We start from the raw sequence: 119,060 nt of genomic DNA on the forward strand, positions 1-119,060 counted from the left end.
TCACAGGTGTGAGCCTCTGTGCCCAGTTCCTCTTCTCACTGTGTAATCACCTGAACATGTCAACCTTAAGACCTGTGTTAGCCCCAGTCTTATTACCTGGCTTCCCTCAATACTCCTGACATAATTTTTGCATATGGCCTGGTATCTCTTGGTGAAGTCAGGATTGAGGATAGACAGTGTAGAATAGGGAATCTGGCCGAATCCAGGAATGAAGGTCATCTGAGTCTAGGAAGTTGGAGACAGCCCCTGGGAGATTGGAATATCAGTGCCTCCAGTGCCATTTTGATCACCAAGGTTACCTGCCTAACTACTCCTTCCCCCCAAAAAAGCTGCAGACAGGGAATTGCTAATTAATGCCCCCTAGGTCCCTACCTGCCTGAATCCTCCCATCGGCCCTTCCCCTGCTATCTGCTTCTTACTTTTTTGCCATGTCACTGGCAACTCCTGGGCCTAGTCAGTAGGCAGAAAGGAAAGAGATAAGGAGGAGAGAACAGAACACAGGAGACCCTAATCTATAGGAGTTGCAGGGCATGCTCGCTTCTCGGGATTCCAGAACATCCGTCATGGCCCCTTTCTCCCTCCCCAGAGAAGTCTGTGTTACTATTTTTAAATAAAATTTCCTTAATATATGTGTGCCTCTGCGTGCTTCTCTGATTGTTATACTTCAACACCTGAGGAAGCAGAACTCACCGGTAAACGGCGGTATGATTGGTACTTCAACCTTTCTCTGAGCTCTTGGCAAAGCCCTCAGTCGCTAAACACTGCCTTGCACTCACGTGGGGGAACACACGAGGAGGGAAGAAAACTACACACTCACTTTGAATGTATGGGAAACCTCAGTAACACCTGTTTGCCTGGAAATGATGCTGCACTTCCCTAGTCCAGTGGTCTTTAAGTTAGAGGTGCAAACCCCAAGGGGTAGAGTACTTCACAAGAGGTATAGGGTATGCCAGTCATGAAGGTAACCATTTGCACATCCTCTACTTCTTTCTTTCTTTTCTTGGGGGCTGTAGGGGCGTGGAGATTGAACCCAGAGGTACTCTACCATGAGCTATATCCACAGCCTTCTGTTATTATTATTTTGAGACAGGGTCCCCCTACGTTGCTGAGGCTGGCCTGAAACTTGTGATTGTCCTGCTTCAGCCTCCCAAGTGGCTGGTATTACAGGCCTGCGCATCCCACCTGGTGCTATATTATCCTGTATTTCTCTGACTCCTTTTCCTAAAATTGATTTGCCTGGGAATTGTTCTGCAAATCTCATATTTCTTCTCGACTTCCATTGCCCCATTCTTCCAAGGTAGAAAAATGTAAAAACACCTGGGTTGCCAAACAAAAGTGCAATTTGAAATATTGGAAATGCTGTTTTTGAAAGTGAATGATTCTAACGATTGCATAATGAACCTGTAGCAAGTCAAGTGGTTCCCAGATTCTTTGCTTTCAGTGATGTTGTAGGAGAATCTAATTGAGTTGTCAGCTTAAATATCATTAAAAATAATTTTAATGATAGCTCACAATGTGATTCTTGACGTATGCTTCAGAAGGAGTTCATATGCTTCAGAAGGAGTTCAAAGAAGGGAGTGTCATTGATAGAATAAAAATCTTTCTGTTGCCAGTTTTTTACATGAGGAAGGACTCAGCCCTTATATCGATGAAAAAAGAAAAAATTCAGAGAATTGATACTGAATACCGTCTCATTGAGCAATATGATCAAATGACACACCAGTCAGTTGAAAACTGACTACAAGATGTATTTCTTGTATAAATCTTGTATTTATGTTAGTTATTTATAAAAAGTTATAATATTGATTTTGATCAATTTGTGCTATTAATGGTTCAATATAGAAGAAATTTGTTTGGTACTAGGTATTGAACACAAGACCTCTTGCATGCTAAGCACATGCTGTGCTACTGATCTAGCTATACCCTTAGCCCAGAAGAAAAATTTAAGCACTTAAGAGTGTTACCATTAAAAAAAAAAAAAAAAAAGTTTGAAAAGCAAATTATTTATGTATGTATGTATGTATGTATGTATGTATGTATGTTTTGGTATCAGGCATTGAACCAGGGGTGCTTAACCACTGAACACATTCCTAGCCTTTTTTTTTTATGTTTTATTTTGAGACTGTGTCTCGATAAATTGTTTAGGGCCTTGCTAAATTGCTGAGGCTGGCTTTGAACTTGCAATCCTCCTGCCTCAGCCTCCAAAGTAGCAGGGATTACAGGCATGAGTCACACAGCACCTGGCTTTCCAAAATGTTTTTAGGGAGCATGCATGTAAAAAATTTAAAGATTGATGAATTAATCCTAGTACTACTCTTCTACCTGCACAAGAAGAGACCTGCTTTTAGCCCCACATTTTAGAAGGCCCCATGTAGCTGGGTGTGGTGGTGCATGCCTTTAATCCCAGCAGTTCCAGAGGCTGAGATAGAAGATCTCAAATTCAAGACCAGCCTCAGCTATCAAGGGAGGCCCTAAGCAATTTAGTAAGACCTTGTCTCAAGATAAAAAATAAAGAGGGCTGAGGATGTGGCTTGGTGGTTAAGTGCCCCGGGTTCAATCCCCAGCAGCAAAAAGAAGAAAAAAAAAAGAAAAGAAGAAAAGGGTGACTATAAAACACCACATTCCTGAATCTGCTTTCTGTTCCCCAAAATCTAGCCAAATTAAGGAACATTGAGAGCAATCCTGAGCAGGAATGTTCAGATATATATTATCTTGAAGAACACTGACTTTCTCTCATGCACCCTGGGAAATAGGGAAAGTTGGTATTATCTGTAGAAAGCTATTTTCTTGCATCTACATAAGGACAATTTCTCCTTGGGATGCAGGTCCTACAAGCATACTAAGCACATTAATGCTGATGATGTCACTGCTTCTGAGGCCTCACATATAAAACCCCTGAGTGGGACAGGCACAGAATTGAGAGCACTGTGGAGAGGATATCACTTGTCCAGCTGGCCCCCACTAGACAGAGCACCCTGAGAGAAAGGAGGCATTGCTTGGGAAAGCGTCGCGAGGGATGGAGGTGCTATCTGTCAGCCTGTCGCTCCTGAACTCTTTTTGGAGCAGTCACTGATCTCTTGTAAGCTTTCCCCAATAAATCATATGCCTCCCATACTGCCTCTGGGCATTTTTAAAATACTTTCTTGTAACCTACCCCACTGCCCTGACACAACTGGGTTATGGACAAGATGTGGGTATATATCCAAAGAAAATGAAATCAATATATCAAAGTGCTCCAGTGTTGATTGCAGCACTATCCACAGTAACCAAGATATAGAATTAATTGAGGTGTTCAATGATGATAAATAAAATGTGATCTATCTACCTACCGACCTATCTACACACACACACACACAATGGAATATTATTCAACCATAAAAAGGATTGAAATTTTGTCATATGCAGCAAGATAGGTGGAACTTGGAGGACCTTAAGTTAAGTGAAATAAACCAGGCAAAGGCACACAAATGTGGCATGCTCTCACCCATATGAGGAAGCTAAAAGAGTTGATCTCATAGAATTAGAGTAGAAGAGGGGGTACTAGACGTTAGGAGAGGGGATAGAGGGAGGTTGGATAACAAGTTCCAAAACACAGTTAAAGAGGAAGAGTAAGATTTTTTCTTTTTCTTTTTCAATACAGGGGATGGAACCCAGGGCCTGCAAGAATGCTAGACAAGTGCTCTACCAGTTTAGCCCAGTGAAAAATAAATTCCAATGTTCTGTAGCACCATAGCATGACTAAAGTTCACAACAATTTACTATACATTTTACACAGAACTAGAAAAAGGAGTTTGAAACTTCCTAACACAAAGAAATGACAAACATTTAATGAGATGGAAATGCTAATTACCCGGATTTGATCATTACACATTGTATAAACAGATCAAGTGATTATACTGTAACCCATAAATATGTACAAATATTACATCAGTTTTTTAAAATAACTTAAAAGATTTTAAAAATTCAATTAACAGACAATATAATTTCACCAAAAGTTTTTTCCCAAAATTTAAAACTGATTGAATGAAATACATTTGAGGAAAGAACATGTTTGAAAGGAGATAGTAGTAATATTCAAAAAATTTTAGTAGTAATATTCAAAAAATCATGGTTTTTCCACTTTAACCCAGTTAGCACTTTCCTCATCTTTTCTGTAAGAAAACAACTGTTCGTCCAAGAATTTGTGTTCAATGATATTAATTTTATTAATCATAATAACAAATGGGAAATAACTTATGAGTCCACCAGGAGAAAGGTGACATTAACTATGGCACAATATCCTCTAGATAAAAACCACAGAAGCCAGGGGTGTAACATAGGGGTAGAGTGCTTGCCTAGTATCTGTGAGGCCCTGGGTTGGATCCCAGCACTAAATAAGTAAATAAAGTAAATGAGTAAACAATAAAAATAAAAAAGCAGACATGCCCTGGGGACAGTAGTGCACACTTGTAATCCCTGTACCAAAACAAAAAAAGGCTGGTGATGTAGCTCAGTGGTAGACTGCTGGCCTAGCATGTGTAAGGCCTGGGTTTGATCCCCAGCACCAAAACCAAAACCAAATCCCAGACTTTGTTATCTCATGGTTTCAGTGTGTCAGAAATCTGGGTGAATCTTTTGCTGGATCTTCTGGGTGAATCTTTCACTGGCTCTTACAAAACTGCAGTCAAGAGATCTCGTCTGAAAGCTCAAATGGGAAAGAATCTGTTCTTAACTCACTTAAATATTGGCAGGATTTAGATCCTTAAGGGTTGGTGCATTGAGGGTCTCAGCTCTGTTGCCAATCAGGCAAGTGTTCTTTTTCTTAATTTGAGATAAAAGTCATGAACCAAAAGAGGCTTTATTGGGTCTTATGCTTGAGCACAAGGAAGACAGCACAAGGGACAGGGTTCTTGAACTGGCTCTCAGAGAAGACTTTAGGCAAAGCTTTTATGGCTCTGCTGCTATCTTGTGCAGGTGCTTGTGGTGGCTGTTGCATATGGTCCAGGATTTCTGCATATGTCCTGTCTCCCCCTAGCATCAAGGTTTGCACTTGTCAGGACGATCTGCTCATGCACACTGAATCTATAAGTGCTCGATTGGTAAAAGATGGCAGAGGTGCTTACTACTGCCACCCCAGGAAGGTTACACAGCAGACAAAGTCAGGCATTCTGGGCCTGAGAAGTTGCTGGACCGTCTGCTTACAAGCTTAGAGGGGAGTTGGTTGTTGCAACATAATTATCTGGAGAACATATAACCTTGATGGGTAGAGAGGTTGGGGAGTGTGGGGGTGGGGATCAGAGCCTCCTTATTATGCCTGGATTCCTCATTGCATGTTGTCCTAAGGCCATACTCAGTTTCTTGCCAAGTAAGCCTCTCCCACATGGTAGCTTGTTTCTTCAAAGCCAAGTATAGAGCCAGGCATGGTGGTGCTGGTCTGCAATGCCAGCGACTCAGAAGCCTGAGGCAGAAAGATTTAAAGTTTGAGGCTAGCCTTGGAAATTTAGCAAGATGCTGTCTCAAAATAAAAAATAAAAAGGGGGCTGGAGATATAGCTCAGTTGGTAGAGTGTATGCCTTGCATGCACAAGGCCCTGGGTCCAATCCCCAGCACAGCAAAAAAAAAAAAAAAGAAGAAGAAGAAGAAGAAGAAGAAATAAAATAAAAAGAACTGGATATAGCTTAATGGTAGAGCTCCGCTGGGTTCAATCCCAAAACAACAACAAAACAAAAACAAAAACTGGGAGCACCAGCAAAATGAGTCATATTTTTTACAACTTTTTTTTTTTTTTTTTTTGCGGTACTGGGGATTGAGCCCAGGGCCTTGTGCCCAGGGCCTTGTGCTTGCAAGGCAAACACTCTACCAACTGGGCTATCTCCCCAGCCCACAACTTTATCTTAATCTCAGAAGTGAGATCCATCATTTTTAGCATATTCTGTTTGTTGAAAACAAGTCATGAGGTCCAGTTCACACTCAAAGGGAGAGGATTATTTTAGGGCATGAATAATGTCACGAGGTAGGGATTGCTGAGAACCATTTAGAAGTCAGCCTAACAATATGCAATGGTAATCTAAACAGTTGTTGATAACTAATTCTATTCAGAACCTAGGGAAACGTGTCTCCATACCTCTTGTCCTGTAACTGAAACAAAAAAATGACCAAATGCTGTGAAGATTTATGGCTTGTTCTGTTGCTGACTCTAGAGAGGGACCCTTGTTTAGAATGCAATGCAGAATTTGAGCAATATAAATGAGGGAAGAGGAAAGATAAGTTAATTAACTTGCCAGGTCCTTCCTCTCAGTCAATGTGAATGCAGTACCTTCTTACATAAAGATAGTTTTAGTAGGGTCACAGCTGGACATGATGGCTGAGAAATATTTTCCTATACTAAATAATTTCTCTTACTCTTAAACTTGTTTATAGTTGCTTCTTTTCTTACAATTGTGATGGGCTAACAGATCTGACTCCATGAGAATGTTATAAGCAAGACTCTAAGGGAAATGACTAGACACATTCCACTTTGCTCTGAGACTCCATGTTATGTAGGAAATAAGCTTCTCCCATGGGAACACCCCACCTCTGTGCCCATCATCAGTTACTTGGTGTGACACGTTTAATAATACACAATGGCAACACTTATGTAGTAAAGAATTGCTCTCTTTTGATTCCTATTGCTCATAAACAATGTACCATGTGAACAGTGATTGTGTGGATGTTAGTAACCATTCTTTAGTTTGTACCTAAGTAAGGGTCATTTTGACCCACTTCCCCCTCTGTTGATGATCTCATGATGTTAATGTGTAATTTCGAATCATAGCAACAGGCATTTATGATTAATGTGATTTTTGGTATAAGAACCCCTATAACCCTGTGGTCAGGGCTGTTCTCCCAATAGCCATTTTTTGGGGCATTGTGTGAGACAGTCAGCCAGTCAGCTTAATAAAGACTCAAATTTGGACTTCTCAGTGGTGATCGGTCTGTTCTTAAGTTGCGCCCCATAACACAATGGGGGTCTCATTCCTCTATATGCATTGGAATTTGAAAATACTGTAAATTGAAAATATACCTAACAAGTTGGGCAGGGTGGCATACACTTGTAATCACATCTACTTGGGAAACTGAGGCAGGAGGATCACAAGTTTGAGGTCAGCCTCAGCAACTTAACAAAACCCTATCTTAAAATAAAAATTAAAAAAGGTCTGGGGTGGTGCATGCCTGTAATCCCATTGATTCAGGAGGCTAAGACAGGAGGATTGAGAATTCAAAGCCAGCCTCAGCAATTTACCAAGGCGCTAAGCAACTCACTGAGACCCTTTCTCTAAATAAAATACAGAGAAATAAAATACAAAAAAGTGCTGGGGATGTGGCTCAGTGGTTGAGTGCCCCTGACTTCAATCCACAGTACCAAAAAAAAAAAAAAAAAAAAAAAAAAAAATGCTGGACGATGTAATTCAGTGGGTTCAATCGCCAGTACAGAAGGAAGGAAGAAAGGAAGGCGAGAAAAGAGAGAAAGAAAGAAAAAAAGAGAAAGAAACAAAGAGAAATAGAAAAAGAGAGGAAGAAATAAAGAGAGAAAAGAAAGGAGAGGAAAGAAAGAAAAAGAAAGGAAGGAAGGAGAAGAAAGAAAGAAAAGAATAGAATGAAAGAAAGAAAAGAAAGAAAGGAAAGAAAAACACCTAATTTACCAAATGCCATAGCTTAATAACACAGTACACTGTAGAGTACCTATTACCCTTGGGATCATGTGGGTGACTGGCTTTGAATTTATTATTCTCCTGCCTCAGCTCCCGAGTTGCTGGGATTACAGTCGTGCGCCATGGTGACCAGCTATTGGGCGTCTTTTAATTCAATTCTAACACTAACTACTTGGGAGTTAGATCCTATAGGGTGAGGGCTCAGTCCCACAAGACTGCGCCCCCCTGCAGAACCAATGGAAAGTTAGTGGAGTATCACCAATACTTCTGACCCACCAGCTACAAACCCAGGTTCCCACAATCCTCTCCTTGGGTTCAATTAATTCGCTAGAGCAGCTCACAGGATTAAGGACACCCGTTTCTTGGTTTATTACAAAGTATTATAATACAGACAGCCGCACGAAAAGGTGCACAGGGCGAGGTCTGGAAAGGAGCAGGGACAGGGAGCTTCGGTCCCGGTGAAGTTGGGACCGACAGTTCTCCATCCCGAAAACTCATCAAATCGTGTTGTCTCAAAGAGTTTTTATAGAGAGCGATCTCCAGCCCCACTCCCTTCCCTGAAATTGGTGGGTGGGACTGAAAGTTTCAATCCTCTAATCCTTGAACCTTGGTCTCTCCGGAGACCAGACTCCTCAGGCTAACTAGGGGTCCCACTAAGTCACCTCACTAGCATAAACTCAGGTACCCCAACAACTTACTTCCTTCAGGCTTTCCCCACCAGCGACCGCTCGGATCACAGGGCTCCGCAGGCAAAAATCTCAGTCCTTCTTATAAATTCCCCAATAATCGAGTCCCAAACACACACCCTCGCCCCGCTGACCAATCACAGTCTTTCTTATTTTCCCTTGGGCTCAGGCAGTCCAATTATAATCCTTCCCGAGGACGGCGGGGAACAAGAATTAGGGAGTATGCTTGGTTTTAAAAGTCCCACTCTCGGCCACTCGCAGAACCGGGGAGAATTACGCCTGCGCGAACTGGAGACGCCGCCCTCGGCTCGGCGCCCTCACCGCCTGGAATCCCCACCCAGTGACTTAGCAGAGACCACCCAACCCCGCGACTACCCGCCCGAAAGCCGGAAGCGACTGTAGCTCCTTGACTGAAGGCGGCTTACACTAGCATACTAGGTCATCTTGCTCACTGTAGGGGACCGAGACTGACCCTTGAGCCTAGACTCAGAATGATGGACAGTTGCACTTAATGTCTCTATGTTGGTCCCTCGGTTTTCAAATCACTGAATTATACTACGGTAAAGCTGATCAGAGTTGAGAAATCATTTAGTGGAGTCCTTTTACATCACACTGGATGATTGAAAAATTGCTCCTAAGATTCAGAGATCCTTTTCTCCTTTCTCTCTTGGGTGCTGGAATTAGGGTCAAGACTGGCAGGTGCAGGACTTGCCACAGCCATGTCCTTTAATCCTGACAGTGCTGAGCCAGGGCTTCCATCCCAGGCCCACTGATCTAGCCAGCTGTCAGAACGTGGGTGAGAATGGCAGAGGAGGAAGGTGATGTGGACGAAGGGGATGTGTTCCTGGTATTTGCCCAGGGTCCCTCTCCTCCCCGGGGTCCCCTGCGACGTGCTTTGGACAAGGCCTTCCTTATATTCCTGATCCTCTTCTTGACATTGCTGATGCTGGAGGCTGCTTATAAGCTGCTGTGGATTCTACCTTGGGCAAAATTGGGGGACTGGCTCCTGGGGACACCTCAGAAAGAGGAGGAGTTGGAATTGTGACAACCATTGCTGTAAACATACTCTTTCCTTGCCACGGAGGTGAGAGGGGAGACAGGAGGGAATTGAGACTGTTGGGGGCTGTGCTGGGGATACTGGATAGCTTAGGTCAGAAGTCTAAAGTTTCTGCACCTATAGTCTGGGTAATAATTTTTTAAAAGTATGTACTCGCTCACATATTTTGTAAAACCTTTAAATCGACACGAGATGAGTATACATATTCCTAAGGAACACTGTGCTATTTTGACCCATTTATATGATGTGCAGTGATCAAATCTGGGTAATTATCACATTCATCACTTCAAATATTTTTCATTTTTTATTGGGTGCATTCAAAGTCCTCTCTTCTAGCTATTTTGAAATATACAATAAATTAGTAACTATTGTCACCCTATTATGCTCTAGAACACTAGAACTTAATGATCCTCTTTTTTTGTAACTGTGAACCAATCCTCTCTATCCCCCTATTCCCTTCCAAGTCTCGGTAACCACTAGTCTATTCTCTGCTTCTATGAGATCAACTTTTTTAGCTTCCACATGAGAACATGTAATATTTGTCTTTCTGTGTTTGACTTATTTCACTTAACATAATGTCCTCCAGGTTCATCCACATTGCCAAAAATAACAGGATTTCATTCCTTTTTATGGCTCAACTCCCTCTCCCTCTCTCTCCCTCTCCATATATATATATATATATATATATATATATATATATATATATATGGCTTTTTAAAAATCTATTAATCCATTCATGGATACATGTTGATTCCAAATCTCGGTTTGTATATTCTGGAAATTAATCCCTTGATGAATAGTTTTGCAAATATTTTCTGCTGTTCTGCACGCTGTTCTGCATGCTGTTCTGCATCCAACTCTGTTGGATGTTTCCTTTGCTGTGCTGGAGACTTCATGTATTTCAAAGTAGGCATCTAAAATTTTTCATTATCAATTAAAATTATTTCAGGTATGTAGTTCCTGATACATTGAAAACATTCATGTTTTAAGATAAGACATAATTGCCCTTTTGAAAGTCCAGGGGAATTCAAATACCATAGCAACTTGGTACCTACCACCACCTATTTAAAATAATCTCTTATGAATTGGGGCTCATTCCTTTCTTTCATAAACTTTTCTTCTTGAACTCCTATTACCATTCCACTTCTTGACAATGGTATATTTTTATACTTGAAAGTTTTTTGTGCTGGGGATTGAACCAGTGGCCTTGCACATGCTAAGTGGGGACTCTACTGCTAAGCCCCTGTATGTTTTTATACTGACCAATCATATCTCCTTGTATATACAAATATATTAAGAAAACTTTGTTGTGATTGTAGGACTCTAGTTAAAAATTTTTGTGTTATCATTACAATTATAAGAAAATAATCCACAGGGCCCAGTGGAACAGGCCTGTAATCCCAGCAGCTCTGGAGGCTGAGGCAGGAGGATTATCAGTTCAAGGTCAGCCTCAGCAACTTAGCGAGGTCCTAAGAAACTCAGTGAGACCCTGTCTCTAAATAAAATATTAAAAAGGGCTGGAGATGTGGCTTCGAGGTTAAGCACCTCTAGGTTCAATCTCAGGTACCAAAAAAAAAAAAAAAAAAAAAAAAAAAAAAAAAAAGACTAAATAGCATAAAATATGCAAATTTTTATACTTATTAAAGCAAAATTTTAATAAGATATAAGAGGTGGTGCTCATAGTGCTTTGATGAAGGTAATAGGTATGCCTCTTTATCTAATAAGTAAGATTGACCCAGGGGATTTCATAGTTGAGAACTACATCTTTTTTTTTTTTCTTTTTAAGAGGAAGAAGGTCCAGAGTGACCAGGAAGGGGAAATGGGGGGTGGGGGAGGGAATCTAAAGTCTACGTTTATTCAGGAAGACCAGTTTTGGGAAAGTCGAGGATCTGGAAATTAAATTCTTTATATCTCAAGTTCTGGTACCTTTGGGAAGGTTTTCTTGTTCCCCTGTTTGAAGGATGTAGGTCTAGACAATGTAGAGAAATGATGTGGGATTCTTTAATTGAAGGAAGACTTGAGGTTCTAGGACTGTTGAGAGCGACGGGAACGTAAGGGCTTCTGCGGTCCTAAAAATTGGCAAGATGCCCACCACTGGTGGAATGCGGAAGGATGAAGAGGTGTGACTCTCAGTGACTGGGACCATCTTAACCTTTCTGGTTTCCTCATCTGCTCACCTCTCGACTCAGCCTTGCCTCCAGGAGGCCCTTCAGCCTTCCTAACCGGGGCGAGGCGGGCGTCACAGTCGATTTCTTCCCCCTTCGTTCTTTCCTCAGCTCTCACAGAAGAGGATGAGACTAGACCTGCGATATTTTATGAGCCTCATTCCGTCTCCCAGCTCTCATGGCGGCAGTTTGCACGGGTTCTTCTCAAAGCCCTAGCCCCTTCATCGCCCGCCCTCGGGCCCTGGACCTCCACGACAAAGCAGGGTCTTGGTCCGCACCGCCGGTCCTTCAGGACCCTCTTACTTCAGAAGAGAGCCACTCGGGCCCCACCAGCTTGGTTGGTCTGTAGTTCGGTGGTGGAGTTTGAACAGCAAATCAACAGTAGCAATAACAACCCCTTTGTATAGCGCGTTGTGCTCATTTGTATGTATGTTATTATTTCTCGATTGGAGACGCAGCATCTGGCAGCGGAGATAGCTGCTGGACAGCGGCAAGGAGTGCGCTGCCCTTGTAGGGAAGGGGCAGGCGCAGTCGATTAAGCCGTGGAAACGGGTCCTTGCGAGATAGGAAAGTGGGGCCGGAAGGCTTGCCAACAGCCCAGCGGAAGGAAAAGGTTTTATTTCCCACTTTAAACACTCCAGACCTTCTAGGAAATGCTAAACAGCCTTAGAGAGCCCAATTCTTTATTCACTTTGCTCCGTCCTCCTCCCCTCCGTGGAAAAGTGGTTTAGTCCTCTCTGCACGCGACTCGCCGGCGGTTGGGCCCGAGACCAGGAAGTTTCTGATTGGCCAAGTCGCAGAAGCACCGAGTGAAAAGAGCTTCTAGGCTGCGGGCCCAGTCCCCACGAAGCCAGTGCCGTACGGCAAAATGGCGGCCCCCAGGTACTTTGGGACGCTCTGAGGGAACAAGCCCCGCCCCATACAGGTTAAGGGGAAGGGAATCGTAGACTATGTGGGCGGGCCTACAACCACTTCCGGCCACAGGAAGTTTGAATTCCGTACAATATGGCCGCGCTTAGTTGCATGTAGGCGGAAACTCTGCGGCTTCCGGTCCGTAGTGGGGCCTGCGGTGGGAGGGGGAAGGAAGGCGGAGGGAACCATGCGAGGTTCTGAGATCAGTGGCGAGGGTCGCCTGGAGAGACCGTTTTTGAGGTGGGGGCCTGACCATGCGGGGAGTGAAGGCGGGGGCGGGGATATCGAGGGAGAGGTATTGGGGAAACCTGGGTGCTGAGTCTGAGGGGCAAGCTATAGTACCTTCCTGTCCCTGAAGGGGAGTGGGGCGGCCGGGGGCCGAACTGGGGGAGGGGTACTTGGCGGGAAGCTCTTATACCGGCCCGGCCCGACCCAGTTTTGGGGTTCGAGAGGAATCAGTAGAGTCTGGGGGCGGGGTGCTCACAATCGGTTACAAGTCACAGAGAGAATGGGGGAAATTAGGGTGGGGTGAGAGGGAGGGGATTTGGTGAAAAATTTCCAACCTAACGCTCCTGAGAGGAGCCCATTAGAAGGTGAAACATGAAGATAATTCAAGAAGGGGAAAGGAGAATGGGTTATTGGGTGGGACCTCGCTCACTCAGTCTAGAAGTTGGGGTGACCCTTCGGGATGGGGTGTGCGTTTGTCTTGTTTGAGGCAGAGGAGGGTAAACACATGAGATGGCACTAACAGGAGGGGTGTGTTACCTGTGGTCGCGGGTGTCAGGGAAATTTGGGATGCAGCGTAGGAGGTGGTACTAGAATTGGAGTAAGAACCAACTTGCCAACTATGAGAAAGTGGGGAAATGGAACTGAAAGACCGGAAATTGACATGAGGGGTGGAGCTGGGGGTGGGGCCTTAAGGTTTCGGAGAGGTTTGCCCCCTCACATATGAAGGGCTTGAGAGGCAAAGAGAACTAGTAGTTGCCGAAGACAGGCAGTGAGGACACCGTTGGTCAGGGCTAGGTGGTACTGAAACCTAAGGTGATTGGAAAATGTGTGAGCTGAAGGGATGGGGCTGTCTATGCTGGAGGGACTCTTTCTGAGGCCCCATCCCCTTCCAGCAGGAATTCTGAAATCCCCAACACTTCCTCCCTCCTGGGGATTTGATCCCCCATGGCCACCGCTAACAGCATCATTGTGCTGGATGATGATGATGAAGATGAAGCAGCTGCTCAGCCAGGGCCCTCCCACCCACTCCCCAATCCGGCCTCACCCCGGCCAGAAGCCCCTGGCTCCTCTGAGCCCCATGGGGCCGGAGGAAGCAGTAGTTCGGGCGGCAAGAAATGCTACAAGTTGGAGAATGAGAAGCTGTTTGAAGAGGTGAGCTTTAGGGGAGAAGATTCTTGTGCCCCAGGGAGGGGGTTGGCTGAGTGGCTCTCCTGTCCTATCTTCCCCACTAACCCCACCTTGCCTTCTTTCTCTCAACCCCCTTCCCTTGTTTCTTTCCCCTTCCCTTCTTTCCTTGAATACTCCAGTTCCTTGAACTGTGTAAGACACAGACATCGGACCACCCTGAGGTGGTCCCATTCCTCTATAACCGGCAGCAGCGTGCTCACTCTCTGTTTTTGGCTTCGGCGGAGTTCTGCAACATCCTCTCTAGGGTCTTGTCTCGAGCCCGGAACCGACCAGCTAAGCTCTATGTCTACATCAATGAGCTCTGCACTGTTCTCAAGGCCCACTCAGCCAAGAAGAAGCTGAACCTGGCCCCTGCTGCCACCACTTCCAGTGAGCCATCTGGGAATAACCCTCCCACAGACCCCTCCTCAGACCCCACAAATGCTGAAACTACTGCCTCTGAGGCCCCAAGGACCCGTGGTTCCCGGCGGCAGATCCAGCGCTTAGAGCAGCTGCTGGCACTCTACGTTGCAGAGATCCGTCGACTGCAGGAGAAGGAGTTGGATCTTTCAGAATTGGATGACCCAGACTCCACATATCTGCAGGAGGCCCGGTTGAAGCGTAAACTGATCCGCCTCTTTGGGCGTCTGTGTGAGCTGAAGGACTGCTCTTCATTGACAGGCCGTGTCATAGAGCAGCGCATCCCCTACCGTGGTACTCGCTACCCAGAGGTTAATAGGCGCATTGAGCGGCTCATCAACAAGCCAGGGCCTGATACCTTTCCTGACTATGGAGATGTATTGAGGGCTGTAGAGAAGGCAGCTACTCGGCACAGTCTTGGCCTTCCTCGACAGCAGCTCCAGCTCATGGCTCAGGATGCCTTCCGAGATGTGGGTGTCAGGTTACAGGAGCGACGCCACCTTGATCTCATCTACAACTTTGGCTGCCATCTCACAGATGACTATAGGCCAGGTAGGGGGTTAGAGGGATGCTCATGAGTGATCCTTTAGTGGCAGAGGGGGCATCTCCCTAATTCCGTCTAGGGTTTGGGCCAAGTGCTCTGACTTTATATCTTCCCACATAGGCATTGACCCTGCACTATCAGATCCTGCACTGGCCCGGCGCCTTCGGGAAAACCGAAGCTTGGCCTTGAGCCGGTTGGATGAGGTCATTTCCAAATATGCAATGATGCAAGACAAAAGTGAGGAGGGCGAGAGACAGAGGAGAAGAGCCCGGCTTCCAGGCACTTCTTCCCACTCTGCAGAACCCCCCAAAGCCTTGGATTCTGGTGAGGTGTGGAAGGGATATACCCTTCAGAGAGACCTTGTCCTCCCCCTACTGTAACCACCAGGGATTCCAGGGTGACCAAGGGGGAGTGTGCATAAGGAATGCAAGAACTAAACCCTCTGGGGTAAGGGGTTTCTTAAGAGAAACTGCTTTTTCCCCCAGGGCCCTAGTGGAATGGCATCTCAGAAGTGCCCTACTACCTCCAAGGCTGAGACAGATGATGAAGAAGATGAGGAAACTGAGGAGGAGGAGGAGGAGGAGGAAGAGGAAGAGGAGGAGGAGGCCACAGATTCTGAAGAAGAGGAGGATCTAGAACAGATACAGGAAGGTCAGGGGGATGATGAAGAGGAGGAGGAGGAAGGAGAGGAGGAGGAGAAAGAAGGTATGTAAGAGAAACATCCTCCTTGTAAGTTCTACTCTTTTAAAAAAAAATTTGTTTAGATGTCAATAGATCTTTATTTTATTCATTTATTTTTATGTGGTGCTGAGAATCAAATCCAGTGCCTCACACATGGCCAGGCAAGCGCTCTACCACTGAGCCACAACCCATCCCAAGTTCTACTCTTTTGGACATGAGCCACCTGTTGAGATTCTTTTCCTTTCTCTTCTTACTCCCTAATTTCTTTTCAGCAGTATTTCCCTCCTAGTCCTCAAACCACTCCTCCCTTCTTTTTTTCTTTCTCAGGTAAGGATGGAGACAAGAGCCCCATGTCCCCACCACTTATCTCCAATGAAAAGAACCTGGAATCTGGCAAAGAGATCAGCAGATCTTCAGGGGAGCAGCAAAACAAAGGACTCACAGTGTCACCAGCTTCACTGTTGGAAGAACCTCTGCCCCCCTCCAGCATAGATGCTGAAAGCAATGAAGAACAGCTTGAAGAATTGCCCCTGGAGGAAGAGAGCCCTATGTCTCAGCTCTTTGAGCTAGAGATTGAAGCATTGCCCGTGGATACTACCCCTTCCCCTGAAGAGAGGGACATTTCCTCATCCAGGAGGCAGTCAGAGGATCCCCTCACCACTGTCTTGGAGAATGGGGCAGCCATGGTCACCTCCACATCCTTCAATGGAGGTGTCTCTCCTCATATCTGGGGAGATTCCAGTCCCCCCTGCAAGAAATCTCGGAAGGAGAGGAAGCAGAAAGGATCAGGACCATTAGAGAACAGGTAAAAACAACAGGAGGAAGAGAGAAGTCCAGGATGGATTGTAGGGGGCTTTCTTGAGAGAAATACTGGGGGACTGAGTCTGCTGGGAGAGCCTGGACACTCTCCTTCCAGGCTTAGGTCCTCATACTCCTCCATGCATTTATTTTTTGTCTTCAGCTTTGTAGAACAGCAAAAGGCAGTGCATGAGAAGAATGGGAAGAAGATATATACCCTGCCCAGCCCACCTTCCCCCTTGGCTTCCACAGTCCCAGTTGCTGATTCCTCCACAAGGGTGGACTCTCCCAGTCATGGCCTGGTGACCAGTTCCCTCTGTAGCCCTTCTCCAGCCCGGTTGTCCCAAGTTCCCCAATTACAACCTCCCCGGCCTGGCACTTACAAGGTAAGAGGAGGGGGAGGCTGTTTTTCCCATTTCAGTCTTCTGAATATGGTACCTGCCACATCTCTTTCCTTTTTCCCATTCTACTTTTTAATCTTAAGTCTTCCCTCATAGTTCTTCTCCCCTGGTACTCTAGACTTTTCTGTCTCTCACTTCCCTGCAGATGAGTGTGGCCACACAGTGTGATCCAGAGGAGATCATCGTACTCTCAGACTCTGATTAGCTGCCTTCTTCTCTCCCTGCCTCTAAAATGTTTTGGGATAGCATTTGGAGGATGGTGGGAAGCAGATGACCGAGGAAGGGACAGACTGAGCTAATCCCTTTTTGGTGGTGATTCTTTTAAACAAAGCTTAAGTTTTACACAGAAACATTAATAAAGTTCTTTTCTTATTGTATTCCTGTCTTTTCCTTGTCTTTCTGTTGTCACAGCTTGGTATCAGCTGCCCCTTGGCTTAGGATTAGCCCAGGACCCCAAGTAGTACAGGATGTGCCCGTTATAGCCTGACCCTTGTACACCTCTCTTGAGGCTTCCTTGCACTCAGGTCTTCCTGGTGCACTCCACTTGGCACTTAAAAAAGCAAAAGTGCTTTAGCCTCCTTAACGCGCTGTACTTTCTCACTTCAAGCAGTAGGAGGGAAAAGGCCAATCAGAGGCCCGACACAAGGTTACATGGCCAATCCAGGCCCGGAGAAAGGGGGCGGGGCTTCAACGAGACTGTCAGAAGCTGGGACCAGGGTTAGTAGATCCCACAGTCCCGCTAATGGCCAACAGCTAGGGGGCGGAGCCAGGAGTGAAGACCAGGACCCATCGCCAACGGGAAGAGGCAGGCTTATAGAATTAAAGGGGAATGAAGGATTCGGCTAAACCAAGTCCTGGGTCTTCACCGGAAGAGGGAGCCAAGTACCTTTAAGGTGTAATGCGGCGATGGTTCTTTAAAGGAGAAGTGGCTGAGTCGGCCGAGTATTACCCAGCGGCACGGGCGGGTGCCCGCCTGTGCCTTTAAAGTCCGAGGTGCGGGGGGCGGAGCGGAGGCGGAGGGCGGAGGGAGTCGGCGCAAGATGGCGGCGGGAGGGGCCCAGGCTGCAGCTCTGGCCGCCGAGTGAGGGGCGGGGGGGGCCCGGGGGCGCGCGGCCCGGTAAGCGGGGGCGCGCGGGGTTGGGGGGCGCCTTCCGGGTGGGAGAAGAGGCCGAAGTAGTGCTTGGGGCGGAGCAGGGGGGGCGGGGTCCGATGTGGGCGGGGGTAGGCAAGGGGCGGGGTCGAAAGAGCCTGTGGGGGCGGAGCACGGGGAGGGTCTTGAAAGGGGCGGGGCTAGTGATGCTCTGGGGCGAAAGGGGCGTGGTCTGCCAGAGATCTGGGGTCAGAGCCCCAAGAAATGGAGCCAAGGGTGGTTTTCAGTAGAGGAGCGGACCTGACCCCCCACTCAAGCAAAGGGTGCAAAACACCAAAAAGGTGGATTTTTGGAAAGTCAGGCTCTGAGGCAAATGGGAAATAGGGTATAATTCCAATGTGAAGCTACCCCACTCCCTAAGAGTGCAGGTGCTGCCATTTACTGGGTGTGTGGCCTTGGATAATCTCTTAATCTTCCTGAGCCTTAGTTTCCTCATCTGTCAAATGGGGTTAAGAGGTATACCTAACCCAATATTATGAGGAGTTGCGTATAAGACCAGCATGAACATGTTTTTAAACTGCAATGGGCTGTGTCTTTATAAAATGTTATTTCTTTTTTCCCCAGAGACCCCCCCGGCCGCCCTCCTTCTTCCTTTGTTCCAGTGGCTGGGGGGGTATCCCCTCCCTCCACAACATGGAGCCATCTCCTCTATCACCCAGTGGGGCAGCACTCCCCCTGCCTATATCGCTGGCTCCACCCCCACTGCCCCTGCCAGCAGCTGCAGTGGTACACGTGTCCTTCCCTGAGGTGACCAGTGCCCTTCTGGAGTCCCTTAATCAGCAGCGGCTTCAGGGCCAGCTCTGTGATGTATCCATCCGAGTGCAAGGCCGGGAGTTTCGGGCTCATCGAGCTGTCTTGGCTGCCTCTTCTCCTTACTTCCACGACCAGGTCCTACTCAAGGGCATGACTTCCATCTCACTGCCCAGCGTCATGGACCCAGGTGCCTTTGAGACTGTCTTGGCCTCTGCTTACACTGGCCGTCTCAGCATGGCTGCTGCTGACATTGTCAACTTCCTCACCGTGGGGTCTGTGCTCCAGATGTGGCACATTGTGGACAAGTGCACTGAACTCCTCCGAGAGGGCCGAGCCTCAGCCACCACCACCACCATCAGTACAGCTGCAGCTACTTCTGTCACTGTCCCTGGTGCTGGGGCCCCATCAGGGAGTGGGAGTACTGTGGCCCCTACCACCACGGGTTCTGTGCGCTCCCATAACTCTAGCCGGGCCAGTGAGAATCAGTCTCCTAGCAGCAGCAACTACTTCAGTCCCCGGGAGTCCACTGATTTCTCATCTTCCACTCAAGAGGCATTTGCAGCTTCTGCAGTGGGCAGTGGGGAGCGACGAGGAGGTGGCCCTGTATTCCCAGCCCCTGTAGTTGGCAGTGGGGGTGCTACCTCTGGGAAGCTGCTGCTGGAGGCAGATGAGCTATGTGATGATGGCGGAGATGGGAGGGGGGCTGTGGTCCCTGGGGCTGGGCTTCGGCGACCCACCTATACACCTGCCAGTGTCATGCCACAGAAACACTGGGTATATGTAAAACGGGGTGGAAATTGCCCTGCATCAGCACCCCTGGTTCCCCAGGACCCAGATCTAGAGGAGGAGGAGGAGGAGGAAGACCTGGTGTTGACCTGTGAGGATGATGAAGATGAAGAACTGGGGGGTGGCTCTGGGGTTCCAGCTGGGGGGGGGCCTGAGGCTACTCTCAGTATCAGTGATGTCCGAACCCTAACTGAGCCTGCAGACAAGGGCGAGGAGCAGGTCAACTTCTGTGAGTCCTCTAATGACTTTGGCCCGTATGAGGGTGGGGGTTCTGGGGCAGGGCTTGATGACTCAGGGGGACCCACCCCCTCCTCCTATGCCCCCTCCCATCCCTCAAGACCCCTCCTTCCCTTGGACATGCAGGGCAACCAGATTTTGGTCTTCCCATCATCTTCCTCTTCCTCCTCCTTACAGGCTCCAGGCCAGCCACCAGGGAACCAGGCAGAACATGGGGCTGTCACCCTGGGGGGCACATCAGGGGGAGGCCTGGGTGTGCCGGGTGGCACTGGTGGAGCCCCTGGAGGGACCAGCAGTGGGGACGGTAATAAGATATTTCTGTGTCACTGCGGGAAGGCCTTCTCCCACAAGAGTATGAGGGACCGGCACGTGAACATGCATCTCAACCTACGGCCGTTTGACTGCCCCGTGTGCAACAAAAAGTTCAAGATGAAACACCACCTGACCGAGCACATGAAGACACATACAGGTCTCAAGCCCTACGAGTGCGGTGTCTGTGCCAAGAAGTTCATGTGGCGAGACAGTTTCATGCGTCACCGGGGACACTGTGAGCGCCGGCACCGCATGGGCGGGGGCGGGGCGGGACTTGGACCCGCAGCGCCCACCGGGCCAGCCCTGCTTCCCAAGAGAGAGTCCTCCGGTGCGGGCGGGGGCAGTGGTGATGAGGCGAGTGGTACACCCCCGTCCAGCAGACGTGTCTGGTCCCCATCCACTGTCCACAAGGTGGAGATGGGCTTCAATGGGGGCGGGGGAGCAAACTGAAGGGGCAGGCAACTGGGGTTACTTTGGGGGAAGAAGGAATAGGGAGCACGTTCCAGGGGCGCCCGGGACCCCGGTTGAACTCCCATCACACCGTCTTCCTTTATCTCTTTGGACTTGTATATATTGTGGAGAGGGAACCACGTTGCACCATCGCCAGCCCATTCCACTCTTTAGCCCTTTCTTCCCAAGATATCCCCGGAACTAAGTCGCCTTTCATTCCCCTCTGGTGGGTACTGCGAAGCCCCAGTTCCACATGGAGGGCGAGCAAGGTGGGGGGAAGGAAAGGGGGCGTGTAGAGCATCCTGAATTCACAGGGTCAAGGGTCAGGTTGTTGTAGTATGTGCCTGAAGTCTGTGTTTGTGTTGTGGGGACGAGGCCTTTGAACCCCACTGTTGTCCTAGAACCTACCCCTTCCCACAGGATGCGACCCTTGTTTCTATACTCTCTCACACACACACATCTCCCGGTGGATCCCCACCCAACTTGGTTCTCATTAGGGAGTGGGTGGAGACAAGGAGGGAGTAAGTCGTAGTACAAGCTTTTAATTTTTTAAACAGTGATTAAAATATTTATTGGTCATTTCACTTGGCTTCCCTATACCCCTACGTGTTTGCTGGGGACCTGACATGGTGTGGAAAGCGGGAGCAATAGTTCTCAGGGACGTGGATGGTGTGGGGAAGATACTGGAGGGGAGTTTAGGTTTGGGAAGGGCTTAAGCCCGGCGCTGCTGGTTGGTCCAGGAGGTCGTGGCAGGGTTGAGGCCTCCACTGAGACCTGGAGAGGAAGTAACCGGGATCCCTGCTTGGCCAGTGGGGGATGCGCTCTCCTTCATGGACTTCACCTAACCAGAGCGGGGATTTCCCCTGCTCCTCGTGTCCTTTGGAGGAAAGCGAAAGTGAAAGGAGGAAGAGAAGGTTTCGGGGCTGAGAAGATCGCAGCGCCATGAAGCCCCTGTCCCTGCTCCTCGCTGTGACTTTGGGTGAGCGAACCCCACGACTTCTCGGCTAGGAACAGGGGTGGGGAAGCGGAGAAGGAGGCCCCATCGAGCGTCCGACCGCGCGCGCGCGCGCGTGTGTGTGTGTGTTGGGTTACCTGACATCAGCCGCCCGGTCACTGGCCGCCCTCTCCCCCAGGCCTGGCGACCACCGTCTCCGCAGGACCATCGGCGATCGAGTGTTGGTTCGTGGAGGATGTGGGCGGGGGCGGCCTGGCCAAGAGACCCGCCGCACTGCTTCTGCGCCAGGGACCCGAGGGACCGCCACCCCGGCCAGACCTCGACCCTAAGTTCTACCTCAAAGTGGACGGTGAGTCTTCCGGGACTCGCCCCCACCTCTGTCTACTCTACCGAAACCCCGTTCTCTTTAGAAGGCGCACTGACCTCGGGCCTGAGTTTTTCCCTCTAAATGAGTCTGGATTACCTCTAAGCTCCTAGCTACGTACGAGGTAGACTGTTCAATTGAAGTTTACTGAACCCAACCCTTCCAGCCCCGCGCAGGGACTCTACAGCTGCGTTTCTTCTCCGCTCTCACAGACCCTACGGGCACCCTGCAGGCTGCCTTCAGGCGGTACCCGCGGGGCGCCCCCGCACCACACTGCGAGATAAGCCGCTACATCCCTCTCCCCGCCTCTGCGAATTGGGCCAGCGGCCTGACCCCGGATCGGAGCTGCCCGCGGGCCCTAGACGGGGCTTGGCTGACCGTCAGCATGTCCAGCTCGGTCCTCAGCCTCTCCATCCTCTTGCGACTCCAGCCAGAGCCTCAGCAGGAGCCTGTTCTTATCACCGTGGCAACAGGTAGCTGGAGAGGGGAGATTGAGTTAGAGGGGGAGATTCTAAGGGTTCTGATCACTTGTGACTTGGCGACTCTCTGTGTGGACTTAAGGTAGTCATTACTCCACTCACGGTTCAGTTTCCGTTTTGTGTAAAGCGAGGCAGTTCAGCCAGAATTAATCTGTCTCCATCGCTTCTCGCCCTGAACCAGTAAAATAAAAACCAACCGTGGTTTGGGGGCGGGGCTTCATGGTGCTTTGAAGGGCGGGGCTTTGGAGAAGCAGGGTTTCCAGGCACCAGACTTGGGAAACTTTTAAGGTGATGGTGTAGGGAAGAGTTCAGAAGCAGGAATTGTTTTCCTCTGCTCCTCCCAGGTCTGCATCTTGCTAGGCACGTCCACCTTTGCAGTTCATCCTGTTTCAAATACCAGACTTTGAGCCTCACCCGCTCTCACAAGCCCAATGAGGCAATCAGCAAAGCAGTGTCTCTTGCACCAAAGCGCGTTTACTTTATCTAAGGCACATTGGTATGCACTATGTATGATTCCCCAAATAGTGGGCTCTGGTGGGCTAAAGGGACGTGGCAGGAGACCACCTACTGCCTGGTGCAGTGCGGTTCGAGTGTCCAGAGGTGAGACACCTTGCTGGGCAATGGGCTGCTAAGTCTGAATTGGGGCACATTTGAACTGAATATCTACGAGCTCTTGCTCCTCTTTATGAGGCCAGGTAGTTAGTTACAGGTGGAGTCCTTGGCTTCCCAATCTTGTCACAGCCTGAAGGACAGGTCATCCCCAACCAAGCCCCTGCACTCTCCCTTCCCCTGTACCCTGGTACTCAGGTAGAGAATCACCCATAGGACCAGGACAACAGACTCCAAAAACCTCAGCTCTGTCAGCACCTCCATTCTTAGTTCCCAGGGCCCACATTGAGCAGGGGCGGAAGAAAACTGCTCTTTGTGGGGACAGTAGCTCTTTCCAGAGGAATATTTCCTAGGGCTGCTGCTTCACTGTGAGATGGCATTGAGAATATTTCTCTCTGAGTCTGTTCTTCCACCAGTAAAAGGTGGATACCATTTCCCAGCTGCTTTTCAGTTGTGACTATCAAGGGAGGCATTGTGTTAACTTATTCACCGATTGAATAAATATTAACACCAGGAAAAAGGGCTCAGTAGTTCTCAGATCAGGTTGCAAATAACATGTGTGTTGGAACCTTCTAAAACATCCCAAAACAACAGGGCATGGAGGCACACACCTATAATCACAGCAGCTTGGGAGATTGAGGCAGGAGGATCACAAGTTCAAGACTAGCCTCAGCAATTTAGTGAGGCCCTGTCTTAAAAAATAAAAAGGGCTGGGGATGTGGCTTAGTGGTTGAGCATTCCTGAGTTCAATCCCCAGTACCAAAACCCGGGTTCCTCTACAGGACAACTAAATCAATATGTGGATGTGGGGTGGTCCTGAGCACTTTTAAGGGTCACAGAGGTGATCAGGTGTAGATTGTGTTCTCAAAAAGTTTCTCAGATTTGTCATAGATAATCCTAACGTAAAGCAGAAAGTGACTTGTATATGGCTGAGGGTGTAACTTAGTCGTGCTTAGTGCCAGTGCTTAGAATGCATTGAAAGCCCTAGGATCTCCAGCACCAGTAAATAAATAAAGGAGGAAGTGACTTGTTTATGTGAAGGAAGTACAAGGCAGAGAGCCCTGGTGTTGCCCAGGCCGGGGAGATTCTTTGCATCTCACAGAACTAGTGAGGGTAAAAACAGTTAAAGCAAGGTTCTGTGTTGTCTTCCTTGTCAGATATCTCTAATTGATTAGAAACTTAAGAAGATAAAAGCTATTGTTATGATGTAACATTAGAAATGGAATCTCTTTAGGGTCAAAGATCATTGATAATTTATTTTTACTTTTAAAAATTTTTTTGCAAAACTGGGGATTAAGCTCAGAAGTGCTCTACCACTAAACTATATCCTCAGTCCTTTTTATTTTTTATTTTGAATAAAATAAAATAAAGTTGCCTACACCTATCTCAAACTTGTGATCCTCCCGCCTCAGCCTCCTAAGTGGCTGAGCTTACAGGTGTGGACCACCATGCCAGCTATTCATTATTTATTACAAATACACTTTTTTGGGTTTTGTTTGTTTGTGTCATGTAGTGTTAGAGACCACATGTGCTGGGCAAGTGCTACCACCAAGCTATTACCCCAGTCCTCAAATATATTTTATTGGCATACTATTGGTATATAGTATTCAATTCTCACCATTCTTTTATAATCTTTTTATGGAAAATGTTAAAGATACACAAAAGGACTGGGTATGTAGATCAGTGGTAAAGTGCTTCCCAAGGCCTTGGGTTTGATCTCCAATACCACAAAAACAAAACAAAATTCCTCATAAAAGTAGAGAAAATAGTTAAATAAATGCCTCTATGTCCATTTCTACCCATTATGTAGTTGTATAGTTATAAAAATGTATCAAGGCCCTGTGTTCTATTCCCAGCACCACAAAAAAAAATTATCAAATTGCTTCACTTATCCTCCCTCCTTTTATTTATTTACCTCAGATGCACTAGGCAAGCGCTCAACCACTCAGCTATAATCCCAGCCTCTTTTTATTTTTTGAACTGTTTTTTTTTTTTTTTTTTTGGTGGGGAGAACCAGGGATTGAACTCAGGGGCACTCGATCATTGAGCCACATCCCCAGTCCTATTTTGTATTTTATTTAGAAACAGGGTCTCACTGAGCTGCTTAACTCTCAGTTGCTGAGGCCGGCTTTGAACTCAGCCTCTAGAGCTGCTGGGATTACAGGCATGCACCACCGCACCTGGCTTGAAGTGTTTTAAGGGTATATCCAGGCATTATATTATTTTATTTATAAGTATTTTGGAAAGCATCTCTATTAAATTAGGATTTTAAGAAAACTTAACCAAAATATGTTTATCATACCTAACAAAACAAGTAATAATTCCTTGGTATCCTCTTGAGCCAGGGTGTAGCTTAGTGGTAGAGTAGTTGCCTAGCATGCTCAAGGCTGTGGATTGGATCTCCAGAACTACAAAACAAACACCTATTGATTTTGCAGGGGAAGGAAACATGGTCATTTGTTCTGTCGAATTTTCTTCATCCTGAAGTTGGCCAATTTTTTCCTCCTGTGTCATTACTTTGTTCCTTTTTCCTCTATATTTCCTGTAAATGGGTAGATCTAAAGATTTAGGTAGGTTGGTTGGTTGGTTTATTGGTACCCGGGATTGAACCCAGGGGTACTTAACCACTGAGCCACATCCCTAGCCCTTTTTTGTGTTTTATTTAGAGACAGGGTCTCACTGAGTTGCTTAGTGCCTTGCTAAGTTGCTGAGGCTGGCTTTGAACTTGTGATCCTACTGCCTCAGCCTCCTGAGCCTCTGGGGGCAGGTGCCACCACTGCCAGCTAGGTTTAATTTTTTTTTTTTTCCAGTAATATTTGAGAATTAGTTGTTATTCACTTTTTTGCTGTACTGGAAATTGAAGCCAGGGGGCGATCTACTACTGAGCTACATTCCCAGTCCTTTTTCAGTGACTCATTAAAATGCCCAGGTTGGCTAGGAACTTGGGATCTCCCTGACTTAACCTTTGGTATAGCTGGGAATACAGGACCAGACTGTGAAGCCTGGCTGTGTTTAGTTCTGTATTCCTACAAAGTACAGTTTACAGGATGCAGGTCTAAAATTGCTTCCAATAACCCTTATTAAAGATCACTATTGCAGGGCATGGTGGGGCACACCTGTAATCTCAGCTATGCCAGAGGCTTTAGGCAGAAGGATGACAAATTTCAGCAATTTAGAGACCTGGTCTCAAACTGAAAAGATAAAAGGAGCTGGGGGTATAGTTCAGTGGCAGAATACTCATGGATTCAATTCCCAGTACCAAAAATAATAAAACAAATAAAATAAAATAAAAGTCACAATTAACTTGAGGGTTAAACTGTAAAATCTTTAGATATTTATTAACTTTTTTTTTTTTTTTGCGGTGCTGGGGATTGAACCCAGGGCCTTGTGCATGCAAGGCAAGCACTCTACCAACTGAACAATCTCCCCAGCCCCATAGATATTTATTAATCCTGATTTCTTCTTTCCCTTTGGTACCAGGGATTGAACCCAGAGGTGCTTAACCACTGAGCCACATTGTCAGCCCTTTTTGTATTTTATTTAGAGACAGATCTCACTGAGTTGCTTAGGGCCTCACTAAGTTGCTGAGGCTGCTTTGAACTTGTGATCCTCCTGCTTCAGCCTCTCAAGCCACTGGAATGACAGGCATGTGGCACTGCACCCAGCTAATCCTGATTTTTTTAAAAAAGAAATTCAAAAGTATGTTTCTGGGTTTTGATAAACTAAGTAACATTGCATACTTTTTTTTAACTAAACAATCTCATGAGGTTGAGAAAAGTTTAACTTCATAAGCCTCAGAAACTGATATTAAAAATCAAGAACCAGGTGTGGTGCTGGAACCTATAATTTCAGCTATTTGGGAAGCTGAAGCAGGAGGCTGGCTTGAGTCTATGAGTTCAAGGCATCCTAAGCAACATAGCAAGACCTTGACTCAAAAATAAATAAGTAGTGCCCAACGTAGTGGCCCTCACCTGTAATCCCAGTGACTGGGGAGGCTGAGACAAGAGGATCACAGATTCAAAGCCAGTCTCAGCAATTTAGCAAGGCTCTAAGCAACTTAGTGAGACCCTGTCTCCAAAAATATAAATAAATAAATAAAAAGGGCTGGGGATGTAGCTCAGTGGTAGAGTGCCCCTGGGTTCAATCCCCAGCACTCCCAAAATGATAAGAAAGATTACTCTACAGGACCCAGACATTTCTAGGAAGAAGTAGCAGTGGGACTGGCCTTGAAGGACATGGAGTAGTACTTAGATGTCTGAGGAAATTAAGAAGCACTGACTGGAGATGTGGCTCAGTGTAGAACACTTGCCTAGCATGCTTGAGTCCCCAAGTTTGATCCCCAGCACCACAAAACAAAACAAAAGACATTGGAAACTGTAGAACCTCATAACCAAAGCAAAAAGATGGTCAACGATTAAAGTTTAGGCACAAGAAAGGTTTTTTTTTTTGGTACCAAGGATTGAATCCAGGGGCACTTAACCACTGAGCCAACCATTTTTATTTTTTACTTTGAGACAGGGTCTTGCTAAGTTGCTTAGGGCCTAAATAAATTGCTTAGACTGACTTTGAACTTGTTGATTCTCCTGCCAAAGCCTCCCAAGCTGTTGGAAGTACAGGCAAAGAAAGGGATTCTATGTGACTAGTTTTCAGGATGTGAGAGCAGTCTGGATAGGTGGTTTGGGGGCTGGGTTTTCAAATACCTTGAAGGCTGTGTTGTGTTCTGTAGGTGATAGTGGATCATCAGAAACTGTTTTTGCTTTTGAGGCAGAGTCATTTTCCCCAAAAGCCTGTTATTTTCCTTGATTATCACAAAATGTAGTTAAGGATTGGATCGTGGGACTAGTGAGGAAAATATAGGTTAAGTGATTTTCTCAACATACCCAGCAAGTCCATGATGAGGATAAAGGTAGTAAAATTAGTAACAGCTAACATTATGCAGTATTTTCTATATGCTAGGCCCTGTTCTAAGGACATTATATGCATAATCTTATTTCTTCAACAATCGTAGGACATAGGTGTGTTAGTATTACTGCCATGTTGCAAATGAAGAAATCCGAGAGAGCAATAAAGTAACTTATCCAAGGTCATATAGCTTGTAAAAAGAAGAGTTCAAAACTGAACCTAGCCTGCATACTGACTTCTTGGTAACTGGGATTTTGAGGTTTTAGGTTTCTTTTTTGAGACAGTGTCTTAATATATTGTTGAGACTGGCCTTAACTCCTGGGTTCAAGTCATCCTCCTGCCTTAGCCTCCTGAGTAGCTGGGACTATAGATGTGTGCCAACATGCCCAGCTGGCAATTGGAATTTTTTGTGGGGGAGGGTAGTTACTGGGAATTGAACCTAGAGGTGCTCCAACACAGAGCAACTTCCCCTGCCCTTTTTATTTTTTGAGAGAGGATCTTGCTAAGTTGCCCAGGCTGGCCTGGAACTTGGCAATCTTCCTGCCTCAGCCTCCCAAGTTGCTGTGATTACAGGACAGCACCACTGTACCAACTGGCAGTTGAAAATTTTAATCAGGCAAGTGACCTGATCAGACATGTAGCCACACTGTTTGGCTATCGGGTAAAAGAGACCAGAGAGGAGGCTGTTGTAATTGTCCAGATGTACGCTGAGAAGAACCTGAGTTGGGAACAGATATGAGATCATGGTGAGAATAGCACATAGCATATTATTTTTGGCAATTTGCTTGTCCCTCATGTCTCCTCCCCTCCCCCTCACAATGTCTTCCCCAGTGGTGCTGACTGTCCTCACCCACACCCCTGCCCCTCGAATCCGACTGGGACAAGATGCTATGCTGGACTTGAGCTTCACCTACATGCCCCCCACCCTCGAGGCTACTGCATCTCTGGCCCCAAGTCCCCCTCCCTTTGGGCTAGAGTGGCGACGACAGCATCTGGGTAAGGGGCACCTGCTCCTGGCTGCAACTCCTGGGCTGCGTGGGCAGATGCCAGCAGCCCGAGAGGGGGCAGTGGCATTTGCTGCTTGGGATGATGATGATCTATGGGGTCCATGGACCGGGAATGGGACCTTCTGGCTGCCTGCAGTGCGACCCTTTCAGGAGGGCACCTATCTGGCCACTATACACCTGCCATACCTGCAAGGACAGGTCTCCCTGGAGCTTACTGTGCACAGTGAGTGGGGACAGAGGTCTCAGGGGGTAGAGGGTGGGCACTGGGACTAGGAGGATACTATGATAGAGGGAGGGGTGATGGAGAAGAGGGCCCCTGGGAGTCAGAGAGGTAATAGTACGGGGTGAGAATCCAAGGGGCTTTGAGATAAAGGTTTCCAAATCTGGTGGGAGGAGGAATGGGGGCTCCTGATAATCTGATGGACTTTGGCATGGAGAATCCTGTAAAGCACCCATGGGGACAGTGTGTTCCCCATTCTTGGAGAATGCCCCTGCAATTTTTGGGGAAACTGGAGAGTATGCTGAGGGAGGACAGGGTGGATTGACTTCTCATGTTTGTTTCCTACTCTTTCCCCAGAGCCCCCCAAAGTGTCCCTGTCGCCAGCACCCCTTGTATGGGCTGCCCCAGGGGAGGCACCTCCAGAGTTGTTGTGCCTAGTGTCCCACTTCTACCCTTCAGAGGGTCTGGAGGTAGAGTGGGAGCTCCGGGGTGGCCCAGAGGGTGGCTCTCAGAAGGCTGAGGGGCAGAGGTGGCTCTCCTCTCTGCGCCACCATTCAGATGGCTCTGTCAGTCTCTCTGGACACCTGCAGCTGCCCCCAATCACTGCTGAGCAGCATGGGGCTCGGTACATCTGTCGTGTCCACCACTCCAGCCTGCCTGCCTCAGGGCGCAGCGCTGAGGTCACTGTGGAGGTGGCAGGTAAGACACAGGGATGCTATGGGGCCCAGGTGATGCCTTGGAAGACATGAAGCTCACTCTCCTGCCTTCCATCTGCCAGGTTTCTCTGGGCCCTCCCTTGAGGATGGTGTAGGTCTCTTCCTATCTGCCTTTCTCCTCCTGGGACTCATCAAGGTGCTGGGCTGGGTCGGTGAGTGTGACATCCTCCCTACCACGGGAAGGGCAGATGCCAGACACGATTCCTCTGCCCTCCTCCTCTATATTTCCCACATTCCCAACCCCTCTTAATCTTTCTCCACAGCTGTCTACCTGACCATTCACAAGGATTCCAAGGAGAAGGTAAACAGTGCTGCATTTCCCCTTATCTCCCCATTCTTCTTCCCAACTCATCACCCATGGAGGGAGGTTGCTGCTGTGGTGGGTAGAATCAGATCTGGGTTAAATCCTGCCCAACATCCAAACTGTAGGGCCCCTTGAACATGCTTAAACTGCATCTGTTTCCTTGGGTGTCATGATTTTTAAAAAATTACTTAGGCAGTGCTGTCCAATATATAATGCTGTCCATTATATAATGCAGGCCACATATGAATATTTAATCTAGTAGTCACACTAAAAAAGTGAAAAGAAGCTGAGTGTGGTGATGCACATCTGTAGTCCCAGATACTAGGGAGACTGAGGTATGAGGGTTACAAATTCCAGGCCAGCCTAGGCAATTTAGACCCTGTCTCAAAATAAATATAAAAGGTGGGTATAGCTCAGGGGTAAAGTGCCTGCCTAACATGTGTGTAGGCCTCAGTTCAATTCCCAGTATCAGGGTAAAAAAAAAAAAAGTACAATTAATTTGATGCTTTACTCAAATTCAAAAGTTACTTTAACATATAAACAATATAAGAAATTATAGGGCTGGGGGTGTGGTTCTGGGTTTAATCACAAGTATGTAGTCTTTTTTCTATCCTAAGTCTTCACAAGCAGGTGTTGATTTTACACTATCAGCATATCTCACACTAGCCACATTTCAAATGCTTAGTAGCCACATGTAACTACTACATTGGTGGTACCATTGACTATCAAAATGGTGGCTACAGGGCTGGGGCTGTAGCTCAGTGGTAGAGCGCTTGCCTAGCATGTGTGAGGCCTTTGGTTCAATCCTCAGCACCATATAAAAAAATAAATAGAATAAAGGTGAAAAAAATTCTTAAAAATGGTGGCTACCACATTGCACAGAAGAACCTCAGAAGACTGTTAAGAGATAGCAGATCTGTTAGAAGATGCAGGAGACAAAGCACTCAGTGCAGTAAGTGGCAGGCAGAGAATGTTAGCCCCATTTCCCAACCTCTGGACTGACCATGAGCAAGCACCTCACCCCACCTCCTGAAACCCCAAATTCCTCATTTCCTTATTTTCTTCCAGAAAACCCAGTGAAGGCACTCAGCACACCTCTGTGGAAGCCAACATCATCTCTGACTCAAGCTATTACATTAGCTCTCCCAAACAGTACCCCACCACCTGCTCCTACTCTCTCAAAACTTCCTCCACTGAATGGCTAGAATTTTATTTTTTAAAAAACAAATCTTGTTACATTCACCTTCTTAAAGCTCTTGAGCAGTGGTTCTCAAAATTTTTGGTATCAGGACTTCTTAAAAATTATCAAGGGCTGGGGATACTGCTCAGTATGTACAGTGCTTGCCTGTCAAGCACAAGGCCCCGGGTTCAAACCCCAGGAAAAAAAAATTATCAATGCCAGGCCTCGTGGCACATGCCTGTGATTCCAGTGACTTGGGAGGCTGAGTCAGGAGGAACACAGGTTGGAGGTCAGCCTCAGCAATTTAGTGAGGCCGTAAGCAACTTAGTGAAACCCTGTCTCAAAAAGGGATGGGAATGTAGCTCTGTGGTCAAGTGCCCTGGGCTCAATCCCCAGGACCAAAAATCAAAGACCCTCAAAAGCTTTTGTTATCTGGGTTATAACTATTGATATTTATTGTACTAAAGCCTAAAATAGAAAAATTTAAAACATGGCAATACACAAATACATTCTATTAGTTTTGGAAGCCATGGTGTCATGTAGCTTCTGGAAAAACCCACGCATACATTCTAGAAAATCAAAATGAAAAAGGCAAGTAACATCTTATTTTAGTTATGAAATATTAATCTCAAATACCCCCCTGAAATTGTCCTGGGGACCTCTGGGACAGAGACCAACCTTGGTGAACCAGTGCTCAGGGGTAAATTCATTCTTCTTGCTCTGTCCTATGTGTCCCTCCACCCTGCCCCAACACTGCCTACCTCTCCAGCACTACCTGGTGCTCCCCAGCCCTCTTCTCAGTGCTCATCAACAGACGACTACTATTCCTTTCTTCCAATGAACCAAAGGCCTCACACCTGCCTCGGGTCCCAAAGCTCCATTCCCTCTGCCTGGCTCCTTCCCTGGGCCCCAGATCTGGGTCTGCCTCGTCATTCCCCTCAGACAGACGCGTGTCCCTCTTGTGCGGTTCACCACAGCTGTATTTAAGTGATTATGAGAATCGTTGTTAAATGCCCGGCTCCCCTCCCGGACTGTGGGCCCCTCCAGCGCGGCGCGACAAGCCTCTGTCCTCTGCTGTATGACTGGCGCCCACTGGAGGGCGCTCGTTAAACAGCTGCTGGACTTTGAAGGAAGGCAGCGGCGGCGCAGCTTAGGGACCTCCGAGGGGCAGGACCGTCGTCGGCTAGAACCATGGGGGACGGGCCTAGTGTGGGAATAAAGGTGTGTTCCAGTGCTTCCAACCGGGTCTCGCCTTCTATTCCTTTTCGAAGCACAGCGACTCTCACAATCATCTGTGGTCTCTTCCAATTACCCCGGCCTCCCAAATGCCTCGGGAATATCCAATCTCCGGTCGCAAGTGAAGGGTCAGGCACCCAGTGGCTCCAGAAGCGCCTTAAGCAACTGCTTCCTCGGGCCTCAATGAGCCCAGAGTACCGGAAACGCCCAAGCGCCGAGTCTCTACCGGATGGGGCGGCTTCCTGCCCCGCCCCCCGAGAGTGGGCGGGAACCGAGTGCTCCTCAGAAAACCAGGCGTGGATTCGGTCCGCTGCACTCGTGGGTTGGGGTGGGGAGTGTAACCTCGCCCGTGGAGTTATCTGGTCCTTCCTCGCTAAAGCGCTTCCCGCGGGAGTGTTAGCCTAGTTCTTGTTGGTGAAAGGAATGTCAAATTCTGCTCCTGCCTTCCCCCGGAGGCTAGAGATAGGAAGTTTTATTCCAATTCAGTGCGGGGCGATGTGGGCTCCAGAATCCCGGAGAGGAGGGGCGGGGGACAGTGGAGGTGGGGACCTGAGCCCCTGGGTCCCGGCCCTTGGCGTCCTGCGCTCCCCTAGTCCGCGGCTCTGGCTCCTGTCCTCACTTCCTTCCCTTTTTGGCTCCTGCTCTCGGAGCGGGCGGACGCGGGGGGGAGCGGAAAGGGCGGGAGGGCCCCCGGAGCCCCGCGGGGGGGTGTAGGGGGGTGCGGAAAAGCCGCGGAGGGGACTCGGCCCCGGGACTCTGTAGAGGGCCGGAGACCGACAGGATCAGCGACCCGGGACCCGCGCTGCCCCCACCCCTCCCGAGCAGGTCAGAGCCCGAGCACCGAATGACCCTGCCCGTCCCGTACTTGTGACCCCCCTTCATCCCTAAAATGCACCAAGGGCCCTCGTTTTCCACCCCTATGCTGCTCCCTCCCTCAGCCTTCCTGCAGGACTCCCATCCGGTTACCTTTACACTCACCCGCGTTCTTTCCTTGTCCCGCTCCCTCACGCCCGCCTGACTCCACCCCACCCCCATCCCCGTCTCTCCTCAGGCGCCCCCATGGCCCGACCCCGCTGATTCCTTCACTTGGCCATGCTCCCGCGGCCCCTGCGGCTGCTTTTGGACACGAGCCCCCCCGGGGGAGTCGTGCTGAGCAGCTTCCGGAGCCGAGATCCCGAAGAGGGTGGGGACCCAGGTGGCCGGGCCGTGGGCGGGGGGCAGGAGGAAGAGGAGGAGGAAGAAGAAGAGGTGAGACGCGGGTGGTGGGAGGCAGGGGGCATACATAATTCGGAGACTCTCCGCTTTTCTCTCGGTGTCTCTGGGTTCCTACATCTCTTCCTCCCTGCCTCAGTTATTTACACGCCTATTGCTGTGTATCTGCCTGTCTTCCTGCTGCGGGGAGTCCTGGAGTCTCTGTAGTTCTCTGTCAGTGTGACTCAGAATCTGCCCGCAGGAACCTGCCTTGTTCCAGTCTGGAATGTCTGGCTGGCTGTCCTTACGGGGCTCTGGGCCTCTCTGCCTTTGCCTGCCTGAGTTTGCCTGCCTCTCTGGGTTGCTGGGTCTTGGTCCCGGTCTTCCTCCTTATTTTTGTTTGAAGGGGAGGGGTTTGTTTCCACAGTAACCAACTCCTCAGACTCTGGGATTGGGGAGGGAACCCTCAGATTTCGTGACCCCTCCCACCTTCCCTCCCTCTCTCCTCCCCTACTCTCCTTGGTGCTAAGTAGAGGCCGGGAAGCCACGGTTCTGGGACCTGGAGGGACAGTCCCAGGCTGGGTAGAGGGTGGTCATCTGTTTTTCCTAGGGACTAATGGTGGTGGCCAGGGGCAGGATTTGGAACTTCAGGAGGGGCCAGAAGTTAGATTTTCCCCGTCTTTGATGGTGCTTGGGATCTAACCCAGGGCCCTGTGCACGCTAGGCAAGTGCTGTACTATTGAGCCACATTTCCAGCCCCAGATATTGTATGTAAGGCCTAGAAGCCCTGGACTCCTGGGTTCAGACACTGGGTAAAGGCGGGGTGACTAGCAGGGCTGGTTTTTCGGGACCGGTCAGGGGAGGGGCTGAGACCACGTGACTCTGAGTCTACCAGCCTCTCTCCCCCCCATCATCCCCACTTCCCCTTCTCCTTCCTGTACTGGGATTGGAGCTGCCACCTTCAGGGGGGAGTCCCCAGGGCTGGGATAGTGGAAGCCCCACCCAAGGGACCTGGGGAAGGGGGCCTAAGGGGACAGACTAATTCTTCTGGCTTGTCTGGTTTTTGGTGGGGGAGGGCGGGGCACGCTGCTGTGCTGGGCCTGAGGTTTCTGCTTCTCAAGGTCTCTGACTCTCCGCCTGTTTCTCTTCCCTCTTCTGCCCTTTGTACCCTGCTTCTTTACTGTGCTGGGGTTCAGCTCTGGGGGGAAAGGGTATTGGGGATTTCCAGGATCCTGGTTTCTGCATTCCATCCAATCCCCCACTGCAACCCCCTCGACTCCACCGGGTCCTGAGGCTGCTGGGGGGGGGCTGTCTGGGCCCCAGTGGGGGAGACCTGGGGTCACCAGCCCCCCCCACCCCTCGCACTCGTTGGTACTGTCCCCTGCCATCACAGGTGAGGGGTGCAGAGGGAGGAGCAGGGCCTGGGGTGAGAGGGAGGGACAGTGGGGATGGTATGGAATTGTCTGACTTCCCCTTCCTTGCTCCTCCAGGCCCCTGTGTCTGTCTGGGATGAGGAGGAGGATGGTGCCACTTTTACTGTCACAAGCCGACAATATCGGACTCTTGATCCCTTGGTGAGATCTTGACTTTAGCTTCTCACCTCTGACCCCTCATATCCCAGTTCCCCTCCTCTGGCTTTCTGACCAGAGTACTGGGTTGGAGGTCTGGAACCTAGATTGAACTCTGCTGTGTGATTTAGGCTAAGTCCTTTGCCTGCTTTGAATCTCATCAAAATGAGCCTGGATCAGCTTCTAGGTCTGGGGTTGTCCCCAGATATCTAGGGGGTAGTCTTGAAGAAAAGGTCAGTGACCAACTCTCTGTATCCTTCAGGCCCCTACACCTCCACCACGTTCATCCCGACGGCTCCGAGCTGGCACTTTGGAGGCTCTGGTCAGACACTTGCTGGACCCCCGGACATCAGGGGCTGACGTGACCTTCATGTCAGCCTTCCTGGCCACCCACAGGGCCTTCACCTCCACGCCTGCCCTGCTTGGGCTTGTGGCTGACAGGTCAGGATCATGGAGCCAAAGGTCATAGAGGTGTTTGGACTTTGTAAAGCTTCCAAAGGAGCCAGAGCCATGTGGGGGGCCAGGATGGCAGAGGAGGTTGGAAAAATGCCCAGATAAGTTCTCTCCCCTCAGGCTGGAAGTCCTTGAATCTCATTCTACTGATGAGCTAGAGAGGACAACAGGGTGAGTGACCTAGATTCTTAACCTCAGTGTCCTGTATGCAAGCCGTGGCTGGACCTCTGACCCCTGGCTGATTCCCCTTCTCAGGGTAGCCATCTCTGTACTGTCAACCTGGCTGGCCTCTCACCCTGAGGATTTTGGCTCTGAGGCCAAGGGTCAGCTTGACCGGCTTGAGAGCTTCTTGCTTCGGACAGGGTATGCAGCAGGGGAGGGTGTTGGGGGGGACAGCGCTGACCTCATCCGCAACCTCCGGTCCCGGGTGGACCCCCAGACCCCCGACCTTCCTAAGCCCCTGGCCCTCCCCGGCGATCCCCCTGCTGACCCCACGGATGTCCTGGTGTTCCTCGCTGACCACTTGGCCGAGCAGCTGACCCTGCTAGATGCGGTGAGACCCTGACCTTTGACCCCTATGTTCCCTGACCCCTTACTAACCTCTCCTTGACTCTAGAACTTGTCCTTGCTTCCACCCCATTCCTAATTCAGCTCCTAGCCTCCTCCATCTACTGTATTGACCTTTTCCCTTGGTTGTTACCTTTCAAACCCTGTGTCCTGGTTCCCTGGCCACCTGAGATCCTCAGATCCCTGATAGTGGGAGGCTCAACTCACTTGACTATGAACTTTAACCTCTGCCTCTGCCCTGCAGGAACTTTTTCTCAATCTGGTCCCCTCTCAGTGCTTGGGGGGCCTGTGGGGACACAGAGACCGGCCAGGACACTCCCACCTCTGCCCATCTGTCAGAGCTACTGTTACACAGTTCAACAAGGTGGCAGGGGCTGTGGTTAGCTCTGTCCTGGGGGCCACCTCAACCGGAGAGGGGCCTGGGGAGGTGACCATACGGCCACTTCGACCTCCCCAGAGGGCCCGGCTCCTAGAGAAGTGGATCCGTGTGGCAGAGGTAAGTAAGTATTGAACTTTTGGGGAGCATGGTATGGAGAGCGGTCCCACAGCCTTGGCTTTCCTCTTGAACTCTCACAGGAGTGCCGACTGCTCCGAAACTTCTCTTCAGTTTATGCTGTAGTGTCGGCCCTGCAGTCCAGCCCTATCCACAGGCTTCGGGCAGCCTGGGGAGAAGCAGCCAGGTGAGGAGGCCAAGGCGCTGGACTGAGGGTCAGAAGAGAGGGTGGCCAGGCCTGTCCTAAGGGGCATTGTTCTCCCTCCCCTAGGGACAGCCTCAGAGTCTTTTCTAGCCTCTGCCAGATTTTCTCTGAGGAGGACAATTATTCCCAGAGCCGGGAGCTCCTCCTACAGGTGAGGCCCTGTTATCTGGCATTCCCAACCTTTCCTGTGTCTACTTGCCACATATCTCCTTGTTTTGTCACCACCAGGAAGTGAAGCTGCAGCCCCCTCTGGAGCCACACTCTAAGAAAGCCCCGAGGTCTGGCTCCCGGGGTGGGGTGAGTGACTAGCAGGAGGCTGGGGAGAGGTATGGAATGGCTATGAAGGAAGCAGTCTGAGGGGTGGAAGGGGGAACCACAGCTGATTGAGGAGAATAAAAATTTGTTCTAGAGGCAATGAGGAGGGAAAGTATGGAGGGATACAGGGCCCTTAGACCATAGGCAAGGCCTCTGATCCTGACATCTAACCTCAGGGTGTGGTCCCATACCTTGGTACCTTCCTGAAGGACCTCGTGATGCTGGATGCAGCCTCCAAGGATGAGCTGGAGGTCAGTTGTATGTGTGTGTGTGTTTGTTTGCACTATAATGATTAACAAGTGTGCCTCACGGTCAGGTAGACTTCTCCAAAAAGGGGCTGGAAGGCCTAAGCAGCTGAACCAGGGTTCTGGAGCCGGTTGCTAGGCTCTGGTTCTGTTACTGTGGCAAGATGCTTCACCTTTTTGTGGTCTGTAAATGGCAATATCTATATCAATTTATTATTAAGAGAAGTTTTGGAGTAGTTGGCACTCCTGTGGGAATCCAAGAGGAAAACCAAAGCTGTGGGACCCCTCATATTTTTAGCTGCTTAGAACCTGCTTGAAATGTTGGTATATATAACCTGCTAATTAAATAAGTACCGAGGGGCTGGGGAGTAGTAGCTCAGTAGTAGCTTACCTGCCTAGCATACACAAGGTCCTGGGTTTGATCCCCAGCACTAGGAAAACAACAAAAACTAATACCTTGAGCAAGTTCCTTATCCTTTCTGAGCCCCATTTTCTCATTTGTGATACATTTTCTACCCGAGATACCAATTTAAAGGGCCAAATGGAGTGCTTAGGGCATAAGAGATATGAGGAAGAGGGACAGGGAGGATCAAAGTCAGAGAGGCCTGCGGAGTGTAGTGTTTATGGGTTGGATGTGGAGGTGTGTTTAGGAGAGGAAACATCTCTGTTGCTTGGAAGGCAAGGTTAAGACTTTTACTCTTATCCCATTGTCCTTGCAGAATGGCTACATCAATTTTGACAAGCGTAGGAAGGTGAGAGGAATGCATGAGCTGGATGTTGGCCATCTCTATCTGTGTCCCGAGAATGAGGGGGAAAATTGGGGATCCCTGAGAGTTTTGGCTCCTGCAGTTGAGGGCTCCTTCCCAGGAGTTTGCTGTCCTTTCTGAGTTGCGGCGGCTCCAGAATGAATGTCGTGGCTATGACCTTCGACCTGACCCTGATATTCAACAGTGGCTTCGGGGGCTCCGGCCACTGACTGAGGCTCAGAGGTGAGTGGCTGGGTGAGGTCGGGATTTCAGAGCTCTGGCTAGGTGTGGGGGCTTGGTTTCACATCTTGACCTCTTTCCATTGTTCCTCTCCCTAGTCACCGTGTGTCCTGTGAGGTGGAGCCACCTGGTACCAGTGACACTCCTGCCCCACGGGTGCTTCGGCCAACACTGGTCATCTCTCAGTGGACAGAGTGAGGGAGTTAGCAGCTGTGGGGTGGTTTCTTAGGAACTTGCCATTCTTCTCTGATCCTCCCAATCTCCTATCACTCCAGGGTTCTGGGCTCTGTTGGGGGCCCCACCCCCCTTGTATCCTGGGATCGGCCCAGTGTAGGGGGAGATGAGGTGCCTGGAACCCCTGCTCCTCTGCTGACCCGGCTAGCCCAGGTGAGCTCTGCTTTTAACATCTGGCTTTGACACTGACTCTGACTCTATGAATGTTTTTTCCTTAACTTCCCTGCCTTCATGCCAGTCTTCCATGTCGTTTGCCTAGCATATGAAGTGGCCGTCTGTCTCATCTCTGGACTCTGCCCTGGAAAGCAGTCCTTCTCTGCATAGTCCAGCTGACCCCAGCCACCTCTCGCCCCCAGCCTCCTCCCCTAGGCCTTCTCGAGGTCACCGCCGCTCAGCCTCCTGTGGGTCCCCATTGAGTGGGGGTACAGAAGGGGCCTCCAGGGGAACTGGATACGGGGGAGGGGGATCAGGGCCAGGGGCCTCTGATTGCCGAATCATCCGCGTCCAGATGGAATTGGGGGAAGATGGCAGTGTCTACAAGAGCATCTTGGTGAGGAAGCCTGGGGCTGGAGCTGGGGGTGAAGGTGCTTTGTTGGAACAAAAATGTTGTCTTAGATTTGGGCAGCTAAATGGATTTGATTGTAGTTTTAATTTTGACTTTTGACTTTGGCAGTTTTGCTTTATTTTGAAGTCTACTGTGCATTAGTTGTTAGACCTTGAACTTTGAAGGCCATTTAGACCTCAGAACCAACAGCAGTTACCCCACAGGGAAATAGCCCTATCTCATGGGGTACCATGTGGGCTGGCTTATAGGGTACAGAGAGCTACCATATTGGGTTTCCTGTTCATTTTAAAGTACTGGGCACAGGTAACTTTTTGGTTGGGAAGGTGGCTGAAAGATAGTATGTTGGAAGGATGGGAAACAGATAAATATAGCTGATTTACTGCTCTTTTGGTCTCTGGTCCCGCTAGGTGACAAGCCAGGACAAGGCTCCAAGTGTCATCAGTCGTGTCCTCAAGAAAAACAATCGTGATTCTGCAGTGGCTTCAGAGTTTGAGCTGGTACAACTGCTACCAGGGGAGCGAGGTCAGAGGCCAGGAGGGAGAACAGACTTGTGCGGGGGGGACTGGTACCCATCAGTGGAATGCTTCCACATCTGGGTGGTTGTTGGAGGGGATGGCTATCTATGGTTGACATACACCTCTGAATCTACAGAGCTGACCATCCCACCCTCAGCTAATGTCTTCTACGCTATGGATGGAGCATCTCATGATTTCCTACTACGGCAAAGGCGAAAGCCCTCTACTGCCACACCGGGTGCCAGTGGCCCCTCTGCATCAGGAACTCCCCCAAGTGAGGGAGGAGGGGGTTCTTTTCCCAGGATCAAGGCCACAGGGAGGAAGATTGCACGGGCACTATTCTGAGGAAGAAGCCCTGTTGGCTTACAGAAGTCATGGTGTTCAAACCAGATGTGGATAGCCATCCTGAGTGGTATCAGTTACATCACATTGGGACAAATTCTGAAAGGTGACCAGCCACCCTGGGGCAATGAAGTGCCACTCATTTACCAGGCAGTGGAAAAATCCAGCCATGTGGCAGCTGGTAATCTTGTAACCAAGTCAGATACCTGCATACAGCTCACCACCTCTCAAGAATGTGGCACTCAGGAAAAGGCACCAGTTTCTGATTCCTGCCACATCATCAAATATGAAAGGCCAAGGAAAGGCCTATAGGCTCTGAGCCCCAGGGCAGAGGGGAATGGCAAGAAGTAGGTTCTAATGGGAATTCCTTTTCCCACTCTAGGGCTTCCTGTCACTGTGACAACACTAAGATAATAAATCAAAACACTACCTGAATTTTACTCCCTTGTCCCTGCAGTGCATATAAACTGACTGCTGGTAGTGGGGGTGGGGAATTTGCAGAAGATGGAACAAGAAAGGACACAATGTTTTTTCCCAAGAAAAGCTGCAAGTAAGGTACTGGTGAAAATGGTTTCCTCAGAATGGTTTACTTCCCTTCAGGAACTTCTCCACTCCTGGTTCCTTTATTTACTCTTAAAATTCTTTTCTTCACTGGTCAGATCTATGTGAAGAGGTAGACACCAGATTAAAGTGATCTGTATAAAGGGACTGGGGATGTTATCTCAGTGGTACAGTACTTGCCTAGCATGTGCAAGGCCCTGGGTTCAGTCCCCAGCACTACAAAAACAAAACAAACTGAAGAACTACTGGGGGCAAATCTGTAAGAAATGATTATAGGACAAAGAAATCAACAACAGTTTGTGAACAACACAAACTTGCAGGGGATTTAAATCGGTTTAAGCTATATTCAAACAATTTTAAGATAAGAGGCTAAAAAGAACTAAAAGATATACCAGGGCCATTTGGAGGCTGACAAGTATTAATAGCAAGGTGGGTAAACACATTTTTGTCCTGGGGTCTCAGGTCAGAAAATTTTAAGTTTCTTCAATTAAACTGACATTCCCAACAATATGCTACATCATGTATGTCCGTCTTAGGCTTATTAAAGGGTCAAGATAACCAAAATAAAGGAAAGTAAATGGCTGTATACACAGGCAAGCAGGTTGGAAACATTTCAGACTACTTTCAAGAAAGAAGGCTCACCCTGTCACAGAGATTCCAGTTTCAAGAATCTGGACCTAAGGGAGTAAGGCAGAAGGTGTATATATAAGGTGAAAGGGCTGGGGAATGGATGGAAACAATTATGACAGAAGGGGATGGTCAGAAAACAGCCAAGTATTTTTACTTTTTATTAGTTACAATTCTATAGACCCTAGAGCTGCCGCATACCCTCCCCTCCCCTTCCCCCTGGCCATGGGGTCAGGCCTTCCCAGGAGCCCCTGCCTTTGCCGCCTGGGCCCGCTGAAATTCCTGTTGCAGCTGAGCAAGGGTCTCCCTCTGTTGCTCCGACTGTCGCTCAAGGTCTCGGAGCTGGGTTTCATATCGCTTACTGGTGAGATGCAAGGGAAGCAAAGAAGCAGAGAAGTAGAAATTAGTGGGACTTACCATTTTGATGGGGGTACTGAGGCAAGAAAGAGATTGCTGGAAAAATTGAGATCTAAGGGAGAGAGGAGAAGAAGGCTGATAGGGAAGGAAAGGGCTGGGAGAACTGGACAACTGGGGAATACTATGGAAAGCCACTCTACACAGGCTCCTCAACACTTGTACTCCAACAGTGTCAGTTGTGGTATAGGGTGGGTGAATGAAGACTTACATTTCAGCTGTTATATAGTCCAGTCTCTTCCCCACTGTGGCTCGAGCTTCCCCCAGTTCCTGTTTGACCAGCACAGGACCCAGAAGTTTGAAGACCACGTTGGACCCATCCAGCAGGGCCAGTTCCTGATGCGGGGTGTAAAATATATCATAAGAACCAAAGCCAGCCCAGGTCCCTTCTTGACCCATAAATCCCGGTCCCTCACCTCTTTTACGATATTATTCTCTGTTAGTTGTGCCTCAAGCTTCTGTCTCCCTGACATGGATTTACTCAAATCTGAGGGGTGGGAGGAAAGACACGATTAGAGACAGCAAACATGCTACTGCCCGCCACAGAAGAAAAGGGATGTAAGAAGTAGACAAGGATGGGGTCAATGGTAGGGTAGAATACTGAGGTGGGGAAGTGCCTGTACGCCGGGGCCTGAATGGAGCGGTAAACCTTATTTGGTATGGCAGGGTTCTGTGTGCATTGAGGCGAGGCCATATCGTACCTGCTCCCTTACCTTTTTGTAGCTGTTGGTATTTCTCCACTTCTCCCTGCAGCTTCTTTTGGATAAGCTCAGCCATGGCGGGGACGAAAGCCTGCTGGGAGCGGGATGGGGGCGCTGGGTCTCAAGCTCTGGAAGGAGCCCGATCTCCCTTTTCTGGCCCGGCCTGCGGAAATGACAGCACTCTTGAAAGGCAGCCCCTCAGGGCACCGCAGCCTCTCCCTATCCGGGATATCGACTGTATCCTGGTCCCAGGAGATGGAGAGTGAAACGAGACCCCAAACCCCTCAATCGAAACCCTGACCTACTCACGTTCTCCCTTCTGTTTTAATAAACCCGGAAGTAAACAAGGGATTCTGGGAAACGTATGGCGCCGGAAGCTGCATTTGGTACATGCCGGGAAATGTAGTATCTAGTTCTGTATGGTTTAATGAGTGGTGTTCTGCTATAAAGACTGGACTCGGGAGTTTTAGATAAGTTGAATAACCTAATCCAGAAAAAGAAAATGCATGTCCTCCAACTTGCCTTTTTTTCATTGTTCGGGCATAAGCTGCCGTTAGAAAGAAGCTGCCCTTAAGAAGAACCTTCCTCGCTCCTCAAAGGAGAGCGTGCCCTCACTCAAGATGGCGCCAAGTGGCTTCAGATATGGCCGGCGCTGATTGGATGAAAAGAAGGGGACTTCCGGAAGTTTCAAGCGGACTGTGGGACAACTGAGAATTTTGCACGTGGATCGTCGTTCGGGTGGGCGAGATGGAGACAGCCCCCAGGCCGGGCAGGAATGTTCCACCCAAGAAGGACAAACTTCCGGCCAAGAGGAAGGTAGAGGCCTCCATGAGTAGGAAAAGAAGTTTTTAGCTGCGGGGTCGGGGGTCAGGGTTGGGTTAAGTATCAGGGCTTCTAATCTGCCCTTAGAAACCTCGGCGATACTGGGAGGAAGAAACTGCTCCGACTTCTGCCGGGGCCTCTCCGGGTCCCCCTCGTAAGAAGAAGAGGAATGGGGAGATCCGCCTCCAGAAGTCAAAAAACACTCGCATCTCTAAGAAGTCTCGGATCTCCAAGAAGCCTCAGGTTCCAAAGAAGCCCCGAGAACGAAAGAAGCCGGAGCCCCAGCGGAGCTTGTCCGGGGTGAGCCTAGGACCTGATAGGGTGGCAGGACAGATCGTTTGTCCTTTAAGAGTGAAAAGTATGGGGTCAAACAGCCTGCTTATCGCCTCATTCCTGTCCTAGGCCCAGGACCCATTTCCAGGTCCCGCCCCGGTCCCTGTGGAGGTAGCCCGGAAGTTCTGTCGTATTGACAAATCCAAAAAGGTGAGGACCAGCAGACAGTGGAGAAGGGTTGAGAACAGGGAGTGTCAGGACGAGTTGGATGGAGGTTGGCCGGACTGGCTCTCCCTTGAACCTGCATTTTCTTTGCTTCTTTCCCCACCAACGTTCTAGCTACCACGTTCTAAGTCCAAAACGCGAAGCAAACTTGAGGTGGCTGAAGCAGAGGAAGAAGAGACAAGTGTCAAAGCCGCTCGTTCTGAGCTGCTGCTTGCTGAGGAACCTGGGTGAGTGAACCCCATTTTGAGCCTCCCCAGCGCCTGCTTTACAGGCAGGATTCTCCTTTGTTATTTGTGTGTGTGTGTGTGTGTGTGTGTGTGTGGGGTGTGTGTGTGTGTGTGTTTTGTACTGGGGATTGAACCCTTTGGAGCTCTGCCACTGAGCCATGTCCCCAACCCTTTTTATTTTACTTTTGAGACAGGATCTCCCTAAGTTGCTTAGGGCCTTGCTAAGTTTCTGAGGCTGGCTGTGAACTTGTGATCCTTTTGCATCAGCCTGCCCAGTCGCTGGAGATACAGTTGTGCATCACTACAGTGGGCATCATTACTCATTTTTTTTTTTTTTTTTTCCTTTTTTTTGTGGGAGGTGTTATTGGGGATTGAACTCAGGGGCACTTGACCACTGAGCCGCATCCCCAGCTCTATTTTATATTTATTTAGAGACAGGGTCTTCCTGAGTTGCTTAGTGCCTTGCTTTTGCTGAGGCTGGCTTTGAACTCTCCATCCTCCTGCCTCAGCCTCCCAAGCCTCTGGGATTACAGGCGTGTGCCACTGTGCCCAGCTTGTTCCTCATTTTTATGTTGTTATACCCAGCTCATATTGGGAAGCCTTGCTGCAGCTGTGACCCCTACTTTCAGGTTTCTGGAAGGGGAGGATGGGGAAGACACAGCAAAGATACGCCAGGCTGACATCGTGGAGGCTGTGGACATAGCAAGTGCAGCCAAGGTGAGCCTAAGGAGCAAAAAGGGCTAGTGGGTTCAGGGAAAGAGGATTGGTGACCTAGCAGAGGAAATTACCCAGGGGAGCTGATTTTTTTCTTGATTTTCTTGTGTATATGTGTGCGTGTGTGCATGTGCACGCTGGTGCTGGGGATTAAAGTCAGGGCCTTGCACATGCTGAGCAGGCACTCAGCCACTGAGCTACAGCCCCAGGCCCTGATTGTTTTTTCTACTCTTTTCCTTTTTCAGCACTTCGACTTGAATCTGCGGCAGTTTGGACCCTATAGACTGAACTATTCTCGAACTGGGAGGTGAGATTGAATTCCAGTTACTGGTGTGTGTGTGCATGTGTGTTTGTTTCTGGGGATTGAACCCAAGGCCTCACACATGCCTAGCCCATGCTTTGCCACTGAGCTATGCTTAGACTCCAGTGACTCTTGAATTAAGATGTGGATGTATTTCCCTAGCTGTGGTGGACGTGTTCTCCTCAGCTATGCATGTATGTTTGGGTCATTCCTGAGGAGTATGAATATCTAGCAACATGTCTCCTCCCACCTGGAGAGGAGGAGCTCATATGAGATACACCACAAATTATCTGAGTTAGGGTGTTTTCCTGCGTTAATGCCTTACTTTTCCTTCATCTCCAACAGACACCTGGCTTTGGGCGGGCGTCGGGGTCATGTGGCTGCTCTTGATTGGGTGACAAAGAAACTCATGTGTGAGATCAATGTCATGGAGGCAGTGCAGGACATCCGGTCAGTGTCCTTGCTGTTGGTGGTCAGTGGGGGTGAGACAGCCCATTCCTGATTGAATGAGAGCCCCTGATCCCATTCTTCATTGATCACTCCTCTTTCCCTGCAGGTTTCTTCATTCTGAGGCATTGCTTGCTGTTGCTCAGAACCGCTGGCTTCACATCTATGACAACCAGGGTATTGAGCTCCACTGCATCCGTCGTTGTGACCGAGTAACCCGGCTTGAGTTCCTGCCCTATCACTTCCTCTTGGCCACAGCTGTGAGTGACTGCAGAGCACAGGGACTAGCTGGGTGGCAGCCCTTGGGAAGATTATTCTCTAGGTCCCCACTCTTGGGTATCCCTCTCTTGGGACATAGGGCAATCAAGACTCATTCTTTGTCCCTCTCTCAGTCAGAGACAGGGTTTCTGACTTACCTGGATGTGTCAGTGGGGAAGATTGTGGCAGCTCTGAATGCTCGGGCTGGACGACTCAGTGTCATGGCTCAGAACCCTTACAATGCTGTCATCCATCTTGGACATAGCAATGGTCAGTTCTGACTTAGCTTGGTTTTTCAGACAGGGTATCACTGTGTTGTCTGGGCTGCTTTCCAACTCATGGGCTCATCCTTTTGCCTCAGCTTCCTGAATAGCTGGGTCTATAGATGCATGTCACTGCACCCAGCTCCTGGCTTAGCTTTGATTTTCTGACCATTTGTGACCTTTTTTTTCATACTTGTACTTTAATGAGTCCTTTAAAGTTATCCTTTTTATTTCTTTCTCTTGTTTCTTCTTGGTCTGAGCCCCCATCTTCCCCAGTTTATTCTAGGTCTTCTCTTACTTCCAGGTACTGTGTCTTTATGGAGTCCAGCTGTAAAGGAGCCACTGGCCAAGATTCTCTGTCATCGTGGTGGGGTCCGGGCTATAGCTGTGGATTCTACAGGCACGTAAGTCACTTTTTTTTTAAATTTTGTGGTGCTGGGGATTGAACCCAGGGCCTTGTGCCGTGAGGCAAGCACTCTACCAACCGTGCTATATCCCCAGCCCCTGTAAGTCACTTATTTAGGGATGAGGTATTAGGGGTTGTGTCAGCCACCTCTTCATTTTATGACCAAAATACCTAAAAAGAACAACTTAGAGAAGGAAAAGTTTATTTTGGCTTATGATTTAAGAGGTTTCCATGGTTGACGAATTCCATCACTCTGGACCTGAGGTGATGTAGGACATCATGGCAGAGGGATGTGGTAGAAGAAAGCTGTTTACCTCCTGACAGATGGGAAGCAGAGAGAGAGCAGGAAAAGCCAGGGACAAACTATAAACCCCAAAGGCATGCCCTCAATGACCTACTCTCTCTAGCCACATCCCACCAACCTATAGTTTAACAGTTAGTCCATTCAAATTAGGATGACTGATTTTACAGTCTAATCATTGTAGCATGGGGCATAGAATGGAGTTCTTTGGTGAATTCGAAGAATGAAATGCACACATAGGGTGAGAACAAAGTAACAGGATTTATTAGTAATAGAATGAAAACAGAGCTCCCAAAGGGAGGAGGTCTGAAGAGAGGAATACCCAAGAGTGGCTATTGTCTAGAGGTTTATATAGCTGTACAGGGTTAAGAGAGCTAGCCCCCTACCCATTCCTGGGTAGAGCACCAAGTGTCCACGAGCTCTTCATGTGCCCTTTGGTCTAAGCAAGTTACCATGTCCCCTTTTTTTTGATGGGGTCCAGATACCAGACAGCAGATGTCCCATTATCAGTTTTTTCTGCCTAGACAGGAGTCAGTCTGACCTTGATGAGGTCTGGCTTGTGTCTGTATTTTCTCAGCCCTGTTGAATAGAAAACTGACCTTGAAGTAGCCCAAGTGTCCTGTCTGTTCATTTTAACCCTTTCTCCTGCCTCAATTCCACCTATGAACATTCCAGCACTGTCTCACATGAGCTTACTGGAGGACACCTCACATTCTGAACTGTAACAGGGGTCACAGCTGGGCAGAAAGGTCTGGAAGGCAGTATGCCTTTAGTAGCACAGACTCAGGCTGCCTGGGTAAATATCTTGGGTTTGCTACTGACTAGACGTGTTAGTGGGGGCACATGACAGAACCTCTGTGTGCCACGGTTTACTGATCCTGAGAGTAGGAATGTGAATGTGGCCCAGGGTTAAACTTTTTCTCTAAGGAGCTACATAGTAAATATTTTAGGTTTTGCTTCACTGAGAGCAAAAGGTATTATGTAAATAATTAATGAGAGAAAACAATTATCACAAATTTCTAAGTGAAATTCAAAAATATAATAATTGAATATGGTATCAAAATTGACTGTGAATGTTCATCTGTTGATTTATCTTTGATTAATCATCATCTTTCTCACAGATAGGTGATGAGATTGATGTATGCAAGGTGCCCAAGAGGCCATGAATTATAACTGTGTCACTGTAACTTGTAGTTTACAGAGCAGCAGTGCAAATCAATAAAATACTGTATACAGCGTCCACCTGACTGGTGTTACAGTATGAAAGTAGCCATACTGAAGTAAATGATCCAGGGTCTAATAAAACTTTACCTGTGGATAGAGAAATTTGAATTTCATAAAATTTTCATGTCTCAAACTATTCTTTTAATTCTTTTTTTCAGCCACTTAAAAATGTAAACCCTGTTCTTAGCATATGACTTGTATAGAAATAGATGGTGAGCCAGATCTAGCATATGGGTGACAGTGTGCTGAGCTCTAGTTTAAACTAGACTTAAGAGGTATAAAATTTAGCACAGTACCTCTCAAATAGGGAATGCCATGCTTATTGTCATCAGAGATGATCACTGTTTTCTGATCTAGCTGTTAATGTGAGGGGACTGGGTCTGCTTTGGATTTTTGCTGTTCCTGAGAGAGTATCTGTATTTTTATAGCTGTTCTATCTGATCTGTATTTTCCTTTTAATTTCTTTCACCTGGTAGGCATTCACAGGACACTTGTTGCATGCTGGACTCTGTGCTGGGGTTCTGGGGATACAGGGATGAATCATTGTACCTGCCCTGGGTGGTGGTCCATTTGCACTATATGTGAAAAAATAGGTGGCTGTAGTTTAAATGGTTGACCAGGTGATGCACTTAGTTTCTATTCAGTTGCCTTCTGTGTTACCAGATTAAATGTGTCCATCATTGAATATGTCACTCAATTGTCACCTTACTCCCAAAGTTCCTTCTTTCCTCCCATTGCCCAGGATTTTCCTGTCGTCACTCAACATTTGACTTTTTTTGGCTCCTATAGCTAGGCACACAGCCCCCAAGTTCTTCAGCCATCTGTATTAGCAGGAGTCAAAATCACCATTTACTGAGTGCTTTTGAGTGCCCAGCTCTGATACTTGCTTTCCTGGCATCACTTTGGTAGTACTCATGACCACCTCTGAAGGCCTGACTTTTCTCAGGGGTCTCCTTGGGTGTTTTTCTCTCTCCATCCTTGTGGTCGCCTGTGGGCATAAGCAATGTATCCAGTTTGTAGTCTCCAGCCCTTCCTGTCCTGTCTTAGGTGCTGTGGTCAGAATAATGTTTCCTACAGGCTGCTTTCCTCTTAAATTGCTGCTCAGGAATCTTCTGCATTAAATACAGACTAGTTTACTTTCAAATTGTTTTAAAAGAAATCAATAAGTCTGTGCAGTGGGACACCACATGGGAAAAGGAAAAGCCCAGTGGCCACCAACTTAAAGCCTTCAGGATGCTCAGACCCCTTCGACTGTGATAATTAAAATAGTCACTGTGAACTAGTGTTTTGGTTCCCATTTTACTCCTTGTCTGTGCCCACCTGGCTCTGTAGAGTGAGGGGGCCTCTCTGAGGCTTTCTGCCTTCTGTGGGCCACTAGGCCTAACCTGTAACTTGCCCTCCCTGAGCTGCCTGGGTCAGCCACTCCTTTGCCAAGAGCTTGATCACTTAGTTCACTAAGACCCGGATTTTAATTAGCACCTTGGTGCTGAAAAACCATCGTCCTTGATCTTAGGCCCATCACTACTTATCTTTGGTCCCCCTCAGGAGTTCTTCAGACAAGCCTAACAGCTCCAGAGATGAAGCTGATCTCTTCTGCAAGAGGCTTTCTGGAAGCTTGTATTAGGATTGGCTTGGCTTGGCTTCTCAAAGCTGAATTGCTTTTTGCAAGTGTAGTTTGTAAGTAGTAGCCTGAACTTCCATCTGGCAGCTGGGTTGGTGTTTACCCAGGAGTTCCATAAATGGGCATGTGGTGGTGGTGGTGATCCTGAGTTGAATTTTTGGTTCACTCAAGGGTGTGCCCCATGTCCCAGGAACCCTTGGTCATTTCTGGTTTACACTAGTGGCCTTTTTGCTCTTATTGTCTTGTCAAAAGTATCCAGCTGGTCTGCTATTGGGCTCCATCACAAGGCAAGTCTGCTCATAGGAAATCTTCGGTCCCCCCTTTCCTGGGTTCACAGCCAAGGCCAAAAAGAATTTCTTTGGTCCATTGGCAAACATATGTCCCTGGCCTGGCTGAACTCCCATCAGCCTCTCTGAGAAACAAAATGAACTTAGAAATTCCTACCTTTGAAAGTAAACGACTTGGGCATTCTGGCTCGGAGCGTGGTGGCGGCGGGCGCAGCTAGCGGGTCAGCTGCGGAGCGGGGGTGCAGCTCGGTTCCCCCCCACACACCCCTCCCCCTCAGGCGCCAGCCCCACCCCTTCGCCTGCCGGGCTATCCCCTGCGGCTCGAGCCCGGGGCGGCTCCGGGCGCCCCCCAGCAGGCCCCCCCCATTATGGGCAGCCAGAGCTCCAAGGCTCCCCGGGGCGACGTGACCGCCGAGGAGGCAGCAGGCGCTTCCCCAGCGAAGGCCAACGGACAGGAGAATGGCCATGTGAAAAGCAATGGAGACTTAATCCCCAAGGGTGAAGGGGAGTCGCCCCCGGTGAACGGAACAGATGAGGCAGCTGGGGCCACTGGCGATGCCATCGAACCAGCACCCCCTGGCCAGGACGCTGAGGCCAAGGGGGAGACCGCCCCCAAGGAGACCCCTAAGAAGAAGAAGAACTTCTCTTTCAAGAAGCCTTTCAAATTGAGTGGCCTGTCCTTCAAGAGAAATCGGAAGGAGGGTGGGGGTGATTCTTCTGCCTCTTCACCCACAGAGGAAGAGTAGGAGCAGGGGGAGATCAGTGCCTGCAGCGAGGAGGTCACTGCCCAGGAAGGGAAGGCTGCTGCCACCCCCCAGAGCCAGGAGCCCCAGGCCAAAGGGGCAGAGGCTAGTGCTGCCTCCAAGGGAGGAGACACAGAAGAAGAGGCAGGGCCCCAGGCTGCAGAGCCGTCCACTCCTTTGGGGCTGGAAAGTGGCCCTGCATCAGCCAGTGTTGAGCAGAATGAGTAGCTGGGTGGGGACAGGTGGGTGATCTCTAAGCTGCAAAAACTGTGCTGTCCTTGTGAGGTCACTGCCTGGACCTGGTGCCCTGGCTGCCTTCCTGTGCCCAGAAAGGAAGGGGCTTGTTGCCCCCTCCCAGCCACTTTCCCTTTCCTCCTCTCCCTCCTGTGAATTCTCCCATCAGCCATTTGGTTTTTCTCTTAAGGCCAGTTGAAGATGGTCCCTTACAATTTCCCAAGTTAGGTTAGTGATGTGAAATGCTCCTGTCCCTGGCCCTACCTCCTTCCCTGGCCCTACCCCTGCAGAAGGCAATTGCTGGTTTTCTCTCCCAATTCTTTTCCAAGTAGGTTTTGTTTATCCTACTCCCTAAATCCCTGAGCCAGAAGTGGGGTGCTTGTACTCCCAAACCCTGAGTGTCCAGCCTTTCCCCTGTTGAGTTTTTAGTCTTTTGTGCTGTGCCTAGTGGCACCTGGGCTGGGGAGGACACTACCCCTGTCTAGGTTTTTATAAATGTCTTACTCAAGTTCAAACCTCTGGCTTGTGAATCAACTGTGTCTCTTTTTTGACTTGGTAAGCAAGTATTAGGCTTTGGGATGGGAGGGAGGTCTGTAATGTGAAACAACTTCTTGTTGTCTTTTTTTCTCCCATTTTTGTAAATAACTTTTAATGACCAAACCTCAGATTTGTACTTTTTTTTTTTTTTTCTAATTGCTAAAACCATTCTCTTCCACCTGGTTTTACTGTAACATTTGGAAAAGGAATAAAGGTCATCCCTTTAAAAAAAAAAAAAAGAAAAGAAAGTAAACAACAACTTATGGAGTACATATGAGAGGATTTGAGGAAAGCCAAGGTGGTGGGTAGGGCCCTCTAGCATATCACTTCACTACTTTCTGAGTGGGTTTTCTCAAGTCCATGTAGTCTTCACCTTGTGATTTGGCACTGCTAGACAAATGTTAGGATGATTTATGGTCCTCAGTCTGATCTTAAGGAACCCCTACAGTTTGTCCCCTCCTGGTTTACCTTACCTTATTTCCTTTCCTTTCTGTCCTTTTTTTTTTCTCCCTCTCTCCCTCCTCATACTTCCCACAAATCCTAAAGACACACCTCTGCTTCCATCTCATTGTATGCACACTCTGGTGCTGATGTGTCTGGATCTGTTTCTTGTGCTTTCTTGAGAATTACCTAGCACAGCCTAGGCAATTCCTTTCCCAAGAAGCCTTCCCTGACCACTGCAGATGCTCTTTCCCCTTGCTGAGCTACTCTGCTGTCTGTCTGTGCAGTGGGACACCACATTTAGGTACAGACTGGCGTTTGTTGTCCTTAGATCCATGTGTCCTGAAAGGGCAGTGTGGTGTTAGTACAAGGAGAGCAGACACTAAAAAAATGGGCCTTACTTGACCTCCAGCTTGTCCACTCACTAACCCAGATTGGCTTTCTCTGAGCTTTATCTCCTCAGCTGTAAAAGGAAAATAGTACAGAGTTGTTTGAAGCTTAATGGAGTGTTTAATGTGATGTTAGTAATTATTACTGTTTTTTCAGATCTGACACTTGGACTTGACCACAGGTCTTAGTTAACCCATACCAATAGATAAATTCATTCTCCATCTCCCCCAGGTATATGGCTACTTCTGGCCTGGATCATCAGCTGAAGATCTTTGACTTGCGAGGGACATTCCAGCCTCTGAGTGCTCGAACTCTGCCCCAGGGAGCAGGGCACCTTGCCTTTTCCCAGCGGGGACTGTTGGCTGCAGGAATGGGTGATGTCATTAACATATGGGCAGGGCAGGGCAAGGCCAGCCCACCCTCCCTGGAGCAGGCGTACCTCACCCACCGGCTCTCTGGCCATGTGCACGGTCTTCAGTTTTGCCCCTTTGAAGATGTGCTGGGGGTGGGGCACAGTGGAGGCATCACCAGCATGCTGGTGCCTGGTGAGTGTGCCAGGGGGTGGGGCATGAAGGGAATGAACTCTGGATGAAAGTTGGGTGGCCTGAGACAGCCAGGGGACAGGCAGGGGACTAGGTTGGGTTGGAGTTACATGGCTCCATGCTTCTCTCTCCAGGGGCTGCTGAACCCAACTTTGACGCCCTGGAGAGCAACCCATACAGGAGCCGGAAGCAGCGCCAGGAGTGGGAAGTGAAGGCCCTGCTAGAGAAGGTGAGCTGCTCCTTGCTGGGGCAGGTGTTCCCCCATGTGGCTTAAGGCTAGGGTAAGGACAGCTCCCTGGTGCTTTCGGGTCAGAGGTCTTGGGAAGACTAGCTTCAGGATCCTGTGACCCCTTACCCATTCCTATCCACCTGTGACACCCCCAGGTACCTGCAGAGCTCATTTGTCTGGATCCCCGAGCCCTGGCAGAGGTTGATGTCATCTCTTTGGAACAGGAAAAGAAGGAACGGATAGAGAGGCTGGTATGGAGTGGCCCCTGAGTGTCCAGGCCCTTCCTCATCCCCATCTCCCCACCCCACCACAGGCCTATCCCCAGAATGGTGAATGCTGCCAGTTCCCTGACTCTGAGGCTATTGCTTCTGTTTCTCCTCAGGGCTATGACCCTGAGGCCAAGGTTCCCTTCCAGCCAAAGCCAAAGCAGAAAGGCCGCAGCTCTACAGCAAGCCTGGTAAAGAGGAAGAGGAAGGTCATGGACAAGGAGCACAGGGTAATGGCATTGGAAGTGTCCAGGTTTCCCTCTAGCTGTATCCACCTCCTGCGTGTATCTTGGGCTTTGCCAGCACCGCTGTGCACCTTGCCCTGTGTCCTCTACCCCACTTCTCTCTCTCTCTCTCTCTCTTTTTTTTTGGGTGGTGCTGGGGATTGACTCCATGGCCTCAGTCTACCAACCCAGTTATCCCCAGTCCCGCTTCTCCCTATTTCTTGTTCTCAGGACAAAGTCCGGCAGAGCATTGAACAACAGCAGCAGCAGCAGCGGAAGCAGAAGCAAGAGAAGGCCAAGCCCAAGGGAAGCCGGCCATCTGCCCTGGACAGATTTGTGCGTTGAACCAGGCTTCAGGGTGGTGTGGGAACAGCAATCTTTCCCAAAGATCACCTGTAGGGAAATGACTGTTCCCTGGAATAAGGTGACAATGTGTCCTCTTTTCCAACTGTTGTTGGACACCTGGCTCCTTGGGTGGTCAAGTATTAAAGAAAGGGGCAAGTTTTTCACTTGTGTCTGGATCATCTGTGGACCTGCTTCCCTCCTCCTCATCCAGAGTGGAACTGTTCTAGGCCCAGGGGTCAGTGTCCTACCTCCACCCTTTCTCCATATCTTATGAATGCTGTGGCTTTTGCCTTGCCTCCCCAGCAGGGCCATCCTCTCTTTCCCTTGGCCCCAAGAATGTCCTTATCCAGGAGGCTTGGAGCCTCTCACTCTCCAGGTTTTTGTTTCTGGGAATCCTGGTGAAGACACATTGCATTTGAACGGCTGGAGAGACAAGTTTATTGGCGGGCTGGTGTGCCTCTCCTGCCCTGGCTGAAGGGAATAACAAGCATTTTCCCCTCTCCTTGGTGACCATCTTTGGGGCTGGCAGACCAAGCCCCTAACACTTAACCTGGATCGCTATCTTTGGTGACAGACTGAAGGTCTGGTATGAGGAAACTAATTAGCTCAGCCAAGTAGGGCCCCTGCTTTGGGCCTGGGAGAGAGGTGGTCCTGGAGGTGCTGGCTGGACCCACAGTTCCTCACTCCCCTCATGGCCCCACACTCAGCTATGCCTCCAGGCCATCACCCGACACCGAAGGATGCCTAGTACTCTCTGGAGCCAGGAGCAAAAGGGTGCAGTCCTTTCCCCATCCAGTCCGCTCACCAGCTTCCAGGCTTCCTGCATCTTCCAGGGATCCAACTTGTGGGATGTCAGCAGGAATTTCCCATAGCAGCACCGGTCCAGAGGATAATGGGTGGCACCAGCCAGCTTCACACAGTGGGTTGGGGCGAGGCCTCCTCTTCGTGCACTTACCCCGACAAAGACATCCTCCAGTGGCAGAGGGGGTGTCCGGCTGGCCACCTTCAGAATGAGCTGCACAGCAGAAGCTGACAGCACATACCCTGTACCAGAGGCATAGGGTGGAAAGGGGCCCCAGGTAGGAGGCCACTGCTCCTCTGACACTCGGTGCCGGCCCCCTGGTGTCCGAGAGGGGTTTACCCTCCAATGCACACGGCCTAGGTACAGAAGTGGCACTACCTGATTCAATGCCTGGCTTTCCCGCTCTTTGTTTACAGCAGCAGCCTCTCCGTGGGGCTCCACACCCCTTTCCCATTGCTCCCCAGTGCCCCCGCGCAGGATCAATTCTGACACCAGCTCAGGGACGTTGACATACACATCATCATCTGTCTTGAGGATGTAGCGGGCCATGGGGCAGTGTTTGTTTACCCAGTTCAGCCCGCTGAGGGTCTTGAGGGTCAGGTTGCGGTAGGAGTCCTGGAAAGCAGCCTGCAAGATGTCCCCCTGGGCTGCTGACTCCCATGCCAGATCATTCTTCTGGGCACCTCTGTTGGGGTGCTGCTCATTGGGTTCCCCCAGCAGAAAGAGCGTCTGTACCCTTAGTCCTTGGGCCTCGCGCAGTCCGCCCCACGAGGCCCTAATGGCATTTCTCTGGTTCAGGTTCTCTGGGGCTGTGCACACCAGGATAAGCAAGAAGGGAGGGGCGCCGGGCCCACTGCAGACCTCCTGGTTGGGGATCAAGAGGCGGGGCAGAACCAGGGGCGGCCCCGGCAAAGCGGGGGCTGGGAGCAGGGATGCTAGCGAAAGGCTCAGCAGCTCTTCCCCGACCCCCGAGGGCCCAAAGAGGGTCCAGACGATCACCAGCAGCAGGGTGGCAAGAAGAAAGCGCCGAAAGAGGCTGAGGGGCATGGTGTGACGCAGTCAGAGAGGATCTGGAGGGAAAGGAGGGCGGTTAGACGGTGGAGAGCCGAGAGCACGGCTGCATAACCAGCCGCGCCTGGAATGGGGGTGGGGAAGCTGCAGGGCGTGTGGAAAGTACCAACGCACCACGAGGGGTGTGGGGAGGTGACGCGGCGGCAGACCACTGCAGGGACTGTTACCTTGCTGCCCCGGCCTCGCTACCACCAAGCTCGGCTCCATGGCTGGCCCACTGCAATGCCTGCCACCCCGTCGCCGCCTGCCTTCTCCCTTTGCTGCTATGCGTTCCCATCATCCCCCGCCAGAGGAAGCAGCGCGGCAGGATACACGCCCGTCCGGGAGCAGCATGGCACGTGCCTAGCCCCCCTGGTGAGGACCCAAGCGTCTGCCAGTTGTTGCCCCAAGTCGGGACTTTGTCTGTACCAGGTTACCCCAGATTTTCCCATAAAAGGCCTCATCATTTAAAAAACAGTGGAGAAACCTGGTAGTTATGCATGCATGTAATCCCAGCGACTTGGAAGGCTGAGGTAGCATGATCAAGTTTGAGGAGAACATCAGCAATTTAGGGAGACCTCACCTCAAAAAGGTGGAAAAAAAGGGCGCTTGGGACTTAGAACTCAGTGGTAAAACACGCCTGGGTTCAAGGGGCGGGGGTTGGGAATAACAGGCGACCTATTAACTCACCAGAGCTGCAGCTTGCTGGGCTATTAGCCACTTTCCACAGTACAGCACACCAACCCCAGAGAACCTGGTTTAGGCTCCCCCTCCAGGATGCAAGTGGTCATTGTTTCTATCTCCCTCAAGCGTTTACTTTTACAGGGTGAGATAGCTGCCAGCTGGAAACAAGGTTGGTTCAGATGGTGGATAAGCATTACTACTGCTTTTTAATGGGAGAGGGGGACACCTCCAGCTAAGTGGAAAGTGAGAAATGACAGGGCCCAGCATCATGTCCCATTTTATCAGTGACACCAGAAGAAAGAGAAGCACAAAGAAGGAAGCCATAGGTATATAAACTATTTATTAACAGAAAAGGCCTACAGACTCATTTCTTCTTGGACACACCCACGGTACGGCCACGGCGCCCAGTGGTCTTAGTGTGCTGGCCTCGGACGCGAAGGCTATAGGTGGAAAAGAGAAGTGTCATAGGTAGCACAAAAATTTGGAAAAAGACAGAATGAGGCATTGCTGTTGGGAATTTAGGAGCAGGCAGGAAGGTGAAAGCCCCATTCCCACTTACCCCCAGAAGTGGCGCAGCCCCCTGTGGGCCCTAATTTTCTTCAGTCGCTCCAGGTCCTCCCGGAGCTTATTGTCTAAACCATTGGCCAGAACCTGGATTTGGAGGTGAGGGATGTTTTACTCCCTGACCTGTTCCCAACTCTAATCAGGAACCCCCAATCCTCCTATCTCAATACACACCTGGCTGTATTTTCCATCCTTTACATCCTTCTGTCTGTTCAAGAACCAGTCTGGGATCTTGTACTGTCGTGGATTCTGCATAATGGTGATCACACGTTCAACCTAGTAGGCAGGACATGGTTAGATCTAGATGGTTCCTTTTCTAAGGTGGACCCAACTTCCAGCCCCCTTCTGTGTCCTCACCTCATCCTCAGTGAGTTCTCCTGCTCTTTTGGTGAGGTCAATGTCTGCTTTCCTCAACACCACATGAGCATATCTTCGCCCCACACCCTGAGGTTAAGAGGTTTCAGAATTAGACTTGAATCTGAATTTTTGGTTTCCCTTACAGCCCCAATATCCAAAAAGTCCACAAAGATAGGCCCTGCAATAATCTAATGCTTTGCAATTTCCCAGTTCACTCTTCCCCCACTCACATTTCCAGATATAAAGTCTAACCATTAAATAGAAAGGAGAAAGAAACTTGGTTCTGGCTGAGGGTTGGAGCAAGGAAAGAAGTGCAACATGTGACTCCCCCCTGCCCCTCCTCACTGCCCAGCATATGTAGTTGTGCCTTTTAATTTCTCCACTGTAAAGAACAAAGAGCCCTTTTCTTCAAGCTGATATAGCAAAACTGGGGTCCTGTGAGTTAACAAGGTTGATCAAGGTGCTGGATTACCAGCTGTCAGATCTGTAAGTTTACCAATCCTTTTGGTAAGCCAACAGTGATCAAAGTTTTCCATGATCACAAACTTGAAAGAAACTGCTTATGTCACAACATATGATACCCACCAGTATCAGCACCCCAATCATCTGAATCTGCAAACCAAACTAAATTGGAACTGAATGGTGTACTGAGTTGTATAGTACTTCCCACCCGTTTATGCCCACTCAGACCCTCAGAATATGACCTATGTTCTCTTTGTATAAGTATTAGGTAAAGTAAGGTTACACTGGATGGGGGTGGGGCCTAAGTTTGATGCCTGGCGAACTTGTGAAAGCACACAGACCATAGGACGGTCATATGAGATAAGATTGGAGTGATATACTACAAACTAGGGAAAACCAAGTTCTATGGACAAATACTATTAAGATAGTCAGGGTAGAACTCTTAGAACCTGTAGACACTGTGGTTTTGAATGTCTGGCCTCCATAGCTGAGAAATTAGTCGTTTTAAGCTAACTTTGTGGGAACTTGTAATAGTAATCCTAGGAAAAGAAAGCATATGGCATTTCTTCTCTGTAAGTGACCTAGGACCATCATCAGGTTGATTGAGTAGAAAATTAGGGTCCCTCTCAAATTTCCTTAAAATAATTAGATAAAAATATTATCTCATATTTACTTCAAAATGAATATGGATATAAATAAGATTTTTAATTTTTGAGACCAGGTCTTGCTAAGTTGCCCAGGATGGCCTGGAACTTGAGATCCTCCTGTCTCAGATCCAAAGTAACCGGGATTACAGGTGGGCATCACTGTACCTGGCCCACCATGTATGTAAGATACATACATCTATGAAATGTTTCATTTTCTCATCTTTGTAGTTCAAAAGCCTGATCATATTTTAGAAGAGTTGACACCAACTTAATATTACCCTCTGGAAGTATTTAAAGCAGTGCCATTCATGGGGGCACTGGGGTTTGGGTAGGACAAAAATTTCTTTAAAACAAGGATATTGGGCATTTCCACACACTGGCAACTTCAATACCCCTCCCCCAATCTTCCCAATTCCAAGGAGCCAAAAAACAGCAGTCATCACCCTGGATGAAGGACAGGGCAGCCCTAAAGAATAAAAACAATGAGGAAGCTACAAAGTCAGTCTCAGCAATTTAGTAAGGCCCTAAGCAACTCAGTGAAACCCTAGCTCTAAATAAAATATGAAAAAGGGCTGGGAATATGGCTCAGTGGTTAAATGCCCCAATCCCGGTAAAAAACAAAACCAAAAGACAACGAGGAAGCCTTACCTCTCAATAAATACCCTCTCCTGTCCATATAAACTTTTATTCCATTCTTTGTCCTTTCCTGATTTATTTTGCTCACTACTTTAACCACATCTGTGGAGAACACACCTCTCATAATCAACCTTTCTTTTCTGCTCCTTTCAATTACCCTCATCCACTATACAAATCCTTTACAAAAGACAATCTTTAATTCTTGCACCAGGGAAGAGCTCTAGCTGATTTTGCTGGTTTTTCACACAATTAGCAAAAACTACAGGACTCATCTAAACTCTAGGAATAGTCTTTCCCAGGGATAAGCAGGGTATCAGCACCCACAAGAACATGAGAAAGCTGTGCCAACCAGGGTACGAAGTGAAAACTTATGGGAATTTGACAAACCTTATAAAGCTAAGACTCCATAAATTGTCTTGATAAATAACCCATCTTTACCCAAGTACCATCTGCTGCCTAACACTGCAGGTGCACCTACGTATATCAGAAACTGCAGGAGATGAGTAAGACAGGTTGAGCCCAGCCCCTAGGAGTACACAAACCGAGGCAAGAAAAACATTCAGATAGTTCCACAATTAAATACATTTTGATTGAAACGGGTTGGGGGGGGGAGGTTGGTATGTGGTTCAGTCATGTGGCATGTGACAGGCCAAGTTCAAATCCCAATGCACCCCGTGCACAGTCCCCATCTGGAAGGTCAGAAATTCATTAGCTTTGTGAAGAGAAACATCCAAGCTTGCACTCACTGTTTCAATTCTTACAAGCCACTGACCAGTGACAATGTCCACTTCAACTGGACAAGAGATTTGACTTTCACCTCTGGCAACTGAGTAAATGTCCTGCTCACACCCACACCCACCCACTTCACATTTGGTATCTGTTGACCAAGAAGTACAGTACAGAAATTATATTATGATGCACTGGGGTAGAAAGGAGGTCCTGAGTTAACAATCTAGAAAGGCTCTCACAAAGTGGTAATCCAAGAAAATTTGATCTTAGACCACTCTCTGGCTTTTATTAATTCCTTTTTGTGAGAAATATGAAAAATGTTAAGGGGATTAGTCACTCCCTCTTTCATTTTTCAAAACTAGTTCTAATGAGATCTTTTTCTTAACCCAGAAACTGATATGCTATAGATGGGACTTGTGTCTCCTCAACCTTGCCTCTTTTATAGAGCTACGGTCTTAATAACCCAAGCTGCATTTATGTTCCCTTACCCTACTTTACCTTAATGGCAGTGATGGCAAAGGCTATTTTCCGCCGCCCATCGATGTTTGTGTTGAGTACTCGCAAAATGTGCTGGAACTTCTCAGGAATCACTAGAGACTGAAAGTATGGGGGAGACATAGGCATTGTCAACTACCATCAAACCGTAAGGTCGCTAAGGAGAAGAAACAACCCTGAACAGGAACTTTAAGCTTGTCAGAGCAAGGACCCCCTCCCCTTCTTAGGTTTTCAAACCACAACGAACGCCTCAGTCCACTGAGAGCGGGAAGCTTGGGAATATGCAACCTCTGGAAGGAGGTCGCGCGTCGGCCGTTCTTAAAAGTACACTCTGACTGGCGGAGGCCGGAGGTCCCCACAGACGTCCAAGCCTCCGGCAGCTTTTGGGTGCTCAGGGAGTGAATGATCCTTCCTCGAGCCCTACTCCCCGGAATTTCAAGTTTTTGGTGTCTCTTTCCAGGATTGCGATCCAAGGCTCCACACACAAAGTTGCAGGCCCCCCAGATAGGGAGTTCTTGGTGTCCTGACAGCGAACTTTCCCTGCCCTGGTTCCGATGTCGCTGGATCCCGGCACTGATTCCAGTCTTACCATGGCGGCAGCTGACCGGCGGCGTGTAGGCCTCCTGTGGAAGAGAGTGCGGAAGTTACGTAATAACCTTATATAGATTTTTAGACGGAAGAGGCGGAGCGACATAGGAGAGGCACTTCCGAACACTGCTTCAGCGGGAGTTGAGTTGACTTCTGAGAGTCTGGATTGGGTACCACAACTTCCGGTGCGCCCTTTAGAGTCGTAAAGTTCCTGGATATGAAAGCAGAGAAGGTTCCGGTGCGAGATTGTGCTCGAGACTTCCAAATTTCTGTTTGCACTTGGGTGAAGTGGTCAGAGCTGAAAGGGGAAGACTGGAGCCATACTATTTAACTCAAATATCTGGGAACAATTTCGTGCTTTGCAAGACACTCTGGGACTTGTAGTTCTACTTCGGGAACGGCCTCACTGCGACTGACAGCTGCCGGAAGTGAGGCTGCGGGGAATGGCCGCCGCAGCGACCATGGCGGCAGCTGCCCGGGAGCTGGTGTTGCGGGCTGGGACCTTAGATATGGAGGAGGAGGAGGGCCCGCTGGTGAGAGCGCGGGGCTGTTGGTCCTCCGTAGTCCCGTCTGGTCGTCCTCGCGTCAGAAAGACCTGGGTCGGGTTTAAGCACAAGGGTTGGATCTTGCCTGCTGCCGGCAATGCTACCTGTTTGGGTCCTCATACTCCTTCTTGGGATAGGACCCGAGCCTCAGGGGGGACCAGGATGGCTGGAACTCAGGTTCCAGGGGCACAGCTTCTATTTCCCATTCATATTTTTTGGTAGAATGGAACATAGCCTCTGGAGTCAGACTGCCTGGGTTCTAATTCCACCTTTGCTACTTAGACACTGTGTGTCCTTGGCCAAATTAACCATGCTCTCTGCCATCACTTTTCACCACTTCTCCATACAGTGGAGAAAATAACAGGACCTATCATATATAAGTGTCGTTAAGATTAGATGAGTAAATATGTGTAAGATTGCCCCTACTGAACTGGTGAACAGTATGTCTGCTGACAATTCTAGGCAGTCTGGGGCTCCCCAGAGGTGTGCTAGAACAGTTCAGATATAATGAGTTTGAGGCTACTAAAGTGAAATGCAAGTTCTGCTCACTCCTCTTTAATTTCTAATTTTCCTAATTTTGGACACCTCCACTGTCTTCATGGATTGCCTGATTTTTTTTTTTTTTGTACCCTTTAGCCCAAAGTAGTAGATTAAGTACATTGTGAAAATTAAAAGTTTTTGATTAAGTACCTATGGTTCCCCACTAAAAACACCTTCCCTTCACTTGAAGGATTGGGGATATCCAAATATATTTATAAATATTCTTTTAGCTGTCAATGGGCCTTTAATTAATTAATTAATTAATTTATATGCAGTGCTGAGGATCAAACCCAGTGTCTCACACCTTCTAGGCAAGCACTCTACCACTGAACTGCAACCCCAGCCCCTCCAATTATATTTTGTTTTCTCTCCTGTATGCCCCTCTCATTAACCTATCCCTCTCCAGGGGGGTGGTCCTGGGCTTCAGGAGACACTGCAGCTTGGGGAGTTGGATATCACCTCTGATGAGTTCATCCTGGATGAAGTAGATGGTAAGTAATGGCATAGGGTGGGATCAGAGTACACTAGTTCCCCTTGTCCTCTGGGAATATGTTTCAAGACCTCCCCGTGCCCAGTAGATGACTCCCAGTACCAAACCCTGTACATATACATGTTTTTTCCTATACATGCATACCAATAATAGAGCTTAATTCATAAATTAGGCACAATAAAAATTAACAATAACTAATGATAGAACAATTGTAACTATGTTGTAATGAAATTACCAACCTCACTACTCTTGCATTTTAGTACTTAGTAAAATAAGAGTTATTTGAACCATAGCACTTCCATAAGTAGACAGTTGATCTGATAATTGATAAGGCTACTAAGTAACTGTGTGACTGATAGCATATATAGCATGGATGTCCTGGACAAGGGACGATTCACATTCTTGGGACAAAACAGGATGGCACAAGATTTAATTGAGCTACTTAGAATGGCCTACAATTTAAAATTTATGAATTGTTTATTTCTGGAATTTTCCATTTTGGTTCATGGTTGACCACAAGAAACTGAAACAGCAGAAAGTGAAAACTTGTCTAAGAGGACTGTACCTGTAATCTGAGAGGCATAGGACCAGAAGTAATCATACAGGGATTGATGTTTTGATGTTCAGTGTGGGGAAAGGAAGCTGTGGATTTAGACCTTACGATAAACTTCTATTTCCAGTTCACATTCAGGCAAATCTGGAGGATGAGTTAGTAAAGGAAGCTCTCAAAACGGTGAGGCTCTACACTACTAATCTTTCCCTCCCCTCTTCTCTCTCCCAAAAGGGGGAACATAATCTCTTGCTTTTACAATATCACCTTCATGTCATACCCTCTTGTCCTTCTCTGATTCTGTTCTGGTGTCTCTTCACTGTGATTTCTTCCTGTCCTGTCATATTTATTTTCTCCCAGGGTGTGGATCTACGTCACTACTCAAAGCAGGTTGAACTGGAGCTACAACAGATTGAGCAGAAATCCATTCGGGATTGTATCCTCCAGCAGAGGGAAAAGACATTGTTATTGAGGGATTTTGTGGGTGTGGTGCATACTGTCCCGCTGGGGCTGACATCTTCTATCTGAGGTTTTCAGTCACTTCAGGAAGGAATTGGAGAGGTACCACAGGTTGAGGATCTCCATCTTCACTGTGAGGCCCTTGACTTTTACGGATTAGATATCCAAGAGAGTGAGAACATAGCATCTCTGCACAACCAGATCACAGCCTGTGATGCTGTCCTGGAGGTTAGTAACCATGTCCTGTGACCTCTTATAACTTTGAACCTGATTGTGGCCTCTTGTGCCATCCTTTAGGTCATTATCCTCAGGTAGGGGCAGGTGAGGGCCACTTTCAGGATGACTTCAAACACACTTTTTTGGTTTTACTGCTGTAATTCAAATTATTGTCTTGTGTCCTTTGGGGTATCTTATCATCTACCACCTTCACAGACTAGTCGATACTAGGTTATTCACCAAGAGACTCAGGTGGCCCACTTGTCCCCTCCCAAACCTGTGACACTCTACCATCATCTTTTACTCTTCCCTCAGCGCATGGAGCAGATGTTAGGAGCTTTTCAGAGTGACCTCAGCTCCATCAGCTCTGAGATCAGGATACTGCAGGAACAGTCAGGAGCCATGAACATTCGACTTCGAAACCGCCAGGCAGTTCGGGGAAAACTTGGGGAACTTGTTGATGGTCTGGTAGTGCCCTCTGCTCTGGTCACGTAAGTCACTGGTTTGAAAGGTCAGAATGTCCACAACAGGTAGATGGGCTGGGGTGACCTTCCCTATTTAACACCTGGGTTTCCTGGCTCAAGTCATTCAGTACCTCCTAGAAATTAGCAAGTAGGTTGACAGTCATTTCTAACCTCAATGTGATGCTTTAGGCATCACAGATAAGCAATGATCCCAGATCAGCTGTGGAGGGAAGGGGCCCAGGGCTTCGGTGTATATGGAGTAGAGGTCTAGGAATAGAAACCTTTGTACATATGTCTAGACTATGTGAGAGTGCAAGAAGTTGGAGAGAATAGAGGCTAGATTTAAGGGGTGTGGTTTGAGTCAGGTTTAGAGACATCTGGATTTCCCTTCTAATCCATCCCACACTTCCTTTCTACCCAGGGCGATTTTAGAGGCTCCAGTGACAGAGCCCAGGTTCCTAGAGCAGCTGCAGGAGCTGGATGCCAAGGCAGCTGCAGTCAGAGAGCAGGAGGCTCGAGGCACTGCAGCCTGTGCAGATGTCAGAGGTGTGCTTGATCGGCTCCGGGTCAAGGTAGGGGATACCTTAGAGGCTATTAGAACTGGCCTCCCTGGGAATGTCACCTTGCCTCTACCCAGCAGATCTCCTCTTTGTTTCTCTGGGTTTCCTGAAAATATGACAAGATACCAAAGAAATATTTTCAATCCTTTGTCTTATATTTAGTATTTTTCACTTTCCCCAGTTTCTCCTGTGTAGTAAAAGGGTTACAACTTGGGCTGGGGAGATAGCTCAGTTGGTAGAGTGCTTGTCTTGTATGCACAAGGCCCTGGGTTCAATCCCCAGCACTGCAAAAAAAAAAAAAAAAAAAAAAAAAAAAAAAAAATTTGGGTCAAAGGGTTACAACTTCATGACCTGTGTTTGATTCCTTGTATCTAGGCAGTGACAAAGATCCGAGAGTTCATCCTCCAGAAGATTTATTCCTTCAGAAAACCAATGACCAACTATCAGATCCCCCAGACGGCCCTACTGAAGTACAGGTTGCCACCCCAGGGAAGGGCAGGGGATGGCCTGTGAGCTTTTGAGTAGCCCAGTTAGGTATCTTTTGGGGGGAAGATAGAAAGACTGACTTGTCTCTGGCTTTTCCAGATTCTTTTATCAGTTCCTACTGGGCAATGAACGAGCAACAGCAAAGGAAATCAGGGATGAATATGTGGAGACTCTGAGCAAGATCTACCTGTCTTATTACCGCTCTTACCTGGGGCGGCTTATGAAGGTGCAGGTGAGGCCAAAGAAGAAGAGGCAGTCCTGGGCACATGGACTGGGAGACAGGGACAGCCCTGGGCAAGGAGGGACAGGGATTTTTTTTTTTTTTCTTGCACTATTGGAAGAGATGGTTATCAGCTCTTTTATTTATTCTCTCTAGTATGAGGAAGTTGCTGAGAAAGATGATCTAATGGGTGTGGAAGATACAGCAAAGAAAGATATCCTTGGAGCTGAGAAGCCTTGTGCTAGGCCTTGGGAGTGGGAGAACTTCTGACTGCAGCCTCCAAGGCACTGCTTCTTACCTTTTCACTGTGGGGCAAAACCTTTCAGAATGTGATGAAAGTTATGGTTTCCCTCCCAGAAAAATGCATACATCATTTGATACCTAGTTTTGCACATTGATTCTAGGTATAGAAACTCATTCACAGAGGTCATCTGAAATGGGGCCCCAGTCCTTGAAAGAGGGATTTGTAGGCTGTATTGGCTGCCTGTCATCCCCAGAGGTCCTGAATCTTTGGGCCCAGTTGTACTCCCATTGTTTTCCCTGACTCTGACCCTTTTCACGATTCTTCTCGAAGCCATCCCTCCGTAGCAGGAACACCATCTTCACCCTGGGCACCCGTGGCTCTGTCATTTCTCCTACTGAACTTGAGGCTCCCATCCTGGTGCCCCACACAGCCCAGCGGGGAGAGCAGAGGGTATGAGGTGGAGCAAGCTTCAATCATGAAGGGGACTCCAGGCCCTGGGGAGGGACAGCCAGACCTGGGACAAAACTTCAACCTGCCGGCCCTGTATTAATCCCCTTAGCATGACCTGCTCCCATCCCTCTGATCTGCCCTGATGTAAGAGGTGTTGGGAACCATGGACTTGAGGGCATGTGGAGGGAGTGATTGATTATGGGAAATGACTGTTGTGAGGCAGTTGTCGAGGTGAATGCAGGAGTAACAGCAGCAGGTGAGGTGAGTACTTCCTCTTGTGCCCTGTATCTGCCACCTTCCAGTGCCAATTCAGGGTACTCTTTCCCAGCCCGGACTGAGGTTGGATGAAAAGAGTCTTCTGAGCTTATTACGTGGGTTTGCTGAGTTTCCAGCTGTTGTGGGGAGTTCCAACTGTTGGATCCATCCCTCTGTCTCTCTCCTTTGCCATCTCTTCCTAGTATCCATTTGAGGCCCTCTTCCGCAGCCAGCACTACGCCCTCCTAGACAATTCCTGCCGTGAATATCTTTTCATCTGTGAATTTTTTGTTGTGTCTGGCCCAGCTGCACACGACCTATTTCATGCTGTCATGGGCCGTACGCTCAGCATGACCCTGGTAAGATCCTTATTTCCTATACCCTTGATGAACCCCTGTGTCCTCAGTCCTCACTAGCACCTGGTGGGGTCATAACTCTGGTACTGAAACCAGGATTCCCTTATTCTAAAATGTAAGCCTTATACTCAGAGTGTGTGTTCTCATGAGAAATTCTCAGTTCAGGCCTCTGAGACTGCCCTTACTGCTGATGCATAGCCAGGCAATTGTACCCTGAAACTGAGAGACCTCTAAATCCTCGTGCTCTGATGACCCAATCTGAGCCTGAACTGCTGTGATAGGCTTGTGATTGAGACTTTGATGAGCAAGTGGCCAACCAAGGAGGAAGCATTTCCCTGTCCAGTGCCTCATCCCCAAAGAAACATGAATTTGTGTGTCTGTAGCCAGTGGGAACAACAAACTAACAAGCATTCTTTTTTAATCCTCTGTTTGTTTCCAACAGAAACACCTGGAGTCCTATCTGGCTGACTGCTATGATGCCATTGCTGTTTTCCTCTGTATCCACATTGTTCTTCGATTCCGCAACATTGCAGCAAAGAGGGATGTTCCTGCCCTGGACAGGTCACTGAATTCTGGTCCTTGAGGCCCTGCAGTCCTTGAATTCTTGGTCTGACACAACTCCACCCTGAACTTTGGGTTTTTCCTGACCTGATATCATTGACCCTTGTTCCCATTTATCTGCTGCAGAGGCAGCACTGCTATTTTCTGACATACGTTTCATCATATACACCCCCACCCCAACATCTATTCTCTCTTAACCTGAAGGATGCCCAGTTCCCTCCCTACCTTCAAACATTTCTTGCCAGCTGACCTGTGGTTCTGTTTAAGCCCACAGGTACTGGGAACAGGTGCTTGCCTTATTGTGGCCACGGTTTGAGCTGATACTGGAGATGAATGTCCAGAGTGTCCGAAGCACTGACCCCCAACGCCTTGGGGGGCTGGATACTCGGCCCCACTATGTGAGGGAGGGCAAGGGTAACAAAGGGGGTCTAGAGGATAGGACTTTATGCTTTATTGTGGGGCTGCCACCATCATAGTTGGTTGTGGACCACACCATGTAAGGGGACAGTCCAGGAGTGTGGTCAAACTCACGGTGGGCTGGGCCCTGTTGGTAGGAGGGATTGGAGGTGGGAGTCACATGGATGTTGGTTGGTGAAAGGAGTGGGGAGGTTGTGTTGATGGGGCTGCAGGCTGGTGTGATTCTTCTTCCCACCTTTCTCTAAGATCACTCGCCGATATGCAGAGTTTTCCTCAGCTCTTGTCAGCATCAACCAGACAATTCCTAATGAACGGACCATGCAGCTGCTGGGACAGCTCCAGGTGACTTCCACAGGGCAGAAGTGACTCCCCAGCAGCAAAGCCAGTACTGTGGGTGAGCATGAAGAAGGGTCAGATGACCTTGTCATATTGTGTCACTACCTCCTTTTGACTTTTTCAGGTGGAGGTAGAGAATTTTGTTCTCCGAGTGGCAGCTGAGTTCTCCTCAAGGAAGGAGCAGCTTGTGTTTCTCATCAACAACTATGACATGATGCTGGGTGTGCTGATGGTAACAGACGCTCTTCCCACCCATCTCCCCACCCAGAGAATTTTGGGTTCCCCTAAGGATCTGTTTACTTTGGAAGGGCAGAGGTGATGTCTGTGTGCTTGTTCCATGTTTTACTCTAGGCAATCTGGCACAGTGTCTGAAAATGTGGATCAAAGGGGACATCCTGGAGTAAAGGACTGCTCTCCCAAACTGGACTTTGACTTTTTCTTCCCTCAGGAGCGGGCTGCAGATGACAGCAAAGAGGTTGAGAGTTTCCAGCAGCTACTCAATGCTCGGACACAGGTAGGGGGATGGAGAAAGAGAAGGGACAGTCTTGTATGCTGTATTCAGTTTACTGTGTGTGTTGTGGATATGTGGCATAATGAACTACAGGTACACAGAATTTGAATTAAAACTCTTAGGTTACAGCATGTTATTGATCTATTTAGTTTTTTTTTTTTTTTGGTTGTATTGGGAATAGAACCCATGGTCAGTTTACCACTAAGACACATCCCCAACTCTTGTAAATTTTTATTTTGAACTAGGGTCTTGCTACATTTCCTAGGCTGGACGTGAACTTTTGTTCTTCCTGCCTTAGCCTCCTGAAACACTGGGATTACAGATACCACAGCACCCAACTTGGTCTATTTAATTAAATTAATTAATTTATTTAATGATATGAACAACCACAAACTCACCACACAATCCAACAAACCTTGGCAAAAAACACCATCAAACTTTGAATTCCTCTTCACCCCATTCCCTGTCTTTCATGCAGCGGTATCTGCTGACCTAAATGTTGTGTTTATCATTCTCTTGTTTCCCCCTATTGTTTGGGTATTTTCCCCTCATGCTCTTGCTTTAGAAATATAGCTATAAAATAAAAATTAAAAACAAGATAAATATATAGCTATATGTATGCCAAAATAATAATTAGTTCTGTTTTTGAGTGTGATAAAAACAGAATCACAGGGTTTGTTTTTACAGTACTTGGGCTTGATCCTAGAACCTAATGCATGCTAGGCAAGTGCTGTACCACTCTACCACTGAAATACATGCCCAGCCCTTTTTTATCTTGAAACATGGTCTTGCTGAATTCCTTAATTTGGATCCTCCTTCCTCAACCTCTTAAACAGTTGGGATTACAGATGTGTACCATCATGCCCTACTTGATTATGTTTTTGTCTTCTTGACTTATCAATAGTTGAGGGGAATAAAATGCATAGATTTGTCACTTTCTTCTGTATTTCTATCAAATATTACTTTAAAATAAGTTTCACCATATCTTAATGTAAATTTTTTAAAGTTTAGAATTGTTAGAGCCAGGCACAGTGACCCATGCCTGTAATGCCAGTGACTTGGGAGTCTGAGGCAGAAGAAACACAAGGTCAAGGGCAGTCTCAGCAACTTAGACTGTCTCAAAATAAAAAATAGAAAGAATTGGGGGTGTGGATCAGTGGTAAAACACTCCTGAGTTTAGTCCCCAGTATTTAAAAAAAAAGTTTAGAATTGTTAGGTTTTATTGTTTTAAGATCCTTTGTAGCCTTAATAGTTTTTTGTTTTCATGTCTATTATGTTTGATATGAAGATAGCTCTGTCAGCTTTATTTGCTTAATTGCCTGTTAATTTGTTTCCATTTTAAATTTTTTTTTTTTTTTTTTTTTTTGCGGTGCTGGGGATCGAACCCAAGGCAAGCACTCTACCGACTGAGCTATCTCCCCAGCCCACTTTAAAATATTTTTATGTTTATCACATGTTAAGTATCTTTTGTAAACAACATATAGCTAAAATTTTTAAAAATTCAGTTGGATTGGGCTGGGGTTGTAGCTCACTGGTAGAGTGCTTGCCTAGCATGTGTGAGGCACTGGGTTTGATCCTTGGCACCACATAAAAATAAATAAACAAAATGAAGGTATCATGTCCATCTACAAGTAAAAATATTTAAAAAAATTCAATTGGATTAACTCTGCCTTTTAACTTATGGTTTAAATCCATTTCTGTTTACTGTGATTGATGTTACATTTAGACTTTTATTTACCATCTTTATTTTCTGTTTGTCCATTGTCTTCATCTTGCCTTTGTTCTTACTACATTCTTTTTTCACTAATTTGTGGATTTTTTTTTTTTTTTTTTTTTTTTTTTGGGGGTGCTGAGGATCGAACCCAGGGCTTTGTGCTTACAAGGCAAGCCCTCTACTGACTGAGCTATCTCCCAGCCCCTAATTTGTGGACTTTGTACTCAATTATTTTAGAATTGTTCTTTGACATTTATGTTGCATGCCAGGCTCAGTGGCTCTGGAGGCTGAGGCAGGAGGATTGCAAGTTCAAAGCCAGTCTCAGTAACTTGGGCCCTAAGCAACTCAGTGAGACCCTGTCTCTAAATAAAATATTTAAAAAGATGGGATGTGACTAAGTGGTTAAGCACCCCTGGGTTCAATTCCCAGTACCCCCCCCAAAAAAAAAATTTTTTTTACCTTGCATAACACCTAACCTTCATATTAAATGATCTCTAAAACAACATATAGACTTTAAAATATTTTAGGTGGGTGCAGTGGTGCCTGCCTGTAGTCCCAGTGACATGGGAGGCTGAGACAGGAGGATCAAAAGTTCAAACAACTTATTAAGACTCTAAGCAATTTAGTGAGACCCTGTCTTAAAATAAAAAATGAAAAGGCCTGGGATATGGCTCATTGGTTAAGCACTAGTTCAATCCCTGGTACCAAAAGTTTTTTTAAATACTTTAATATTCCAGCCACTCTTCTTCTGCCTTTCATGCTAATTATTAACCAGTATTTTATTTCTGTCCTATTTTTAAGTTTTGAAAATATTTGAATTTTCAGGGTTTTTTTTTTTGGTGTTTCTAGGGCTTGAACCCAGGGGTGTTCCACCACTGAGTTACACCCCCAACCCTTTTTATTTTTATTTTGAGATGGTCTCACCATGTTGCTGAAACTGGCCTTGAATTTTCGATCCTCCTGCCTTAGTCCCCTGAGCTGCTGGGATTATAGGCTTGTGCCACCACACCCAGGGTTACTATTTCTTCTTAAAACTCAGATTATCTTGTGGGTGTCATTTTTCTTCTTCCTGAAGTATATGTTTTAGAAGTTCCTTTATTGGAAATGTGTTAATGGTAAACCTTGTTTCTGTTCTTATATAAATATCTTTATTTCATTTTTGTTAGGGAAAGATTTTTGCTAGTTTACTGTCAGATTCTAAGTTAACAGTGATTCTCTCTCAACACTTAGAAGATGTTTTCCACTATCTTCTGGCTTAAATTGTTGCTGCTGAGAAACCATGTTTTTCTTTGTAGGCAATCTGTTGTTTTTGCTTTGAAAGTTCTTTTTTCTTTCGTATTCTGAAGTTTAACTACAGTATGTCTTGATGTGGATTTTTCTGTCTTGCTTGATGTCTTGTGTTTCTTGTATCTTTGAATTTATGTTTTTTAATTTATTCAGAAATTCATAATATCTTTTTTAAAAAAATAATTTCAGGACAGGACAAAAAGCAAGACGCAAGCAAAGATTTATTTTTATTTATTTATTTTTATGTGGTGCTGAGGATCGAACCCAGTGCCTCACATGCACTAGGCGAGTGCTCTGTCACTGAGCCACAACCCCAGGCCTCCATAATATCTTTTGAAACCTTGCTCTCCTGCTTTCTTTCTTTTTTTCTCTTCCAGGAAATCTGATTAGTTCTAGATTAGACTTCCAAGTCTATTCCCTTTTTTATAAGCATGTAATTAGATGAGAAAGGAAACATTTGTTCTCACTTGAACAGTTAGGTGATCTTACGGAATGTCAGCCCACCTTCAAAAGTACAGTTCTTTAGACTCTGATCCCACCAAGATGTGTCTGTTCAGGAAACTCAACTGAGAACAGTGAGGTAACCATTGGATTTGCCAGGCAGGTTTGTCAACTTTCCATCACTATAACAAGATGTAACAGTTAATTTATAAGGAGAGAAGTTTTTTCCCCAGCTATTTGGAAGGCTGAGGCAGGAGGATCAGAAGTTTGAGGCCAGTCCCAGCAATTTAGCAAGACCCTGTCTCAAAATGAAATGTAAGCCAGTTGTGGTGGTGCTGGTGTAATCCCAGCAGCTCAGGAGGCTGAGGCAGGAGGATCACAAGTTCAAAGCCAGGCTCAGCAATTTAGGGAGGACCTCAGCAACTTAGTGAGGCCCTGTCTCTAAATAAAAACTAAAAAGGGAGATCTGGCTCAGTGGTTAAGCACCCCTGGGTTCAATCCCTGGCACCAAAATAAATAAATAAATAAATAAAATAAAAAATAAAAGGAGCTGGGGATGTAGCTCAGTGGTAGAGTGCTTACCTAGCAAGTGCCAGGCCCTGGGTTCTATCCCTAGTATCACCAAGAAAATAAAAAGAGCCAGGCATGGTGGTGCATGCCTGTAATCCCAGTGACTTGAGAGATGAGAAGGGAAGATCTCATGAGTTCAAGGCCAGCCTTAGCAACTTAGTGAGCCTTATCTCAAAATAAAACTAAAGAAGTGCTGGGGGTGTAGCTCAGTGGTAGATCGCCCTGTGTTAAATCTCAAGCACCAAAATTAAAAAACAAAAACAAAAACAAACAAACAAACAAAAAAAACCAGAAAGAAAGAAAGAAAGAGAAAGAGATTTATTTTGGCCTGCAATTTTAGAGGTACCGGTCTCTGAATCATTGACCTTGTTGCTTTGGGGCCTGTGGTGAGGCAACACATTTGGCAGGAGCACATGGCTCCACCTCATGGCCAGGAAGCAAAAAAGAGAGGTAGAAGGAGCCCAGAGTCCCACAGTCTCCTTGCAGGGCATGCCCCCAATGACCTAAAGACCTCTACCAGGCCCCAGCTCTTAAGCATTCACCACCTTTCAATAGTGCCATTCTGGAGACCAAGCCTTTAAAACAAATGGACCTTTTGGGGACATGCAGGATCCACACTCTAGCACTGGGTGTGGGAGCCTGCTGACATCTATGCTCCCTGTCTTTTTGTTTTTTTTCCCTTTGATACTTTGTAGGAAAGGATCATTAGCCCAAGCCCAGTGCACTGATTCCCTCTGACCAGTCCTCTGCTACAATAAATATTCTCTTTTGCTGAATAGAAAGCTTAAAGAAAGTTTATCCAAGTCCAGACAAATAGAAAATACTGTCCATTAAAAATACAATGCATGATGCCACAATTGTCAGCCACTTCAAGTAACTTTAAATTTTCTAGTTGCCATATTTAAAACAGCTAGGGGCTGGGAATGTAGCTCAGTGGCAAAGCACCTACTAGCATTCAGAAAGCTCTGGGTTCGATTCTCCAGCATGGCAAAAAATAAAAATAAAAACAAAAACATAAAGAAGAAACAGGAAATGAATTTAGTAACATTTTATTTTACCCACTCTAATGAAAATATCATTTCAACCTATAATCAGTAAAAAAATTTAGTAGTAATATGTTTAAATTTTTTCCCAATACAAAGTCTCCAAGGTCTGGTATGTATTTTATGTTTATTGCTTATGTTAGTTCAGATTAGCCATGCTTTGTGTAATCAGTGGCTGTTTGTGAATTGTGGCCTTGTCACAAGTTAGCTCATTTTAACTTTGCAGCCCACTTCCTGTGCCCCATACTATTATAATGTTGAGAGAGAGAGTTATTGCATTTAGGCAATAGTATAGGTTGAATTTTGATATTTAATCTCTGTCCAAAATCACATCATAAATAAAGATGGCTTGATTATAGAAAGATTCTTTCTTAAAGTACATCTCCCTAAGTCTCATATTACTTACCTGGCAACCCTCAGTGGATGTAAATGGATATTTTGAGGGAAGAGTGAAAAAAGATACAATTAATTTATTTTTAAATGGAATAGTAGTTTCATCTTTCCATATCTTACTGTGTGGGATTTTTCTTTGTCGTTGTTGTTATTGTTTTGTATACGGTGCTGGGGATCAAAGGTAGGGCCATGGGCATACTTTCCATTGAGCAACCCCCCCTTTATTTATTTATTTAATATTGGTACTGGTGATTGAACCCAAGGTACTGTACGTCCCCAGCCCCTTTTATTTTTTATTTTTTTGTTTTGGTGATGCTGGGGATCAAACCCAGGGCCTCACACATGCCAGGCAAGTGCTCTACCACTGAGCCACGTCCCAAGCCCTTATTTTTTATTTTGAGACAGGATCTCACTAAGTTGTTGAGGCTGGCCTTGCACTTGTAGTTCTCATGGTTCAACCTAAGTCACTGAGATTGCAGGCATGCTACACTGTGCTCTGCCACCTCCCTCTTTCTTCTTTACAGGGTCTTGCTCTGTTGCCCAGGCGAACTTAAACTTCTAGGTTCAAGCAATCCTGCTTCATCCTCCCTGGTGACTGGGACTATAAATATATGCCACCATGACTAGTTTTTTTTTTTTTGTCTCCTATTTTAATTTCTATCTTTAAAAAAAATTTTTTTGTAGTTGTAGATGGACAGAATGCCTTTATTTTTATTTGTTTATTTTTATGCGGTACTCAGGATCAAACCCAGTGCCTCACACATGCTAGGCAAGCGCTCTGCCACTGAGCCACAGCCCCAACCCTTCCTTTTTTTTTTTTTTAAATTTAACTTTTTATTGTGGAAAATTTTAAGTGTACATTATTAATAGAATAGCATGTTAAACCCCTAAATACCTCCACTGATCTTCAACCAGTAATAACTCACCAGGAGTTTTATTTGTACTGATACCCATTGCTCATCCTCCTGTACCCTCACTTATTTTGAATTAATCTTATATATCATTACCACTTCATCAGTATCAGAATGTGTCCACACATTATATTATCACATTTTAAAAGTTATCTCTACAAGCTAGGTATGGTAGCACACATCTATAAATCCAGTTATTCAGGAGGCTGAGACAGGAGGATCACAAGTTTGAGGCCAGCCTCAGCAACTTAGCAAGACCCTGTCTCAAAATGAAATTTAAAAAAGGGTTGGGGATGGAGCTAGAGGTAAAGTACTTCATGCAGAGGCCCTGGGTTAAATCCTTGGTAAAAAAATAAATAAATAAAATATCTGCATAAAATAGTATTCAGATTTCAGTTATAAATGATTTTACGGTTCAGATCAGGGTCAATGTAAGATCCACAAATATGTCTTTTTTTAAATCTATAGATTTCTATCTTTGCCCCCACTCCTCCACAACTAAAGAGCTGTGTCATTTGTCATATAGATTGATGTATGGTCTGGAATTTGATGATTGAAACTCATGGTGTGGCTAAACTTCCTCTATCTGGTGTATTTCCCATAAATGTGTAGTTAGATGGAAAGGCTTGATCAGATTTGTTAGACTTTTAATAAGAATATTTAAGAGGGCCTGGGGTTGTGACTCAGTGACAGAGCACTCGCCTAGCATGTGTGAGGCACTGAGTTCAATCCTCAGCACCACATATAAATAAAATAATAAAAATAAAGGTCTATCAACATCTAAAAAAAATTTTTAAAAAAGAATATTTAAGAGGTACCAGTATGTGCTTCCATCATGGAACCTGTAATGTCTTCTTGGCTCTCTTTTGGTGATATCCGTAGTCATCAATTATCACTGCCTAGACCCATTATTTAGATTTCTGTATGTAATTCTGTCTCAGAAATTTCCTGCTCCTTGTCTGTGCTGCATTCTGAGTTATTTCTTCAACTACAAATTCCAGGTCAGCATATCATTCTTCAGTTATAGCTGGTCTGCTATTTAACATGTTGATTTTTTAAATTAATTTTTCATTTCTAAAAAAAAATTCCATTTTTTCAAGTCTGTCTAGTCCTAGTTAAGTTCTTATTAATTGTTCATCTTTGTGTTTGCATCCTTAACTTTAAACATTTCGTTTCTGAACATTCAGCTGAGCCAAGTATATTTGTAAAGGCCTATAATCCTCAGGAGGCTGAGGCAGGAGGATCACAGGTTCAAAGCCATTCTCTACAACTCAGAGAATCCCCAAGCAACTTAGTGAGACTGTCTTCAAATAAAAAATAAGCTGGGCATGATGGCACATGCCTGTAATACCAGCAGCTCTGGAGGCTGAGACAGGTAGATCATGAGTTCAAAGCCAGCCTCAGCAAAAGTGAGGTGCTAAGCAACCCAGACTCTATTTCTATAGAAAATACAAAATAGGACTGGAAATATAGCTCAGTGGTCGAGTGCCCCACTGGTACTCGCCCCCCAAATAAATAAATAAATAAAAAGTAAAAAGGACTGGGGATGTGGCTCAGTGGTTAAGCACCTCTGGATTCAATCCCCAGTACCAAAAAACAAAAAAAAAAAAACATTCAACTGCTATGTACCTGACAGTTCTACCCGCCCTGTCTGGTGATCTAATTCCACTGTTATTCTGTTTGCTGACTTTTGTGGGAGCTTGCCTCCTTATATGTGTGATGATCTTCAAGTTCCTGTTTGATGTTAATCAGTGGGAATCATATGGTCTGCATTAGGATTGAGTATATTTTCCTCCGGAAAGGATTTGCCTTTGCTTTTGCAATAGCTGAAAGGTGCATCCATCTGGGTCTACATTGGTGCCTCTTTGAGGCTCTCCCAAGACACCCAGGCTCAGCTTCCCCACCTGAAGTTGGTGTCATCTTCAGTTTCCAGATATTAAATAGCCATGGCTATTTGCCTTTTAGTGGCCCTGTATTGCCCAGCTACCCAACTGCTTGGACTCTGGCCTTGACTGTAATTCCTTGTTGCTCTTCTTCCAGCTCAAGTTTAATTAGTTTAGTGATTTTTTGATTGTTTTTTAAAAGAGAATTCTTGGAGATTTCCTCTATTCTTATGAGAACATCAATATCTGAAAATGTGTGACCTTTCCAGAGTTTAGTTGTTCTGCTGTGACTGTCTAAGCACTTAGTCATCATGATACCAGAACACTGGACCCTGTGTGTATGCTTGCACGTCTCTCCAGGAATTCATTGAAGAGTTGCTGTCTCCCCCTTTTGGAGGTCTGGTGGCATTTGTAAAGGAGGCTGAGGCTTTGATTGAGCGTGGACAGGCTGAAAGACTTCGAGGTGAAGAAGGTATGAGAATAATGTGATAATGGTACGGTTAGTGATAAGGTGAGTGCAAAAGAAAAATGAGCAAAGCAGGAAAGATCTGGTTGGAGGAATGCCAGAAAAGTGGGATCTGATGATGAGGACAGCTTGCCTTGGGGAGGACTCTGTGGGGTGGAACTTCTCCTGGCCTGGTCTCTCTCTGCACTCTTTCTTCCTACCATCAGCCCGGGTAACTCAGCTGATTCGTGGCTTTGGTAGTTCCTGGAAATCATCAGTGGAGTCTCTGAGTCAGGATGTAATGCGCAGTTTCACCAACTTCAGGAATGGAACCAGTATCATTCAGGTAACTTGCAACTGCTCCCATCTCCCATTGCTGATTATTTTCCCCCTCTTCCCTGGCCTCAGTATTATCTAAATAACCCTTATTTTTAACTACCAGCTGTGCTTAAAGTTCTGGATGAGTCCTAACCTGATCCCTATCATAATCATTAGCACTACCTCATAGTCTGATTCCTCCATGACTTTTTCTGACCAGGGAGCCCTGACCCAGCTGATTCAGCTCTATCATCGCTTCCACCGGGTGCTGTCGCAGCCCCAGCTCCGGGCCCTCCCTGCCAGGGCTGAGCTTATCAACATCCACCACCTTATGGTGGAACTCAAGAAGCACAAGCCCAATTTCTGACTCCACACTGAGATCTGCCAGTCCTCTCCATGGATTTCTGCACCCTCTCTCATACCCTTCATCACCTGGGTCCCCCTTCTAGTTTTGCCCATGCCTTGCCCAACCCCCACTGCCAGGACTGCCCCAACAGGATCAGCCCTCTGAGTCTCCCAGCGTCTTCAGGTTCCCCAAGACTTCCTTTTGGCTTCTGTAATGATCTTTATCATTTCTCCAGTTTTGTCACCCTGCTCTCACACATCCAAGGCTCTTCTCTTCCCCTGGTTAAAGCTTCACTGCCTCAATCTCCAGTTCACTTAACTGGAGTCCTGTGACGGGAAGCCTCAACTCTTGGAATTGGTGGCAAGGGAATGCTGCCTCCAAGTCACTGATTTTCGTTTGACTCAGAGTGATTTCTGTAACATTTTGGCCTAAGGTCTCAGCAACTTGAACACTAAACCAGCCCCTCCTGGCTTGAGAATTACTCCAAGGTCAGTCTGAAGAAAATAATAAATATTTAATGTGACATAGCACTCCTCCCTTATTTCCTTTCTCCTTCCTCCTGGGGCTTTCAAATGGTAGATCTTTCCTCCAGAATCACCTTCCTTGCCAGAGTTCTTCCAGGGATTACATCCTTTCTGGTGGATATCTAGAAAGAAGGGGCAAGGACAGTAACCTGTAGCCTCTAGCTACTTCAGGCCAAAGAGGAGGTTGCATTGTTAAGGGAGGAGATGTTTCCTAAGTAACCAACCTGTTGGAAGAAGGTGGTCTCTGGTTAAAATGGTAGAAGTCTCAACGGCTTGGAGCATGACCATGTAGCTTCTGGCACGTCCTGAGGGCTACCTTGGGAAAATCCCAAGATGACACTGAGATTATGCCCTCTCCCTCACTCAGCCTCTTAGTCTCTCTTCTTGTGGAATCACAGTCCCTTGCTGGAGGGCTGCAGCACCTTCACCAGCACCTGCACCCACACCTTTAGGCCAGGAATGGACCAGGTTCTCAATTTATTGATAACCTCCATTTCTATTTTTGACTTGGAGCCTTCTCCCACTCCCATTTACACCTCATTTGAGCTGACTCCACTAGAGATACCTGGTGCTCATGTGTCTTTAAGCCCTAAGGGAACATATTTTTAGGATTACTCCCTATATCTGAGAGCAGCCTCTGATTGGTTTTGGAAACTATCTCAGAGCTTCTGCTTTGCCGCTTTGAGAGTCTTCAATCCCGTGGCCGAAGAGCAGAGGAGGACTGAGGGTAGGTGGAGGAAGAGGGTACAGTCTGAGGGCGACTCCTGATTGGTCCGAACACCCCAGGGGCGGCACCAGAATTGTGTCCTTAACTGACCTCACCCTACGCACCTTGGCTTTGCCTCTTCTCTTGGCGTAGTTCCAAGTTTACCTAGTGTGACTGGCCGGCAGGTTTTCCGAGGCCTGTCTGGTTATGTGCTCTCCCCAAACGCCGGTCCCATAAATTCTCTGCTCCTCCATCTCTTATCCTGCCTCAGCCACCTCCGCCACTCCCTTCTAGGTTTCAATCTTGAGAATCCAGATGTTCTGGTTTTTGACTCCATCTCCAGCGCGGAGAGGACAGGAGAAAAAAAGTCAAGGGTCTGGGATTTGCAATAGGAGAAGCTTCGACTGCTTTGACAAATAAGTGGGGTTACCAAAGAAGGGGTCCCTGGATAGCCCCTGGAGAAGATGACTGAGATAGGTGACTTCATCGAAACTCATCTAATGGGACTGGAGGGTGTAGCTCCGTTTTAGAGAGCTTGCTTAGTATGCATCAGGCCCTGGTTCAGTCCCAAAAACAACAGAAAAAAAAAAAAAAAAAAAAACAGACTCAACTAATGCTGTGATAGGGGTAGGGCTGTTCAGGCAGACACCGTGGTTCTTCATAGTTTGATCTTTCCTTTTCCTGCCCATCTTCAACCCCAAATACTCAGACTTAACCCATAAACGTGGGTTTTTGCAATCCAGAGAGACCATGCTGGAGTGTGGCCGAGGGGCTACGGGACTGTTTTGGAAACTCGTGATTCTGCAATCCAGCGGGCATTCAAGTGATACTGGAGCATGAGGTTTTCGGGGACACTTAATTCTCCCGGGGGATCCATAGGAATCCTCTGGCCCAATGGTCTGTGAGGATAAGTTGATCCAGAACCGAGAGGCTGGGGACAGTGTAGAAGAAAGCCTGCGATACCCATGTGGACCTCCAGGGGTCAGCATGGACCAGGGGATGGAGCTGTTTTTGGTTTCCTCAAACAGCCCTCTGTGCAGCTAGAGGCTTTCCTTTCAGGCTCAAATCCTCTGTTCTCTGGCTTTTATGGATCACAGGATCCCCAAACTGAAACTCGTAACTTGTGGGGAACATCACTACCCCTCAAACTTCTCACCCAGTTCTTTTGCTGCAGACAGACACACTGATCTCTTAGACCAGGAGCATCTAGGAGCTGGTCAGTATCCTCCTTCCCTCTGCTCATCCCTGGGATTGGTGTCTGTATTTGACACTGATGTCCCTAGTGTCACATCTGAGGAACTTGGAGGTGTTCTGTGGGCTATAATGACCCCCAGTGCTGTTCAGGAATTTCTGTCCTTTAAAGAAATTTCATTTCTGGCTGGATGAGGTGGGGCACACCTGTAATTCCAGTGACTTGGGAGGCTGAGACAGGAGGATCACAAGTTCAAGGTCAGTCTCAGCAACTTAGTGAGATCATGTCTCACTAAATGAAGAGGGAGAGGCTGGGGATATAGCTCAGTGATAAAGCCTCCATTGATTAAATCTCCATAATAATAATAATAATAATAATAATAAAAACCTTCATGATCTCACATTGCCCTGAGTTGCTTCCAGACTGAACTCTCTGGGGAACATTTACTAGGTGTTCAACAGCCCTGGCTCTATACTATGGCAATCCCCACCCTAACATTTCAGAGCTATCAAATGGGCATATGTACCCTAAGGACAGAGAAAGAAGGCATATTCTCCTTCCTTCTCATCCAGTAAATATGAACCTTCCTACCCTCCACCCAAGAAGGGTGACATTTCTGATTTTAGGATATCCAGACATCATGGAGAACAGGTAAATTAACTGAGTTTCAAAATAAAGTAGACTTAATGTAAAGATTCAAGGAAGGCTGGGGAGATAGCTCAGTTGGTAGAGTGCTTGCCTTGCAAGCACAAGGCTCTGGGTTCAATCCCCAGCACCACAAAAAAACAAACAAAAAAAAGATTCAAGGAAAGAAAGAGAAAGCAAGACTAAGACAAAATTTTGAAGAGAAAAATTAGAAATCCATTCTTGTCATCCTGGGCACAATGGACACAGCTATTCCTATTACTAGAGTTGACAGCGTTTTCAAAAGCAGTTTTCAACAAACCACCGTCTAGTTATTGGTACCCTTCTCTGTGTTCTGCGATAGGCACCGTGGGTGCAGCAGAGGCTAAATCATACTCACTGATCTCCTAGGGCATATATTTTGTCTCACTGAATTCACACACCAGCACTATAAGGTGTCCTTCCTGTTTTAAGTAATGAGCTCAAAACCATACAGCCACTTAGTGGCTTGAACCTTTTGTGCCACTTTCACCTTTTGTTCCATGATTCCGGGCTGAGAGTTATGGAGCTGAGGTGACAGCCAGTTGTAAAGGAGTGACAGATTTAGTAAGAGTCAAATATTGGAAGGACAGAACTTGAAGGAAAATCTGAACAGGAGTCTTTAGAAAGGAGAGAAGTCAAGACAGTTCCAGCATCTAGGTAGCTAGGGTCAGTGCTTCTACCTTAAATCAAAGGAAAAAAAAAAAAAAAAAAAAAACAATTCTGACGGATCTAGCTTGGTCGGGTGCCTGTCTTCCACTAAGAGAGGGCAGAGTCACTTGACAAACACTACCTCAGGAGTACCTGATGTTGGAGGATAGAGGCCCTAATGCAAACATGGAATTTACTGCCAGAAGAAACTAAATTAGGTGGCAAAATCCAACAAATATCCACATGCTCAAATCCAAATTCGGTCACTAATAAACGTGCAACCCCAAGTGTCAATTAGATTAATAAATCTCATTTTGTCTCACCATTGTGGTACACACCATAGTTATCTCCACTCTTTACCTTTGCTTCCCCAGAAGCTATCAAAATCAAGCAGTGTTTTAGTTTTTTTTTCCAAGAAGCTTTTTAAAAGCAAAGAAATAAAAGCAAAACTTTTTGTTCATTGTCTTAGTCAATTTACATTCAGACTAGTAATATTAAGTACAATACAGAGAGGACTCATTGGAACAGGATCAATGCAACTTAGAAGTAACACTGTGTGTTATGGAGAATACATTTGTCCTGCCCCAACTCTAAAGCTTGACCAGGCCCCTCTCAGGAGAAGTTTGCCTCATCTCCTCTGGAAAAAGTCTCTTAAAATGTATCTTAAGGAAAAAAAGAAAAGAAAAAAAGAAAGGAATAAAAGTGTAATATTGGGGCAAAATCAAGCCTTTGCTTTTATTTCCATGCTTTGTTTTATAAATGTAGCAATTTTTTTTATAGTTTAATGTATTTTAACAGCAAATTTACAGGAACAGCACAGAAGACAGACAACATTAAAAGCAGGTACTTGCATGTAGGACAACTCAGAAAAGTATAGCAAATGGATGGAAGCTACTGTGTGATAAAAATGCTACAAGCACCATTTAGTGACTGTCCCTAAGAAATTTACTAGTTTAAAAAAATCCAAATGCAGGCATTGTCCAGAAAAATATAACCATTTCTTAAATAATTGTTATGAAGTTGAGCAACTAAAACTCATTCACTGAAACATTTTGACTTGCATTAATGCTTTACATCCCCACATTTATATTAAAAATTCACACACAAATGAAAGTGGAAAAATGGCCAGTACCTGATTTCTGTCCCCAATTTTCCCACTCGCAATCATACACTTTTGACCCATGGGGAAAACGATATCTGATGTTTAGAACTACCAATAACAAGAAGAAGAGAAAAAAAAATGCAGCAGAGTGGGGCGCATGTTTCCCTTCATAGTGAATTCTTTTTTTTTCTTTTTAATAATTTTTACTTATTTATGTGGTCCTGAGGATCGAACCCAGTGCCTCACATGTGCTAGGCAAACACTACCGCTGAGTCACAACCCCAGTCCCCATAGTGAATTCTTAAGTATGTTCTCCACGTATGCGGAGTGCAAGTTGGATATCTTTTGACATAATTGTTACACATTTGGCACAGAGATCACACAGATTGAGGTCGTCAAAAAGGACAACCAGATAGGCCTCACTTGTCTCCTGCAAAGAACCAATAACTACGCTCTGGAAGCACAGATCAGTTTTGAAGTCTTGAGCAATTTCTCGCACCAGTCACTGGAAGGGGAGTTTGCGAATCAGAAGTTCAGGGGCCTTCTGATAACTCCTGATTTCACGGAGTGCCAGAGTACCAGGCCTGTAACGGTGAGGTTTCTTCGCCCCTCCAGTAGAGGGCGCACTCCTGTGAGCGGCTTTTGTAGCCAGTTGTTTCCTGGGCACTTACCACTGGTCCACTTGCGGGCAGTCGGCTTTGTCGAGCCATGGTAGGAAGATCCCCTTACTTACCCACCTTCTTCGCTAGAGCTTGGCGAGCTACAGGCAGCCCTGGAGTTAGAGGAGAACGACCCTCTGGTGGCTACTAACACAATTGCAATGTCACAAATTTTTTTGAAAACGGAAACAAAGCACTTTTCTTATGGAGATGCAATTTATGGTGAATATAAGATACAAAGCGTACAACCTCTGGCACAGAGTAAATCCCCAGGAAATGTTAGTTCTCAGTTCCTACGTGACAAGAAAGACTTTCCTAGACCAACGTCACTTACTGGTGGCTTTCCTGCATTAAGTGCTGTGCGTTCAGTTGAAGAATCATACCTGGTTCCTGGTTCCTATCACCACACTCCATGTCCACTGTCTTTGGGGCTCTCTCACCTTAGAAAAGCATTATGGTGTCCTTGTCCAGTGATCCAGAAAACAATCTGAACAAACGTCTGCCTTGGAGATGATGACTGAGCTGAATGGAAAGGCCAATTCATTTTCCTTCCCTGACTTGCCCAATTTTGAGGGCTGCAGCTCATTGAATGCTTCTTTTCAAATGGTTGGAGAACATTGTCACTGTATCACTGAGAACCAGATTTTTTTTTGTAATGGGGATTGAACCCAGGGGCACTTAACCACTGAGCCACATCCCCAGCCCCCTTTTTTTGAATTTTATTTACAGACAGAGTCTCACTGAACTGCTGAGCCTTGCTTTGAACTGATGATCCTCCTGCCTCAGTCTCTGAGCTGCTGGGAGAGTACCAGATCTTTTCTCCAAATGTTATATCCTTGGGGACTTTGGATTGTGGAAGAGATGGAAGAGTCTTCCATAGGGGTTTAAATGGAAGCACAACAGATATGGGATGATGCCCCCTCCCTGAGCCCTGAGAAAGGTTTAGGATGGAAAAGAGACTGCTTGCTGGGAGGTCGACTCTGGCCCTAAAACTTGAGGGCACCTCCTGCTGTCCAGAGGCTCACGGGCAGGGCATAACACCTTCTGTGACCTGGCTTCCTTTCCAGTCTGAGACATCACTGGCTCTAATGCAGGGCTCTTATCCCAGGATCCCAAAGTGTCCATGAACAAGGATGGGAAAGTTACCTTCTATTTCCACGATCCTCTAAGCAGAATTTTAGCATTTCCTCCAATGACAAATGTAAGCAACAAACCTATACAGATATTTGCAGTACCTGTTATCACTGCCAATAGAATTCACAGACTTTATATCACTTTCCAGTTGTAGAAATTTCAAAATTTCATGCATGTTCATAATTACTTTGTAGTAAATGGTAATGACTAGAACCACCACTCATATTTTTTTTTCATTTTGATAACTACTTCAATACATTTACTTTCCTTTGTAATCTTTTGTATTTCACTTTGTGCAGCTGAAAACTTTCCTGAGATTCTATAGACTTAACCAGACTGTCAGAGGCATATCTAAGGCATATAAGGCTAAGAACTCCAAGATCTCCAAGGAGATGGTGAAGTTTTCTATTTCGTGTGATTTTACAACCATGGTAATTGGGGAGGTTTTCTTTGTGTTTAAACTAAATATCTGCTTGTGTAATTTCGCCCGTATGTAATGTCTCCACCATTACTCAATTCAGTTACTCATTCACTCACCAATTACTTAGGAAACACATCCCTTATATAAAACTGTGCTACTATGTGAAAAATAATCCTCACTTACCTGGGGGGGTCCCATCCCCATTCCTAGTCTGGGAGGGGAGTCAGACTCTTAGCTCACCTAGACCACACAGGCTGCGCTCTGCCAAGGTCAGGGTGGAGGGAGGTTGTCCCAGGGGCAGGCAATAAGAGGGTATATTGGACTGGGATGCAGCTCAGTGGCAAAGTGTCTGCCTTGCATTCGCAAAGCCCTGGGTTTGATCCCCTGTTCAAAAAAAAAAAAAAAAAAAAAAAAAAAAAAAAGTAGGTGTATTGTCTGTAGATAATTCAAAAATAATTTCCAAACTCCATATTTCCCATTCTTCAGGAAAACTCTGGATTTCCAGGTCACTCCAAGGTTTAACCAACTGGTTTGAATTCTCTGATTACTGAGTTTCTTCCCTTCCTTTCCAGTAATTTCACGTGGAAATGTCACTGCCCAATTTTTACACCTGAGTTGTCTTGATTCACATCTATGAAGCCACAGGGCTTTATCCAGAGCCTCCAAACCATGGAGGATTTGAATACAAGAATCAGCCTTCTCTGAATTCCTTAGGGAAACAGAGTCCATATGGTCTGCATGACTATCAAAGAAAAAGAACCTACTTTGTCCGCACATTGAGCACTCTACTCAAAGGTCTGCTCTCAGCACCAATGGATCATTATTTTTTTAAAAAACATTTTTTAGATGTTGATAGACATTTATTTTATTCATTTATTTATATGTGGTGCTGAGAACTGAACCCAGTGCCTCACACATACTAGGCAAGGGCTCTATCACTGAGCCACAAACCCAGCCCCATCCAATGGGTCATTCTTAAGGTCCATGGGGTGAAACCTATTTTGGATGAAAACAACTTACTCATGAAGCTTTCCAGATGGCCCAGCTCTCCTCTCAGGTCTCCAGCCTAACTGCTTTTGCTGCCAAGACAGCTTCTTGTGATCTTCGCACTTCTATTTTTAGGTATCATGTTCCCCCTTTGGTTGAAACTTTGCCCCCTTGACTTATAATTTGTAGCTTCTAATTTCATCTTCATCCAAAAGCTTTGTGCCAGACCTGCAGAATCTCTCTTCAAATAACAACAAATTCCATCTCCTTTAAGATTTCTTTGATTATATTTGCATGACTTAGACCTTAAATTCATCTGAGGATTTCTTATAATAATGCAACATTTGGATGTAAATAGTACAAATTTATTCACTGTAATGTCTGGAGGCAAACTCAGACATATATACCTTTGTATTTCTATGTTCTTCAACATGAAACCATCTGGATTCCATTCTTATTTTTCTCCCCTCTTTTGGGGATCAGTAGAGGTTTGTGGGAGTTCCTCTGCACTTCTGATATTGATATCTTGTATATTTACAGGAGAGCTAGATGTCCCACCATTAGAAAAGCCTTAACTTGGCCTGATATGTAGCCTTACAATCTTCAGTGACCCTGGGGAACCAAGTCCTATTTTCCAAATCCCACTTGTAGAGGGTATCAGCTGACTGCTGACTGGAAAAATCCATTTTTCCACTGAGATCATGAATGTCATCATCCTTAGTGTCTCCATATACTGTCATGTGTCACTTAACAGTAGGATACATTCTGAGAAATGCATTGTTAGTCAATTTTCTCCTCCTCCTCCTCCTCCTCCTTCTTCTTCTTCTCCTTCTCCTTCTCCTCCTCCTCCTCCTCCTCCTCCTTCTTCTTCTTTTTTTTTTGGTATGAGGAATTGAACCAAGGGGCATTCAACCACTGAATCTCATCCTCAGCCTTTTTTACATTTTAATTTTGAGACAAGCTCTTGCTAAGTTATCTAGGGTCTTGCTAACTTGCAAAGACTGGCTTTGAACTTGCAACCCTCCTACCTCAGTCTCCTGAGCTGCTGGTATTACAGGCATGTGCCACCATGCCCAGTAGTTAATACTGTCTTTGTATGAAGATCCCAGAGCCTACTTATATGAACCTAAATGGTATAGCCTACTACACACTTAGGCTGTATTTTGTATACATGTGGTTATATGGTCTCCATAGACTGTATGCTAGATATATGGTTTGGTACGATCAAAAGATATGATAAACTGGGCGTGCTGGTGCATGCTATAATTCCAGTAACTCAGGAGGCTGAGGCAGGAGGATCTCAAGTTCAAGGTCGGCCTCAGCAACTTCGTGAGACCCTCAGCAACTTAGCAAGACCCTGTGTCAAAAGAAAAAATAAAAGGGCTGGGGATGTAGCTCAGTGGTAAAGCGTCCCCTGGGTTCAATCCTCAATACCAAAAAAAAAGCACACACACACATATAATTATATGTAATCTATCTATCTATCTATCTATCTATTTATATATATATATATATAGAGAGAGAGAGAGATGGTAAACATGAAATGTATGAGGCTGTTTTTTGTGTAACACATGTACTGTATTATGGTAAATCTCTTTTTTAAAATGTAGGAGTACACCCTAAAATAATAATAAAAACGTAAACCAGTAACAATCATTTATGACCATTTTCATAAATGTACTATACATAATGGCATAAGCTATACTTTTATGATGCCTGGCAGAGCAATAGTTTTGTTACACCAACATTGCCACAACCATGTGACTAAAGTGTTGCATTACAATGTTATGAAGGCTACAACATTTTTGGGCAATAGGAATTTTTCAGCTCCATTATAATCTTATGGGACCATGGTATATGTAGTTGACTAAAACCTCACTATGCAGCACTTAAATGTAGTTCTTACATATGTGGTAACTGTTCATCAGACTTTTCTTCCCATCCAAGTTTGTGCTGCTCATATTTCCTACCTCATGAGGGTCAGGTTCCAGGCAAGTGACTAGACCAAGTGTATCTGAGGTAGCCGCCTGGGCACTATTTTAAAATTCAACACACTACATCTCAAAGTGTCACAGCAACCCTGTGGAGGGGGTACTATTGTTATCCCCATTTACAGAAGGAGAAATGGAGGCCCAGAGACCTTGCCCAAGGTGTAGACAGCCAGTGCATGCCCAGCCTGGGATTGAGTATGGGCAGGTTTGCTATAGAGATGTCTTTAGCCACTATTTTTTATAGACTTCAAGAAATGAACTGGATGAGATCCAGTCCGCTTCCCATCACAGTTTCTATCATTTAATAGTGAAAGTGCAAACCCCCTAGCCTGCCAACTCGCTGGCACCGTTGTCTCCATCACACTCTGTACTTTCTGTCTGCAACCTACTCCTCCACTTCCCTCTCTGACCTGCCTCTGTCCTCTAATGAGCCACAACCCCTCATCCCCTTAATTTCTCCTTGGAGCATTCTCCCCTCTGCCTGACTTTAAGTGAAATTTAACTCTCCCTGGGGGGCACCACCTCCTCCGCAAGCTTCTGAAATGAGAGCTGTTTATTTTCTTCCAGGCGAGGGTGCTTTCCTTGCTCCTGATTGCAGCCTCCAGACCACTCCTCCCCCAACCGCCAATTCCAGCTTCAAATAACCCTCTGCCTCCAAGGCGCAGCCATTGTGCTAAACTGCCCTCTCCCCTGCGCTGCTGCCTTCTGCCACCTGCCAGACCTCTCTTGGGCACTCAGGGAATGCTGGCACCCAGCTGGCGTCTGTCTTCCGCTCGGTCCTCCTACTGGGCAACTTCACGGCTTTCCCCACATGGCCTCTCGGCAACTTGGTGACTTTATCCCTGAGGACCTGCTCCACTCCCACTCAGGCACCGTCCTCATAATCACACTCCTGACCCTGTCGCCAGAAGTAGCCTCAGGAACCATTCAAGCAGTGGCCTCTCAGCCCTCATCCCCTGTCCTTCCATCCGTCCTTGTCTACTCCCCCACAGTCATGTGTCCCAGGACCTCCAACTTCTCAGTCCCTCCTTATCCAACTCCACTCCATGACCCTTCCTTTCAACAGCTATCTTGGCAACATCCTGAACTCGCTTGCTCCTCTTTATTTTCATCCTTTGCACCAAGCTGGCCAAACATCGACCCTGGTTGAGCCTGGTGATCTTTCTTCAGGACTTTACTCTGACAGCTCAGAAGCACTGGGGGGAAAATCATATAAGCAGGAAGTGATCAAACTACTCATTTATGGTCACCAACCCTAACGAGGCTCTCAGCGTCATTTAATGAACCAGCCACCTCACTCTGGACAGTGGCTACTTTCAACCTTCCCAATCCGTGGTTCTGTGATGCTCTTTTCTCTGTCTCTCACCTTGATCTTGGTGAACAGTCTCTCTCTTATGTCATAGGGAAAACTGGAGCTATCAGAGGTGCACCTTTCAAAACTGTCACTCCATCCACACCCCTCCACCTCTGTGCCCATATTGTCCCTGACATGTGAGACTGGAGTGATGGCTGTCCAGCATTGGGTGAGTCAGATTCAGTAGGTCAGGTCAGCAGTCACAAAATTTTAACTAGTTCCCAGGTAATGTTAGAAGTTGTTGGTCTGAGGACCCCACTTTGAAAACCATTGGAACTGAGGAAACACCCTCCTCTGCTCCACAGCCAGTCTCTACACCACATCCCCTCCATTTACCCCTTTTGTTCCTCCTGAATCTTCATCTGCCACCTCTCAAAATAAAATAAGATCAAGACCAAATTCTAAGATCAAGAAAGAAAGGAAGCCGGGTGCAGTGGCATTCGCCTGTAATCCCAGCAGCTGGGGAGGCTGAGGCAGGAGGATCACAAGTTCACACTCAACCTCCGCAAAATGGAGGCGCTAAGCAACTCAGTGAGACCCTGTCTCTAAATAAAATACAAAATAGGGCTGGGGGTGTGGGGGGGGGGGAAGGAGGGAAAAAGAAAAAAAGAACACCCAAATCCATCCTTCTTTGACTACTACCTGTACTCCTCTGTTCTCCCAATCACTTCACTGCCAGATTTTATCTCTCACTTTGGATCCTGGTTTGAAAGATAAACATACAAGATATTTTGAAGTTAGCTAGGGAATATTTGAGTGTATTCTCTATATCAGATGGTATTAGGAGCAAGTTGTTATTTTCTTACCTGTGATCATGGTACTGTGTATAGGAAAAAAAGTTTTGTTTTTTGTTTTGTTTTGATTTGTTTTGTTTTGGTACGGGGGATTGAACCCAAGGGCACTCAACCACATCTGCAACCCTTTTTTGTATTTCATTTAGAGACAGGGTCTCACTGGGTTGCTTAGCACCTTGCTGTTGTTGACCTGGCTTTGAACTCTAGATCCTCCTGCTTCAGCCTCCCCAGTCTCTGGGATTACAGGCATGTGCCACCGTGCCTGGCTAAAAGTTCTTATTTTCAGGAGATGCTTGCTGAAGTATTTAGGTATGAAGCATCATGCTTTCCTACATTTTTACATGGTTCAAGAACTACCTATAAATGTATAAATATATATATGTATATATATATATATATTTATATATACATACAAACAACAACTGTTATGTTTAAGTAAAGTGGTGGATATACACAAATGAGAATCTTATTATATTTTTCTGCATATTTGAAATTTTCCATAATAAAAATTGAGTAAAATTCTGCTCAAATCTTTCAGGCAGTTGTTCACATCTTCCGTGTCACTCAAATGTTTTTGCAACGATCTTCATGTCACTAAATCCATTTTTAAACTTTATTTTTGAACTGCCACTAATATTCAGTGTTATCAACCCTTTCTTCTTTCTTCCTTTTTCTCCCTCTCTCCTTCTCTCCCTCCCTGCTGCTCTTCCTTTCTTTCTTATACTGGGGATTGAACCCAGGGGTGCTTTACCACTATATTCTCAATTTATTAAATTTGTTAATATAGTTTTTTTTTTAAAAAATTGGTTATTTTTAATTATATATAACAATTGGATTCATTCTGACATAATTATATATTACATGGAATATAATCTGTTCTAATTCAGTCCCCAGTACTTCCCCTTTCCTTCCCCTCCTCCCTCTCCCTGTTCTGTTCCTTCTACTCTATTGATCTTTGTGCTATTCATTTATAGTTTTTTTTTTTAAATTAGTGTCTAGTGGCTGTACATGATGGTGAGATTCAAAGCATTTGGCAAAGTACAGTACTCTTTTATGTTTAAAACACTAGGGATAGAAGGAACTTATCTCAACATTGTAAAAGCTTTATATGACAAACCCAAAGTCAACATGATTCTGAATGGAGAAAAACTGAAAACATTTCCTCTAAAAACAGGAACAAGACAAGGATGACCACTTTCATCACTACTGTTCAATATAGTCCTTGAAACTCTAACCAGAGCAATTAGGCAAGAGAAGGAAATTAAAAGGATAGGAATAGGAAAATAAGAACTCAAATGATCTCTGCTGACGACAAGCTTCTATATTTGGAAGACCTAAAAACCTCCACCAGAAGACTTCTAGAGCTCTAAATGAATTCAGCAAAGTAGCAGGATACAAGAGCAACACTCATAAATTACCCACGTTCCTGTAGCAAGGATGAATCTGCTGAAAAAGAAATTAGGAATAGGAAAACTACCCCATTCACAATATCCTCAAAGCGTAAAACAAAACAAACAGCAAACAAACAAAAACCTTGGGAATAAACCTAACAAAAGAGGGCAAGGACCTCCACAACAAAAACTATAGAACACAAAAGAAAGAAATTGAAGAAATCCTTAGAAGATGAGAAGACTTCTTATGTTCTTGGATAGGCAGAATGGATATTGTCAAAATGGCTATACTACCAAAAGCATTATGCAGATTGAGTGCAATTCTCATCAAAATCCCAGTCCTTTTTATATTTCTTTTTGAGGCAGGGCCTCATTAAATTGCTGAGGGTCTCGCTAAGTTGCTGAGGCTGGCCTCCAACTTGTGATCCTCCTGCCTCAGCCTCCCGAGTCACTGGGATTATAGGCATGCGCCACTGCACCAGGTAAACAAAGTTTTCTTGCAACACTGTCTTTCTTTGGCCTCCAGAACTTGGTTTCTTCCTATCCCCTGGCTGTTCTTTCACTCTTCTGTTGGCTCACTCTACTCTATCTGCCTACTGTGGAGTTCATGTAAGGTGATGGGTCCTGGACCCTCCTCATCTCACATTACACTCTCCTTCCAGGGGATCATACCTGTCTCATGGCTTAAGTTCCTGTCAGCTGATTACTCTCACATTTATGCCTTTCCTCTGATCTCCAGGCTTCTGTATCTGACTGCCTAGCTGGCATCCCTAATTGGATGTGTCAAAGGGACCACGAACTTGCTATATTTGAAACAGGAATCATGACCCTTCCCTACAGGCAGCATAGCACCCTCCTCAGATCTGCATCATGGGGGCCCTGCCTTGGCCCCCATATTTTAGGGGACATCACAAATAAACTATCACACAAAATATTTATTAAATGACATCTGGGTGCCTCTGTCACTTGGGATCTGCCCTCAGTGCTGGTACAGCACTACCTGAAACCCTAAACATCTGCTCTTGTAATTAACACTATTCAGGCCCCAGGGAAATGCTTCTGCAATCTCTTGTGCTATATCCTTTGACTACTTACCACAAATTCTCTCCAAGTTTGAGGTTGTGCCGATGCAGGATTCCAAGATGCTGCTTTGGAGTGTAGGGAGGATTTAAGCAGTGCAGGAGCTTAGGTAAGAGAAAATGCAACTTCAATAACTTGTCAAATATTACCTCTCAATTTGCCTGAGAGAGTCTCATTTCTTAATAGTGTTGCATGTTCATTTTTCTTGTAGCTTTTTGTGTTCTCAAGGTAATGACTCATCTTTCGGGACATGGACAACAGTTTCAAATGATCCCTGAGGAACATCTTGCTATATTAAATAATTCCCATTACTGTTAAATTTGTAGGTGTGTAGATCTAGACACAAGTTGTGTGAAGGATGATACTGATGCTTCTCTTTATTGGTGAGTAGACGGATATTGCATACTGGATTATGAATAGTTTAATTTTTATTTTTTATGAGTTTGTTTTTTTTTTTTTTTTGGTTGCACACACACACAATCAGAAACATTGGTAATGAGCTAGCCACTGATAATTGTTTGGCCACTGTATTTTACTAGCTGTTTTTTCAGTTTTCCAGGAGTACATACAAACCCCAAACACCCAGAACACATCACAATTTCACAATACTCTGTAAAGTAAGGCAACAAAGTTAGGTTACATTAAACATGACTCTCCAGGTGTTGTGTGAAGCTCTGGGGGTGCTGAGGTGTGAGGACAGGAGTTGGAGGCCTGCCTGGACTGCATTGTGAGACCCTCCCCAACAAAAAATCCAAAACCCATTATTTAATTCTAATTCATATAGTCATTTTATGTTGACCATATTTTGTAATTAGGATATATACTTCGATAAAAGATTTTTTTATATGAATTTGTGAGTCTTTGGTTGAAAGTCTTACAAAAGCCTAAACATCAGATTATATTATATCATGTTTAAATTGCCCTTTCTGATAGATAATAATAAAATTACAAAAAAATACATATTCTCGACACAAACTTATGGTCACTACGGTTTGCTAGATCAATATTAATTATTCAGGTTCATTTAGCTAGTGATTTTTTTATTAGTTTTTGATGAACTTTATTTATTTATTTGTATGCGGTGCTGAAGATCCAACCCTCACACATGGCAGGCAAGTTCTCTACCACCAAGCCACAGTCCAGTCCCTAGTGACAATGTTAATTAAAGGAAAGAGAATTTATATGCTCAGAATACTTAGAATTATCTTCCTTTATTCTTTTTATGAGTTTTTTTTTAGTTTGAATTTTTCAAACTATTTGTCTTAGTCTGTTTGCATGACCGAAATAAAAAATCTTAGACTGGGTAATTTATAAACAACAGAGATTTATTACTTGGTTCTGGAAGGTGGAAAGTCCAAGATCAAGGTGCCAGCAGATTCAGCGGCCAGCAGAAGTTGGCTCTGTTTTCTAGATGGCATCTTCTTCCTGCATTCTTACATAGTGGAAGGGCAGGCAAGCGCCTTTGGGCTTCTTTTATTAAGGAACTAGCTCGGGCTGGGGAGATAGCTCAGTTGGTAGAGTGCTTTCCTTGCAAGCACAAGGCCCTGGGTAGCTCCATTCCTGAGGGTAGACCCTCATGACCTAATCACCTTCCATAAGTCCACAGCAAATTCTCATTTTATGAATTTTGGAGGGACACAAACATTTTTAAATAGCATTTTTAAAAAATATTTTTTAGTTGTCCATAGGCCTTTATTTTTGTTTCTATGAGGTGCTGAGAATCGAACCCAGTGCCTCACACATGCTAGGCAAGCACCCTGGCACTGAGCCACAAGCCCAGCCCTACAATAGCATTTCTTAACACAGTATAATAAAAATTTCAAAACATAAACAGATGACTTTGTCTAAATTAGTTTGACTTTAAATATTGATTATAATTTGTATTTTCCTTGGAACTTCAATAGGTCATTTTGAATATAGTAGCAGAAATTAACTTTGATAAACATGAAAAATGATTTCAAGTTTTTAAAACTCACGTTTTGGTTGAAATGTATTTTAATTTGTATAAACTTTGGCTACCATTATAATTTATTTTCAATCCAAGATGATTGAAAGTAAGCAGAATTCAGATGTAGTAGAAATAAAACTATAAATGTGGAACCTCAAAAAGTAAGCTGAAGATAAAAAAAAATAGAATCTCTTCAAGGAAGCTATTTATTAAAAAAAAAAGTGTGTGTGTGTGTGTGTGTGTGTGTTGTTTTCTTTGTACCGTAGATAGTGAATCCACTGAGCTCTACCACTGAGCTACATTCTCAGCCTCTGTCTACTTATCTTTTTTATATATATACCAGGGATTGAATCCAGGGTTGCTTAACCCCTGAGCCACATCCCCAAACCCTCCTGCCTACTGGAATTTTTAAAAACTGGGGAAAGAATATGAATGGAGGCCACATAATCTTCATTGCTTTGATTAGCAGTTAAATCAGTAAAGAATATGAAGTTGCATGGATTTTATCTGATCTGTTGTATATGGAACAAAATAATTATATACATCGAGTTGCATATTGGACAAAATAATTTTTTGTTGTTCTTTTTGAATTAATTGCAACACTTAAAAAATGGAGAGATTTTAAAGAAAAATTGGGATTTTCAGTTTCTTGTGGTTATGTCAGCTCTGACTTCCTACTGGTAATACCCAACTGGGAGTCGCTGTCTCTCTGGATGGGGAGGGTAACCAGTGGGTTACAACCTCACCTGAGCACTGTGTATGTTACCTACATGGTCCTTACAGGAGTCTGAGTTTGCAAATTGATCTAATTCCTTGAAGGAAAAGTTCAAGTCTTTTTAGTTTCTGGGCACTTTAGTTTCCAGTTGAGTTTCTTATGAGATTTTGAAAGGATTTATATGCAGCTGGAGGTGATACTAAATTAACAATATCAGCAGCAGCAGCAGCAGCAGCAACAGCATTGACAACACAAAAACCAAATCTGAGAGTCTTCTTATATAGTTACTCTGAACCAGGTACTGTTCTAAGCACTTTACATTAACTTATTTAACTCACAGCAGTGCTCAGATGTAGACACTTTAAATATAGTGTACACAATTATAGATGAGGAAACTGAGCATTTAAGTAACTTGTCTAAAGTCCCTCTCCCTATACTGCCATGGTCATCTACTCTTCTAAAGAGATTAGCAACAAACTTTCACTTAGCACTGTCTTGGGAGTTAGCCCATTTGATTACAGCAACCACCCAATTAAATCCTCACCTCTGCATCACTTCTTTTACATTGTATCTCTTTTTCTTTAAAAATTAAAAAAAAAGTTACAGATTTGGCAAAAGCTCATCCCATTTCTCTCTTTCCTCTGAAAAGATTATCATTCTGAAATTGTTGGGAGTTATTCCCATGTGCATTTTGTACTTTCAACAAATGTTTGTCTTCTCAAATGACTTATACCACTGCTTTGTGTATTTAAAAACTCACGTAAACAATAGGTAACACCATTTTGTTGTTGTTGGTTTTGGTTTTGGTTTTGTGGTACTGGAGATCAAATCCAGGGGCTCACTACTACTGAGCCATATCCCCAGCCCTTTCAATTTTTTTATTTTGAAACACGGTCTTGTTCACTTGCTGAGGCTGGCCTCAAACTTTCCATCCTTCTGACAGCCTCCCGAGTCACTGGGACAGGTATATGGCACCAGGGCCAGCTTGTTATTCATTACATTGATAAACATAGCTATAATTCATTTATTTTAACTGCTGTGTCTTATCCTATTGTAAGAATAAACCATATTTTATTTATCCATTCCTTTGCTTTAACAGGATTGTTTGTTTCCACTTTTTCTTGTCGGTCCAATGACCCTGCAGTGAGCGCCCTCAGCCTTGCCTCCTTGCTCACATGTAAAAATGTTTAAAGAACTGATTAGAAGCAAGGCTTTTGGTTGTAGGGCATGTGCGTTTTCAGCATTGTTTTGCCAAAATTCTCTTTAAATTTGTAATATCCATTCATTCATCGACCCAAAATGTATAAGGTTCCATTGTCCTGTATGTTTGTCAACACTTTATGTTTCCAGAGTTATTCAAGTTTGCGTAGAATAGCATCTCGTGCTTGATTTGCATTTCTTTTTTTTTTTAAGTTGATGAATGCATTTATTACCCTGATCTGATCTTGTCACACCATACCCCATAAAAATGCAATTGGGTTGATTAAAAATAAAAAGTTTATGGAGTTTCAAGATGGTGGCCTAGAGGGCGGCTGCATTTCACGTTGCTCCAGGACCCAGGATTCAAAAGAGGAGATAGTGAGAGACTTGGGACCAACTCAAAGCCACTGGGTGAGTCTCTCCCGTTGGGGAGGCGTCCCGGATGGGGCAGTAGCCCCAGAACGCAGGGAATTTGTGAAGTGGAGTTGCTCGGCGAGATGCCCCTCCCCCCGCTGGAGCGGTAAACACGGACAACTGGGATCATTGTAGAGGAGGCGGCTCAGCACAGCGCTTGGACTCGGAGCAACCACTGGGGCTCCGGGCGGCTGCCTGAGGAGGAGCTGTGTGGCGAGCTGTTTAGACCCAGAACGACCGCTTCTGAACACTGGGGGGGTTGCCCGGAGGAAGAGGAGGATCACGGCGGGTCGCTTGGTCTAGGAGTGACTGCATCAGAGCCACAGGCGGTTGCCAGAGGAGGAGCTGCATCGCGAGCTGTTTGGACTCAGAACAACCGCTTCTGAACACCCGGGGGGTTGCCCGGAGGAAGAGGAGAAGCGCGGTGGGTCGCTTGGTCTAGGAGTGACTGCATCAGAGCCACAGGCGGTTGCCAGAGGAGGAGGCGAGTGGTGAGTTGATTGCACTCAAAGCGACCGCTCCTGAACACCGGTGGCCTGCCTGGAGGAGGAGCGCGGTGGGTCACTTGGTCGCGGAGCCACCGCCACTGAACACCCGGGGGGCTACCCCGAGGAGGAGGAGGAGGAACAGGGTGGGTCACTTGGGCTTGGAGTGACTGCCTAGGGCTACGGGAGGTTGGCAGGAGGAGGAGACGCGAAGTGAGTTGCTTGGACTCCTAGTGACTGCGTCGGAAACCGGGCCGCTGTCCGGTGGAGGAGGTGTGTGGCGGGTCTCTGGGTATCGGAGCTATTGTACGGGGCTCCAGGTGGCGGCTCAGAGGAGGGGCCGCATAGCCAGGCTATTAGGTGCAGAGTAGGGTCCCAGGAGCTAGGTGGCTTCTTGCTGGAAGAGCCGCACAGAAACATGCCTAGGGGCGGAGCGAAGTTTCCAGGACTGCGGGCAGATAATCTGGGAGAGGCAGCCTAAGGAGACTTGCCTGCGGAGGGTGAGGCTCCCAGGCCCAGGAGGTAGGTCTGGGCCCCTGGGAACGTTGCAGAGGAAGACAGCCCAGCCCAGGCGGTAGTTGTAGATTGAGGGGAACCTCTAGGAGGGGAACTGACCAGCAAGACGTTCCCACCGAGTGAGTCTTCCCTACCGGGAGAGGTTTTCCCACAGGGACGGTAAAACCAGAGACACAGGCACAAACAGGACTTGCCTCAGCCCACAGCCTAGTTCCCCGTTGGATGACCATTGGTCAACAAGTGGAGACACCTCTGACCACTAGCAGGGAATATATGCCACCTGAGGGTCACCACCCTAGAGAGGCAGCTTCTTCGTGGAGCTCCGAATTATCAACTTCCTCCAAGACTTCATGCTACTAAAGGATAAGAGGGGATATACTAGCAATCTTCAGGAACATTATAAGTCGATAGAGGAAATCTGCAATATCTTAATGACCCACTGATTCCTGAACAATATGAGAAAACAAGGGAAGAAAATGCCCCAAACAAATCTAGATGTTACATCAATAGAATCCAACGACAGCATGGCAGAAGAAATGACAGAAAGGGAGTTCAGAATGTACATAATTAAAATGATTAGGGAAGCAAACGATGAGATGAAAGAGCAAATGCAGGCATTGAATGATGAGATGAAAGAGCAAATGCAGGCATTGAATGATCGCACCAATCGACAGTTAACAGAGCAAATTCAGGAAGCAAAAGATCATTTCAATAAAGAGTTAGAGATATTGAAAAAAACCCAAACAGAAATCCTTGAAATGAAGGAAACAATAAACCAAATTAAGAACTCCATAGAAAGCATAACCAATAGGATAGAACACCTGGAAGACAGAACTTCAGATATTGAAGACAAAATATTTAACCTCAAAAACAAAGTTGAACAAACAGAGAAGATGGTAATAAATCATGAACAGAATCTCCAAGAACTATGGGATATCATGAAAAGGCCAAATTTGAGAATTATTGGGATTGAGGAAGGCTTAGAGAAACAAACCAAAGGAATGAACAATCTATTCGATGAAATAATATCAGAAAATTTCCCAAATCTGAAGAATGAAATGGAAAATCAAATTCAAGAGGCTTATAGGACTCCAAATACACAAAATTACAACAGACCCACACCAAGGCACATTATAATGAAAATACCTAACATACAAAATAAAGACAGAATTTTAAAGACTGTGAGAGAAAAGAACCAAATTACATTCAGGGGGAAACCAATACGGATATCAGCAGATTTTTCAATCCGGACCCTAAAAGCTAGAAGGGCCTGGAACAACATTTTTCAAGCTCTGAAAGAAAATGGATGCCAACCAAGAATCTTATACCCAGCAAAGCTTACCTTCAAATTTGACGATGAAATAAAATCTTTCCATGATACACAAGAGCTAAAAGAATTTACAAAAAGAAAGCCAGCATTACAGAACATTCTCAGCAAAATATTCCATGAGGAAGAAATAAAAAACAAAGAAGCAAATCAGCAAAGGGAGGAATTATCCTAAAGGAACTGTCAAATAAAGGAGGAACCAAGATGTGCCAAAAAATAAATAAATAAATAAAATTTTAAAAATGAACCAAATGACCGGGAATACAAATCATATCTCAATAATAACCCTGAATGTTAATGGCCTGAATTCATCAATCAAAAGACATAGACTGGCGGATTGGATTAAAAAGAAAGATCCAACAATATGTTGCTTGCAAGAGACTCACCTCATAGAAAGAGATACCCATAGACTAAAGGTGAAAGGATGGGGAAAAACATACCATGCACATGGACTCAGCAAAAAAGCTGGAGTATCCATCCTCATTTCAGATAATGTGGACTTCAAGCCAATGTTAGTCAGAAGGGATAAGGAAGGACATTTCATACTGCTTAAGGGAAGCATAAATCAGCAAGATATAACAATCATAAACATCTATGCCCCAAACAGTGGCTCATCCATTTATGTTAAACAAATCCTTCTCAATTTTAGAAACCAAATAGACCATAACACAATAATACTAGGTGATTTTAACACACCTCTCTCACCACTGGACAGATCTTCCAAACAAAAATTGAACAAAGAAACCATAGATCTCAATAACACAATCAATAATTTAGACTTAACAGACATTTATAGAATATACCATCCAACCAAGAGCGAATACACTTTCTTCTCAGCAGCACATGGATCCTTCTCTAAAATAGACCATATATTATGCCACAAAGCTAATGTCAGCAAATACAAGAAGATAGAGACACTACCTTGTATTCTATCAGATCATAATGGATTGAAGTTAGAAATAAATGAAAGAGTAAAAAACAGAAACTACTCCAACACCTGGAGATTAAACAATATGCTATTATATGATGAATGGATAACAAAAGATATTAGGAAGGAAATTAAAAAATTCTTAGAGGTAAACGAGAACAAAGAAACATCATATCAAAATCTCTGGGACACTATGAAAGCAGTACTTAGAGGAAGATTTATTTCATGGAGCGCATTTAATAAAAGAAGTAAAACTCAAAAAATAAAAAACCTGACACTACAGCTCAAAGCCCTAGAAAAAGAAGAACAGACCAACACCAAAAGTAGTAGAAGACAGGAAATAGTCAAACTCAGAGCTGAAATCAACAAAATTGAAACAAAAGAAACAATACAAAAAATTGACAAAATAAATAGTTGGTTCTTCGAAAAAATAAACAAAATTGATAAACCTTTAGCCACACTAACAAAGTGAAGACGAGAGAAAACCCAAATCACTAAAATTCGGAATGAACAAGGAAATATCACAACAGACACGACTGAAATACAAAGCATAATTAGAAGCTATTTTGAAAATCTATACTCCAACAAAATAGAAAATTTCGAAGACATCAACAGGTTTCTAGAGACATATGAATTGCCTAAACTGAACGAGGAGGACATACACAATTTAAATAGACCAATTTCAAGTAATGAAATAGAAGAAGTCATCAAAAACCTACCAACAAAGAAAAGTCCAGGACCAGATGGGTTCTCAGCCGAGTTCTACAAAACTTTTAAAGAAGAGCTCATTCCAATACTTCTCAAAGTATTCCATAAAATAGAAGAGGAGGGAACCCTCCCAAACTCATTCTATGAAGCCAATATTACCCTGATACCTAAACCAGATAGAGACACACCGAGGAAAGAAAATTTCAGACCAATATCTTTAATGAACATCGACGCAAAAATTCTCAACAAAATTTTAGCAAATCGCATACAAAAACATATTAAAAAGATAGTGCAAAAAAAAAAAAAAAAAAAAAAAAAAAAAAAAAAAAAAAAAAAAAAAAAAAAAGATAGTGCACCATGATCAAGTGGGTTTCATCCCAGGGATGCAAGGTTGGTTCAACATCAGGAAATCAATAAATGTCATTCACCATATCAATAGACTTAAAGTCAAGAATCACATGATTATTTCGATAGATGCAGAAAAAGCATTTGATAAAATACAGCATCCCTTCATGCTCAAAACACTAGAAAAAATAGGGATAGTGGGAACATTCCTTAACATTGTAAAGGCCATCTACGCTAAGCCCATGGCTAATATTATTCTAAATGGTGAAAAACTGAAAGCATTCCCTCTGAAAACTGGAACAAGGCAGGGATGCCCTCTTTCACCACTTCTATTCAATATCGTCCTTGCAACTCTAGCCAGGGCAATTAGACAGACCAAAGAAATTAAAGGGATACGAATAGGAAAAGAAGAACTCAAACTATCCCTATTTGCTGATGATATGATTGTATACTTAGAGGAACCAGGAAATTCCACCAGAAAACTGTTAGATCTCATAAGTGAATTCAGTAAAGTAGTGGGATATAAGATCAATGCACATAAATCTAAGGCATTTCTATACATAAGCGATGAATCTTCAGAAAGAGAAATTAGGAAAACTACCCCATTCACAATAGCTTCAAAAAAAATAAAATACTTGGGAATCAATCTCACAAAAGAGGTGAAAGACCTCTACAATGAAAACTACAGAACACTAAAGAAAGAAATTAAAGAAACCCTCAGAAGATGGAAAGATCTCCCATGTTCTTGGATAGGAAGAATTAATATTGTCAAAATGGCCATACTATCAAAAGTGCTATACAGATTCAATGCAATCCCAATTAAAATCCCAATGATGTACCTTACAGAAATAGAGCAAGCAATTATGAAATTCATCTGGAAGAATAAAAAACCCAGAATAGCTAAAGCAATCCTTGGCAGAAAGAGTGAAGCAGGGGGTATCGCAATACCAGATCTTCAACTCTACTACAAAGCAATAGTAACAAAAACGGCATGGTATTGGTACCAAAATAGAAAGGTGGATCAATGGTACAGAATAGAGGACACGGACACAAACCCAAATAAATACAATTTTCTCATACTAGACAAAGGGGCCAAAAATATGCAATGGAGAAAAGATAGCCTCTTCAACAAATGGTGCTGGGAGAATTGGAAATCCATATGCAACAGAATGAAACTAAACCCATATCTCTCACCATGCACGAAACTAAACTCAAAATGGATTAAGGATCTCAGAATCAGACCAGAGACCTTGCATCTTATAGAAGAAAAAGTAGGTCCAGAGCTTCAACATGTCGGCTTAGGACCAGACTTCCTCAACAGGACTCCAATAGCACAAGAAATAAAAGCAAGAATTAATAACTGGGATAGATTCAAACTAAAAAGCTTTCTCTCAGCAAAGGAAACTATCAGCAATGCGAAGAAAGAGCCTACAGAGTGGGACAAAATCTTTGCCAATCATACTTCAGATAGAGCACTAATCTCCAGAATCTATAAAGAACTCAAAAAACTCTACACCAAGAATGCAAGTAATCCAATCGACAAATGGGCTAAGGAAATGAATAGACACTTCACAGAAGAAGATCTACAAGCAATCAACAAACATATAGAAAAATGTTCAACATCTCTAGTAATAAGAGAAATGCAAATCAAAACCACCCTAAGATTCCATCTCACTCCAATTAGAATGACGATTATCAAGAATACAAGCAACAACAGGTGTTGGCGAGGATGTGGGGAGAAAGGTACACTCATACATTGCTGGTGGGGCTGCAAATTAGTGCAGCCACTCTGGAAAGCAGTATGGAGACTCCTTAGAAAACTTGGAATGGAACCACCTTTTGACCCAGCTATCCCACTCCTTGGCCTATACCCAAAGGATTTAAAATCAGCATATTACAGAGATACAGCCACATCAATGTTCATAGCTGCTCAGTTCACAATAGCCAGATTGTGGAACCAACCTAGATGCCCTTCAATTGATGAATGGATAAAGAAAATGTGGTATATATATATGTATACAATGGAATATTACTCTGCCATAAAGAATGATAAAATTATGGCATTTGCAGGCAAATGGATGAAGTTGGAGAATATCGTGCTAAGTGAGATAAGCCAATCTCAAAAAACCAAAGGAAGAATGATATCGCTAATAAGTGGATGAGGACACATAATGGTGGGTGGGAAGTGTTAGTGTTAGGATTAGAGTTAGGTTTAGGGAGGGGGGCAAGAATGGAGGAAGGAAGGACTGTATAGAGGGAAAAGAGGGGTGGGAGGGGTGGGGGGAAGGGAAAAAATAACAGAATGAATCAAACATTACCCTATGTAAATTTATGATTACACAAATGGTATGCCTTTATGCCATGTACAAACAGAGAAACAACATGTATCCCATTTGTGTACAATAATTAAAAAAAAATAAATTTAAAAAAAAGTTTATAGAGTACATTTTATTCTTATTTTCAATTGGTTTCCAGAGGAGGGTTGATATGAATTCTTTAATATCCCATTATCTGAAATATATATCTATAGGTCTACTTTGTCCGTTAGGAAGGAATGAATACTTTATCAAAACAACTTTTAAAAATTTTAATTTATATTTATTGTAAACAAATGGGATACATGTTGTTTCTGTTTGTACATGGAGTAACAGCATACCATTTGTGTAATCATACATTTACATAGGGTAATGATGTTTGATTCATTCTGTTATTTTTTCCTTCCCCCCGCCCCTCCCACCCCTCTTTTCCCTCTATACAGTCCCTCCTTCCTCCATTCTTGCTTGATTTGCATTTCTATACTACTGGTAAAGCTGAGCATCTTTCCACATATTTACTGGCCATTTTGGTTTTCTCTTCTGTGACATGCCTGCTCATCACATTAATGCATTTTCTCTTGCCTTGTTCTTTTCATATTGATCTTTTTTTTTTAACATAAAATTTCTGGATCGAATTCATTGTTACTTTTCAGATAGATCATTATCAATATATAGAAATGCTACTGATATTTTTCAATACTTGATTCTTTTTTAATGCTGCTGATTTTTGTATGTTGTTTTTGTATCCTACAACTTCACTGAATTTGTTTATTATGGGGGATTTTGTATATAAGAGCATGTCATCTGCAAACAGTGACAATTTAACATATTCTTTTCCAGTTCAGATGCTTTTTTTTGATATATTCATATGATTTTTGTCTTTTAAGTTCTTAATTCTTTGAGCTTTTTCTATCTTGTTTAAGAAGTTCTTCCCTACACTGACATTGTCAATATATTATATTTCTTTTATTTATAAATTTTAATTACAAAATTAATTATATTTATCTTATGTTCTCTTAAAACAGTTTTAAGTTTTGGTTTTCATATACATAAGCTATATGGAATTTATTTGGGAGTATGTTGTAATGTACAGATCTACTTTGTGGGGAAAGAGGGGTAGTTAGTTAACCCAAGACCATTCAACAAATAGTTTATAACTTTGAATTGAATTATGTCATTTTCATCATATGCTAAGTTTCATATCTTTCAGGATCTGATTTCAAAAAATTTATAGTCTGTTTATTTGTCCATGTGCCAGGAGGATTACATTGCTTTAATTACTCTTTTGTCCTTTTAAGAAACAGGTTCTCCCAGAGTGCACTGGTGTATCTCTGTAATCCCAGGGAAACTAAGGCATTCTGCCTTAGTTCAAGTTCAAGTCAAGTTCAAGTTCGGCTTCAACAATTTAGTGAGACCCTGTCGCAAAATAAAAAATGAAAAAGGGCTGGGGATGTGGCTCAGTGATAAAACACATCTGGGTTCAATCCCTGGTACCAGAAAGAAAAGAAAAGAAAAGGAATAGAAACAGGGTCTCCTGTGTAGCCCCCTGGCCTGAAACTGCTGGGCTCAGCCGTCCTTTTGCCTCAGCCTCCCAGTAAGTAGCTGGACTACAAGTCATGTGCCACTACATGGGTCTTAATCATTCTTACTTTTTAAAAAGTAAAATCGTAATATATGGTAAGGCAAGAACTCTGGTATTTCTTTTTTTTTAAATTATTTTTAGTTGTAGATGGACACAATATCTTTATTTTATTTATTTTTATGTGGTGCTAAAAAGGACTGGGGATGGAGTTCAGTGATAAAGTGCCTCTGAGTTCAATCCTCAGTACAACAAAACAAAAGAAAGAAAAACAAATTAAAACAAAAAACTCCCCCTCACCCCCCAAAATATGTATTCCTAAGTATCTTATGGTTTTGCCATTACATCCTATAATTTTTACTATTATAATTTTTTTTCAATACTGGGGATTGAACCAGGGATGCCCTGCCATTGATCTACATCCCCAACCCTTTTTATTATTTATTTTGAGACAGGGGCTTCCTAAATTTCTGAGCACACTACCTAAGTTGCTGAGGCTGGTTTTGAACTTGCCATCCTCCTGCCTCAGCTTGATGATCTGCGATTACAGGCATGCACCATTGCACTCAGTTCAGTAATTACTTTTAAAAGTAGACTAAGTATGCATTCTGGGAATAAACTCTGCATGTTTTCACTAAATATATATGCAATTACATACACAAACTCCACAGGATTCAGTTTGCTAATATGTTATTTAGAATTTTTAGTTTCAGAAGTACGATTGGCTCTTTTTTCTTGATGTCTGGAACAGTTTATATAAATAAACAAATAAACAGTTCCTTTAACCACTGGCAGAATACACTTGTAAAACTATCTTGGAGCAGGGCTTGGTGGCACACCTCTGTCATCCCAGCAGTTCAGGAGGCTGAGGCAGGAGGATTGCAAGTTTGAAGCCAGCCTCAGTAACTTAGCACCCTGAATTCAATCCATGGTGTACAAATGAAAACAAAACCAAAAACAAACAAACAAAACTATCATTTTTTGTTTTCAATTCTTTAGAATCTCTACATCTATATTCAGTTTTTTAATTTCTTTTTGAGTCATATTTGGTTGTCTTGTCATCTAATTTCTCTTCCTTTTCAGAACCAAGACCTCATCCATCCAACATATATATATATATATATATATATATATGTCTAAAGTACCAGGGATTGAACCCAGGGGCGTCTAACCACCACTGAGCCACATCCCCAGCCCTTTTGTTGCTCAGGTTGGCTTTGAACTCACAATCCTCCTGCCTCAGCCTCCTGAACTGCTGGGATTACAGGTGAGCACCACCTCACCCAGCCCACTACTGCTACTTTAAAATTAGTTATTGAGCCCAGGTTTTCTGTTTCTGAATCCTGTGTTCTTGTTCCATGTCTTCCATGCTGCCTTCTGAAGTCGAAAGGCAAAACGTAAAAGGGACACCAAAATGTTAAGGGAGTTGAAGGACTTAGGCAAGGTAGGAGGGTCTGGAAGGAAGGCGGGGCTGTGAAGCTGGATGGTGGCAGGAAATGTGGAGAAAGTAATGGTGTGAAGGAAATGGCCTGTGGGACTCCTGAGCTGCAGCTCCTGGAGCCGGTATCAGGACCTCCATCAGTCCTCTCTGAAATCCTGAACTATCTAGTCCCCTGCCCAGATCCTGGCATGTATACATTCAGTGTTTGGGAGTGTCCAATGCTAGGTCTAGGGAATGACAAGAGTGAACATGCGCAGTACTGCCCCTACCCTCAGGGAGCTTACATTCTATGGGTAGACAGACAGCAATCAAATATTAACCTACCCATGTAGAACTGAAGCTGTGCCACATACCTCCAAAGAAAGGGACATGTTGGCATGAGAGTTCTTAAGAGGGGAATTTGACCCTGACCGAGAGGGGAGGGAACCTCCCCTGAGAATGCCATAAGGCAGCTGAGATTTGCAAATGAAGAGGAGCCAATTCCAAGAAGGACTGAGGCAGGAGCTTTGCAGGCCAAGAGAACAACCTACCCAGAGGTTCTTTGCAGGAGGAGGCACAACTTGACAGGAACGGGAGCACATGGAGTGGGGTGGGTTTGCAGGCCAAGAGAACAACCTACCCAGAGGTTCTTTGCAGGAGGAGGCACAACTTGACAGGAACGGGAGCACATGGAGTGGGGTGGGGGCGGGGTAGTGACTGATGGGTGATGACACTGGAGGGCTGGGTCCACACCTCCCAGGGCCTTCGAGGCCAGGTGAAGGACCAGGGTCTTTAGCCTAAGATCAAAGGAAAAACATCAAATGTACTTAAGAAAGATGACTAAAACAATCAGATTTGCATTTTAAAAAGCTCTCTCTTCCTTGGGTGTGCTGCTCCTATTAGGAAGGCCATTTCCAGCCTCTGCAGCTATTGCAATGATGCAGAAGAGAGCCAAATGGTCCAGATGGTGGCTGGGCCAGGGAGGCAGGGGTGGGGGTGGGCAGACTTGAGATAGATAATAGCACATAAAATTGGTAGGACCAGATGCTGGGCTCAGTATGGAGAGGCTTACACCAAGTGCCCCAAAATGCAAGCTTTTAAAGGCAGGGGTCACATCGCATGTCTGTTTGCGATATGCCTGTCCCAGTACAGTCCTTAACATGTGGTAGACTCAACATACACTTGCTGAAACAGTGAAACTGATTAGTGGTCTTCCAAGTGATCTTTTTTACCTCTAAGTAAAAAGTAATGGTGTTAATTCTTTCTTGCATTTCTCAATTATCAACCTCCCTGATAAATCACAGGGAGAAATCTTGCCAAGCTCTAGAATATACTTTGGGGCAAGTTAAAACAAGAATTAAGGTCTCATTTATCCTATAACATGAACGGTAACAATAAACTTGCTGCAAATGTTGTCCAAGCAAGTAATTCTGCTAAAGGAACTTTCTACAAGGGTGAATGATGACAATTCCCTCTTCAGTGCCAGGCTGAGCTGAGGGGGGCCAATGTGTAGGGGACACTCCTGGGAATTACTGGCTGAGTCTTTGTCCAAAGCAGTTTCCCAGAATGTGAAGAGGATAACAAATAACTAATGTGCCAGGCATGGTGGTACACAATTGTAATTCCAGTGACTCAGGAGGCTGAGACAGGAGGATTGCAAGTTTGAGGCCAGCCTCAGTAACTTAGCAAACCCTTGTCTCCAAAAACAGAAAAAATAAAAAAAGAAAAAAGGGTTGTGTGTTCTGGGAATGTGGCTCAGTGGTAGAGAGCCCCAGGAACACACACACACACACACACACACACACACACACCAAAAACAAGTAATGTTGTAGAAGTGCACATGGCAGGACAGGAAAAGTAGCACTTGTGGAGGCAACTCAGTTATCTTAGTAGCAGTGGGAAAGGATATAAATTGAAGAAGAAAAGAGTGACACCCCATTTCCAGGGCTGTTCCTCTCTGTTTATTTAAAAAATTTTTTGGTACCAGGGATTGAATCCAGGGGTACTTAACTACTGAGCCACATCCCCAGCCCTTTTTATTTATTTATTTATTTATTTATTTATTTATTTATTTATTTATTTATTTTAAGGCAGCTCTCACTAAGTTGCTTAGGGCCTTGCTCAGTTGCTGAGACTAGCCTCAACCTTGTGATCCTCCTGCTTCAGCCTTCGGAGTTGCTGAGGTTACAGGTGTGTACCACATGCCCAGGATCTCTGTTTCTTTCTTTTATTTTTAATTTTATTTTATTTTTAGTTGTAGATAGACACAATACCTTCATTTTATTTATTTATATGTGGTGCTGAGGATCGAAGCCAGCACCTCATACATGCTAGGCAAGTACCCTACTACTGAGCCCCAGTCCCAGTCTGCTTCTGTTTCTGAGATGAATCTGTGTCTTGTCTCACATAGCCCTGATTTCCTTTCTCCCCCATCTCCACCCACCTCCCTTGACTTCTTCCTGTCTCCACTACTTCCCTGCCTTTTCCTTTACCTGTTTTCACCTTTCATTAAGAGGCCATCTGTGTGATTGGAAAGAGCAGTCTTCCCCTGGGGTTTATTCCAAGAGTTAAGTGCAACAAGCATTTAGAAAGTTGAGGGCCTGATGAGATGCCTATTGGGCCCAGGGAGATGGTATCATCAGACAGCAGTGCTGGGTGTAGCTTCAGCTCCTGAGGCAAGAAGGACCCAGTAGTCTCTGACCGGTGGGGTGATGCAGTGGGGTGGGATTAATAGGGAAACTAGGATTTGATGGTGGAGGTTGTCATGGAAACCTTTGGGGATGAAGTTATCTCTTTAAACTGACCCTGTAGGGGAAATCTCAGGGAATTTGATCCACCCATCACCCAGCAGCAAGGGATTGGCTAACATTTCTCAGGTAGAGACAGGAGAAGGCAGTTTATTTTAACTAAGAAGCATGGATTTCTAAGAAACAGGGAAAGCTCTTTTCCAGGTCCCCAAGACCCCTCAGAGATTACCCTGTGGTCTAGGATGAGGTGGACCTGGCCATCCCAGCTCAGTAGTCCTGGGGAGAGTCTCTGGCCACCCCTCCCATCGGGGTAGGGTGTAGGGTCTGTCCCCAAGGCTGCCCGTCCACCCTCCTAGGGTGCTGCAGGGCGGGTGGGTTGTGGGGGGAGGGTTAGCACTGCCACAGAGAGTGCACCAGAGCCGTCTACCACAGGAGCTCTACCACAGGCTGTGCTGGCAGTCTTGCCCTCAGGCTGACTGGCGCTACCAGCCCTGAGCTGTCCGAAACCCTGACACAGTGGTCAAAGTGGTGGTTCTGCTGCTGGTTTTGGAACAGTGGCCAGAGCCCCTACCACACCGGGGTGAGGAAAGGCATCTCGTTGCATGCTGGGCGGTGCAGTAGTGGGCCATCGCTAGCTCTGGAGGAAGAGCAGACCAAAGTCATGGCAGGTGTGGACTGACAGGGACAGTAGAACTGAGTGATGGACCCTGCATCAGGGGTATTGGCAGAAGCCACAGCCATGGCCACTGCCCATGGTACTGGACTACGTTGTCATTCTTGTGATATAATTGCCATGTACATTTGGAACAGAGGAAGGGACATCCCTTTGTGAGCCTTCCTGTGGTGGATGAGGCTGGGATGGTGCCCCAAAACCCCCCACAGGTAGCACATGCGTAGGGCTGCTCGCCTGTGTGTACAGTGGCGGGCTGCAACAGGCTGGAGCTCAGAAGAGCAGCCCATGCCACCCTGGCTGCAGTGACGGGCACTTGGTTAGGGGAGGGGGAGCAGGTGTGTGCTGTGGCAGGAGCTGTGGCTACACTCTGCAGGAGTAGGGCCTGCCACCAGCGTGGGAGTGTAGGGACAGAGTCAGGGGGCTCTTTGGCTGAAGCAGTTCCCACATTGGGGCACGGAATGGGCCCCTCACCTAGGCTGTGCTGGGAGAGGTGGGAGCAGGAGGCTCCACAGTCCAAGCAGGAAATGGGCTTTGTGTGGGGCAGGGACCCTGATAGGGAAGGTTTGAAGGGGTCAGTGTGACAGCTGAGAAGTAAAAGATGCTGGAGTAGGGAGCTGGGGGTCTGCCCTGCCCTCTCCTCCTCCTTTCTTTGTTCCTGGCCTGAGGTCCAGCACTGGGAAAGGAGAAGCAGAGGAGACAGAGGTGGGAGATTGGAAGCTAAGCACCCCAACTAAATAAGTAACTGGGGGTTCCCAGGCAGGCACAGTGGTGCATGCCTGTAATGCCAGCGGCTTGGGAGGCTGAGGTAGGAGGATCGCAAGTTCAAAGTCAGCCTCAGCAACTTAGGGAGGCCCTAAGCAACTCAGTGAGACTGTCTCTAAATAAAATATAAAAACAGGCTGGGGTTGAGGTTCAGTGGTTGAGTGCTCCTGGGTTCAATTCCTGGTACCAAAAAAAAAAAGTCCCTGGGACGTCAGTCCCTCTCTTCTATACTGTGGGTCGATGGAAGAACCTGGTGCATGATTTTTCCTGTGAACAGTTTACAAGGGAATTAAAGGCTGCCAGGCAAGGACAGGGTGAATAAGGCCTACGATGCTACGATGGGCAGGGTCTCCTGTAGGACCTGAGGTCCAGACTCAGCTCCCATATTCAGACACAGAACCTGCTGTACAGGTTGGTGGGGGCGGTGTTGAGAAGCCTGAGAGAGTGACATGGAGGTGGCAGAGGAGTGGGAGTAAGGGAGACAGAAGTTCCTCCACCATTTCCCCTGCCTGGGCAGGCATTCTTCTCTTCCCCTCCCCAGTCCAGTGCCATCTCCTCTGGGAGGCCCCTCCATCACTTACCACCATAGTCCCTGCTCTGGAGGTTGGAGATCCCCCTCATAGAACATTTGCTGTTCACACTGGAAAGAAAGGACCGGGGCTGGGGTGTAGCTCAGTGTTCTGAGGCCCTGGGTTCAAGCCCAGCATTGTGTGTGTGTGTGTGTGTGTGTGTGTGTTGAGGGAGGGAGCCAACCTTTCACTGAGCACACACTGCAGTGGTTCTCAGCCTCGTGTGCACATCAGAATCACAGGGGGCTTGTTAAAACGTAACTGCTGTCCTCATTTCCAGAGCTTCTTACTCTATTTCCCCCCCAGTACTGGGAATTGAGCCCAGGGGCATTTTACGGAGTTACACACCCAGTCTTTTAGTTTCTTTTTTTGGGGGGGTGGGGGGCAGAGGGCGTCAATAAATTTCCCAGGGTCGTCTCAAACTTGTCATCCTCCTGCCTAAGCCTGCCAGGTTGCTGGGATTACAGGCGTGCACCAGTGCACCCAGCTACTTCCAGAGTTCTCATGTGGCTGATCTGGGCCCAGGTGTTGCATTTCTAACGAGTTCCCAGGTGCTGATGAGGCTTCTGGTCCAGGATCCACACAGGAAGGGCAGGACTGTCAGGCACACCACTCTACTTGTATTATCTCACTAAATCCTCACAGCAACCTGTTAGCCTCCCCATTTTGTGTTTGAGAATTCCAAAGTAAAATCGAGTGGTTTGTGTGAGATGGAGTGGAGATTGGAACCCAGGGTGGTCTGATTCTAGAGTTCACCTTTCTCTTTACCCTGCTCTTGCATTGTTCGATTTTCTACTAGTATGTCTTGTTCCTCAACAAAAGAGCAAAGGTCCCTTTTGTATAATTTGTATCTCTCGCCTTGCCTAACTCAGTAATACCTACTGGATTGAGAGGAATTGAAGGATTTGGGAAGGAAACACCCCAGGAGAGACAGGGGTGGGACAGACTTGGAGTCACCCATCACTCAGAGGACGTTCTAGTAAGTCTTCCACATGAAGTCATCTAAATACATAGCTATATCTTCGAAGTTCACAGTCACATGGGGGCAGGGGAGGGTGAGAGAGCACCTGCAGCAGAGGAAACATGGGGAGGTGGTAAGAAGAAGAGAATGAGCCAAAGGGGAGCTGAGATGGAGGGACTAAAAGGGTGGTGGATTGTTCTACAGTGAAGCAACAGAGGTAGGCAACAGAGACAGTGGAGGCTGTGGATCTGGTTAGGAGAGAATGAGGGAGCAGGGGAGACACTTCCACTTCCAACAAACCCTGAAACAGGGCAAAAGCCTGGTAATTCCATACTTTTGGACTTCCACTTTGTAACTCATCAGGCTGCTTCCCACCTGCTTCTTTACCTTGGGGCTCCAGGAACAAGGCCCACTTGCTTCTGCCAACATGCCAGAAGCACCACACCCTGGACACTTGGATCGGAAAGAAAAGGAGTTCAGATCTCAGGTTGCAGGGAGGCTGTGCATAAGCGGCTGCTACCAAGCGGGAGTGGGTGTTGTCTATGTCTACCGGCACCGGGGCTCCAGGTCTGCGGTATTTGCCGGGGGCTAGCGGGTGCCACCTGCATCTGTCCACCGAATTTAAAGGTGCCAGGGACAAGGGGGAACAAATGAGAACTTCCAAGGGAGAAGTAGGGTGCCTTTGGGTCAGCGGAGCGGTGAGGGGGGACACCTAATCGACAGGTCTGGGAGGCCAAGTGGGCTTTACCTGCTCAGCTGACTACTTTACCAGCGACACAAAACTGAATGAGGGGGAGGAATTGGGGGCAGATGGAGGTGAGGGGGGGAGGAATTGGGGGCAGATGGAGGTGAGGGCGTCAGGCACAGTGCAAACAGGAAGTGAGGGGCAAAGGGGCTGGGTGGAGGGTGCGGCAGTGCCTCCTGCAAAGGGAGTGAATCTTCCCCCGAGTCCCACAATGCCCTGGACTGCGCCCCTGTCCCCTCAGCCCTGGGCTTGGAATCCTGTCCCATCCCGCCCGTGGAACTCGAGGCCTGGAGGCAGCTGGGGCTTTTCTTGATGCCCCGACCTCTCTGCAACTTTCTTCTTTCAGCCGCTGCCTGGACAAGTGCTGAACTACAACTCCCTGGCGGCCCTCCCAGCACAGCCCCGCCGGCAGCGGGCACAGGCTGTGCACTCCTGGGAACTGTAGTCGGCAACCCTGCCCACCCTGCTTCCGGAGGCAGCCCGGCTCCTGGGTGGCAGGAATGTCCACTATGGGGTTTTCATTTTTTTCGTACTGGGAATTGAACTCAGGGGTGCTCTATCACTAAGCCACACCCCAGCCCTTTTTATTTTTTGAGACAGGGCCTCCCTAAGTTGCTTAGGGCACTGCTAAATTGCTGTGGCTGGCCTCAAACTTGTGACCCTCCTGCCTCAGCCTCCCAGCTGCTAGGATTACTATGGGGTTTTCTTTTCACGGTCCTCCCATCTCCCTCCCTCTTTTTTCCCAGCTATGGAAACCAGCTCCTCAAGGTGACAGGGCACATTAGCCTCCTGTCCTGTGGGCACCTACAAATACGCTTTACTCTCGAGTCACCATTCTGCTTTCCCTTTGGCATTGAAGCTGGATTTCCTCCTGGGTGATTCAGGTTTTGAGGAGCAAGCTTGGGATCTGACTTCACACCTGCCCATTCTTCATTGTCTCTTTTCCAGACTCAGATGGTTCCTTCCTATTTTATACCTATTTTCTAATTTGGAGATTTAGAAAAATGGAACTTAAACCCTCTGGAGCACTCCTAGACATTTCAAAGGCTGATTTGACATGATTTGTAGGCCTCCCTCCCCAATCTTCTTCCTTGTGCACCCCTGATAAACACACACAGAACTGCAGGTTTCAAAGAGGAAAAAAAGCAAATTTGTTGTTGGTAGGCGGGCATGAAGGGGAGGGCTCCTCACCTTCCCCGTCATCTGGGATAGATGGGAGGTTGGGGGCAATAGAAAAGGCAGTAGATGGGGGCGCACGCCCCACTCTGTACAATATAGAAGAATCTGATATAGATACTTTGTATAAAAGCCACTTGTCCTCATTTGTGTCCTTTAGCTGGCTGGCTGGGCTGGGGGGGGCAATGGGAGATGAAGAAGCTGGGGTGGTGGGCCAGGACACAGGGACAGCCCATGGTCCCCATTCTCTGGCTGTCCCCTTGTGGGGTCACTTTGGATCCTTAGTGGGGGCATAGCAGAGCTCTAGCGGCCGGGACACCTTCCAGAACTTCTCATTCACCAGCTCCAGGGTCAGCGAGCCATTCAGCGTCTAAGGAGAGAGTGAGACAGGGAGGAGAGAAGAGAGTTGGAGAAGATGGAAAAGGAAATGAATGAGAGAAAAAAGTGACCAAGGGAGGAAAAAGAAAGTAGGAGCAAAGCAGGAGCATATGGAGCAATGGGAGAGGAGGGAAGGGAGGAAAATGAAGGAGCAGCGGTGAGAAGGCCACTGAGATGCGAGGTCAGGCTCCTGGCTGTGTGGCCTCAGGCTACCCTTCCCTCCTGTCCCCTGTAAGCCAGTGCCCTCAGAGGCTCTCACCGTGAATGCGCCGCCTCCAGGTGCGATGTAGATGGTGTACTGCTTTTCACTGACACCCTCCAGGCTGGGCAAAGCAGGCTCCTCAGGCCCATCACCTCCTCCGGCACCCCCACCTTCCCCACCACCCCCATCAGGTCCCCCAGTGTCAGAGGCACCCCCTCCGGGCCCTCCTGGCTCGCCCGCCTCTTGCTGCTGCCTCCGCTCAAGGGCAATGCGCAGGGCCAAGTACTTGGAGAGATGGTCCACTGTGGCATTCCCAGTTGTCTTCACATACCTGGGGTGGGAGAGAGGGCAGGTTCAGGGCATGGGAGGTTGCAAATGGGGATGGGAAGGTGGGGACTTTCCCAAAGGGCCTCTGGGTTGGAGTTGCTTTTGGGATTGGGTGAACCCCATTTCTGAATGGAATTCTCTGAGCTTTGATTTCAAAAGTGGTCTGGGGAAAGTCAGGGGTCCTCACCTAGTCTGGCAGTATTCTCCCTTCTCCACGAGCAGGGGGTGGGGCCGGAACACGAGCTCAATTTCTCCACCTGGCTCCGGGGGACTGGGGGCCCCAGGAGGGCTTGGGGGGCCCAGGGTTCCCCCTCCCAGGGTGCCTCCCCTGTCACCAGAGTCTTCAGAACCGGCACCCCCACCCACCCCACCAGTTCCCCCTCCCCCTGTCCCTACACTGCTGCCCCCTGCGCCCCCTCCACGGGGTCTCTTGGGAGCAGGGCCTGGGGCAGAGTCAGGGGCTGAATCTGAGCTCACATCTTCTCCATCCCCCTCTCCCTCCCCAGGCTCTCCTTCCCCCCCACTCATCGTTGTGGTCTGATCTGACCCAGGCATCGGCCGTCTCACACGCTGGGCCCTGTAGAAGCAAGTGGTTAAGATTAGAAAGCACCAAGGATAAGGGGCTTAGACTTTAAACTTCAGAGAATTAAGAGATCACGGAAATCCTAATGATGGTACCTGATATTTATTAATGCTAACAATATGCCAAGCGCCCTAAGTATTTAATCTCCATTTTATAGCTGAGGAAACAAGCTTAGAAAGGTTAAGCAATTTGAGATCATAGGACCTCACCCTCAAAGTGTGGTCCAAGGACCAGCCCCACAGACATCACCAGCGAGCTTGCAGAATGCAGATCCGATGCAGATCACCTGAATCGGAGTTTGCATTTTCAACAACACCCAAAGGTAATGTGGACACACATTACAGAGAGGAGGCCTAGGAGGCGATTTACTCCCCAGCATGAACCTGGAGATTATGCTTGAAATCAATATACTGTTCTAACTTCTAAAAAGTTAGAGGGAGAGCTATTTTCTTTCTAAGAATAGCACTGCCAGTTGTTTACTAAGGCTGTAATTTACATCCATGATTTCCAGGTCCGACAGTAAGGTTGTGGTCAGCTGTAAGGATACTGAGGCTTAGACACTAGCAGACAGCAAAGACAGTCCAAGGACTTTGACCAAGGGACCCACCCCACCACCCTGTTGTGGCCCTTCTCCTGACTTCCCACCTGTGCATGGCCTGCATGCGCAGCCCCTCCTCAATGCTGGAACTCAGTGCCTGCTGGTTGTGCAGGCGGCTGAGGCGGATGAGCACTCGGTCTTGATGGGCCTCATATTCCTCCCGGCTGGGATAGATCTTAGAGATCAGGGCATCAAAATTGGGGTCTGGTCGTAGGGACCGCTTGGATACCAGCTTTTTTCTGCAGGTAGGACACTCCTTGTTCCTGGAACAGGAGAAAGGAAGCCTGAGCTGTCAGGTCCTAGTTCCTGGCTGAACTAGGACCAGTGAGAGGACACCAACTCTAGGCCTCTTCACCCCATCTCAAAACAAGTCCCTCCTGTTACCCGCTCCGCAGGGCTGTGACAATGCAGTCAGAGCAGAACCGATGCAGGCACTCCTTGGTGGTCATTGTATTCTTCAGCATGTCCAGGCAGATGGGGCACATGAGTTCTGAATGCAGTGACCGAGGGGATACCGCAATCTCTGTGCCATCCATGATGGCTTCCTGGAAGCACAAGTGAGTGAAGGGTGGTGTTGGGTTGCCAGGAAAGGGATTTTCAAAACAAGCAATCATAAGAAAGGAATTTTGAGAAATACAGTGAGATGGCAGGATCTGGATACCATGTTGGTCACCTGAGGAAGATGGGAATTCTTAGATGGAGAAGAACTACTGACTTGGAGAGAATGGATAACAGAAAGGATTAGGGTTCATAAACCAAGAGGAGTTTTGGAATAGAAGAATCAGAGGTCTGGTGAGAAGTCTAGGGGCAGAGGGTGGATGCCATGCATCTGTGGTTTGAAGAAGACAGTCAACAGAATTTTTTTACAATGTGATTCTGGTACTACCTAGATCAGAATTCCCTAGGGTTCCTGTTAAAAATGCAGATTCTGGGGGCCCACTGCACTACTGAATCAGAATGTTGTGAATGCTGGTCCATGAAGTTCCATTTTAAATAAACTTCCAAGGTGGGTCCTGTGTGCACTGACCTATGACATTAAACTGGGGAACAGAAGATAATTTTGGTGTCTCACTATCTTTCAAATGAAGATAGTTATATTTGCTCTAACTCTGACAGGGCTGTTTTGAGGATTAAATTAAATGTAAAAGTGCTTTAAAAGATTAAGGCGATTCAAAGGTAGGTCCAGGGAGTCTGTGAAATCAAGCAGGGACCGAGAAGTAGGGGAAAAAATGGAAAACAAGCTGTGTGATGGGGTCTGTGGATCAGGGATTTAAGGGGAGAGGTTAAGCCAGGACAGGAAGGTCCCTGTCACCTGCGGGGTCCGGTGCAGTTCATACAGACTCAGTTCCCACGTTTTGCTGGCATTCTGGGCATTCGCCGGCGTCGTCATGGTGACAGGGCACAGACCCCCCACCAGGGCTCCGCTGCGGAGGAGGAGAGGAAGGCTAGGGAGGGGGAAAAGGGAGGCGGTGTTAGGGGGGCCGCCCCTCGGGCAGACCCCGCCCCTCTAGAGACTCCCCTCTGCTCCCCCGCCCCCGCGCCGGCGCAGCCCCTCACCCGACTGCACAGTCCGCGCTCCAGCCGCCGTAGCGCCTCTCCCTAGGCCTTGACTCCTGGGCCGAGTTCACTCCGTCCGCGGCCGCTGCTCAGACAGCAGCTCCCGCCGCCGCCGCCGCCATGGCCCGGGCGCTGGGGCCCTACGTCACTTCCGCCTGTCCCTCCACTCCACCCCCCCCGCTGGCAGACGTCACCCGCCACTCTCGGCGCGGGTGGGACGCGACTTGGACGCCGGGGTTCCCCCGCCCACGAGACGCGCCCGCCCCGCGCGAGTAACCGGCGTCCCGGGAGTCCCGCGCCACGTGGGGACCTCGGTCTCCTCCCCTGGCCCAGCGCAGTTGCGGGGCCAACCTTAGCCACCGTTCCCTACCCGGGTTCCCCCACCCGGGGCCTCCGCTCTGGAGGGCGGGGCCTGGGATCGCTCGGACCCCAGGAGGGGACCGAGGGCTCGGGAAGGGGGCCACCTCCCCCATTCCGCATCCCCTTGTGGCCTTGGGGAATCTCTCCCACACCGTCATACAACTTCTTCCTAACCTCCAGCTTCGGATCCCGGGGGGGAAAAAGGTGCAAAAGAGTCTCTGTCGCCTTAGACAAGTCCTGTGAATGCAACTAGGTCCCGACGTGCTCGGGATTCCCCTAAACCCTGGGGACTTGATCCACCCTTCGCTTTGCCTCTCCCTAGACCCTCCGACCCGCTCTCCCGCTCGAGGTTTGGGGGCGGCGGCTCAGGACGTCCAGACTCAACTCTCGGCCGGAGCCATAGACTCGAGAATTGCGTTTGGACAATCAAGAGCCGCGGCCCGGGGCGGGGGAGGGAGGCGCACGGGAGGAATGGGGGAATGGAGACACCACGCGGAAGCAGGGACACACACACAAGATGGGGCCCCCACTGGGTAGGGGTGTGTGCGTGTGGGTGGGGGACACAAGGGACGGAATGTCTCCAGTGGGAAGTGGGCAAAAGCCTTTTCCAGGACTCTAAAGGAAGGGAACCGAGAGGAGAGGCAAGAGGAAGGAGCAGAGCGATCCCCATTGAGGACAGGGAATGAGGGATACCGGGGGGAAAAAAGACCGTGACGGGGGTTCTTTCCCCGCCAGTCTATGTAGGGGATCCCAGACTTGGGCAGCGGCTGCCAGGGGGTGGCCTGTCTCTGGGACAAGTCAGCAGTGGGTCCCCTCGCCCCCCCACCCCAGTTGCCCCCTACTTCCCTGTCCTCTCCTTCAGTCCGTGGCCAGTCCTTATGTGGGCGCCAGAGTCGATTAGCGCGGACCCCCTCCCCTTCCTCCTCCTTCTCTTCCCAACCCCCTCCCTTCTGCTCTCCTCCAGCCCCTTTCATCGGCTGGTCCATTCCCCTAATCCTGGCCCCCTCCCCTAATCCCCCCCATCCGACCCCAAGCCGGCTGCAGCTATTGTAAGGTGGAGAGAAAGGGGAGGGGGGACTGAGAGAAAGGAGAGGGGTGGGGGAGGGCCACCTGTTCCAAGACCCCCTTCCAAGGCCAGACTGGACACCAGGATGGGG

General features: G+C 46.5%; 12 protein-coding genes, 1 long non-coding RNA gene and 1 pseudogene across 22 annotated transcripts; 8 read left to right on the forward strand and 6 right to left on the reverse strand.

Annotated features, from left to right (window-relative positions):
- The first annotated feature begins 9,158 nt into the window (after positions 1 to 9,158).
- Positions 9,159 to 9,401, forward strand: Smim40 (small integral membrane protein 40). The gene has a single exon (XM_047557476.1). The coding sequence runs from the start codon at positions 9,159 to 9,161 to the stop codon at positions 9,399 to 9,401; it is 243 nt and encodes an 80-aa protein (XP_047413432.1).
- Positions 9,402 to 12,607: 3,206 nt separating this feature from the next.
- On the forward strand, positions 12,608 to 17,106 carry Daxx (death domain associated protein). Of its 2 annotated transcripts, none has more exons than XM_047558350.1 (8): positions 12,608 to 12,730; positions 13,615 to 13,870; positions 14,026 to 14,857; positions 14,970 to 15,178; positions 15,335 to 15,554; positions 15,858 to 16,335; positions 16,492 to 16,714; positions 16,875 to 17,106. In XM_047558350.1, the coding sequence occupies exons 2-8, from the start codon at positions 13,664 to 13,666 to the stop codon at positions 16,932 to 16,934; spliced, it is 2,229 nt and encodes a 742-aa protein (XP_047414306.1). In that variant the 5' UTR covers positions 12,608 to 12,730; positions 13,615 to 13,663; the 3' UTR covers positions 16,935 to 17,106. The 2 variants fall into 2 exon arrangements, with proteins under 2 accessions (XP_047414306.1, XP_047414305.1); XM_047558349.1 differs by having other exon boundaries at positions 12,638 to 12,730; positions 13,612 to 13,870.
- A 574-nt stretch (positions 17,107 to 17,680) lies between these two features.
- Positions 17,681 to 20,426, forward strand: Zbtb22 (zinc finger and BTB domain containing 22). Of its 2 annotated transcripts, none has more exons than XM_047558687.1 (2): positions 17,681 to 17,722; positions 18,444 to 20,426. In XM_047558687.1, the coding sequence occupies exon 2, from the start codon at positions 18,513 to 18,515 to the stop codon at positions 20,415 to 20,417; it is 1,905 nt and encodes a 634-aa protein (XP_047414643.1). In that variant the 5' UTR covers positions 17,681 to 17,722; positions 18,444 to 18,512; the 3' UTR covers positions 20,418 to 20,426. The 2 variants fall into 2 exon arrangements, with proteins under 2 accessions (XP_047414643.1, XP_047414642.1); XM_047558686.1 differs by lacking the exon at positions 17,681 to 17,722 and adding an exon at positions 17,758 to 17,846.
- A 517-nt stretch (positions 20,427 to 20,943) lies between these two features.
- Positions 20,944 to 22,402, reverse strand: LOC124988876 (uncharacterized). The gene is made up of 2 exons (XR_007109511.1): positions 21,510 to 22,402; positions 20,944 to 21,294 (listed from the first exon to the last, which is right to left on the reverse strand). It is a non-coding gene; the product is annotated as an uncharacterized LOC124988876 (long non-coding RNA).
- On the forward strand, positions 21,254 to 31,358 carry Tapbp (TAP binding protein). Its single transcript, XM_047558688.1, has 8 exons — positions 21,254 to 21,396; positions 21,551 to 21,721; positions 21,949 to 22,209; positions 28,558 to 28,956; positions 29,311 to 29,652; positions 29,732 to 29,821; positions 29,933 to 29,970; positions 31,042 to 31,358. The coding sequence occupies exons 1-8, from the start codon at positions 21,360 to 21,362 to the stop codon at positions 31,051 to 31,053; spliced, it is 1,350 nt and encodes a 449-aa protein (XP_047414644.1). The 5' UTR covers positions 21,254 to 21,359; the 3' UTR covers positions 31,054 to 31,358.
- A 1,707-nt stretch (positions 31,359 to 33,065) lies between these two features.
- On the forward strand, positions 33,066 to 40,776 carry Rgl2 (ral guanine nucleotide dissociation stimulator like 2). Of its 3 annotated transcripts, none has more exons than XM_047558393.1 (18): positions 33,066 to 33,214; positions 33,441 to 33,637; positions 35,071 to 35,154; positions 35,411 to 35,589; positions 35,722 to 35,772; positions 35,857 to 36,154; positions 36,413 to 36,664; positions 36,745 to 36,848; positions 36,933 to 37,017; positions 37,095 to 37,163; positions 37,358 to 37,432; positions 38,146 to 38,178; positions 38,276 to 38,415; positions 38,511 to 38,606; positions 38,688 to 38,799; positions 38,906 to 39,196; positions 39,619 to 39,733; positions 39,863 to 40,776. In XM_047558393.1, exons 2-18 carry the CDS (start codon positions 33,482 to 33,484, stop codon positions 40,069 to 40,071), a joined length of 2,349 nt encoding a protein of 782 aa, XP_047414349.1. In that variant the 5' UTR covers positions 33,066 to 33,214; positions 33,441 to 33,481; the 3' UTR covers positions 40,072 to 40,776. The 3 variants fall into 3 exon arrangements, with proteins under 3 accessions (XP_047414349.1, XP_047414350.1, XP_047414351.1); XM_047558394.1 differs by having other exon boundaries at positions 38,294 to 38,415; XM_047558395.1 differs by lacking the exons at positions 33,066 to 33,214; positions 33,441 to 33,637 and adding an exon at positions 33,707 to 34,973.
- Positions 40,777 to 41,439: 663 nt separating this feature from the next.
- Pfdn6 (prefoldin subunit 6) lies at positions 41,440 to 42,734 on the reverse strand. Of its 4 annotated transcripts, none has more exons than XM_047558398.1 (5): positions 42,681 to 42,734; positions 42,384 to 42,534; positions 42,087 to 42,157; positions 41,882 to 42,006; positions 41,440 to 41,617 (listed from the first exon to the last, which is right to left on the reverse strand). In XM_047558398.1, exons 2-5 carry the CDS (start codon positions 42,445 to 42,447, stop codon positions 41,488 to 41,490), a joined length of 390 nt encoding a protein of 129 aa, XP_047414354.1. In that variant the 5' UTR covers positions 42,448 to 42,534; positions 42,681 to 42,734; the 3' UTR covers positions 41,440 to 41,487. The 4 variants fall into 4 exon arrangements, with proteins under 4 accessions (XP_047414354.1, XP_047414353.1, XP_047414356.1 ...); XM_047558397.1 differs by having other exon boundaries at positions 42,673 to 42,726; XM_047558400.1 differs by having other exon boundaries at positions 42,677 to 42,694.
- A 298-nt stretch (positions 42,735 to 43,032) lies between these two features.
- On the forward strand, positions 43,033 to 53,855 carry Wdr46 (WD repeat domain 46). The gene is made up of 15 exons (XM_047559351.1): positions 43,033 to 43,187; positions 43,281 to 43,493; positions 43,596 to 43,676; positions 43,806 to 43,918; positions 44,548 to 44,635; positions 44,878 to 44,939; positions 45,279 to 45,383; positions 45,490 to 45,640; positions 45,773 to 45,908; positions 46,206 to 46,305; positions 52,317 to 52,630; positions 52,762 to 52,856; positions 53,012 to 53,107; positions 53,239 to 53,352; positions 53,578 to 53,855. Exons 1-15 carry the CDS (start codon positions 43,119 to 43,121, stop codon positions 53,689 to 53,691), a joined length of 1,851 nt encoding a protein of 616 aa, XP_047415307.1. The 5' UTR covers positions 43,033 to 43,118; the 3' UTR covers positions 53,692 to 53,855.
- Positions 49,453 to 51,461, forward strand: LOC124989522 (MARCKS-related protein). Its single transcript, XM_047559354.1, has one exon. It carries the CDS (start codon positions 50,109 to 50,111, stop codon positions 50,484 to 50,486), a length of 378 nt encoding a protein of 125 aa, XP_047415310.1. The 5' UTR covers positions 49,453 to 50,108; the 3' UTR covers positions 50,487 to 51,461.
- B3galt4 (beta-1,3-galactosyltransferase 4) lies at positions 51,719 to 55,840 on the reverse strand. 2 transcript variants are annotated; one of them, XM_047559352.1, is made up of 2 exons: positions 55,732 to 55,840; positions 51,719 to 55,563 (listed from the first exon to the last, which is right to left on the reverse strand). In XM_047559352.1, exon 2 carries the CDS (start codon positions 55,538 to 55,540, stop codon positions 54,395 to 54,397), a length of 1,146 nt encoding a protein of 381 aa, XP_047415308.1. In that variant the 5' UTR covers positions 55,541 to 55,563; positions 55,732 to 55,840; the 3' UTR covers positions 51,719 to 54,394. The 2 variants fall into 2 exon arrangements, with proteins under 2 accessions (XP_047415308.1, XP_047415309.1); XM_047559353.1 differs by having other exon boundaries at positions 55,679 to 55,834.
- Positions 55,841 to 56,546: 706 nt separating this feature from the next.
- On the reverse strand, positions 56,547 to 61,182 carry Rps18 (ribosomal protein S18). 2 transcript variants are annotated; one of them, XM_047558783.1, is made up of 6 exons: positions 61,166 to 61,182; positions 60,121 to 60,219; positions 57,149 to 57,235; positions 56,966 to 57,067; positions 56,787 to 56,878; positions 56,547 to 56,667 (listed from the first exon to the last, which is right to left on the reverse strand). In XM_047558783.1, the coding sequence occupies exons 1-6, from the start codon at positions 61,166 to 61,168 to the stop codon at positions 56,592 to 56,594; spliced, it is 459 nt and encodes a 152-aa protein (XP_047414739.1). In that variant the 5' UTR covers positions 61,169 to 61,182; the 3' UTR covers positions 56,547 to 56,591. The 2 variants fall into 2 exon arrangements, with proteins under 2 accessions (XP_047414739.1, XP_047414738.1); XM_047558782.1 differs by lacking the exon at positions 61,166 to 61,182 and adding an exon at positions 60,707 to 60,826.
- Vps52 (VPS52 subunit of GARP complex) lies at positions 60,883 to 78,238 on the forward strand. Its single transcript, XM_047558781.1, has 20 exons — positions 60,883 to 61,238; positions 62,197 to 62,281; positions 62,961 to 63,013; positions 63,191 to 63,266; positions 63,450 to 63,517; positions 63,821 to 63,996; positions 64,391 to 64,541; positions 64,905 to 65,005; positions 65,115 to 65,247; positions 65,392 to 65,449; positions 65,796 to 65,929; positions 66,388 to 66,543; positions 66,983 to 67,101; positions 67,376 to 67,499; positions 67,765 to 67,860; positions 67,979 to 68,086; positions 68,303 to 68,368; positions 76,968 to 77,079; positions 77,280 to 77,398; positions 77,591 to 78,238. The coding sequence occupies exons 1-20, from the start codon at positions 61,149 to 61,151 to the stop codon at positions 77,735 to 77,737; spliced, it is 2,172 nt and encodes a 723-aa protein (XP_047414737.1). The 5' UTR covers positions 60,883 to 61,148; the 3' UTR covers positions 77,738 to 78,238.
- Positions 78,239 to 82,855: 4,617 nt separating this feature from the next.
- LOC124989316 (histone H3.3A-like) lies at positions 82,856 to 83,627 on the reverse strand (annotated as a pseudogene).
- Positions 83,628 to 113,849: 30,222 nt separating this feature from the next.
- Positions 113,850 to 117,706, reverse strand: Ring1 (ring finger protein 1). Its single transcript, XM_047558439.1, has 7 exons — positions 117,544 to 117,706; positions 117,299 to 117,431; positions 116,371 to 116,531; positions 116,034 to 116,249; positions 114,993 to 115,382; positions 114,536 to 114,809; positions 113,850 to 114,268 (listed from the first exon to the last, which is right to left on the reverse strand). Exons 2-7 carry the CDS (start codon positions 117,374 to 117,376, stop codon positions 114,167 to 114,169), a joined length of 1,221 nt encoding a protein of 406 aa, XP_047414395.1. The 5' UTR covers positions 117,377 to 117,431; positions 117,544 to 117,706; the 3' UTR covers positions 113,850 to 114,166.
- Between the last annotated feature and the right edge of the window lie 1,354 nt (positions 117,707 to 119,060).

This window comes from Sciurus carolinensis, chromosome 7, assembly GCF_902686445.1.
Source record: "Sciurus carolinensis chromosome 7, mSciCar1.2, whole genome shotgun sequence".
Classification (NCBI taxonomy): Eukaryota; Metazoa; Chordata; class Mammalia; order Rodentia; family Sciuridae; genus Sciurus; species Sciurus carolinensis.

Coding starts and splice junctions, on each gene's coding strand:
- Smim40 (XM_047557476.1), top strand. CDS start 9,159: ATGGCAGAGGAGGAAGGTGATGTGGACGAAGGGGATGTGTTCCTGGTA.
- Daxx (XM_047558350.1), top strand. CDS start 13,664: ATGGCCACCGCTAACAGCATCATTGTGCTGGATGATGATGATGAAGAT. Junction 15,179..15,334: donor AAGCCTTGGATTCTGGTGAG/GTGTGGAAGGGA, acceptor TTTTTCCCCCAG/GGCCCTAGTGGAATGGCATC. Junction 16,336..16,491: donor TCAGGACCATTAGAGAACAG/GTAAAAACAACA, acceptor TTTTGTCTTCAG/CTTTGTAGAACAGCAAAAGG.
- Zbtb22 (XM_047558687.1), top strand. CDS start 18,513: ATGGAGCCATCTCCTCTATCACCCAGTGGGGCAGCACTCCCCCTGCCT.
- Tapbp (XM_047558688.1), top strand. CDS start 21,360: ATGAAGCCCCTGTCCCTGCTCCTCGCTGTGACTTTGG. Junction 21,722..21,948: donor GTTCTACCTCAAAGTGGACG/GTGAGTCTTCCG, acceptor CCGCTCTCACAG/ACCCTACGGGCACCCTGCAG. Junction 22,210..28,557: donor TCTTATCACCGTGGCAACAG/GTAGCTGGAGAG, acceptor TGTCTTCCCCAG/TGGTGCTGACTGTCCTCACC.
- Rgl2 (XM_047558393.1), top strand. CDS start 33,482: ATGCTCCCGCGGCCCCTGCGGCTGCTTTTGGACACGAGCCCCCCCGGG. Junction 35,155..35,410: donor ATCGGACTCTTGATCCCTTG/GTGAGATCTTGA, acceptor TGTATCCTTCAG/GCCCCTACACCTCCACCACG. Junction 37,018..37,094: donor GCCGGGAGCTCCTCCTACAG/GTGAGGCCCTGT, acceptor TGTCACCACCAG/GAAGTGAAGCTGCAGCCCCC.
- Pfdn6 (XM_047558398.1), bottom strand. CDS start 42,447: ATGGCTGAGCTTATCCAAAAGAAGCTGCAGGGAGAAGTGGAGAAATAC. Junction 42,158..42,383: donor ATACCAACAGCTACAAAAAG/GTAAGGGAGCAG, acceptor CCCACCCCTCAG/ATTTGAGTAAATCCATGTCA. Junction 41,618..41,881: donor GACTATATAACAGCTGAAAT/GTAAGTCTTCAT, acceptor GCATCTCACCAG/TAAGCGATATGAAACCCAGC.
- Wdr46 (XM_047559351.1), top strand. CDS start 43,119: ATGGAGACAGCCCCCAGGCCGGGCAGGAATGTTCCACCCAAGAAGGAC. Junction 43,188..43,280: donor AACTTCCGGCCAAGAGGAAG/GTAGAGGCCTCC, acceptor ATCTGCCCTTAG/AAACCTCGGCGATACTGGGA. Junction 45,641..45,772: donor ACTTCCTCTTGGCCACAGCT/GTGAGTGACTGC, acceptor TCCCTCTCTCAG/TCAGAGACAGGGTTTCTGAC.
- LOC124989522 (XM_047559354.1), top strand. CDS start 50,109: ATGGGCAGCCAGAGCTCCAAGGCTCCCCGGGGCGACGTGACCGCCGAG.
- B3galt4 (XM_047559352.1), bottom strand. CDS start 55,540: ATGCCCCTCAGCCTCTTTCGGCGCTTTCTTCTTGCCACCCTGCTGCTG.
- Rps18 (XM_047558782.1), bottom strand. CDS start 60,811: ATGTCGCTCCGCCTCTTCCGTCTAAAAATCTATATAAGGTTATTACGT. Junction 57,068..57,148: donor GAGAACTCACTGAGGATGAG/GTGAGGACACAG, acceptor CCTGCCTACTAG/GTTGAACGTGTGATCACCAT. Junction 56,879..56,965: donor AGGATGGAAAATACAGCCAG/GTGTGTATTGAG, acceptor CTCCAAATCCAG/GTTCTGGCCAATGGTTTAGA.
- Vps52 (XM_047558781.1), top strand. CDS start 61,149: ATGGCCGCCGCAGCGACCATGGCGGCAGCTGCCCGGGAGCTGGTGTTG. Junction 65,930..66,387: donor CCCAGCGGGGAGAGCAGAGG/GTATGAGGTGGA, acceptor ATCTCTTCCTAG/TATCCATTTGAGGCCCTCTT. Junction 67,500..67,764: donor TGGATACTCGGCCCCACTAT/GTGAGGGAGGGC, acceptor CCTTTCTCTAAG/ATCACTCGCCGATATGCAGA.
- Ring1 (XM_047558439.1), bottom strand. CDS start 117,376: ATGACGACGCCGGCGAATGCCCAGAATGCCAGCAAAACGTGGGAACTG. Junction 116,532..117,298: donor AACTGCACCGGACCCCGCAG/GTGACAGGGACC, acceptor TTGTGCTTCCAG/GAAGCCATCATGGATGGCAC. Junction 116,250..116,370: donor GTCACAGCCCTGCGGAGCGG/GTAACAGGAGGG, acceptor CTCCTGTTCCAG/GAACAAGGAGTGTCCTACCT.